Source organism: Gobius niger, assembly GCF_951799975.1.
Source record: "Gobius niger genome assembly, chromosome: 18".
Lineage (NCBI taxonomy): Eukaryota > Metazoa > Chordata > Actinopteri > Gobiiformes > Gobiidae > Gobius > Gobius niger.
Window position 1 is genome coordinate 24,310,410 of NC_136869.1, and position 121,896 is coordinate 24,432,305.

Consider the following 121,896-nt stretch of genomic DNA (forward strand, 5'->3'; position numbering starts at 1 on the left):
ATTTCAATTAATTGCACAGCCCTATTTTAAACTATGATTTTTAGTGTTGAGATAGTAAGCTCCCCTCCTGGAACCGCCACCTTAACGTGGTGGAGGGGTTTGAGCACCCGAATGATCCTGGGAGCTCTGTTGTCGGGGGCTTTGTGCCCCTGGTAGGGTCTCCCATGGCAAACAGGTCCTAGGTGACGGGTCAGACAAAGAGCGGTTCAGAAGCCCCTTATGAGAGACCAACAGGCCCGGATAGAACAATGAGGCCGTCCTTCTGTGGACCCACCACCTGCAGGAGGAGCCATAAGGGGCTGGTGAAATGTGATTTGGGCAACTCCAACAGCTGCCCCCACGACCCGGCAACGGTCAAGTGGAAGAAAATGGATGGATGGATGGAGATAGTAAGCTCACTGGACAGACAGCCCTCATACGACCAGAGAACTGACCCCAGGTTACGAGGCACCTCTCCCACACCTGCCTCTCTCCGTGCTTTAGAACCGACCCCAGTCTTCCTTCAAGCTTCTCCCCCTTCGATCCAACCATGAAATGTTTGCCTTCCATTTCATCAAGACTCGCAATCTGCGTCTTCCACCGAGGAGTTCAAACACTTCGCGACGGGACGGTTGCGCGCCGCCTAAAAAAAAAAAAAATTCCATTACCTACTTCTGTCACGTACAGTAGGCAGGGATTTCCAGGGCGTCCTTTGTAAAGTTTTAAACAACCTAAAAAATTCAAGCCGGCCCGTTTGCATATTCATCGGTCGGGTGTCACGCAGGCGGCCGGGGTTTGGGGGCGCGTTTATTTGTAATGTTTTATTTATCGCGCCTGCTGTAACTATTGCATCATACATTACAAAGAATGGATCGCGAGCGCACATCAGTATCATCAGAACGCGTCGGGTAATTGCCGTAGTTGCACTGTCTCCGGTTATTTGGCGGTGACAGCCGACAGGGGCGCGCGTCGTGTCGAACTTCCGCGTCTTCGGGACGGAGATGACTCGCCGGCTTAACAAATGCGGGCACTGTATGCGGAAGGCGTCTTTTATATGTTAATCAGCGGGCGCTCGTCCTCTCGCGGCTATTATGACGAGGAGCATTAATAACATCCAAGAGTGTCTTTATTCTTGCGACGCTTTTGTTACATCAATGGGGCTTATTCGACAAGACCGTCTTCACTTAATTTAGAATGGGAGGAAGGGATCATTGCAAATAACAAACGCCACGCATTCTTTTACGGAATGCAAGGGAAGAGGCGGGAGGCGCGCTAGTCGAAGCCAAAGTTGACTGCTTTGTTACTTCCACCGACACAAATTTAGATTGAATGTGGGATCAGTGCGGTTCTTTGAAGTCCTCTGCTGATGGATGCAGCCACAACCATGTGCAATAAATGAACAAATATTTGCGGAATGCCTTTTGTACTGCTCCACTGGTGCAACCAACACCCCCATAAAAGAGATGATTTTATTGTATTAACTGTCGCCATGACTAGTTTCTCGTTCTCACAAACCCTTCTCCATTTTCTTCCACTTTTCCGTTTCCAGGTCGCCAAATAACACTGCGCCTTATGGCTCCTCCTGCGGGTGGTGGGTCCACAGAAGGACGTCCTCATGGTTCTAACCGGGCCTGTTGGTCTCTCATAAGGGGCTTCTGAACCGCTCTTTGTCTGACCCGTCACCTAGGACCTGTTTGCCATGGGAGACCCTACCAGGAGCACGAAGCCCCCGACAGCAGAGCTCCCAGGATCATTCGAGCGCTCAAACCCCTCCACCACGTTAAGGTAGCGGTTCCAGGAGGGGACGAACCCTTCTCACATCTTTAATTCACATACATGCATCTTGTACAGCTTTGTTGAACGGTTCAAAGTGCAAATACTAAAGTAGCCCCATCTCTAAAAAAAACTTGTATTCTAAACTCTTCTTAAATATTTTTGGAAACACTTTTTTACGTATTGGCTATTCTCATTGAAGGCATTAAACTATAAATGAACACATGGGATTCTGCAGAAAATATGTTTCGTATTTTAAATTCTTCTTGGGATCTTCTCATTGAGCTTAATAAGGTCGTCATCTGAAAGGGTTTTCAACAGTCTATGGAGTGAAAGTCATTTCTGGTAGTATACTTGGTATACTGTGAAGCTCATTGAGAATATGTCCGTGTGAATGCCTTCAGGAAGAATCTACAATAGAAATGGTCTTGAAATAAAACAAAAAACAATAAGCGGTTCCAAACCAGTACACAGTATGAATCAACATGCCCAACGTTCCAATGTTCCGTTATCAGAAACATACCCAGAGATGTGTTTTGAGCATATATATAATTTAATAAAGATCAGCAGGTCTCATTGTTCATTGAAAAAGGTTCCTGAGTCCTGTGTGAACCTTAATGGCCGCTCTGTCTCCTCCTATGCAGCCTGTTCCTTAAAGAGGGGGTATTATGCTTTTTTCAATCACATAGCACCAGTCTATATCACTCTACAATGATGACAAAACCTTCTGTTGGTCTGTAAATGCAGTAAATTAGAATAACTGCCTTGTATAAAATGTCTCTCTCAAAATGGCTGTAGTGAATGTCTTGAAATAGGCCTCTGTCTCTTTAAGAACCTCTGACTCTTTCCGACACGCCCCCTCCACACGCTGTCTGTGGCATCAGTGGGGAGGGGGTTCTGCTGAGGAGCAGTGGTTGGTTACTCGGCTGGTGACGAAAGCTCGGAGGCGTCTCCAGGAGGTGGGGGCGTTCCTAGGAGGACTCAGGCAAACCTATCCCTAAAATGGCCGCCATCAGAGTTTTTACAGATTACTCAAAAATACGTGAATGTGCCAAGGCAACACTTCAGGCATGTTTTTTAATGAGGGAGTGACATAATAGCATGATGTAAAGCTTGAAAAAGTCAATTTTGCATAATACCCCCTTTAAATGAGCAAAAAGGCGGGAAGCCCTGCACTCAAGGGGCGGGCAGAGCCTCCACAGAGCTCCAGAGCTTTATTGACAGGCTCTAGAGCCAGTCAATGTCCTGAAAATGCTTCCAAATTTCGAGTTGCTAAACTAGTGTGGTTATAAATATTTCACCTACCTCAGCGTGGTCACATGGATCGATTTTTGGAAAATAAAAAATGTTTTGGAGCCAGGCTTTTAAACCGTTCTTGGGACGTTTGAAGTCCCATTAGAATCAATGCTCCCAAGTGTCTCTTGGAGTCGCCCCTGGCCGCCGGGGTGGTATTACTGCAATGTCAGCTCCATGAGGACCATACAGAAGTGTGTTCCTCACCCACTGGTTATGAGTCATTTATGTTTGTTGTAATCATACTCTTGCGACAAGTGCTCGGTTTATAGGCACATAGCCACCCATTTTGTCTATGGGCATTCCTGCGGCCCTACGTAGCCAGAAAGAGCTGTCCTTACCTCCCACCAGGCTCCCAATCCATAGAAATAAAAGCAAATGGACACCTTGGAGAGGCTGTTTCAAATCAATATCTAACAAACAAATTGTACAATAGTGAACTAGATGCGCTTGAAATGATACCAAATTCCTGTGAAAGCATAATATCCCACCTTTCAAATCAAAAGTCACATCTTTTATCTGTATCATCTTGCACAAACTGGCAACAGCATGTAAGCTACAATCCCCATATCTCACATTCCAGACCTGATTTCGCTTTATTGACATACCTTAACTTTAATCCTCTCCTTATTCTTCTTCCCTTTACCAAGACACAATCAATCACGCTAGAAAAAAAAAAAACTTTTCTGTACCTGTCTCCTCAAGTTCTGAGAACCAGGCCTTCGTGGCTGCGGGAAAAAAAGTATTGAGCCCAAACCGCGGGAGATGTGCTAGCTAATGTTGTTTTCCTCGGCAGTCTAATGGAGATTCTGCTGCTGCCGACGCCGCATACACCCCACTCCCCGCCGCCCTCTCCCCGCGCCCGCCGCCTATGTTCTTATCAGCAGGAGAGAGATTGAAAGTTTCAATTGGGTTTATCGTATCAATTGTCCAGGCTGACATTCACTGTTAAGTCCTGGCAGTATTGTCATGGCCCAGGACAAAAAAAATAGAGGATCGCCGGAGACAAAGACAAAGTTGCGCCGCACTTTTGGAGTTTTGAAGCCGGGGAAGACGGATGGACTGTAAAGTGGAGCTCATAACTATCTAAATGTCCGGAATTTCGATCAGTCTTTGCAGGTATACAATTCCTCCCTTCCGAAATATGGAGTCGGGTTGCGCATGCACAAACACGGGTTAGAGACAGCGACTTCGGACATAAACATAAAGCATTTCAAACACCACAGCAGTGGCAGCAGATGCAGTATTAGAACCCTCACTGTGACAGATGCCGTTTTAGTCCTATTGGCGTATAAAGGCCCTCCCAGTTTGATTGTATCAATTTGAAAGGCGGAGACATGCCCGGAGCTCACATGGCTACTTTTTATGCGAAAAGAAAAGGACGTACTTCAGCGCTCCAGATTACAGCTGTTGGACATAGTTCTGACTCTGCTCTAAAGGCGACATGGAAGCACTGCAGATGTAAGTCTTTCCTAACAATAATGATGTTTTAGCAGATGCAGAGCCTCCGGAGTGAGTGTATTATTAGCTGCTGTGGTCGCTAGCCTGGCCTTAGCCATCCGTAAACTACGGTCAATTATAATTTCCCTACATACAAATATCCAGAAATTAAAATTGAAGCCTTGGAATGTGCAAGGAATGCTCCCAAGAGTTATAATAGAGTTATAGTAGAGCTATGATACAGTTATGATAGAGTTATGATAGAGCTATGATACAGTTATGATAGAGTTATGATAGAGCTATGATACAGTTATGATAGAGTTATGATACAGTTATTGTTTATTGTTTATTGTTTATTGAAAGGATCCCCATTAGCGCAGTCATGCTGTCGCTATTCTTCCTGGGGTCCCACTAAATACATTCACAAAAAGTAAAAACAGTATTTAAATCACAAACATGTGTATCAGTACATTTGTATATCCTACTAAAATCCTATAAAAGCTGTACATAAAAGTAGCACATATTTGCATTCAGAAAGGAATATCACATGACACGTTCATTCGCCAAAATCAATCCACATTTGTTTGTAAGAGTTTTCTCAGTAACAATTTAAATCTCTTCTTGTCCTCCACTAACGTTAGACTATCTGGAAGTCCATTCCATGCCTGCATAGCTCTGTATGTAAAGGTCCTCGTGATGCTATTCGATCTTACTGTTGGCAAGAGAAATTTTCTGGCCGTTGCATGTCTGGTTTTGTATTTGTGTTTCTCGTGGCTGAACAGGAGATTTTCATAAGTGATCTTTGGACATCTAGTTGACATAATACTTTTTACTGAGGATAACAGAGAGTACAAGAGTCTGTTTTTCACTGACAACCATTTTAGTTTACTCAGCATTTCCTTTGTGCTGGTCATGTAGTCACAGCCTAGCAACATTCGTGCTGCTCGGTTCTGTACTACTTGTAAGGTTTTTATTCCTTCAGATGTTGCATTTGACCAGACTGTTGGACAATAGTCCAAGTAGGACAGTACCAGCGCTTGTGTGATTAGTTTAGTGGATTGCTGTGTAAGACAGTGCTTATATCTTTTTATCATTGAGATCGCACGTGCCATTTTTACCCCTATTATTTCTATATGTTTGGTCCAGTTTAATTTACAGTCCACTAAAACTCCCAGCAGCTTAGTTTCATATACCTGATTTATTTGAACTCCTTCTATCTCAAGTTTTAGTTCTGGATCTGATTTAATGTTATTGTTAGACCCAACTACCATTGCAACTGTTTTTGACGTGTTTAATATCAATTTGTTTTCTTGAGTCCATTTTAACACCTGCTTTAATTCTTCACCTAATACTCGTCGCAGTTCTATTATGTCTTTTGCTGATGAATACAGAGTAGAATCGTCTGCATACATTACTATTTTAGTTTTGTCAAGAGCCAGTGGCATTTCATTTGTGTAAATATTAAAGAGCAAAGGCCCAAGGCAGCTGCCCTGAGGCACCCCGCACGTTACCATTCTTTCTCCTGAGTAATAGCCATTAAAGAAAACTGACTGAAATCTTTTTTCTAAATAGCTTTTAAACCATAATGTCGCTGTCTTCTCAAAGCCATAACTCTCTAACTTTGTCAAGATCATCTGATGATTGAGTACATCAAAGGCTGCAGAATAATCTAACATTACAGTTCCAACTATCTTCTTCTCTTCTATTTCTCCAAGCCAGTCGTCAGTTATTCGAGTCAGAGCTGTTGCAGTGGAGTGCCCGTGTTTATAGGCATGTTGATGAGCAGAGAATAGGTTATTTGCGTGGAAGTAATCATAAACCTGTTCATATACTACTCGCTCCATTACTTTAGCTAGGGCTGGTAATAAACTTATTGGACGACTATTCTGTCCCGAGAATGGTGATTTTTTATCTTTAGGTAGTGGAATGACTTTTACCCTCTTCCATTCTTGAGGACATTTACTTTTGGTGAGACTTAGGTTAATGACATGACTCACTGCTGGAGCAATAATTTCTGCAGTCATTTTCAACAAGTGAGAATCAATTTCATCCATGCCAGGCGGTTTATTCTTTAGATTTTTCAGAATGTTTTTAATTTTGCATGTTTCAGTTTTCATAAATTGAAATTTACAACGTTTGTGTTCCATTATATTATTTTTAATTAGTTCATTTGATATTCTAGTATCATTACTGTTGGATATTGTCATCTTCAGACTCTCTACCTTTGTCGTAAAATAATCATTAAAATAGTTTGCGATCTCAATTGGTTTCGTCATAAAGTTTCCATCCACTTCTATAAATGATATTGCACGCCTCTTTTTTCTTCCCGTTAAATCATTTATTATGTTCCATAGTTTCTTATTATCATTTTTAATATTGTCAATTTTAATTCCATAGTGCAGTTTCCTCTTGTTTCTATTCAATTTTGTAGTTTGATTTCTCAGTTTACGGTAGAAAATCCAATCTTCTGCCTTTCCTGAGAGAGATGCTATTGCTTTTGCTTGTTCCCTTTGTTTTATTAGTTTCTTTAGATCTTTATCCAGCCAGGGTGTTTCTTTGTTCTTTACTGTAAACCTTTTGACTGGAGCATGCTTGTTTACTATTGACAGAAACGTATCATTAAATTTTAGTATGGCTTCGTCAACATTCTCTTGACTTATTACAGCTGCCCAATTAGCGCTTTGGATTTCCTTAATAAAATCTTCTTTTATGAACTTTTTATAAGATCTTTTGTTCAAAATGCTTGGACCACACTTTTCTATTTTGGCTTTCCTTACTGTAAGAATTAGGTTATGGTCACTGCATCCAACTTGAATAGATAGTGCTTTTGTACAAAGTTCAGGAGTATTCGTGAAGATGTGATCAATACATGTTGCGGTAATGGTTCCGTCCTGTTTTTGACATATTCTCGTAGGTTTTTTAATCAATTGTATAAAGCCATTTGCATTTGTGAAGTCGACAAGTTTGCTTTTTTGTGGGCATTTATTTGCAAGCCAATCTATATTCAAGTCACCCATAAAATAGGTTTCTGAGGCTAGATTGCTGATTTTTTCCAACATTTCTCCAATTAAACTCATATAATTACTGTCCGAACTAGGTGGGCGATAGCAGCAACCCACTATCATTGGACTTACATGAGGTAGATGTATTTGCAACCAAATAGTTTCTACATTACAGTCCCATAGATCCTTTCTGACTTTTGCTGGTATGTTTTCCTGTATGTAAAAAGCTACTCCTCCACCGTAACGGTTTCTGTCCCTTCTGAATATGTTGTACCCTTGTATTGCAATTTCTTCATCATCAAATGTGTCGTCTAGATGTGTTTCTGAAATCCCTAAGACGTGCAGATTGTACATGTATAATAGTTCTTTTACATCCACTAGTTTATTTCTTAAACTGTTAATGTTAACATGTGCTATTTTTAATCCCGTTTTTGGTATGTGTACATCCTTCATAATAAAATTGACATGCTCTCAACTGTGGTTAAAATCCTACAATGAGGGATGCCCTCAAGGCTTTTTTGGCGTACTACTGTTTGGTCTTGTATGTACAAGATAGAGTTATGATAGAGTTATGATAGAGTTATGATAGAGTTATGATAGAGTTATGATACAGTTATGATACAGTTATGATAGAGTTATGATACAGTTATGATACAGTTATGATAGAGTTATGATACAGTTATGATACAGTTATGATACAGTTATGATACAGTTATGATAGAGTTATGGTAGAGTTATGATACAGTTATGATAGAGTTATGATAGAGTTATGGTAGAGTTATGATAGAGTTATGATACAGTTATGATAGAGTTATGATAGAGTTATGATAGAGTTATGGTAGAGTTATGATAGAGCTATGATACAGTTATGATAGAGTTATGATACAGTAGCTGCTTCACTCACTCGGGCGCATTACATACGACTAAACGCTAGGATCATTCAGGTGCTCAAACCCCTCCACCACGTTAGGTGGCGGTTCCAGGAGGGGACATTGACAAATAAATACATTTAAAAAAAAGTAATGCAGCCACATAGGCTGTTCACATGACATAACATCTTTCTAATGAGCCTATAACACGTATTTCCTAAATGAGGAACTGGTGCTTTTGTGCATCTTATTCAGAACGCCAAATAACGTCTACTTCAACCTATTTTAATTCATTTAGTTAAATACAGTTTCTAAACACAGAAGTCTGCCCTTGTGAATTACTTCAATAATATCTCAAGTAAACTTTATGAAGCCTAGGCATTCAACCTGAGAGACCAATTTCAACATCACCGACCTCCAACCAGTGATCGCTTCCTTGAGGGCCACACGTCCACCTCAGCCCATCAGTGCAAAGCCACACCTCTGTGGCAGCCACTCATCTACCTCGGTCCTGCTTTTAAGCCTCTAGCAATCATAGTTTGTTCGCTTCCCAGCTGTGCTGTGACACGACTCCATCCCATCTCCACCTCTTCCATCCACGGCTTCTACCTGCTGCATCTGGGCGGCAGTGGTTAGTGCTCTCGCTTCACAGCTACAAGGTCCAGGGTTCGATTCCCACCTAGTCAGGGCCTTTCTGTGTGGAGTTTGCATGTCCTCCCCGTGTCTGCGTCGGTTTCCACTGGATACTCCGGTTTCCCCTACCACTAAAAACATGTACAATAGGGCTGGATGAATAATGTGTGTGAGTGAATGTATGGTGGTGGTCAGAGGGACCGTTGGCAGTCACGACAGCGCTTAACTGTCTCATGTAAAGCGCTTTGTGACTGTCTGTGAAAGGCACTATATAAATAAAGATGAACAGAAAAAAGTGAGTGCATCAGTAGGTCCAAAAAAGTAGGCGCAGGTGCTCTTCAGAAATCAGGTATAAAACTTGGGGGCATCATGATGATGCCCTGAGGAAGGCCACTTTTAGGTCGAAACGCGTCAGCATGTCCATTCAATAAAGGACTTTTAACTAAGTCAGAGTGCCTCAGATCATCTTTTTTCCTCTGCTCATATAAATAAAGATCAGCTTCTTCACAGGTCTTCCATAGTGTCCAGGCTCCAGGGAAGACATCCCTAACTCCAACCTGTCCAACCATACTGACTTCAGTTCTTACATCAATGTCCGCCAGGGTCTGATCGCCAAAAACTAATATTCTTTTAATAAATCTTCCTAATTGCTGCTTTTGTCTGTATCCAGGTCGAACTAACATGTGGTAAGTAGGTCTTACTTACCACATGGTTACTTGTGGTTACTTGTGTAGATTTCCTGAGTCCAGGATCCAACTCGTTTCTCCAGTTTAGCTACACATCAGTTCAACCAAAACAAAGATCAAATTCTTCAAAATAAATAAAGAATCTATTTGCCAACATTTGTATGTGGCAAAGCATGATCATAATTCAGTAAAAATAATGTTTCAGCCCTTTCAACTCTTGATTTACTAATAATTAAGATTGTTCATTGTGATTAGTGGAATTCTTTGCAAAGTATAGCCAGCCCGGAGCTACGTAGTTAGCGATTACCGGCATCTCACTGGAGGCAGATTTCCGACTCAACATTTGTTTGCGCTAATAAACCCAAATGAGTTTCCGCTGTCTTTAAGCCCGTCTGATCCAGGCGGCTTAACACGGCCATTCTCTCTCATAAATTAGAAAATACTTTGCCAAAATTCACCTAATTTGTCCTTTTTCCTACAGTTCTCCTCACCGTGCAGCTCTTTATTTCTTGTGTGCCTGTTGCCCTCGTGCCCACAGCTGTAAGCCTTAAGCAGTGGCAATTTCCCGTCGTAGTCATAGCGCCGCTTGTTTTTGCCGCTCCGAATCTGTGCGGGGAGTGACAAAACGCCAACCAGAGCCGCCTTATCCCCAGACTCGTTAGCTGGTGCCAAGGTGTCCATGTTTTTTTTTTTTTTTTTACAGGCGCACGGCTCCGACAGGTCCCCAGGCTGTCGCGATCACAGCGGGTTAACTGGATCGTTATTCCGGTTAACTGGCAGAAGCAAAAGTACAAACATGTATGAGCAGAATTGTGCAGATTTGATAATGCACCAAGTTTGTGAAGTCTGTGATCAAAAGTTTGCCAACTTCATTCACAACAAGTGCACGTGCCGTTTTCCTGTCCACTCCTGTGTATTTCAGTGCAGAATGAATGGCATCTGTAGCACATCGATGACATGTGTCGGGTATCTGTGACCGGGCCATTCAGACTGAAGTCGCATTGTAAAAGATCACATTTAGGACATGTATCCAAGTGGCCTGGGTCGCTTTTAAAAACATCAGATCTGTGTCATTCAGACTGTCATGAAAAGATGTCAGAATTGGGTCGCTTTAGCCTGAAGTCTGAACGTAGCCTTAGATACCAACATCCCGAATTTATGCTAGATCAACATTTTAAGGGGTTAAAGCAGTACTAAGTAACTCTTCCCCCTAGAGGCCATTAGTGCAACTGCAGGTGTAGTAGCAAGTTACGATTTTTTAACGTATTAATTGTCTTGGAGAGTAAATACTACGCTGACAGGAAAGGCTAAGGGAGAGAGGGTTACTGTGCATCCAATTATACAATGGAAATATTTTTTTTTCTCTCAAACTTTGCTGTAAATACTGTTTAAAGTGACGTTAGCCCGCAGTTAGCTTTGCCCGTTAGCATGTTAGCTTCTTCTTCGTGATTCCATTAGTGTGTATTGCTTTCTCCGGACCGGTGGCAGTCAAGTTGCAAACATGGTTTTCTGGCCAGAGACACCAGGGGGAGATGAAAGACCCTCCAATCATCCCATAAACACTTGTATTATCCCTAAAGGGACTACGGAAAGGATTTATTAAGGTGAACACGTTACTTAGTACTGCTTTAAGATTATTACCATTACCTCTAGGGGTGGAAACCTCTAGGTACCTCGCAATTCGTTACAATATGCTTTACATGTCTCACGATAACAATAACCCCATATGCCGATCTGTACTTTTTTTAAAAACATGTGTATATTTTCACCTTTCTTATGCTTTTTTTTTTAACATTCTCAGTATTTTGCCTGACATACATTTATTTTTCAGTCCAGTGTTCCCTCGTTTATCGCGGGCGTTACATTCTAAAAATAACCCGCGATAAACAAAATCCACTAAGTAGACAGCTTTATTTTATGTTTTAAGGCTGTAAAACCCCTCACCACACACTTTATACACGTTTCTCACTGGTTCACACGGGTTCTCCCTTCTGCCTGGTGTCACTGTGATTTTATTTGTCTAATAAGATTTTTAGATTCACATTACAGATGTGGGGATGGAAACATCGTGAGGTGCTCTCGTGCGATTGTTTAAACTAAGAGACAATCGTAGCTACGGCCAAAATTTTATCGTAGCAGTTTCAGCTTCAAAAGGCGAGTGTTTAGTTCAGGCGAGCGCCACATGCTAGCGGTGTTTATCTTCACAGAAAAGTGCAGAAAAAGTAAACGCAGAGTCGGACCCGCTCATGCCCGGCCTGTGTTGCTGTGACTGTGTGGTGTACGCTGACACTGACAGAGATCCTCTCTGCAGTGAGAGGAGGCTCACTCTGCGACTAGCCAATCAGGACACAGAACACAATGAGTGCATGGCGTTCATACGCTGTAAGAAAGCATACAAAATTTTACTAAAAATAATCTGCGAAACAGCGAGGCCGCAAAAGGTGAACCGCGTTATAGCGAGGGAACACTGTATTCTATCATAAATGGATATACTGTCACAATAGTAACCTCAAAAACAAAAGTAGTTAATTCTTTCACTCATAAGTGTGCAAGTAAGAGGTTGTCTCTTTCTGCTGGGTTATGATGCTCTTCATAGGTAAACAGTTGAAACCAAATCTTTCACCACACTTTTCCAATCTTTTCAGTTATCAAATGCAATTTCAAAACCGTTCCCAGGATTGCAACCTCTTAAAGGGACTACACAGAGTTTAAAAATGCCTAATGTGCAGAATGAGCCCAGACTTATTCACCACAACTGCCTCTAAAATCCTGCACTGTCAAAAAGGTGTTACTTTGGGTCATACACAAGCTTAATATAGAAGGTGCAGTTACATGTATGACCTGAGGTGGCAGTAGTGAGTATAAAATGGCTAACTTGCACCTACCCCTTTAAACAAGCATTCAACTGGAAAACAACAAAGCAAACGCTCACTTCTTAGTACTAGTCAGGTTATGGCACGACAACTTCTACTACATTTGCCGAATCTACGGACCTACAATTACTACAACAACATCATCACCTGTACAACTATTAGCACTTCACAATCACCCAGTACCAACACCAGGTCTAATAGTGACATTTTCCCCGCGCAGCCCTGTGTTGTAAAATGCCTATCGATCGCATAACTATTGTATTGGATTTTCTCCTCACACACATGGCGCGTAATAACACCTGACGTTCTGCCCATGATTCAATTTGATACACCTCATTCCGCCGTGATTCATTGCTGGTCTCCAAGTATAGGCTTTGAAAATGTAAAAGCAACAGGCGCCCGGCGGGGGGAAAAGAGGTTGCTGATGGAAATTGATTGGTAGCTCTTCAAAGCCCGAATCAGACACAATGGCCTGCTAATGGCAGCGCTGCCAAAGTGGACGAAATGTCACAAACTGCATATTCCACTGAGTAAAGGAGTGGCAAATCTGAAACAAAACGCATATTAGTGTTCCAGGCTGTAATTTCCCCCCCCCCCCTGTGCCAGAGAAAGTTAAGTCATTGGATACACTTTGGAAATGTTGCTGCAAGAAGGATCACCTCAGCAACAGAAAAAGGTCGCTGATGCTGTACGGACATGACCCAGAACAACGAACTGCTGATCTGTGGTATCTGTGGAACTGTGGTACTTGGATACAGATGGGGCGCGGGCCTGGCTGAGGGGGAGGGAAACCTCTCATGGGAATCACAATTTTTCACACTTTTTAGCCGTTTTCTGGCGGTCTATAAACATTTTAATCACTCACAAGTCAAGTCAAAGTCCGGTTCATACGGATATTTTTTCACAGCAAATTGTTCAGTAGAAGCGTAAAACGGCACTCGTTGCTCATGTTTGTATATGTAGCATGGAGCTAATGTAGCGTCCTGGTTAGCATTGTCCGTTTTTGAAGTATTTATGGGCTGTTGAACCACTTTGCTCCTGTCCATGTTTGTGTATCTTTATTTAGTAGAACAATATTGTTCATAGTACAGCATTTCAGCCCCGTTGGCTGCTTCAAACATGACCATATACTCCAAAAATGACAATTCCAAAAATGCTGTCTGTACTGATAAACGTGAAGTAGACACAGGCAGCTTTTGAGCAAATGTAAAGCTGCAAGAAAATGGACAGAAAATGTCATCGAATCCCGCCGTTGAATGCGCTTTGGACCATACATTGGTAACGCTTCATATTAAGGTGTGCTCGTTTAATAAGGTATTAGTAATATGCTTGTAAAGTATTAACACACGGCTTATTATACTTTTATCTGTTAACATACTAATAGCCATTAATAATACGCTTATTCACAGCCAACCCTTAATCTAACCTGACCTTAACCATTACCCTAAACCTAAAATAATTATGCTTATTAATACTTAATGAGCACACCTAATCTAAAGCAATACCCATACATTTTTTATTTCCATTGAACTTGTGGAGAACTTTCAAAGAAATGTTGATTTAATCCCTACTGGGATTGAATTCAATGCTATTTCATTACATTTTTAAGGCCTTCCTTTAACCACAATTAATTCATTGACTTTTAATGCCTAGCACTTGGCAGACGACGTGGTATTTTTATAGGCATGACGTTTGTCCTCTGTGTAGAAAGTTTTAGTGTTAACAATCAAGGGTGCAACAATGTGTCGATTTTGCAATATATCAACATTTCGCGGCACAAGACCGTACCTTTTATTCCGATATCAATACTTTTGATAGTTTCATGCATATTTATGATGACATCATGCATATTAATGAGGCTGATGTGCGCCACTGCTTTCAGTGGAGAGCTAAAAAATGTTAAGAAGTCAGTCAGAACAGTAGAGGGCAGCACTACAATGTTAAAGGAATAGGCCACCGTTTTTACATACTGAGATATGCTCTTACCTCACTTTAGCCGAGTTAATATATCCCCGTCTGGTCTTTGTCCGTGCGCTCTGCCAGGCAAACGGAGCACATACGCAGCCTCTCCCACATGTCACATAGCTCCAAAAAAGCTCACGATAGAAGCTACCAAGCTCTTCCACGTGTTCCCTATTTAAATAAAGTTACGTGAAGTGTTTTCATGCTAAGTATATTTACACAGAAATGTAGCATGTCGATTTTATAAGCAGATAAAAAGGGGGACTATATTGTGAGGCGTAATGATACGAGGAGTAAAACGTCCGCGCAGTAACTCCTAAAGACTTCCCCGCTCACTTCCGTCAATAACCTTTAGGAGTTACTGCGCGGACGTTTTGCTCCTCGTATCATCTTCACGTAATTTTATTTAAATAGGGAACACGTGGAAGAGCTTGGTAGCTTCTATCGTGAGCTTTTTCGGAGCTATGTGACATGTGGGAGAGGCTGCGTATGTGCTCCGTTTGCGTGACAGAGCGCACAGACAAAGACCAGACGGGGATATATTAACTCGGCTAAAGTGAGGTAAGAGCATATCTCAGTATGTAAAAACGGTGGCCTATTCCTTTAAAGATTTGGACCAAACTTTGAATGATTTTTCATATATATTTCATAAATAAGATTAACAGGACTAGTTTTGGGGTATTTCAATGTAAAGGGTGGAGCTATTCATACCCCAGTGTCAATCGCCCCAAATTCAGTAAGTCGGGATCAGTTATTTATTTAAATGAAAACCAATATAATCATATAAACTATTGAACATGTAGTTTGTTTAGAAAGAAACAATGTCAGAAAAGATTGAAAATTGCCCATGTTTCTTTACAAAGGTGACATAGCCTATCATCATGTTATTTTGTGCAATATATCGATTATCACAGTGTCGGCATATCGCATCGGATCGTGAAGTACCCAGAGGAGGTCTCCACCTCTATTAAGAATGCATCTTGTCCCGTGGACTGAGTGGGTTGCTTTCAGTTTGAAGAGTTGGCCAAAATATAGAAAACGTGCAGAGTACGTGGGTTTTACATGCATAAAAGATATAGTTAAGTAAATGCATTTGTACTGACATATCAGCTCAGAGTTCAGGGTGGAATTCATGTAATAGCAGACACTTTTTATCCGAGAGAAGCATCTTTGTTCTGTGGATGCATATAAGCGCTCTTTTCAATGAATAATCTTTTGCTTTAGCCGTGCTGTGTGAGTGATTCCATACATTTCTGTTCCAACTGGTGCTAATAATGAAAACTTGACCAAAATCGTGTAACCAAAGTCTGGACAGTGAGCTCTGTGTGTTGCAGTTCTGAAGTAAGAGGAGAGGCTTTTCTTTCATAACTCTGGGGATCTTAAAATGCCCAAATAGTTTTGATTGCATTGTTTACCCTTGTTTTACTACCTCCCTCCTGAACCTCTGACAGCGCAGTTCTCCCGGCTTTTGCACCTGCCTTGCAAATCCCCCCTGAAAATTGTAATAAAAATATTAGCTTATCTTTCTGTCTGAGTGCCTCGAGGGCTGGAGATTAGCCAAACCCGTTACCTCCGAATAATGCCACGAGTTCATGTGCTACTCCCTTACTCCCTTCTGCGACCGTTCCCCATCCAAATGCCAACATTAAGCCTTCCCTGTGTATATACACTGCCACGGCCTGACATCTCAACCGACCTGGAGCTATTTTGCAGCTTAAAAAATGTCAGAATTTGGCGTAATTTGTAAACTCATCTATTATTTATCACAAGCTCCGGATGATACACTTCCTCTCGGGACCGAATAACGTCAACTTTGGCCTGCACGGTTTATGCTAATGCTGATATAGAATATATAGTGGGCAAGAAAATATTGTGTCTCCCCCCCCCTGTACTGAGTGGAATAGATTGAGAAGGTTGCAGAAGTCTCCGGTTATGTCACCCACTCAGCATCCGACACTAGCCGCGAAAAGTGGCAAAAGCTAACGAGACACGCCGTTCTCCACACTTGTCGAGAGGCCGCGTGACGAGATGCCCTTTGGCGAGCCGTTTAACTCGTCTTCAGATGAGACGCACGGGCCTGTAATGAGGCTCTGCCGCGCATGCATGCAGTGCACCGGGTTATCTGTATTTGAATTACATTGAGATGAGATTTCAATAGAAGGAAAGAGAGTGTTGAGGGCAGAAATGGAAGGCAGATGGGAAACTATAGCGTTACGATATGTGCACGAGAAGAGCAGCCATATGTTTTAGCTTATTGTTAGCTACAGAACTTCAGTTTGCTGAATGTGCTTGAAGTATCAGGCCACTGATTGTCCATACAAAGATATGTTCTTACCTTAGCTTATACGAGTTGATATATAACTGTCTGGTCTTTGTGCGTGGCTCAGAAATACATGAAGACTTATTTTCAAACAGTCTTGTTCACTGATGATGCCGTGTAACCCTGGATGGTCAGATGGATGGAGTAATGGATAGTTGGTGAATGGCCACAATGTCCCAACAAGGCTGTGATGTCAATAAGGAGGGGGCGGAGTCATGTTTTGGGCCAGAATCATGGTGAGAGAGCTGGTCGGCCCCTTTAGGCTCCCTGAAGGTGTGAAAATGACCTCTGAAAAACATGTGGCTTTTCTGACTGACCACTTTCTTCTCTGCTACAAAAAGAGCTGTGTTTTCCCGAACAAAATCATCTTCATACATGACAACGCACCATGTCCTGCTGTAAAGAATACCTCTGCATCACTGGCTGCTATGGGCAGAAAAGGAGAGAAACTCATGATGTGGACCCCCTCCTCCCCTGATCTCAACCCTATTGAGAACCTTTCAAGCAAAAACATCTATGAGGGTGGGAGGCAGTTTTCATCCAAACGGCAGCTCTGGGAGGCTATTCTGACATCCTGCTAAGAAACTCTCCAAAAACTCACAAGTTTAATTGATTTAAGATTTTTTAAGCTGCTCAAAGAAGGGCTCCTATGTTAAAATATAACTTGACCTGTTAAGATGTTTTTGATTGAAACGTTCATTTTCAGTGAATTACGACCTTTAAAATGTATTGAATTGATGAGTTGCATAATAATAATAATTGGAACAGTAGATTTGCAGTTTTTCATCACTGGGAGATTTTTTCAGCCACATTTAAATGATCCTCTAGCAGATACAGACTTGAAAATTATGCTGACTCTCATTAGAGTTGACAATTTAGAAAACCAGAGAAAAATGTCATTTGCATAATAATTTGGAACGCAGTGTATGGTGAGGCGCAGTGCTTAATTTGTAAATTAGTATTTTCAGGAACACTTTTGGTCTGATGTGATGTATTGGGGGAGCAGGCCAAAACATTTGCAAGAACACTCTCATTAGACACCATTTTATCAGATACATTTTTTGCCGGATCCTGCTGTAAGAACATATCTCGGTGGCCTGTTCGTTTAAGCTGTGGTAGAGCTGACAATACAAGTTTGAGCTTTGAAAGAACCAGTTTTTGCTCAAAGGCCGGATCGCTGGGAATGTGACCTCGATGCAGTGGAGCTCAATGTCTTTTTTTTACGCATACAATGAACAGAAATATATTTCGCTTTATCCCCCAAAAGTCACCGCATGATGCCTGTAACTTGATGTCCGCGTCAACACCGACGCAGATGGCCATTTTAACGACAGCCCGGCCTCGACGCTGTACAACTTTTACCCGCCGCACGATCCGAAGCCAGTCTGAAGCAATGGCCGGACCCGCGCGCCGTTCTGCATCCTAACCACCTTCATCAAATTCTACAGCGTGTGCCTTCGCTTTCAGCAGCCCCGCGCATTAAACTTTCAAAAAAAAAAAAACGAAGTCTAATTGTACATTATTAATGCCGCCACTCTTCGCGCATGATGATTAGTTAGCCTAAAACAATAAACAGCGAAATGGACTGGAATAACACGTCGGCCATATTGGTCGTAATGGATCCGGGGCGCGCGGGGACCTTGACGAGAGCGCTTTCAACAGCCTCACCCAATGACTCCGGCAATATGGAGCAGCTGTCTGCCAGCGAAGCCCGCTCAAATCGCTCATTAATCATCTGTTTGTCTTAAACAGTGGCGCGGGGAGGTGGGCCCCCGAAAGGTGCCAGCTATTTTATGCTTTCATTAGCGGCTAGCGGTTGTGATTAGCCCGAGGGCATTTGAAGGAGCTTTTCAAGTTTTCGCACTAGGCGGATTATTAACTCCCCGGGCTGCGGCTGCGGCGGCGTCTCATTTCTGCTTAAATAAGGAAGGTGTGAGTAACAGACACAGGCGGGATCACGACGGAGCTGAGACGCCGATACGGGAAGCGTGTGATATAACGGCTGTCAGGCGGCGGGTATGAGTCATGGCTGAGAAAAAAGTGTTGTGCCATTTTAATAATTCCACGCAGTTTTGGTGCCGGATCTGCTGTAAATAATAAAAGAGGAATAAAAAGTTTGACATTAAGAACCCCCAAAACAGGAGAACGGAAAGCATAAATCCAGGGAATGTTCAATGGTCATGTATTGTGCATTATTCAACTTAGTTTAATACACTTTTTGGGCAACTCACCACTGATGGTTCATGTTTTATGAGGTAGTGGATGGAAAGAGGTAGAAGTAATTCAGCCTTCATGTTTGAGCAGAAACAAGAGAAAAAGAAAGAGAGAAAAACTATGGTAAAGGCAATTAAAAGGCCAAAATGATCGGAGCGATTGCAGAAAAGCACCACCTTATGGCTTCACCGAGTGGATTACTCAAACATGCTATTAAGTTTTTAGGTTTTGACATGGTTAACGCTCCCAAAGGTCAGTGCAGCATCACTGGTTTGTCAAATGTCCCTGCGCTGGCACTCTTCATTTCCCACTGTACCAGATGTTGTCTCCAACAAAGCATTCAGAGGATATAGAAGTAGTGGCTAAGAGAAGAAAACTATCAAGGTGGTTTGTTCTGGACAGGTTTGAAATGGTGAGAAGTGAATTTCCCACCAGTGCTTGATGAGTGAGTGAATGGGTTCAAGTTGTGATGTGGAAAGTTGAAACCCTACCATAATAGTCAGAACTGGCTCGAAGGCCTCGGGTTTATGACAGAGCGAGAAGATGGCCTGAAAAAGTGACCTCAGTTTATTTTTTGCGATATTTTTGTGTGCTTTCTGTAATGATTCTACATTATTGATGGTTTGGCTGCAAGGATCTGTGAGGAAACAAAGCAGAACAATACATTAACACATGTTATCAGAAAAAACAATCACATGACCTGATAAAGCTTTCTGATGGTGAAAGAGAAACGGTCTAGCTTCAGCGCGACCTCTGTAACCGGAGTTTATGGCTCGTCTGCGCCTAAATATTTGTTGATTATTTTATTGGGAGTTTTATTTCTTGCGCATGCTCACTTCGTCGATCGGGGCGGACTGAAGAGGAGGCAGTGGGCGTTGAGGTCGCTGCCGTTCGGAGGCGGCGAGGAGCGGAGAGGAGCTGAGCGAACAGGCGGAAGATATGGAATCCTGGTGTCACTTTTTTTTAAGTGTTTTTTGTCAAGTTTTTGTCTCTTTTTTCTTGTTGCTTTCTTCATTGCTTTTTTCCCTTGGTTTTTGATGCTTTTTTTGTCGTGTTTTCGGTCAGTATCACGTGGCTGGACGGTGAATCCTCCAGTCAGGTGATACTATATAAATATATAAATAAAGATCTTCTACTTCTTCTTCTACTGACTGAAAACACGGCAAAAAAGTGCACGTTTTTGCACTCATTTGGCTCATGTTTCTGTGCTGTGACATCACTCGCATCCCCTATAGATCTGACTACTGGTTAAGATGAAACAAGCCTTTATCGATCTCACAATGGAGAAATTCATGTTATCAGCTCTCAAGAAACACTTACGGGAACAAAGTAGTCTGGAAAATGTGCAAAGTAATAAAAGTATTTTATATAATATAATATATATTCTGCCAGACAAATACATCAGATTAAGAGAACAGATGCTACAAAGCAGCATACAGGTATTTGAAGCTGCTGGTGCCTCTGGAGTCTCCCAACATCAAGGTGTAGGGCCCTCCAGAGGCTGCAGTTGTGCATAAACCTTCTATCCGGGCCTCCCCCAAACTGTTCATTGAAGCTGATGAACAGAAACGGCTGCAATGGCTCAGAAATACATGAGGACTCATTTTCAAACAGTCTTGTTCATTGATGAGGCCGTGTAACCCTGGATGGTCAGATGGATGGAGTAGTGGATAGTTGGTGAATGGCCACCATGTCCCAACAAGGCTGTGACGTCAGTAAGGAGGGGGCGGAGTCATGTTTTGGGCCAGAATCATGGTGAGAGAGCTGGTCGGCCCCTTTAGGATCCCTGAAGGTGTGAAAATGACCTCTGAAAAATATGTGGAGTTTCTGACTGATCATTTTCTTCTATGGAACAAAAAGAAGAGCCGTGTTTTCCCGAACAAAATCATCTTCATGCATGACAACGCACATGTCATACTGTAAAGAATACCTCTGCATCACTGGACCCCATCCTACCCTGACCTCAACCCTACTGAGAACCTTAGGAGCCAAAAGCAAAACTTCTATGAGGCTAGGAGGCAGTTCACATCCAAACAGCAGCTCTGGGAGGCTATTCTGACATCTTGCAAAGAAATCCAAGGAGAAACTCTCCAAAAACTCACAAGTTAAATGGAATTAAGAATATTGAAGCTGCTCAAAGAAGGGCTCCTGTGTTAATATGTAACTTGACCTGTTAAGATGTTTTTGATTGAAATAGCTTTTGATTTCAGTAAATATGACCTCCTAATGCTACAAATTCAACAAATGACCATTTTCAGTTAATCACAAGCTTTAAAATGTATTGAAACGATGAGTTGCATAAGTTAGAACAGTAGATTTTGAGGTTTTTACTATATTTTTGAAAAAATACTGTAAACATCTGGAGAGTTTTTCTACCACATTTAAATGATCCTCTACCAGTTGTTAAAGACTTCAAAATGATGCTGACTCTCATTTGAGTTGACAGTTAAGAAAATTGGAGGAAAATGTCATTTGCATAATAATTTGGAACGCACTGTACACTGTACCAAACTTTACTGTGACTGTTTTTTCCCCACTCGATCCAAACATGTCCAAAGAGCCCGAGATGTGGACGGCCTGTTATTGTCACAGTGTCTCAGACTAAGCTCTTTTGTTCCTCACGACTCTGGGTAGAGGACAATGCCGGGGACGCGCGGCTTCTACATGTTAATGCTCCCTTTTTCCTATTCCACTCCTGTTAGATTGATGGCTCAGCAGTGCTTCCCATTGATCAATCAGACACAATCTGCTTCTCAAATGAACCCGGGCCGGAGGGATTGTGCATTCTTCCAGGGGAACCTCCTCCCGAAGGGTGTGACAGCGCGGCTCCCGGGACATCGATTTGTTTTCAACTTATTTGTGTAAATACTTTGTAACCTTGCCGATTCATCACCGGCGCTGCAGACTCCGGAGCGAGGAGGAAAAACTACAATAGATACAAGCCCACCGCTAACACCGCTTGTAATTTCCAGCACCGCGGTCATGTCTGGAGAAGGATTAAGGGGATGATGAGAATTAATTATGCATTTCATCAGCATGATGGATACCGCACGTTCAGACGCAAAACTATATTTCCCCGGGGAGCCGCGAGATTGTTCCGGGAGCGGAGGCTGTCGAGAAATCCTATCACTCCTTCAAAAATGAAAAACCTCCAAGTGGCTTCGAGTAGGAAAAGAAGTTTGCGCAGCTAACAGAGAAGAGTATAACACGCTCGGTCCGGGTTATGAGTGGAAGATCGGCTGATTGATAAAACGTGAACGAGGCGAGGCTTGAGATTCCGTTATCTGGCCGTGAGGGTCAAGAAGAGCCACACTTTCTCCAATCTGTGCCTCCTTTGTCGTCTCAGATGAAGTGTTGAAGACATGTGTCCTCGCCTTTAGTAAACTGAGATATATAAGCGACATAAAATGATCAACAGTGAGTAAAAGACACTATGGGAAGAAGGGAATGTTTCTGTTGTGAAATATAGAAATCAAACAAAATACACATAGGTTTGGACAGGTAGTTAGTTGCATACAATAGGTTGCCAATATCTCAAAATGCTGCTGCGAGATTTATACACTGCATTCCAAATTATTGTGCAAATGACATTTTTCTAAGATTTTCTAAATTGTCAATTCAATTGAGAGATAATTTTCAAGTCTTTAACTGGTAGAGGATAATTTAAATGTGGTTCCCCAGATAGAAGGTTTATGCACAACTGCAGCCTCTGGAGGCTCCTACACCTTGATGTTCGGGAGACTCCAGAGGCACCAGCAGCTTCAAATACCTGTATGCTGCTTTGTAGCATCTGTTCTCTTAATCTGATGTATTTGTCTGGCAGAAACCGTCCATATTGTGCCATTATCTGCACAAACCCGAGTGTGTCTGAATCATCCACAAATCTCTTATCAGTATGATGATTATGCTTAATCTTTCATGAAATATCGAAGGCCAAGGCATTCAACTATTTCACGCTTTTCATTAGCAGAGAGATCCTTTTTCTTTTCCATATTGCTTGACAATGATGATCTGCTTAATAAAGTGGAACACCCTTTTTCAGTAGTTTTTCCCTTAACTGGGCTTAACCTGAAAACTAATCATCCCAGGTCTCTGAGATTAATGTCAGTGATTCAAAGAGCCCCGAGACACAATACCATCCATGAGTTTCATAAATGTATTCTTTTTTTTTTTACCTTTTTGACACAAAAATACAGTTTGCATAATAATTTGGAACGCAGTGTAGTCTCATCCTGATTATAACAATACATACTTTGGTTGCTGTTAGAGGAATAATATGGCAAGTTGTAAAGTGGCTTTGAGGCTCTGAACCTGCTACTTGCCGTCCCCCCCGATCGGGAGCTAGTGTTAGGGATCTGATTAGGGTTACGAACAACAAAGTCATGTAAGTTGTGTTTCACTCACACAGATCTGAAGCCAAGTTTTAGAAACTCGAAGATCTTGGCTTTCAAATGAAGAATCACACTGGCATGTAGGCTGTAAACTCTTCTGTCAAACGTTGCATTATTGCTAGGCCTAACAGGTTAACACAGCATACATTACACGATGCACACCATAGCCGTCAGGGTGCTGAACTCTCTTCCTTCCCTGCCCTCACGAACCTTACTTACAGAGGGCAGAGTAACTTTGATTTCAAACTTCAGGCATTGGATACCATTCCAGCATGAACAGTATCAAAGAAACAAACCAAAAAAAAGCCATTATTTACTCATTTGCATAGTCTTGTTTTCACATGATAACAAACAGTGCCCCTGATCCCAACACACACACCTGCTCTGAACCTTCCGCCACCTCCGATGATTAAGTTTGAATTTGCTCCCCTGTCCCCGGATGAAACCTTTCCGAGTTTTTCTGTATACAACCTGTTTGCATAAATCAACAAGTGCGCGGGCGGTGGCACAGAGCGGCTGTAGTGGCAGATTCATGGCTGCTGTGAGGGACCCGCAGTGTCTCGGCTGTGATCATCAGCAGCTGCCGCGCTCCTGGCTGCCTGCCACCGAGCGCCTGTTTGTTCTGCCACGCAAAGAACAAACAAGACACGCTCGCACCAACACGGCTTCATTAATGCCTACAGCTCGTGTCAGTTAGTTATTAAAACGGGCTAAGTGTGGTAGTAATGAGGAGGAAAATACTTGATACGTGTTTATTTATTGCAATTTCTCTTTTTACTTGAGTATTTTAGTACTTTTGGCCATGGAATTGCAAGCACTGTAGTCATACAAAAACAGACAAAAAACAATAGTGTTGCATTGTCTTTGGAACTTTTGTCTCTGGTTCTGTTGCAGAATGACAACATATCGGTTAGAAGTTCTACATCAGAAAAAGAAAGTTTGATTCCGGATGAAGCACTTTCATCACAAAACACAGTTGCAGTTTTGGTATGCACATATCGAGTTTAGTTTCAAGAGCTTGTATTGTTATTGTAGAAAATGCCATATTGATCTAAGACAGTTATAACTAAATCTCCAATAGTTTCATGTCCTGATTTTCAAGGGATCACTCCCTCTTGCTTCCCTGGCGGGGGGTGAAGTGATGGCGAGTGTTTTTACTTGGTGATGAAGGGATTAGCTTTAGCAAGAGATCGAAAGGTGAGGAAAGCATCTCCTGGATATGTAGGAGGAGCTTTTTCAGAGCTGCCGCTGCCGTGCTACGAATTGTTAGTGGTGATCCAAGGATTACTCAAAGATGCGTGAGCTGCTCGAGAGAACAACTTTGTAACTTTGTATGGTGGAAACCTCTTAAAAAACACAATAGGACCCCTTTCAATGAGCTTTATTGTGAATTCAATCACATGTTGAGCATATGCAGAGACTCCAGATATTGTTAGTCTGAGACCATTGGTGCAAAAAAGACAACGGTTGCCACGATATATGAAGCTGTCCTTCACTTGGACCTGTTACAGATCGAGACTCTGCAGGTTCTCCCCGAGGCAGGACTGAAGAGGCTGTGAGATGGATGTGGAATCTCCCTCTGAGATAACCCTGTCCACTCTGCCGCAGAAAAGCCAGTCGAACGAGCCCTGTCCTGATCCTTGTGGAGCCAAAAACATAGAGAAGCATGTAGTTCATCTTGATATCCACTGAGTCTCGAACAGTATGGGCAACTAGGTCTGTGCAATTAATCGGTGTAGACTGTGCAAAGAGGCCAATGAGACAATCCAGCTTTACATAACTGCAGGGTGTAAGATGCTGGCAGGGTAGGATTACATGGAGCGCCACAACCAAGTGGCTGGTATAGTGTACAGGAACATCTGTGCAGAGTATGGGCTGGAAACCCCAAGGTCAAAGTGGGAAACACCTCCAAAGGTGGTAGAGAATGACCGAGCCAAGATCCTGTGGGACTTCCAGATACAGACGGACATAATGGTAATGGCGAACCAACCGGACATTGTGGTGGTGACAAAGAGCAGAGGAAAGCCGTTGTGGTCGACATAGCAATACCAAGACTTCAACATTAGGAAAAAGGAACACGAGAAACTAGAGAAATACCAGGGGCTCAGAGAAGAGCTGGAGAAAACCTGGAGGGTGAAGGCATCGGTGGTGCCCGTGGTCGTTGGGGCACTCGGGGCAGTGACCCCCAAACTGGTCCTTCCATGGACTCACCACCTGCAGGAAGAGCCAAATGTGATTTTGGCAGCTCCAACAGCTGCTCCCGCGACCCGGAAGCGGACAAGTGGAAGAAAATGGATGGATGGATGGATGGATGGATGGATGGAATGAATAACTTGCAGGTGTGAGTGCTGGCCAGCAGGGGGAAGGTGTGAAACAGAGACCTCTCCTCGATCAAGGCATACTTGAAATCATTTGTACTTTTATGACTGTTCAGAAAACAGAAAATATTCAGCATAGTTTTTTGATTAATTAATAACATTTATTTATTTTATCAATGTACTTTTTATTAATTAATACATTTATTTTATTAATTTATTAGACTTTTGTTTCTCCTTTGTTTTCGGTTATACTGTAGTTGCAGAAGTTGGATTTCAACCACCAAGTTTGAGGTTTTTATGCCTGAGATCGCTTGGTAAGCAGCTGCATTAGCATGTTTTTCAAGCCTATGGATCCGTTCTGTTTTTTTCTCACGACCCACTTTCCGTCCCTATCCATCAGTCTGGTCCGGCGACAGATGTGTTGCGCCGCACCGAGGGAACACAACACGCCGTCCGTCCAAGCCCCTCCTCCGCCATCGCTGCCCTTACTTGTCAAGATAGCGTCTGCCGGCTCCCGTGGCCGACGACACGAGGCCAAAGGAACGTACGAGCGCCATGCATTTTTAATATGACATCCTTATCAGTGTAGTGAGCAGAATGCCAACCACGCTTTTTTTTCTTCCAGCTCCAATTACCGCAGACCGCGACTGTGTGAGGGCCAGCCATGGAGGGCACATCTGACTGGAACGAGACAAAGCCTGGACACTTCATAGGCCCATCTCTCAGGAGCAATACCAGCGATTGGCTATTAATAGACGTGATGTTGTGAGGCCTAATTAGTGAGCAGTGCAATGACTTGTTAGAAATGCGCTATACCGTTACTTTTAATTAGGTCTACTTTGAAAGGCGAAAGAGGTCTATTGCTGTGACTTTGACTTTGTTGAAGACCATTTATTCAGGATACCTAAACGTTTCCATGCATTGCAAGAATATAGACACATAACATAGTAGAGATTGATATTTTGCTTTCAACGCCTTCAATTAGTGCTGCCGCAGCAAGCCGTTGACTCATCGCTTGATCTTGAAGACTTTTGGAGTACCTTTTAGAGGGTTAACCTGCAGAGTGTGTTTTGGATTGTGTGGGAAAACTAAAGAGAAGCAATCCCATCAGAAGGAGAACATCAAACTCCACACAGAAAGCCCCCTGGTCTGGTAATCGAACCCAGAACTTTCTTGTAGAGAATAACTCGTTGCTTGTTGGATTCGGAAAGCCATTTAGCAAACTGGTTTGTTTGAGTTTGGAACGTTTTGCCTGTTCTGAAGAGACAAAAGCATCCACAATTCTAACAACCCAATACGGTTGACGACTATGCAGAGATGTATCTTGCCATTAGGTAAGGCAGGCAGCTGCCTGGGGCCCCCTACAGGCAAGGGCCCCGTGAACTGACCCATTTTTTAATAAACTTGCATCAAACACTTGATATACAGTCTTCCTAAGATTTTGGAGCTGCAATTACACCATGTCTCCACTAATGTGCCGTGGCGCTGTTTATCCCCATCCTGCTGCTGCTTTAGTGAGTCATGGTTCTCTATAATGTTAACTTATAATGAGCAGTGGACAGACTTTTTACTCATGTCTCCACCAGATTATATTTTCAAAGTGAAACCAGTTTATTGTGACACTCATGATGACCTAAAGAACGCTTTCTGTTCTAAGGGAAACTTGTGCAGAGAACTGCATTATGGGAGTTGTCAGGTGACCAACTCCTGCCCACGAGACGTCCGCTCTCCCAGTGCGCAGTACACAGGGCGGCCACCAGAGGGCCCCCTACCTTTGCTACACCACTGCGACTATGTGAGCTTCATTTTGGTGGCCATACCGCCTTTGCTCTGCCCAATCCCGTCAGACATTGGAAGCTAAGCAGGGAAGGGCCTGGTCGGTACTTGGATGGGAGACCGTTTGGGAACACCAGGAAGCCTAGCGAATGTAATGCGTGAGTGAGTGAGTGGTGGTCGGAGGGTCCGATGGCGCAGACTAGTTGCCTCGCTTCCGTCAGTCTACCCCAGGGCAGCTGTGGCTACAATAGTAGCTTACCACCACTGAGTATGGAGTGAATGAATAGTGCAATGTAAAGCGTCTTTGAGTGTCCACAAAAGCGCTATATAAAACCAATGCATTATTATTATTATTATTTTGTTCGATACAAGATGTTTTCTGTAACAACAACTAAAGTAAAGCATTTGAGGCCAGACACTGCACTATCATTTCAACGTTGGTGGATTGCTAAATAAATAAATAATGAGATAAAGTAAATATTAGAACATGTGTTGAAATATGAGTTTTCTGCATCAAAATCAAAACAATAGAAAGATTTATGGTTTTATTTTGTTCACTTAAGCTAGTTATTAGTGGTGGTGGTGGGGGTTAAGTAAAAATGCACATTTCATAATGTATAAATGTATGGGAAAAACGGTGAATGTCTACATTATTAAAACAGCGTATTGTGAATATTGGGCAATTTGTTTTCGGGTAAAAGTTCGACTGCATATGCTAAGAAAGCAAACTTGCTTACATTCTGAAAATGGAAAACATATACATTTGCCGGCAGCGTCTCAGCTTTAAAGTATAAAAAAAGTATGACCACAATACAGTCTGTCAGTCTCTCAGTGTCAGACATGGCCTTTAAGTCTTGGCTCTGAACTATAGCAGCTGTCGCTTCAGAACCATTTCAATGGACCCAGACATAATGCTGTCTACTTTTATGGTGACTCCTGCTGCAACTGATGTTCTCACTGATGCTGTATAATGGGAGATATGAGCCCACAGTACATCACCACAACAGGTCATTTATATACCGCAATACGACTTTCGCGGGAAAGCTATTCTAACCAGACGCATCTTTATCTCATGGTGGATGGCCTGACCATTAACGTCAGGCCATTATATGACAAGACCCAAATGTCACGCGCGATGGAGAGATCCCGGCGTTTCTCTTTCTGCGTTTGGCAGTGTAAATAATTCGAACACTGCGAGCTTTCATCCGCAATGTTCCCTCGCAGTGGGTCGCTCCGTGTATTCCATCATTATAATGAGGGAGTCTCAATTAGGTAAGGTCTACAATGGGGCTTTTAAATGTCACCGAGCAGGTCCTGACATTTCTCCGTTTGATATGGAATCAGAATGGGGAGCCATGGAGTTCGCGCACACGGCTAATCTCAACGACGGATATAACACGGATCTCAGGCCACACAAAAGGAAGAGGGGCAAGGAGACATTGAGAGACAACGCTGACTTTCCCGGGCCACTTTTCAGTTTGTTTGGGTCGGTGGCCGATTAACATTAGGCTTGTAATTAGTCTTAGGAGATGGCCATTTCAAAAGCGAGTCGGTGACAAGCAATTAGCAAGCGACAAACTGTAGGGCGTTCTCATGCGTTATGTCACAGTGGCCTTACTCAAGGTACAGGGTTTGTGCTGCGGGACAACACAGGGCAGTGCTTCTCAAACTGTGGTACAGGCTCTTGGACTCAATTTTGTTTACACATCGTTTACACCCAGTTGAAGAGGGTTTGTTATGCTTTTTGCAGGTATTTGGTCATAATCCCAATCATAACCTTATCGCTGTTTTAAAGGGGGGGTATTATGCAAAATCGACTTTTTCAAGCTTTACATCATGTTATTCTGTCATTCCCTCATTAAAAACATGCCTGACGTGTTGCCTTGGCACATTCACGTATTTTTGAGTCATCTGTAAAAACTCTGATGGCGGCCATTTTAGGGATAGGTTTGCCTGAGTCCTCCTAGGAACGCCCCCACCTCCTGGAGACGCCTCCGAGCTTTCGTCACCAGCCGAGTAACCAACCACTGCTCCTCAGCAGAACCCCCTCCCCACTGATGCCACAGACAGCGTGTGGAGGGGGCGTGTCGGAAAGAGTCAGAGGTTCTTAAAGAGACAGAGGCCTATTTCAAGACATTCACTACAGCCATTTTGAGAGAGACATTTTATACAAGGCAGTTATTCTAATTTACTGCATTTACAGACCAACAGAAGGTTTGGTCATCATTGTAGTGTGATATAGACTGGTGCCATGTGATTGAAAAAAGCATAATACCCCCTCTTTAAACTTTGGTTAGAAAATGCAATCTCCAACCAGTAGCTCGCCAAAGACTTTCTACATCTCTACGCGCTTGATAACTCAAATTTTAGATGCATTTTCTGTTCTGAACATGCTGAACACAATCTGCAAACAGTTTGGTCAATATTGTAAAGTATAAGGACTAAACTCAAGTCATCTTCTTTGAAATAGTGTACATCGCTGGGTAAAAAAAGGTTGGAGACCCCTGATCTAAAACATCTAAAACAACTTCCTGATTTTAACACAACCCCCTCTCCTCATCCTCCCATGCCCGGCACAGCTTGTTTGAATAAAGAGGAAAAAAGGGGGTCAGCCCGTGCAGCTGTCGTGAAGTTATAGTGTGTTTCCATTTTGCGATAAAAGGATTAAGCTGTGAGAGATCGAGAGGTGAGGACAGCATTTTCTGGATAGTTTGGGGCAAAGCAGAAGCTGTTTGGGAGCAGCCACTGCAATGCTAAAGATCCAAAGATTACCCAAAGATGAGGTGATTTTATGAGTTGCCGTGTGAAAGGTTTCGAGAACCACTGACCTGGGGTGGTTTTCTTTCTCTCTTTCCTTGTGCAATATTTGGATCCCCTAGAACCACCAAGGCTGGACTAAAGTGGGCTAATATTGTTTTAATTGGATCTTGCACTAAAAAGGCTGAACTGGCAGAGAGGTGTGAGTGCGACCAAAAAAAAGTGAGTAAACACTTCATTACGATAAGGAACATGGCACCCAAACACAAAGGACTCAGAGGGGGAAGGCCGTTGCTCACTGTGCTGCATAGAAATGTTCTTTGTTTAGAAAGTACAAAGAGCGGATGCGTGTTTGCTTGTTGAGTTTGCCTGAGCTAACTCCGAGCAACAGGACAACAGAGCTGCCAAATCCACCCCAATTCTAAAGGTAAACATCGCTCGGAGGTCTGAACTGGACAGTGCCTCTACAGTCTTGGCTGTTTGGACAGGCCTTCAGAGGCGAGGGTTCTTCCGGGTGGTTGTCAACAAATTTTCCCCCAGTGGAAACAAGGAAGAAACAAACTCACTGAGACCCGAGTGAAAGCAGTTAGGAAGGGGCTTAAGATTTATTGGAACATCCATGACTTATTTCTGATTTGACACATGTGAAAGCGCTTGGTTCCAGATTGCATCCCAACCTTTTTATGGTTTGATCAATATGGCTCAATAATGGACATGAAGACTTTTTGAAATCTCTGGACATTTCTTATTAATACTGTTTTGGATATCCCGTTTCTGCCAGAAAGATGATGTGACCACAGTCTGAAACCAAAAACAGAGACATGGATTGTGTCATCAAACCCACTGTGATAATTGGAATTCCGTGCCACATTCCATAATAATAAACCAATGGCTATTTCAAAATGCTGAAGCCATTGTTCGCATAAAAGCCTTTGGGTACTATTGTGTGTTAAATGTATAGTAACCCATTAGCTACAGTATGTCATTTTTAATATTCATCTACACACAACGTTTGCTAGTACCCCCATGGTGGCACGTAAACAAGCAGCAGCTTCCCTCTCCCTTGGCACAATCTGCATTTTCACTTTCTGTTTTCAAGCATGGATAAAGGTGTTGGGCACGGTTTAAACCTGTGCTAAGTTACACCCAGTAGTAAAAGTAGGAATATTAGCTACTAATGGCTGTGGAAGTTGCATGAAAAGGTACAAAGTAGTAGTTTTGTGTATTTCTTTATAGATCTGTCCATATAAACCCTTGGCACGAACTGCATTTTCACTTTCTGTGTTCCACATTGTTTTACAAGATGGTTTACTATATGCTTTTTGTTTTTGTGGGATTCAGAAGAACAAAACGCTATAGCTGATAAGGTCTTTGAGTGGTATTTGAGACCTACAAATCCACAGATTCCCCTGAAGAGGCACCAAAAGCCCACACAGCACAGTGGGGGCGTCACAAGAGGCGCGACAGGAAACGAAAAAGGGGCAAATGAGGAGGTATCCGGGCAAGCTAAACAGCTAAACCTGACAAGCCTTCTATCCCTAATATTGTTCTGGCTTATGTACGTTCACTGGAGAATAAAACTGATTATATTGGTCTGCTACACTCTTTCCAGAAGATGGTGAAAGACTGTGGTGTTTTTCTATTCACAGTATATACAACTGTAAGGCGGAGTTTCACAGGTGACGCTCAGGTGAAGAATGGCATCAGAGCCAGGGGAGAAGGAGGGATAAAGATGAAGATGAGAAGGAGCGAGAAGAGGCTGTTCAGGAGGAAGAGGAAGGACGAGGAGCTGACCAGTGCAGGACACCACGCTCTGAAACAGTGACAAATCCAGCAGGTGGTCCACCGTTTCAGAGGAGACCGAAGGTTCTCCGGTTTTCCCCAACCTCCAAAAACACGCTGCTCAGGTTGGCCCACAGTGACAGCGTGCAAAGTCGCAGTGGCTCAGGACTAACCCAACATCTGTATAATTGTAACCCAGTCAAGTCTATTGATAGTCTAGTTTCCAGTTTTTAGACCCCTTACAACTCAAGGTCATTGAATAAATTACGTGTTTTGAGAGTATGGTTAAAGAAGATGGATAAAAAAGAAGAACAAGACCCAGACAGTTACCGCGATATCTCTTTCACAAACAGCTCGGCGGTCGCTGGATAACCTCGCCATGACTAGGCACTCTATGCGACAATCTCCCCTCCGATAAACACCAGATTGTCCGCAACTGGAAAGAACAGGGGGCTGCGGAGATAGAAATCCATTCGCGTTACGAGTATTTGCCTGGCGATGAAGGCCCCGAGTGTTTCTGCCCGGACAATGCAGCCCCTTGTTGGCTCGCCCGTGGAAGTTTTGAAGGGGCTGCAGAGCCAGTGAAAGGGGAGGTCGCCCGCGTTGAGGATTACGCATTGTGAGGAGCACACGTATCTCGAGCCCGAGCCATTGTGCTGGGGTGGAATGACACTCCAGTGTAGCAAGGGGGGGGGATTTAGTTGAGCAGATTGCGCTTCTTTCTCGCCCCGACGGAGATGGTGTCTTTCCCCCGGAGTTGTGACACAGCAGGGTCCCGGGACGGATCAAGTGGACAAACAGGTGGGTGTGGTGCTGGATGGTGGTCATCGCCAAGAGCTTTTGTGGCAAGGGAAGATTAGGCGCATGTGGGGAACTTGTAATATCATAGGAAGAAAGCTGCATGTCCGATGGGATGTTGGTCCACTTGGGAGATTGCTTTTGGGTTTCCTGGATGTTTACAGTTAACTTGTAGTAGTAGTTGGAAGTAATTGTAGTTGTTTACGGAAAAAGTAGCAGGAAGTAGTTCGGGGAAATTTCTCATTTGAAAGGTTTTGTTGTTAAGGCAAGACACTGCAGGTGAATAGGGAAAAAAATTATATTTACAGATATCAATTTGAAACTTGTGCTGTCGATCACTGGCATAAATGTGAGAAAAAAACACATGGCAAATTTTCTGTCATTTTATCTTAAAAGAATGAAGTGTTTTATGCCTAAAAATGATCAAAATTTCCCATCTTTTCGGCGACGAGATCTGAATAATGGATAGAGCTACATTCAAATGTATGGTTTCATTTTATTGATGAATGAGTTGCCAAGACTTTCTCAGAGGGGATTTTGGATTTCTTGTTTAGTTTTAAAATAAGCTGTTTTTTAGTGGAAAAATGTGTAAAAATGTAATTTTCGCCTTTTTTTTTGACATTCAAAACTCAATAAATGGGGCTTAGGGATTAAATAATAAAAAATCCCTCTGAAAAAACTTCCAAATATTGTTCAGTCCAAGGCTGGAAAATGTGAAGTCTTTAGGTCCGACTGATTTGAACATAGTGTCGCCACAATGACGGAAAAATGTGTTTTGAGAAAAAGGCCCTTGAAATTGCATTGTCCCATATAAGTCTATGGGAGAACATTGAATCAGCGCAATATTTAAACATGTTATTGTGAAGATTAGGCATATTTTCTGTTTCCGGGTGAAAACTTATATGTTCAGAGACAGATTTGGCCCAAAACCTGAAAACTGAAAAAAATTGAGTTTTGCCTGTAGTGTCTCCCCTTAAGTACGTTTCTATGCTGTACAGCAAGCATGAAGAAGCTGCCAAACAATATTAGAAGCAGTAGGAGTAGAGGTGAAAGCAGTAGTAGTTGTTGTTTTTCTTTTAACAATGGATTTCACAGGTTCTAAAACTCGAAATAGCCGTCTAATTACATACCAGTCAGTCTCAATTCACTTTTCAGGCAGAACACCCACAAGTTGGATTATTCTGCCAACTCTTCAACAGAACTTACTCCAATTCAGTTTAGAAAGACTTTTAGAACTCTGCTTCTGAGTGATTGAAACATTTCGAAATTTGGTATAGTGCATCTGTAAATGTTATTAGTTGAAAATGTGCTATTACTTGCATCTGAAGGTGCCACCTGTTAAGTCCTTTAAGGGTTTATGGTACCCTTCTATTAGCCTGGCATCCAGACTAATCTCCGATGTTTATTAATTAATAAACAGGAGACTAGTCGGGCGACCCTGTCGTAGAAAAGCTACTGCTTGAGGTGGGACTAATGTGAGACAACCGAAGCGCATAGCAGCCAATAAGAACATAGCAGATGTGACGACAGAAACAGCGACAAGAAAGTTGTCGTCATTCGGACATTAAAGGAATAGGCCACCGTTTTTACATACTGAGATATGCTCTTACCTCACTTTAGCCGAGTTAATATATCCCCGTCTGGTCGCGGACGTTTTACTCCTCGTATCATTACGCCTCACAATATAGTCCCCCTTTTTATCTGCTTATAAAATCGACATGCTACATTTCTGTGTAAATATACTTCGCATGAAAACACTTCACGTAACTTTATTTAAATAGGGAACACGTGGAAGAGCTTGGTAGCTTCTACCGTGAGCTTTTTTGGAGCTATATGACATGTAGGAGAGGCTGCGTATGTGCTCCGTTTGCGTGACAGAGCGCACGGACAAAGACCAGACGGGGATATATTAACTCGACCAAAGTGAGGTAAGAACATATCTCAGTATGTAAAAACGGTGGCCTATTCCTTTAACAATGGCGCTCCTGCCACACGGAGTTCAGTAAATGACTTCTGTCGTTTATGTCAGAAAAACTTAAGAATACAAGCAAACCGGAGCATTACGTGAAGTGGATGCTTGTGTTGAAAAACTACAAAACAAAGGAAGCTGCTCTGATTGGTCGGTAGGCTCCATATCGCTGCGTCACTTCCTTTGAAAGCGCGCAATGGAGTGTTGCCAGACCCTCTTCTGTAAAGAAGCGGAGTCTGCTTGGCGAGACTACCCTTCTATCATATTTGTAGTCAATATGTATTTCTTTCACCGGAGATGGTCCTCTTTATTTCAAGTTGGATATTTCTACACAATTCTGACCTCGGCAACTAACGTTTTCCTGTGAGGCAGAGCTGGCGTTCAATTTTCAAGCATAGTTAAAGGTGTTGGGCACGGTTCTGCACCCAGTAGTAACAGTAGTAACAGTAGGAATAGTAGCGACTAGTGGTTGTGGAAGTTGCATGAAAAGGTACAAAGTGGTTGTTTTATGGATTTCTTTTTAGATCTGTCCACATAAACTCATCTTCTTGCTTTAGCTTTTATATATTCAGTGCCTGGGTTTAGAATAAAGCTGAATGGAAGTATATTCCTGCCATTCACAACAAAAACGCTAACCACGCACAAGTCGATTTTGGGGCCCATTGCTAAAAGAAAAGGCCATTACTGCTGCACAGTGAGATGGCACGTTCATAAACAATGGGGCGGTGTCGCTTTAAGAATATTTTTCAAAGGATCCCGAGTGAAGCAAAGGCGCTGCGAGTCATTTTTTTAGCAGAATACAATCAATTTGAAACAAAGCCCCCCCCAGGTGTTTGTCACGGAGCACAAATCTGTAAATTTCCTGCATCATTTAAGATGGCTGCCGGCATTCCGCTGCCGCCGCGCTCCTGGAATAAATATGATGGTGAAAAATGTAAAAGAACGGGCATTTACAGGGTATTAATAAAATGTCACAGGGAGAAACATCGATATTTCGGATCGTTAGGCGTCCGCGGTGTTTGCGAAACTGCTTCTTTTTTTCTTTTCTTTTTTAAGATCTCCATCGCTGAGAATCCTGACCCCAGGCGTGAGGTGAGACGGCAACAACAATAACAAAAAAAAAGCTTCTGCCAGTGGATTTTACCTTGAATAACCATGCCTTGTTTATCCAAAGGGGTTGTGAGACGTTTTCATAAGTAAAGATTGCATGCATAATAAATACCGGCCATTGTGAGCGGCAAAAAAACATTGTGTATAGGAGCAGATTGTGGACAATGGACATGGAGGTTTAAGAGTAGCAGTAAATACAGGGGGCTTTGTTAACCAGACATGAACGGCAGTGCATTCACAACCTTACAATGCCTGGTTTATACCTAAGTTACCATTGAGAACAGTCCGCGAATAGCCGTGTAAATGTTGCATAAAGCGCAAATAGATGCTTTATACAAGACGTAATGAAGAGGAGGCAGCAGATTCTTCTCAACATTGGACTGAAGACATCGAGGGAAAAAAAAAACCTGAGGGTTAAAGGAATAGGCCACAGTTTTTACATACTAAGATATGTTCTTACCTAACCTTAGCCGAGTTAATATATCCCCGTCTGGTCTTTGTCCGTGCGCTCTGTCACGCAAACGGAGCACATACGCAGCCTCTCCCACATGTCATATAGCTCCAAAAAAGCTCACGATAGAAGCTACCAAGCTCTTCCACGTGTTCCCTATTTAAATAAAGTTACGTGAAGTGTTTTCATGCGAAGTATATTTACACAGAAATGTAACGTGTTGATTTTATAAGCAGATAAAAAGGGGTACTATATTGTGAGGCGTAATGATACGAGGAGTAAAACGTCCGCGCAGTAACTCCTAAAGACTTCCCCCGCTCACTTCCGTCAATAGAAGCTGCGTGACTTGTAGAGAGCTAGCAGAGAACAGTTGAAGAAGCGTGGATAACTTGTGAACAATGCCTTTTACGTGCATCGTGCCGGGCTGTGATAACAAGCAGAAAGTATATAGTGTAGTAATGTTTCACAGATTTCCAACTCACCCCGGACGACGACACAGGACTCAGGACCTCGACCATGAGGTAGGAATGCGCAGCACTTTCCGAAAATATATTTTCTGCTTGTTGTAAAAGGCTCTGTACAAGTCACGCAGCTTCTATTGACGGAAGTGAGCGGGGGAAGTCTTTAGGAGTTACTGCGCGGACGTTGTGCTCCTCGTATCATTACGCCTCACAATATAGTACCCCTTTTTATCTGCTTATAAAATCGACATGCTACATTTCTGTGTAAATATACTTCGCATGAAAACACTTCACGTAACTTTATTTAAATAGGGAACACGTGGAAGAGCTTGGTAGCTTCTATCGTGAGCTTTTTTGGAGCTATATGACATGTGGGAGAGGCTGCGTATGTGCTCCGTTTGCCTGACAGAGCGCACGGACAAAGACCAGACGGGGATATATTAACTCGTCTAAGGTTAGGTAAGAACATATCTCAGTATGTAAAAACGGTGGCCTATTTCTTTAAATTCTCTCTCATCCAAAAAAAAGGGTTTCTCTGACTCAAACTGTGCCCATGCTTTTTTTTTATTCGACCAATCTTTTCTGCGGGGAGCCTTGTTTTTATATCAACACCCCTATCGGACAGAAGATATACAGAGAAATACATTTGTCATTCATTTTTCTCGCAAACTGTCCAGATATTAAAGGTCGTATATCTGATTTTTAGAAAATTGTGACAAAACATACATTTGTGTTTCGTGCAATTCTAAAGTCTTTTATCAATTGTGACCTTGCTTGTCGTCGTTGTTCACATTGCCATGAAAGCATCGCTCTCTCAAAGTCGTGAAACATGCTTTTGACTCTTGATGTGGCAAAATAGTGATGTCAGGATTATGTCGGGAGAGTGAAGAATAAGTTTGGACTAGAACTAACCATTTCAGAATGTTCATACTCCTACCTGTGTGTGTTGTCAACCGAAAATAAAATAAAAAAAAGTCAGGCAAAGGGCCTTTAAGAGACACAACAGCCTCCACTATCTCTGTGTACAGACCCTGTCATTATAGTGGATACAGACGGCAGCGCGTCATACTGGAGGGCCTGGCCTGGCAAGGGGAGGGGTGCTGTGGGAGTCATTATTATTTTTCACTCGTTAGACCTTTACTGGTGACTGTAAACATTGCCTGGCCTGCCAAACTACAGGCTTTTTCATAGATATTTCAAAGACATGTAGTCTGGGAGCGAGCATGATCTCAACGATTTCCCGGTGGCCGTGATTGACAGACGGCATCAACCAATCAGAGCAACGCTAGATACGTCGCAGCAACAAGCAGCAGGAAGCCTTATTCACGAGGAACGCTTCGAAGGCTGTTTCTTGCTCCGGTTTTAGGGATTATGTTTTTTTTTTATGATTTAAAACAGACGACAGAGCAGAAGAAAACATCGTATCACTCGCCGCACACGCCATCTCTGTCGTTTTGGTCGAGTGTGGCGACGGCTTCCGCCTCTTGGGGGAATGAAGTCCCGCCTCTCGGTGCGTGATTGGACCGATGTGGGTAAAATTGTGAAATGATAGGCTGCGAGGAGCTGTCCAGACGGTTCTTCTTTTGAACAGAAAGGAGGAGTGTCTGGTAGGCCAGGCAACTATAGACATACTTAAAACACAGAAATAAAGTCAAGTCACAACTACGTCCATGTGGATGTTTTGACACAGCACATTGTCCACTAGAAGTAATAGCTAATGATGGCTAATGCTAACTGCTTTAGAAACAAACAGGCTACAGACTCTGTTTGTCGGATCAAATGCCATGTCTTGTTTTTATGTTCATGTAAAGAACTGGCACACGACGCTAGCCATTTGCATGTTGCATGAAGCTAACGTTAGCATTCCCTGTTCCATGACAAATAACATGTCAAACATGTCATCAGGAACACATTTGGGCTGTTTTGCTCCGATCCATGACTCTGTATCTTCATTGAGTAAAAAATACTTCCATAATTCTGCATTTCTTATAGTAGTGGTGGAGTAATTGATGAAAGAATGATTATTCTTACCCTTTTTCCATCTGTATCTATGGGAATTATTCTGTTTTCACTCTATGTAGATCAGGGGTGCCCAAAATGGGGCCCGCCGGAACAATTAGGTTGGCCCGCCAGAGTGACGTACTTTTGCGCTGCATCTGGTTAATACTAACTCTCTCCCATTCATTCTCAATAGTAAATATGGATGCAGTACACTTTTTGGCCACCAGCGTGAAATTGGGGGCGCTGTTTCACTCCTTTCGCAAAGTTAAGGAAACACTGTTCTGGTGTCTTGTTTGTCAGTCATAGAGCGTCGTAGCATCAACTTCCCAACTTTTTCCAACTTTATTGCAAAGGTCGATGACATCTATGACCTATAAAATAATTTATGCTGAACTGACACTTTCAAATTGATCTAATATGGCATTTTCTTTGACTTAAAGAAATGAATGAGGTAAAGTCACTGCAGGTAGTGCAGGTTACAGGTGGTGTTGTTGCACTATATTGCTACAATAATTGAAACTTGGCTTTTGTGGCATACTATTTGCATAGATAGAATTGAATACAAATGTATACCAAAAAAGAAACTAACTATTTTGGCCCGCAGGCACTTTTTAATTTTGGCCCTCAGAGACAAAAAGTTTGGGCACCCTTGATGTAGATGTTTTTGGTGGACTAACATGCTTAACACAGAAATGAAAGTCCAAAAGAAAGTGCAAATGTCCTTGTGAAGGTTTTGACACAGCACATTGTCCACTCCACACATGTCTCTGTATCTTATTTGGTAGAAATTACTTTCATAATTCAGCATATTTTGTTCAATTTTTCCTTGATCTTTCAAACTCGAACGTGAAAATTAATGGGCATTTCCAAATGATGCCGTCCGAAAGCTCAAAATTGCATACTAGATTAGATTACCTTTTGTTTTGAAAGCCTTAGAAATATCTAAATCAAAAAGGTTTGTTTTGCGTTGTCTAAGCGAATGACAGTTATACAGCTCCCAGTAAGAATGCCTGGGGATTTCCACTCTCTACCTTCATAGCCCAGTGCAAAACCGTTTTCCTCATTTCCCCCATCACCAATTACAACGGCGCATCTCAACACTCCTCTACTTCCCTAACAAATACCGCTGGAGACCGGCATCAATTTTCCGCCGCTGTAATTCCCTCTCGTGGGCAAATCAAATCAAACGAAGCACTTACAAACAAGTACACAATGGCTCCACGTCTCCCTTGTTCTTGGGATCATTTCGGCTCCTGATCCCGGCAACAATCCCTACAGCGCGTCAGTTTATATTGTTTTATGGCACTGAGCAGTAAACATGCCGCCTCCCGACGGCTTCCCCCTGGGACCAATTAGGGCTAGTTTGTCTTGGAAGGGTGATCTTCTCCAAGTCGTGTGGAACAGATGGCTTTCCTCCAAATTGCGAATAGCTGTTCTTGTAAATGATGCCAATATCGTATTAAATGCATAAGCCCAATCTTCATTTACAAACTTTAATGATCTTTGCGAACTTGCCGCCTTTCATCTTGGCAGGCGGAGGTGGGAGGTTTGGCTAATGAAACGGTCCATACTGTAGTTTTGTGTCAGAATTAGCGGTGTTTGTCCATTAAATGTCGGCAATCGTTTGTTCGGATTGAAGTAAACATTGTAGGGATTGTGAAATGTGAGAACTCGTGCCAAATAAATAAAAGGCTCTTGATCAAAGGTGATGGTAATAAGGTTTTCAGAAGGGCAGTTTGAGCAGATCTCTTCCACTTTATGTTTACACCCCTATATATATATTCCACATATATTTTAATCAATACATATTTCAACTCTTGTTAAAGTAAAAAATAAAACTACTACCTTAAACTCGTGTTAAAGCCACACCGCGTAGAATTTTACCCAATAAATAAAATTGAAAAACAAGCATTTATTACATGACAGATATTTTCATCATTGAAAAATACCTTATAAATGTACAAACAAACATTTATGAGGCTCACCCCTCCTAAGATATGACTGTAAACTTTACTGGGAGTGGGTGCGTCTCCAGCTCGTCTCCATGGAGATGTGACGAAAGGCAGTGGAATTCGAGATTTAAACAGGTCAGTTTCTCATCCAAATCCATTCTTTTATTACTCACTGCAGTAACAGCATTTTCTGTGTCATTAGGAGCACGTTTTGTTTTGCCGCAACAGTATAGTCCAAAATGTTACGCAGTGTACCTTTAAAGTAATGCATGTGCGTCCAGACCGCCTTTGCTCTGCCCGATCCCGTCAGACCTTGGAAGCTAAGCAGGGAAGGGCCTGGCAGGACTTGGATGGGAGACCGATTGGGAACCCCAGGAAGCCTAGCGAATGGAGTGAGTGGTTGGTGGTGGTCGGAGGGGCCGATGGCGCAGACTGGTTGCCTCGCTTCCGTCAGTCTACCCCAGGGCAGCTGTGGCTACAATAGCTTACCATCAACGAGTATGGAGTGAACGAATAGTGCAATGTAAAGCGTCTTTGAGTGTCCAGAAAAGCGCTATATAAAACTGATGCATTATTATTATTATTTTGTGATGCAGGATCAGTTCTATTCCAAAAATGATTCTATCAACACAGACATTTATATGGTTAGTCTGGCGTTATAAGTGATTTGCCTCAGGTGCTCTGTGGAGCGGGTCACACTGTTTTTAATGTAGTAGTAGTAGTTTATTCGGTCTGTTCATTCCTTTAAACGTAAATACATTTCCAATTCTTTGTGGACAACACGACCGAAAGGGTTTAGGCTGAAGTGAAAACTTATAACGCCTAACCCAGTTTACAGACTTCCACCAGAGAAAACAAAAACAAAACACAAACATTAATAATGAACAATATCAAGTGTTAAACAGAAGAGAAATAAGCATGTATCTGAAGTTAGTAACATAAATTTTAATATTCCAGCATATATGTATACATACATTTGTTTTAAGTTAATTTAGTTGAAACTAAATCATGTCATCATTATTATTTTTTATTTATTTTTCTTACTTTATTCCTCCTAAGCTTATATATTCTTGAATTTTAGAAGCTTTAAATGTAGTGTAGGCTAATAATGTAGGCTCGCTGATACCGTAGAAATGCGCTAGCCTTGCCCTAGCCTAGCACCACGTAGCTCTCCAAGTATAAGAACTGCATGAATTACAAAAAAAAATAGTTCCAGAAATCAGCAACACTCTGGATAACTAGGAAATGAGGCCCTGTGTCAAAAATCCTGAAATATCCCTTTAAACGCTGTCCTGAGAGAGAGAGCGTGCATAGCGATGTTCTCTGTGCCGTATCAAAGGTGCCGGGCCCCTCCCAGCACCGCAGGAATAGGTATAATCATATTTTATATCCAATAGTCTAAACCTATATCTTTGATTTTTAGTTGAGATTATAATGACAGTAAAAAAAAAAAACAAAGAAAAAAATATATATCTTGAAGCCTGACCCAAACCCGACTGTCATACGTGTAATCTCAGGGGCCTAAAATCTCACCTCTATTGTTAAATGAGTCATCAAGCTGCAACAACTACAATCTGGCAAGAAATTATAGAAGATGATTTTTGTTTTTGCATTGGCCTGTACACGTATTTGTCTGTGTTGTTGTTTGTTGTCTTCAAGCATCAAGGTATTTTTTTTCTTGAGGTGATGGGACTATTGCAAAGTAGATCCATGAGGAAAGAGTCCTGGCTAAAGTTTGGACTTCAGTGATATCTCCAGTGTCTATTCCTCTGTCAGTGCGAGGCTGCGAAAATATGAGGCGGATTGTCGTCAAGTAAAAAGTGGCTAAAAATCTGGAGATGGACGGACTACATTTGTGGATTAGTTTAAGTTTGCAGAGATCTTGATTTTTGCTGAAATGTTAGTGTGGTTTTGAATTCTCATGTGTCTTGGGATATTATATATTTTCTTCAGAGGTTTTTAATTTGTTAATGACACTCTTTTGCACTGGCACAAAGTGAGCAGGATGATGTTCTTTTTGAATTATAATCTATTGTGTTTTCTGTGTCCAGATTGTGGCTTGTGTATAGAAATTTCGGCAAATACTTTATTTCAAACTTGTACAGCACCATGGGGGAGTCGGGTCTGAAGGGAAATGATGTCACTTCCACAGTCTGTTGTGTGTTTCTTTATCCCCTGTGGCAGAGAAGATTTTTCAATTTATCATGAATTTCAGAGTTAAATTTGTACAAAATTGTTACTTTTTCCTGCCACGGAATATTGACATGATAAATAAGCATTAAATAATCTGACCTCATCTGTCTCCCTGCTCCTAATCTAAACCCAACTCCTGACTGTTCTCCGAAAACTAACCTCGACCCTCCTCCTAAACCCAACTATTACATTAAAAAAGCATTTTACTGTTTTTTTTTTTTAATTGTTTCATTTTAGTTTGGGCAGGGAAACAGTGGAGGTCATTTCCTGTGTGGTCATGTGACTCTTCAGAGAACGCTGCTCCTGTCGCCATGGGAACCTGTTCATTGTTAATGTGCATTCAAAATCAAATTGACCTATGACCTTCTGATGCCATGGCAACAGAATGTACATATAAGGAAGTTGTGTGTTCCGTGCTGAGGTCATCCTTATCTTAGATTCTAGCCACTTCTGACCGTTCACACATAACTCATTCCCAGGTTAAGATCCCAGCTGCACAGCGTGTCGTAAGCCAAAGATTTAGACTTTTTTCACATTTTCCCTGTACCGTACAGCACCAGAGTGAACATAGCAAGTGGATTTCTCCGCAGTGAGATTATTATAGTCTTATCTCTTAACGTAAGACATTCGCAAGATGAACAACGCACAATCCGCTGTGACGCAGACCTCACCAAGCAGCAAGATGAGACGACTTCAACGAAGGAATCTGGAACGAGAGGACAAGGCAGCCCTCGCTCCAACCCCAACCCCAGCCCCAGCTCCAGCTAGCTTGGTGAGGGGCGACGCATTACTAGAAGCGTTTTGTGAAACAGTGATGGAAACGTCTCACGCACTGGGGACTCCTCCACATGATACAAAAGAAACCCCTCTACTGGACACTACAGGATTTAATGTTATGGAGGCAGGTCAAAGCCAACCCTCCCGAGGGGATCTTCTCAAACAGATACAGCTTCTGAAAACACAGCTAAAGCAGCACGCAAAAAAGCTTGAAGACATGGATGTGATCATTGAAAGATGCAAAAAGGATCATGCAGGCACCTTCACTAAACGGATGGAAACGACCAGAGAAACAATGCAGAAAGACTTTGACGCATTAAACGTAAAACTTACAGCCACAGAAGAGAAAGTAAAAAGTCAGGAGAACAACGCACAATCCGCTGTGACGCAGACCACACCAAGTCGTAAGATAAGACGGCTTCAACGAAGGGCTCTGGAACGAGAGGAAAAGGCAGCCCTAGCTCCAATCCCAGCTCCAACCCCAGCCCCAGCTAGCTTGGCGAGCACCGATGTATTACTGGAAGCGTTTTGTGAAACAGTGATGGAAACGTCTCAACAGGACACACAGGGGATTCCTCTGCAGGACACACAGGGGACTCCTCTACAGGACACTACAGGATTTAATGTCATGGATGCAGGTCAAAGCCAACCCTCCCGAGGGGATCTTCTTAAACAAATACCGCTTCTGAAAACACAGGTAAAGCAGCACGCAAAAAAGCTTGGAGACATAGACGAGATCATTGAAAGATGCAAAAAGGAGAATGAAGGCGCCGTGACTAAACAGATGGAAGCGATCAGAGAAACAGTGCAGAAAGACTTTGACGCATTAAACGTAAAACTTACAGCCGCAGAAGAGAAAGTAAAAAGTCAGGAGAACAACGCACAATCCGCTGTGACGCAGACCACACCAAGTCGTAAGATGAGACGGCTTCAACGAAGGGCTCTGGACCGAGAGGAAAAGGCAGCCCTAGCTCCAATCCCAGCTCCAACCCCAGCTCCAGCTAGCTTGGCGAGCACCGATGTATTACTGGAAGCGTTTTGTGAAACAGTGATGGAAACGTCTCAACAGGACACACAGGGGACTCCTCTACAGGACACTACAGGATTTAATGTCATGGATGCAGGTCAAAGCCAACCCTCCCGAGGGGATCTTCTTAAACAAATACCGCTTCTGAAAGCACAGGTAAAGCAGCACGCAAAAAAGCTTGGAGACATAGACGAGATCATTGAAAGATGCAAAAAGGAGAATGAAGGCGCCGTGACTAAACAGATGGAAACGACCAGAGAAACAGTGCAGAAAGACTTTGACGCATTAAACGTAAAACTTACAGCCGCAGAAGAGAAAGTAAAACGTCAGGAGACAGCCCTAGCTCCAATCCCAGCTCCAGCTCCATCTAGCTTGGCGAGCGGCGACGTATTACTGGAAGTGTTTTGTGAAACAGTGATGGAAACATCTCAGCAGGACACACATCCCCTGATAGAAACCCCTCTGCAGGACACACTGGAGACTCCTCTACAGGACACACAGGGGACTCCTCTACAGGACACACAGGAGACTCCTCTACAGGACACACAGGGGACTCCTCTACAGGACACACAGGAGACTCCTCTACAGGACACACAGGGGACTCCTCTACAGAGCACACAGGGGACTCCTCTACAGGACACACAGGAGACTCCTCTACAGGACGCACAGGGGACTCCTCTACAGAGCACACAGGGGACTCCTCTACATGACACACAGGAGACTTATCTACAGGACACACAGGAGACTCCTCTACATGACACACAGGAGACTCCTCTACAGGACACACAGGAGACTTATCTACAGGACACACAGGAGACTCCTCTACAGGACACACAGGAATCCCCTCTACAGGACACACAGGGGACTCCTCTACAGGACACACAGGAAACCCCTCTACAGAGCACACAGGAAACCCCTCTACAGAGCACACAGGGGACTCCTCTACAGGACACACAGGAGACTCCTCTACAGGACACACAGGGGACTCCTCTACAGGACACACAGGAATCCCCTCTACAGAGCACACAGGAGACTTATCTACAGGACCCACAGCCCCTGATGTCTAATCTACAGGACTCCCAATCGCAGACTGTGCAGAGGGAACAAACTGAAGCAAACTGTCTACCAACAGTTCATGTTTCTCAACAGGAAGCACAGACCCTAATAGAGACTGTCGAGAAGCATGAAATTGAGACAAATCCTCCTCCGATAAACAATAGATTTAATGTTATGGATGCAGGTCAAAGCCAAGCCTCCCGAGAAGCTCTTCTTAAACAAATACCGCTTCTGAATAAACAGGTAAAGCAGCACGCAAAAAATCTGAGAGACGTAGACGACATAATCGAAAGATACAAACAGGAGCATGGAGGCGCCGTGACTAAACAGATGGAAGTGACCAGAGATGCAGTGCAGAAAGACTTTGACGTATTCAAAGGAAAACTAACAGCTGCAGAAGAGAAAGTAAAAAGTTTCCCGAATAAGCACAACGTCTATCCTCCACGAGAGAGGGGCAGTGTGGGGTCCAAACAACGGTGGTCCTCCAGTGACGTCGAAATGGAGGACTTTTGTCCACACGTAAAGAAACTAGAGGCTGCTCTCTGTGAACAAGAGGAAGTTACAGCAGCTGCTCTGCGCCAAGATGAGACACTGGAGAAAGAGAAATGCAGCGCCTCTTTGCAGTCTCTAGAGAAAATGAAAACCCTGCAGGATAATGCATGTGAACTACAGCTGGAGGTCAATGGACTAAGAAATGAGCTCCATGATGAGAAAAGGGCGAACAGAGAGGCCCAGGACAAAGTCAAAAGTCTGGAGGAGCAGAAAGTTGAGGCAACAACGGTCACTGACAATAACTCTAATGTCATGGATGCAGGAGAAAGCCAAACCTCTCAGGAGGATCTTCTGAAGCAAATCCAGTTTCTGAAAACACAGGTGAAGACGCAGCAAGAGCAATACGACACTCTGCAATCTTTCCACCAGCAGTACTGTGACCAAGAAGGTGAGAGGATGAGTCAGACTTTGAAGAATCACAAAGAACAGCTCCAAACTCGAGACAACATCATAAACGAACTGAAAAAGGAGAAGGCTGCTGACTATGCTCTTCAACGGGACCTTTCTAAGCAGGTGGAGCAATTAAAATCTGCTCTTCTTGAACAAAAGAAAATCACAGCAGCTGCTCAGAGAGAAGTGGAGAAACAGAGAAGCAGCACCTCCGTCCAGGATCCGGAGAAAATAAACAACCTGCACGATAAAGTGCATAGACTACACATGCAGGTGAATAGATTCAAAGTTCAACTCCGCGAGGAGCAAAAGACATACAGGGAGGCTGAGAGCGAAATTGTCCGAATGAAAGAAGAGAGATCTGATCTTCTGACTGAAGTAGATTATCTCCACACTTCTCTCACTACTGCATTCATTGAGAAGGCTGACTTAGAGGAGGAAAGGGACGGGCTACAGTTGCAGATCAACACCCTCAGATCAGAAATCAGTGAAAAGACGTCAGCTGACCACGAGGCCCTGAGCAAAGTTAAAAGTCTGGAGGCGGAGAAGGCTGGACAGCAGGCAGAAAGAGATGGATTAGTCTTGAAAGTGCACAACCTCGAATCTGTCCTGCTCGAAAAGACTGCAGCTCTGCGAGAGGCCCAGCGCAGAGTCACATCTCTAGAGGAGGAGAAAGGTGATCTGCGGACCTCAGTGGAAACTCTTGAAACAGCCTTAAGCGAGCAGCAAAAAGACACAGAAGTGACCCGCTCCAAAGTGACCGAGCTGGAGCAGGAGGTCAGAGAGCAGAAGGCCACAGCACGAGCCTTAGAGCAGGACTTAAAAACCGTGCGAGACATGTTTAAGACCCTGATCGAGAAATCCGACAGCGCTTTCTCTGCTCTCAGGGCCCAGAAAAAGAAAGTGCAGGACCTCAGCCGTGAAATGGAGCGTCTCAGGGTCGTCCACAGAGAAGAGGTGAGCGCGTTGCAGAGCTCAGAGGAGGGGAAAAGGGCAGCGCTGCAGCGGGAGGTACAGAAGCTTTCTGACGCTCTGAAGGCTTCACAGGAGAACAAGTCTGCCCTGCTCACACGCAACCGCGAGCTTCAGGACGTGCTTCAGGAGACGGAGAAACGGCGTCAGAAGAAGAAGAAGGGCTGGTTTAGGCTTTTCTCCAAGCCTAAACCACAGAGATGAAGGCTAAACTAAACAATTTGAATCACAATTAGACGTCCAAAAACAAAACTGACACTAAAATATTAAAAAGAACTTCCACACACACCGAACACATGCAAAAGGTTCCTGTTAGCTCCTTCTGTTCATCTTGGACAAGGAAAATGAAAGCTTTCCACACGTCTTAGATGTTTCTGCACCTGCTAACGCCAAGCCTTCCCAGAGGTGACAATGCTCTTGGTGACGTGGTGACAAAGCAGAGGTCAGGCATATGGACATACCAGGTCTGTCCGACTGACCACAGCTGCAAAAACACCATGTCCACAGGAGCGGTGAAACCTGTGAGCATGGCGTGTCGTCAGCAGGTAAAGAAAGGTCTGAGACTTGTGTGAGCAAAAGAATTGGCAACTATTTCAACCAAGAACCAAAAAAAACAAACATAAAAATCATCCAGTTCTCTTCTTCAAAGGGCCACAGATGTAAAGTCCCATCAGATGGTTGATTGGGTTGTGACATACTCTCCAATCTACCATCTGATGGGACTTCACATCTTCAGCCCTTTGAAGAAGAGAACTGGATGATTCGATGATTGAACGTTGGGCAGCTCAATCATCGCCCTCGGTCCCGCTTTTAAGCCCCAGCAATCATGGTTCGTTCGCTTCCCAACTGTGCTGTGACCCGCCTCCACCCCATCTCCACCTCTTCCGTCCACGGCTTCTCCCTGCTACATCTTCACGGGTCTTCCAGACCACCACCAGTGTAAGGGCTCAGGTGAAGACATCCCTAACTCCAAGCTGTTCATCCATATTGACTTTCATACATGGATGTCCACCACCGGGGTCTGATCTCCAAAACTAGTATACATGTCAATAAATCGTCCTCATCGCTGCTTTTGTCTGTTTGAGTCTGTCCAGGTTGAAATAGGGTCAGGTCCTCATCCAACTCCAATCTTTGATCACCCACTGCAGTAAAAGCACTTTCTGTGTCAATCTGGTCCATAGGAGCAGGTTTTGTAATGCTGGCAACAGAAGAATCCAAAGTGTTACGCAGTGTCCCTTTATGTCCAACAATACTGAAGACTTGGGTAGTGTTTTTATACTGTTTAGTAAATAAATATAACAGGATGGATCCACTTTTCTGTTCTGACCCAGCAGTAGACAATCACTGCTCTATTGAAGTTACTTCAACACACCTCATACCTTGACACATTTGTAGGAAAACTGAAAATATTGTACATGTATAGGCAATACTCCTAGTTTTAAAGATGTTATTAAATGCAGATACACAAAACCTATTACTATTAACACTCCAAATCTCTACCATTGTTTGAGAAGAGGAGAAATCCGGTATTGCAGCTTTAATAGCAACATTTATTTCATCCAACGACCACACAGCTATATAAAAACAATGCCTTGCTGCACCCGGGTCTTAACCTCTTAACAGTGTGTGACCGCGGCTCATTGTCCTCCTGTCATGGGACAGATATACCAGTGTACTTAGGGCCATGGGAGACCTGCCCGGTGCTCGCAAGGAGACCGAGGCCAATTACAGCTCATGAACGGCTGTCAAGCACGGCCCTCTGCATGTAGCACCCATCGCTTTGGAAATGAAAAGGAGAAAATTGACCAAGTGACTTTAACGGCATGGACTTCTGATTTCTGCCTTTTGAATTCCATCGGTTTCTACTTTGGTAAGTCTTAGGCAGCATAATAACATGGTTCAAAGATCAAGGTCTTGCATAGCTGTCACAGTCACGTATCTACTCTACCCAGCACAGGCGAGGGTTTCCACTACACAAGCATCACAGTTGATACTGGGCGGTGCTCCCATAGATGTGCACGCTGTACTAAAGCGACAACAGAACGGCCTGAAAGGTTTTGTGAACCGCAAAGAGAACAATGTGGACACACTCTGCTTTTTGGTGGGGTTTATGGAATTATTTAGGGAGATACAAGATGAAAGAAGCAGCTAAAAGACGACAATAAGCTGTTAGCATATAAGCTACATGCTAATGTTTGCTAACACCAGGTAAAGTTGTGCTAACAGCTGCTTAAAGCTAATACTGGAAAAATCACCTTTATCAACAGCGCATGATGTTGTGAAATATTAAATCTGTGTGACCTGCATGTTAAAGGAATAGTTCACAGTTTTTCAATGCTTAGATATGTTCTTACCTGAGCTTAGACGAGTTGATGCGTACCTGTCTGGTCTTTGTGCCCGTGGAAGAGCGTGGTAGCTTCTGACTTCACCCCCGTTTGGAGCTATAGGAATACATAGGTAGAGGCCAAATGCTAACGACATCTTTGGTCGTTTTGCGTGACTGACGGCATGCACAAAGACCAGACAGGTACGTCTCAGTTAAGAACATATCTCAGTATGGAAAAACCGTGGCCTGTTCCTTTAACAGTGAGGACGGCCCCCTCTCCTGTGGCCAATCAGAGCTCAGTCTGTTCACGTCACATTAATCCCGGTTCAGCGCGCTTTGGCCAGAGGTCGGTCCCAAAACATGGTTTGGCCCTGGCCTCTGCAGTGGAGACGCTCGCCTCAGGGCAGAGCAGGCATTGGGCTGGGTAGGGCCACCAGTGGAAACCCCCCCCCCAAAACAGCGCTGACTACAATGAGCGGCTTCTTCTTCGCTCTCCTCTTCTCCCAAATATATTGATGGTCCCAGTATTGAAGAGCGTAAAGACACAGAAAAACTCAATCAAAACACTAGCATTTCACAGAGTCTAGTCTACAATCTGTGTGTAGAAACGCAAGATCGGGCCCTAACAAGGACTTCCTTGCTTGAAATGTCAAAAAGGTTCACTGGTTTCAATTGTTGTTTGGAGTTTTGTATCAAGAAAAATGTATGTTCCTTGCCCTAATGATTATCTCTCCCAGCTGGCACGCAAGCTACTACCCCACCCACTCAATCTCAGTGTAGTACACGCTACTCCTTATTTGAAAGTCCCGAACCACCAGAATATAGCCTAATAACTGTAACTGATGCAGTAGCACTCATTTTGACTTGTTAGGGAAGTTAAAGCCAAGATTCTGGCGGCAAGCATTTAGATCAGACAAAGACTGCGTACTGATGTTACTAATAGGATTTAGCAACCAAAAGTTTGGATTTACTTTACTTTTCTTTTAATGATCCAGTCAGAAAGCAAACACAGTCAACCTTTACATCATGAAAGATAGTAGTTGGAACTGAGAATACATCTGAATAATGATGAGAAAACCAGTGAGAACAGCTTTCTTAACCTGAGTTTAATTCTCCAGTCGTCCAGTCCTGATGGAACTTGGAGAGATGGTCTTATTAGGTGGTTCTCGGTGTGTAAAGGGGACAGTTTCTTTCTCTTCAACCCTGGAAACTGATTTGGCTTCAATTTTGTCGTCACCCACCACTAGTCCGTCACAGGAAATGCACCTTTGGGTTTTTGTCTTGCTCAAAAATCTCAACAATCCAACCAATTTCGACAAAAGTTTACCCCGGAAAACTCGCAGTGTACTATGGGCCTGCAGTCCAACCGTGCAAAATAAAACCCCAATTTTACTTGTTCTTTTTGGAGTTCCAAGCTTGAGTGATGCTACCTACAGCAAGCTGACAAGCTACACGCGAAAGAAATGTCTTCTCACCCCGTCGACTTTTCATTCCGCTCTGTTCCATTTTAGGAAACCATTCGTGTTCACAAGAATGACCAAAGCCACGTGAAGCAGCTCGTACTTGTTATCCTTCCCTCTTGCGCTAACATGCGTGTAGCTCGGAGCTCCTGGAACTCATTACCCATGGACTTTCATCCTTACATTTACGGAAAGGCCAGTCTCGTTACAGTGGCGCGCAAACGTCTGTTGACCTGTACGCTATCCCACCAAGCCACGAAAGGCGTTAGTTTGGATTCTTTCTTTTTCTTTTTTGGTAGAATCTCTGAGTTGAGCTGTTGCTAAGATCATTGAGGAGAAGGCTGTTGTCTTGGCTGAAAGAATCCAGTGTGTTTTTTCCCCCCCCCCATCCTTTTGGACATGTAAGAAAGCCGGAACCGCTCACGATTCACTGGGCAGTAATTGGAATGTCACTCCACAATGCATGCAGATATGAATACAACATACGCACAAACACACACGGGCGCTCGGTTCAGCCCGCGTCCAAATTGAATCTCAGGGAAATGAAAGCGTGCGTCAGTAATTGATTTTACCGGCTCGTGGCAAATGGCTCTCGACAGCTCATTTACTTTTACAAGATTCAACATGACCATTATGTTCTGGTAAAGAGCTTAATAAGTGAACTACTCCAAACTGCTCAGGCTACTCCTCACGCGACAGCGGAGAGGTCCTCACTGGAAGCGCACCTCATCGGGTATGGAACATTAATAGATTGTCATCATTAATCTGCCGACGTGGTTATGCTGTACAATCATCAAGGCGTCATGCATTCCCCGTGTTGTTGGCCACTTGTGTGACTCGGTTTCTCTTCTCTCACTTTGAGATGTGTTGCTTGAAGAGCCACTGTCAGTCGGCTTAACTAGCACAGTCACTGACTGCCCAAGTCTGACTTACAGCCAAGTATAAGAAGGCCTATTTGCTGGAACTAGCCTGATAAACCACACCCACCTCTTTCTGCGCGAAAGAAGGTGGGTGTGGCCACACACGGTAAACAAGTTGCTGATTGGCGGCTAAGGCAGAACCAATCACGACCGTCACAGAGAAATGACAAGGTTACGTCACTCGCTGCACCACTATGTTGTTAGTTCAATTAACATTAACATTAGCCGAAACTAATCATGGATGAAATAGTCGAGGATTTTGCCTCTGAGTGAGTTCATATTCAGTTCATATTTTTTCAATTGGACTACAGCTGTCGTTACGTCCGCTAATTGCTATTTGTTTTTTTTGCTCCAATTGCTCCGTGACCAGATTAATTCCCTGCGTGGAATGGACAGGGAAGAGTCTGGCAGAGCCAGGCAATGCTGGAAATGTACAGGGCTCTGAATATGCAGGTGGCGGCATCACGGGAAAAGATTGTGTGCACAGTTTCGAACTTACGGCCCTTGTATCTAAAGTAGTATGAGTATCCTTATGCCCCATAAAGAATAACAATAATGCACTGGTGTTATACACATAGGCTGTATATATAATGGACAGCTTCTGCTCACTCCTCCATGTTTACCACAATGACCACGCACAAGGGGGAAATCAGGGCTGATTTACAGACTCCCCAGCTCTGACGAAGCATGTTCCTAAAAAGAGCATAAGGGCGAGATCTTCACTGTAGACTCGGCCCTTGTGTGACGTGTAGCTCGCGCAGCTCCAATGCTAACAGTCTGACCCTCATTAAGTACGAGATTTCTAAAATTCTTTAAAAAAAAACAGCCTGGTTTCTTTAATTGTGACTAACCCAGCGTTGTCACAGGAGGAAAATCTAGCCTTGTCTAGTGTAAAAAATAGAAACCAGGCGTTAAAGTTGTTTTTAACGTGTCTTAAGTCCAATGCTTTTCAATGGGAGACTAGCGGCGATATGGAGGTACTACAGCAATGGCAGCCCCTAGTGTCGTGGGCATAAATCAGAGCAGCTGCTCTGTTAGACTGCTTGCTGTGTTATTCCTGTAGCCATTAGCATTTAGCATTTAGCCATCAAACCCAGTGACCACATTTAGGTTACTATGTCAAAGCCTGGTTAGAAATCCTTCACGAATGACTGAACAGACCTTCAGAGATCTGATTTTTCTAAAAGTATTAGCCTCTGAGCTAGATCATAATCAGTTAAGTTTTTACTTTTTTTTAGAGTCGGAACCACAGGGACAGTCACTTCCAGAGGCGGGTAGTACTCTTTTTAAAGTAACTACTCATGAGTGTAGTTTAAGCATTCAGTACTTTTACTTCCACTGGAGTTTTCTCTTACTTCTCTTACCTAAGTGAAAAAGATAGTAACTTGTGAGTAAAATTTAAAGTTACTCAACATTCATATTATAATTTTTATTTCTCATAATTTACTGTACATCACAACTGAAACATAAATCAGACGTCTACATACAGTTACTCAGTGCTAAGCAACATTTTCTACTTCTACTTTTATGCTTTTACTTTTACTTTTATTTGTGTCACTACTATTTATTTGTACTATTAATTGTAAATAATTTAAAGTAACATTACTCTTACTTGAGTAAATATTTTGGCGACTCCACCCACCCCTGCTCCATTCAAACAGGGGAGCTGTTTATCACACATTTAAAGGGGCTAGATGCAAGTTGGCCATTATATACTCACTACTGCCACCTCAGGTCATACGTGTAACTGCACCTTCTATATTAACCTCTTACCACCCGCCTAAACCGAATGCATGCTGCCCCTTTGGCTATAGGCCTGTGTAACACCTCATTTGAAAGCTAAGACCCACAAAGATATTTTTCCTCGCGTTGTTGCTGTGTCGTGTCACCTTTTCATGTTTTTTTTTTGTTGAGTTTTTGTCACATTTCTGTTGAGATTTTGTCACTTTTTGGTTGCGTTTTTCTCACATTTTTTTTTTTTTTTAACTTTTAGTCACTTGTGGGTTGACTTTTTGTCACATCTTTCCTGAATTTTTGTCACATTTTTGTTGAATTTTTGTCATTTTTTGTTGAATTTTTGTCACATTTTTGTTGTTTTGTTGAAGGCAACACGAGGGTTAAGAGCTTAAGATAATTTAACAAAAGTAGAAGTTAAAAAACGAGTCAACCAAATCATCACTGAAATAACTGAAGAAAAGATATTCGTAACACACAGGAACACTCGGAAAATTAGAATGTCAAAAGTTCAATTATTTCTGTAATTCAACTTGAAAGGTGAAACTAATATATGATATAGACTCATTACATGCAAAGTGACATATGTCAAGCCTTGGTTTCTTATAATTAATGATTACATGAATGAGACATAAAATAATAATTTTTAATTAGGGTTTAGACATGTCTCACTTTGCATTTAATGAGTCTATCATATATTAGTTTCACAGTTTTAAGTTGAATAACAGAAATGAATGTACTTTTTAACCACATTCTAATTTTCCGAGAGTTTCACCTGTAACATAAGTAATAAACGAAAACACATGTAGGGGGGAAAAAAAGCACGTTTCATACGGTTGTCAAAATAATATCGCATACAAAAGGCCTGCGTCACAATAAGTGCATAATATAGTCAAAAAAGTTCTCACTTCAGCCCATAGTTCAGTGGATCATCAATCATTTGCAAAACCGACTGATCACTGGTGCTCCTCGGCGGTGTTTATGCATGCGTTTCCAGTTCTCCTAATGGCTGACTTTGGCCGTCCTTACACTCTTGACCCTGATCTGCTCTCGAGTTCTAAACGCCGCATTGATCGCGCTGTGTGTGTGTGTGTGGCTGTGTGTGTGTGTGTGTGTGTGTGTGTGTTTGTGTCCGGGTTTCCTCCGCGTCCGTTCGGAGACATTGATCTAATTACCAGTCTTCATTAGTCAGCGCCAGAGTGCGGTGTCATGCTTAAGGAATGATGTCTCCACCGCACACGGCACAATGCGAGGCCCTGTCTGAATCTCAAACAGGATGCTGCCTTCAGGAGCCCTGGGAACAACCGACAACAAAGGGACAAAGGAGCGCTTTCTTCGACGACGCCGCGGCCCGTAGTGGCTTTCTTTGGAATTGTTCGATCGCGTAAAAAAATCTCCGCGCGAGAAAGCGACATTGTGTTTGCCCGAATGTGTTTTCAGAATCTGGATTTGGGCGTGACATGTTGGAGTGACATTTAAAACTTAATACATTTCTGTTCGAGTTTGGCAGAAAAGTGTGTTTACTGTTGAAGAGGGGAGAAAACCGTTGCATTCAGTGGAGTTTGAAATCAGAGCAAGGCCTCATGTGTTTGTTAAGTGTGACGTCGCGCGCACAATAATAAGTTCTTTCAGGGTCCAAACTGTTGAGAGTTCCACAGACACACACAGCAAAAAAACACAACTTTATCAGAAGCTCCTGCTGAAATAACAACAAAAAAAAGCCCCAAACTGTTTTACACCGAATTACGATAATATAGCTAAGAATTATAACCTCTTAACCCCAGCTGAACTGAGCGCATTTTCTCCAGTTTGGCTTTACCCAAATCTTAAAGGGACTATACGGAGTTTAAAAATGTTAAAAAGTATTTTCCTCCCCCTACATGTTCCAGCCATGTCCTAATGTGTAGAATGAGCTCAGACCTGTTCACCACAACTGCCTCTGAAATCCTGCACTGTCTCTCAGAAAGGTGTTAATTCGGGTCCAAAGTGCCGTCATGCACGAGCTTAATATAGAAGCTGCAGTTACACAAAAGACCTGAGGTGGCAGTAGTGAGTATAAAATGGCCAACTTGCATCTAGCTCCTTTAAAGGAAGGTCACGGCTGCCCCTGCAGTGAAAACAAACGCACCCCGTGCGTCTGAACAGATGTCATGTCTGCACCTGTTCTTTTTTCTTACCTAATGATAATGTCACGGAGAAAAGAGGTGCAGGACTTTATTCAACCTTCCTAAAGAAGAGGCCACTCGCCAGAAGTTGGAATTTCTCTCCGGAATTCAGTGACTCTCAGCCAAAATAGTGTTTTTCTGTGACTGTCTCTTGGTGGAGGTTTAGTGAACCTTCGCTAGAACCAAAGTGGATAAACTTTTATAACCAACACAAGTCCCATACACACCCAATAGAGCGGCCAGGACAGAGCCGTGAGTTAGCGTGTGTGTTAGCGTGCTAGCTTGTGTGCTATCCATTTATGAAGCTGTGTTGAAGATGTCAACTCCTGATAACTGCATTGTGAAGTAACTTCACTTATTGCTGTGATATTTATATTTCTACTGTTGCATGGATAGAGAGGGGGCGGAGTTAACTGAATCGAAGCGTCTTCCGGGTTTGAAAAATACCTCCAGAAAACACTTATATTTATCACAAAAATGAGTTCTCCATAGTTGTAGAGGTACAATATATCATATAATAATAATAATCTAAAATAGCATGATAAAGCAGTACTAATTAACTTGTTATATAATTATAAATTATAAATCCTTTCCGTAGTCCCTGTGGGGGGAAATACAAGTATTAATGAGATGATTGGGGGGTCTCTCATCTCCCCCTGGCCTGAAAACCGCAATTGCAACTTGACTGCCACCGGACCAGAGGCCCCAATACACACTAATGGAATCATTAAGAAGAAGCTAACAGGCTAAAGGGCAAAGCTAGCTGCGGGCTAGCGCCACTTAAACAGTATTTACAGCCAAGTTTGAGTGAAAAAAATTATCTCCATTGTGTAATTGGATGATCAATATCCCTTTGTCTTTTCTGTCAGCGTAGTATTTACTCTCACGGACAATTAATAAGTTAAAAAAAACGACACCTGCAGTTGCTCTTATGGCCTCTAGGGGCAAGAGTTCCTTACTACGTATTGCTCTAAAGCTCCTTTCAAAAAAGCGTCAGGATGAAAAAAACAACAAAAGTCACAAGAGAGCGACAAAAACATGCCAGAAAAGCAACAATAATATAGCGTCAAAATGACTAAAAAGCAACAAAAACGTGACAAAAAATTGTCAAAAAAGTGACAAAAATTTGACAAAAATGTAGCGCTAATGCAACAAAAATGTTAAGATCCGTTTTTTTAGGCCTCGGCTTTCAAATGAGGCATTACAATGTTGCTCTCCTGTCCAGAAGCTTTTAGATTTGGGTACTTCCGGGGTAGGCAAGGTAAAAGAAATCAATAAATCAGCCTAAAAATGTTGCGACTTCACATCTCAAAGTTGTAGTTTTTTTGTCTGTTCTTTTTCCGTTTTTCCAGAGTTGTATAAGTGAATGTCTGTTCACTGATCCTATTTTTATACAAAATACTTCAACCCAGAGTCATGACACAATTGACTATTTTGGAGGATCTCTATTTTTCCCCCCACAATGCCCTCACAGTGTCCCGCTTTGCCTTTGGCCATAGAGATAAAGAGCTTGTTGTCGAGCAAAACCAGAGCTTTACAAACGTAATTAATCCAACATTTAACATCCCAAATATGTAACTCAACAGATATTTTTACAGCTTCTTTTGTATTTTCATATTTGACAGACAGAACAGCGTTTATAGTCTGCCTGCAAACTCTCACAACAAACGCAAACCACATGATGCTGCCCTCTGTTGGTGAGCGCAGCCTGTGAGTCTGCACCCTGAGGGAACAATCCAAACACATGTGGAATAACTGGCAAGTGTTGTTTGTGATTTGTTTTAGGCACGTTCAAACATACTAAAACATTATTGCACATTCACATGCACGAATCTCATACTCACATACAAATCTGGGAATGTGCACGCAAATTAATGCACACTGTACACACACATTTACTACATTCAAACAAATCGGATCAAGGACAGAGAATTCCTATGTGCACGCAAATTTAGACTTAAAGGGGGGGTATTATGCAAAATCTTTTCAAGCTTTACATCATGTTATTATGTCAATCCCTCATTAAAAACATGCCTGAAGTGTTGCCTTGGCACATTCACGTATTTTTGAGTAATCTGTAAAAACTCAGATGGCGGCCATTTTAGGGATAGGTTTGCCTGAGTCCTCCTAGGAACGCCCCCACCTCCTGGAAACGCCTCCGAGCTTTCGTCACCAGCCGAGTAACCAACCACTGCTCCTCAGCAGAACCCCCTCCCCACTGATGCCACAGACAGCGTGTGGAGGGGGCGTGTCGGAAAGGGTCAGAGGTTCTTAAAGAGACAGAGGCCTATTTCAAGACATTCACTACAGCCATTTTGAGAGAGCAATTTTATACAAGGCAGTTATTCTAATTTACTGCAGTTACAGACCAACAGAAGGTTTGTTCATCATTGTAGTGTGACATAGACTGGTGCTATGTGATTGAAAATAGCATAAAACCCCCGCTTTAAGTAAGTAAGTAATCTTTATTTATATAGCACTTTTCACAGGCAGAGGTCACACAGTGCTTTACTGTGGACAACAACAAATGCAAACAATAAAAACAGTACTTTCATAGAGGAAGCTTTATTGGCTCTGGAAAGCCTGTTTAAACAGATGAGTCTTAAGTTGCCTTTTAAAAGTCTCCGCAGAATCAAAGAATTCATTATGTGTATCTAGACTTGGATCATGTAGCTTTTCACGTAACTGTATTTAAACGTGGAACAGCTTGGTAGCTTCTAACGTCACCCCAGTTTGGAGCTATACCTATGCTAGGAGAGGCTAAATGCTAACAACATTTGCGTGACTGAGCGCACCCACAAAGACCAGACAGGTACGCATCAACTCGTCTAAGCTCAGGTAAGAACATATGTCAGTATGTAAAAACGGTGGCCTGTTCCTTTAAACACAAAACTGATCAGTATATATCTTATTCTGCAGGCACAAATCTTAAAATACACACACGCAAATCTTTTTTACATTTGAACTACGCTCATGCACACATAAAATACACTGCCTGAACAAAGGAAAAGTTGACACAAAGAAACAAAAAGGTACCACTTATGCCATCAGGGAAGAAGTATCCCATTGATGGAATAACCTGGTCATTCAGGATGTTCAGGTTATCATCTGAACACATTCTTTGGGCTCATAGTGTGTCTGAATCTAGACCTGGCCAACTGCAGCAACTGCAGATCAGAACAGTTAGTTAACCTCTTAACACCCACCTGAACCGAGCACATGCTCCTGTTCAGCTTTACCCAAATCTAAAAGCTTACAGCCTAATAGGTGTCTCCCAGTCACGTGACTAGAAATGCAAGCGCGCGACATTTCGAAGGGAAGCAAAAAGGGCGAATGCAACGGAAAACAATCGCGATTCCACACAATTATGCATCTGTTACAACTCACTTACAAGGAAATGTGGCACTTCCATATGCAAACAAACTGTCATTGTTGGATATTACCGACCCAGACACGCTTCAGCCGAGTTATTTACTGACGGGAAGTTCTAGGTCAACATACCTTCACTCGAGTTTGGCAATATTTACATAGTACAGAGTTTCTTGATAGACTTTCCGTCTTCATACACAGGAAAATCATTAAAAGCATAAAAAGCCTCTCAGCATACAGATATTTTGAGTCTGGATGGGCATCGAATACATCTGTATGGCGACCAAAAAGAAACGATATTCTCATTGTCAGGAGTAAGCTACTTGACACTTCGCTAAACCAGCAGGCTAATAATACTGTAAAACACACTGAATTGGACACCCGGCTTGTTGTATAGATAGCTAATTTTTCACAGATTAACGAAGAGTAAATCTCACATTGACAGTAAATCCTTCTATGCTACAGCAGTTTTCAATAGGCTAATCATTTGATGAGATATCCCATTGAAAAGTACAATGGGACCCCATTAAAGGAGTAAAGGCGTGAGAAATTCTGACACCACCAATGTGCATCCAACTGCGCAACAAGTTTCAGGCACTTCAGCGGCTTTGAAATGTAGATTTTAAATGAAACGTTGGTGTGAGTTTATCTGGAGTTCATTAACATGTGTCCCGTCAAGATGGAGTCACTTAGTTGGCGTGACGTCATGCGGAAGGCACCTATAGGCCCATGTAACGCGTCTCTTTTTCGTTGCTTTGTCATCACTTTTTCTCTTTGCTTTTGTGTTGCTCTTTTTTCACTTTGTTTTTTGTGTTTTTGATGCTTTTTTAATTGTGTTTTTGTTGCCTTTCCGGTATGTCTTTGTTGCTTTTTTGGCTCTTTTTCCCATCACTTCATAGTTGTGCTTTTTGTCGCTTGTTTATCATCTTATTGATGCTTTTCCTGCACAATTTGTCTTCTCTTTTGTCCCTTTTTTGTTGCATTTTCATCCCCCTTTTCGTCAGTCTTTTTAGCCCTTTTTAGATTCGGGTGAACTCGAGAATGTGGGGGTTAAGAGTTAAGACCATCTACAATTTTTTATTTTTTTTTGTCTTCATGGAAATAACAGCTTTATACTTCTCCACATTGAACATTCCACTCTGCATTGCCGCTGTATCACCTGTATTCTACTTTATTGTAGTTTAAGTTTCCTATAATTACTGTTTTACCGGTGTGCACATCCATCTCCAATCCGCACGTTCCGTTTACCCTCCATATAAATGAGATTCTTCTTCCTCTCTCTTCAGACGTGTATTTATAGCTTCTGGATAATTAATGGCTTTCTTTTTAAACCCTTTACTTCCCCGCCGATCTATTTCTTCACACTTTACGCGTTAATTAGACTGTTACCTTTTTTTTGATTCCGCAGACATGATTGCGCATACCAACCGCCGGAGACAATCCCGCTCCTGCCTGGATCATGAGTTACTGCGGCGCTGAAGGAAGAATCTGAAGAAACCGTCCGTCAGCCAATCATGAGTGGCGAGGACCGGTGGTGGGATCTGAGGAAGGTTCTGAAGGTATAACGCAGATGTTTGTTTATTAAAAGGCTGTAAAAAACTCCAGTCCAGAAGCTTATAGATTTTGGGTAATTCTGAACTGGAGAAAATGCGCTCGGTTAAGGCGTAGCCGACGTGGAATGCTTTCCGATTGTCCTGATTCTTCACAAAGATGCGTATTTAAGCGAGCTTCCGACTTTTGAGGGAGCTGAACAGTATAAGCCTACACCATGCTAATAATAAAGTCAACTCATTGTCTTATATCTTCAATGAAGGTTCCTAAACCATCTTCTATACTCTGTTGTTGAAAAAAAAAGGCTTCGTCAGTGCTCTAAGGTTCCAGCTCTGCCCGCAGCCCAGATAAAAACCACAGGGAGGAGTTCAGCCTGGTTAATATGAATTGACTCTGATATGAGCCAGTGTTAATTTCGTCGACTAAAATATTTAGTCTTAATTTTAGTCAAAGTGATATTTTTGACGACTAAAATTGGACTAAAACTAAATTAAAAGTTTTTCATGAGACTAAAACTATGACTAAAATGTCCAGATATTTTTTGTTGATTAAAATAAGACTAAATAAAAATGAAAGGGAGAGACTAAAATCATCCAAACTTCTATTGACCGTCTGAAAGAGCCTCAGATCATGTAAATCCTCTGCCAAAGGATCAGCTCTGAGCTTTATTCATGTGGAGCAGCTCCATTAAGCAGAGGAACCAGATTAAATATGATTATAATGAATATTGTAAATGCAAAGTCGACTAAATTTGTCTTAAATCTCTCGACTAAAATCACATTACATTTTAGTCAAAAGACTAAGACTAAAACTAAATTAAAATATGTTGTCAAAATTAACACTGATATGAGTATAAATTGTTGTGAAAACAGAAACGGGACCTTTAACACTAAAAATTGTGTTAACAAATATTAATAGCAGCAAATGTATATACTTAAAGGAACAGGCCACCGTTTTTACATACTGAGATATGTTCTTGCCTGAGCTTAGACGAGTTGATACGTACCTGTCTGGTCTTTGTGAGTGCCCTCAGTCACGCAAAACAACCAAAAATGTTGTTAGCATTTGGCTTCTCCCAATGTATTCCTATGGCTCCAAACGGGGGAGAAGCGAGCACGCTCTTCCACGGGAACGCACAAAGACCAGACAGGCACACATCAACTCGTCGAAACTCAGGTAAGAACATATCTCAGTGTGGAAACACAGTGGCCTGTTCCTTTAAAAAGGACACAGACGTTTCCTCCAATAATTTCTTTACCCCCGACGTGATGTTTGTAACGTGACGCTGTGACATCGACAATCTGGAGCTATTTAAGTCATGGGGAAATAGTGAAGCAGAAAGAACAAGCGCCCCCTGAGGATTCACTCGGAAGTCACTCACGTGCAAACCAAATGTGTCATATCGCTTTTAATGTGTCGGCTTTTCTTTATTTTCACTGTTTACATGAACAGCATGGAAACGACTGTATGAATGAACACATGGGATTATGTAGGAAATACTTCAAAATGTCCGCCCTTCCTTCTTGGCATTTTCTCCATGAGCTTCATAAGGTCCTCGTTCCTGAAATGGAAGCAAAAGCGTACAAAAAAAGTCAGAGTTTCAAACATAAATCCATTGTTCAGTCATATGTGAAGACCTTCAGTGGGATCGACAATGGAAGTATGTTTTCTGTGTCTCCCATAAGTCAAAGTGCTGTTAGCATTTACCCAATTATTACCCGATTAAATCAAACAGACTAAAACAGATGAAACAACAGTGTATTTAAACTCACATTTTAACATTTGTTTATTCTTAATTCAGTTTTAATTTTGACCTTGGAGAGTCAGTGCTAGAGAATACCTGAAATCCTAAACAAACAGTACATTGAAATCTCCAAACGTGTCCACAAAAGGTTGTATTTAATGGTAACATACAATCAAATGAATATCAAAGCTCTTCCCCCCCCCCCCCCCCCAGGCCTATCTGGCGGCGGCCGTGTGGTTGTCGCTGATCCCCGGGGGGCTGCTGGGCGAGGCCGGGTGCTGCGCGGGGGTTCTGGACAAGCAGCATTTGACCCGGGGGCCCGCTCATGTGCACAAGCGCCTCAAGAGGGGCTGGATCTGGAAGCAGCTGTTCGTCCCGGAGGAAGACCCCACTCCGCAAGTCATTGGCCAGGTACGGAAAAAAAAAAAAACACCGGGCGACCTTCCACGTCCTTCACGCCGCATCAGGCTTTTTCCGAAATGCACAGGGCCTCTGCTCGACCGAGAGGAATATCGACTCCCAAAAGTAATGTATCAATGTGACGGTACAAGAGAATACAGATGGTGTGAATGTAAATGCTCCGGGGGGGGAAACGCGGGCGTGTCAACAATATTATTTTTACCCCCACGTGGCGATACAGTACGGCAGAATGGCAGCGGGAATGGCAGAGGGAAGCAGTGTTGCAGAGGATTAGGAAGTATTTTCGCTTCACGACACATATCATCTTTTTAGTTTTTAGATTCCTATTTCAATAACCGGCAGCAATCTTGAGATGTGAAATGTCTAAGGGGTGGACGAGACAAAAAAGGTCAGAAACCCCTGCACCAAAGTGAGCAGATCAATACCAAATGTCTACTTTTTGTGTATCGATACAGGGCCAAAGGTTTCAATACTCTTGGTGTAAAACAGGAGGCACAGCAGCAATTATACACACAAACAGGCCATTTACCGAACTGCCCTGTGTCCAAACACCCACAGCAGAGGAGGATTCATATCTGGAGACAAGAGCTGCAAGTTTATTTAATTATTTATTTATTACAGGGACAGCGCATATTAGTCAACATTTCTGTAAATATGACAGAATTAGCCACAAGAGTATTTTTCATATATAGTCCCAGGTAATGTTCTCGATTTTATTAATTTAACCAGTTAAAGTATCATCATTTATGACTAAGATCATACAGTTTCGTCACAATCCGATACGTATCACGATACTCAGGGGCCGATCCGATACATATTATGATACTCAGGGGCTGATCCGATACATATTATGATACTCAGGGGCTGATCCGATACATATTATGATACTCAGGGGCTGATCCGATACATATTATGATACTCAGGAACCGATCCGATACTTATCACAGTTCTCAAGAGCCGATCTGATACGTATTATGATACTCAGGGGCTGATCCGATACGTATCACGATAATCAAGAGCTGATCCGATACTTATCATGATACTCAGAGGCCAATCCGATACTTATCATGATACTCAAAGGCCAATCCGATACATATTATGATACTCAGGATCCGATCCGATACATATTATGATACTCAGGAACCGATCTGGTACATATCATGATAGATACAGACGGCACCTCGTCATAGAAGGGGGCGTGGCTTCGCCGAGGGGGAAAATAGAATCTTTAGAGAAACACAATTTTTCACTCTTTTTAGCCATTTTCTGGTGGAATATCAACTTATTTATCACACACAAATAAAGTCAAGTGTAAATCGGGCCCATATGGATATTTTCTCACAGCAGATTGTTCAGTAGAAGTGAAAAAACGACAGTTGTAGCAAGCGCTAGCCAACCGTTAGCATTAGCCCGATGCTAACATGTAGCATCAAGTTAGCATTCTCCGTTATTTATGTATTTATGGGCTGTTGAACCACTTTGCTCCTCTCCATGTCTTTGTATCTTTATTTAGTAGAAACTATCTTCATATTTCAGCATTTGTTACAGTGGTTTTTGAATAATTAGAGAAAATATACATTTTTTCAAAATTGTTTTCCCCCTTAACTATTTTCAAAAATGACCATGTATGGGCGATTCCAGAGATGCCGTCTGTATCTATACTCAGGGGCTGATCCGATACATATCACGATAGTCAGGAGCCGATCTGATACTTATCATGCTACTCAGAGGCCGATCCGATTCCTTAAAATGCGTAAAAGGAAAACATCTGTCTAAAATGTCTAAACCAAACTCCATTTGACATTTATTGAAGTGTTAAGATTGAAAAGTGCATTTACACAAAATGTAACAAAGTGCTGTGTAACTGTTACCGGAAAAGTAAAGGATATGATAAAAATGCCTCCAAACACAAATATTGTGATACTTGATGAAGTATCGATTCTTGGTATTGCAGCAAAACGTACAATACAATATTTTGTCCCAGCCCTATTGATTATTATATTGATTGCAATACATTCACTGATATGAACATGATATTAATATTGACTAAAATTGGTATCAGCATCGTATCGATTTTTAAAACAAAAAGTGTCATCGTCCATCACTACACTAAGTTGGGAAAATATACAAAGTGGCCTTATCAAACCACGATTGAAAAATAGTTCACTTTTTACACAGTGATGACATTGTATCTTGAGAAAATATAACGAACAAACGTTTTATCTATTAACCTAACTCGAAAATGGTGATTAAAGCCCAAAGCTCCTCGACTGAAATGAGGTCCCAGCACGTCCCTGCGTTAAAGTTTATCTAAACACTGAACAGAGCGCCACTGTCACAGTGTGAGAACCAGTCTGTGAGACTGTCATTAGCACTTCTCCTCATGGAACAGAGGCAGAGTTAACACTTGAAATGATTTCCTTGAGAGCCGAATGGTTGACAGGCAAACATAGAAGGCAACAGCAGGAGGTAGTAACGGGGAGGATAAACAGTCCGTCTGATCGTCATCAAAGTACAATCAAAATAACAAACATTTTAAACTTCCTTGCAGCTCAAATCCGACTACGACAGAGGCAACTTCACCATCAAGTACATCCTATCGGGAGAGGGCGCCGGGGAGGCGTTCGCCATCGACGAGTTCACGGGCGAGATCCGCACGCTCCGGAAACTGGACCGAGAGGAGAAGGCCTTCTACATCCTCCAAGCCGAGGCCATCAACAGACTGTCGGAGGAGCCGGTGGAGCCCCAGTCCGAGTTCATCATCAAAGTCCAAGACATCAACGACAACGTCCCGCAGTTCCAGAACGAGCCATACGTGTCCAGTATCCCAGAGATGAGTCCCGTGGGTAAGCCATGTCCAGGGAAGGTTTCAAAGCCACCTTTACCCAACCTTTAGTATATTTCCTCAAGTATATGTTCCAGACACACACATTAGCATAGGTTACACAACAAAAGTATCATGAATGGCATATTAACCTCTTATCCCCCGCCTATAGGCCAGTTCAATGCCTCATTTGAAAGCTTAGCCTTACAAAACTCATCACAGTTTTATAAAAAGTTGATATCTGCAGTTACCCTAATCTCCATCTTTCAGACAAATATAGGAAACCCAACCCTGCGCAGACCTAAATTAAAGCGGTGTAATTCCTCGTCGCACCAGCTCACACTTTCATTTTTCAGCCAAACTTCCCGCCGACATCATAAATTATTGATCTTTTCGACATTGATTCTGGATTTCCAACTTAATTTGTCATTTATATTCAGTAATAAAACGTCTCGCTGTATATTTTTCCCTGACTTTTATGCCTTACAGGAAATTATGTTTCTGATTTAAGCCGTTGGATATAGACCACAGTTTTAGTAAAGGAAAGAGGAAAAAAAAGGCCGTATTTATGACTTTTAATGATCGGAGCGAAAACAAAAGGGGGACGGCCACAGTGAGGAGGTGAGAAGAACGGAATACTGGATACTTTTCTGAAACCATGATGGACTTTAACACCACAATGTATATGTGATCTGACGCGATATGCCGTTGCCAGTGGAATAAATCATATTGCATCGCACAGTAGGCTCTGTGTTTGGAGAGGGGGGGGGGTGACGACGGTCGTGGGAGTGGATTGGCAACCGCACTTCCGCCAGTCTACCCCAGGGCAGCCGTGGTGTACACGCTGTCTCGCCGCTTCCGAAAATATTCTGAATTCAGAGTAACTTGAGGATATAAAGAAAAAAAAGTCTGTTTTTGCTTCTCAGTGGATTCAGAAGTTTCCTCTTGAGTTAGCGAAGGACGGCGTTTGTTTGTTAACTGTCCATGTTGTCTCTTCGCGTTGTTCCTGTTTGCGGCTAGACGCGAAAGTGCATTGTATTCTAAAAACAAAGGGGAGGTTTTTGCAGAAAGATGTGAAAAACACAAAAAGCTGCTCCGATGCTTTAACCTTGATTTTCTTCCGTTCCGGTCGTTTGTTTTGATTCATTCTTTGTTCTCCTGATTTGTTGATTGTGTTGTTGATATTTCTCTTCAGTAAGGGGTCATGTAAAACTCACGTACTGTCAAAGCTTTGGAAACACTTTTTGTATTATATAATATTTTTCAAAATGGCCACCCTTTATTCTTGGCATTTTCTGTCTGTGAAGTGACTATAAATTGTGAAGCCCATTGAGAAAATGTCAAAAGTGTGCGAAGCAGTATTTTGAAGAATCTATTTCAACAAAACATAACTCCATCTGTGTTCATTCATAAATGATCGCCTCCAGTGGGAATCTACAGTGTAAGTAAGTGAGTGCCGTATTTGTCATTGCACAATTGTCTGTTTCGTTGAAGTTGCGTTCAGGTGTCGGGTCAGTCCTGGGCTGCTGCGGGCCGACGTGAGCAGCATGTTTGTGGAGGTTGGGGAAACTCCTCTGAAACGGTGCAGCACCTCCTGGGTTTGTCTGTTTCACTGCACTGGTCAGCTCCTCCTCCTTCCTCTTCCTCCTGCGCAGCTCCCTCCGCTCCACAACAGTCTTTCACCATCTTCTCCTTTGTCCCTTTTTTGTTTCCTCGTGTCCACTGTGCTGCAGGTGTGGGGGCTCTTAAAGGAACAGGCCGCCGTTTTCCATACTGTGATATGTTCTTACCTGGTCTCTAGGAATATGTCGGGGGAAGCCAAATGCTAACAACATCTTCTTTGTGCGTGACTGAGGGCACGCACAAGACAGACAGGTACGCATTAACTCGTCAAAGCTCAGGTAAGAACATATCTCAGTATGTAAAAATGATGGCCTGTTCCTTCAACTGTTTCAGAAGTAAACATGTGTAGGTCTCAAATGTCTTTAGCTCATAAGCTAGCTGTTTGTTTACTTTACAGTTTCCTTCATGGCCTGTCCGGACTCCAAAAAAAAAATAAAAAATCCTCTGAACCTCACAAAAACAAAACAATGTGGAACAGAAACTACAAAAGCAGTTTGCAAAAAAACGCAGCTGTACCGAGAGAGAGGGAAGTTGCTGCTTGTTTACGCGCCGCCATCTTGAAATGAAGGAAAAATCAATACATAAAGAAGTGTTTCCAAACTCTTGACTGGTGCTGTATTTAAATGAGAGAAATTCCTTTTTAAGGCGCCTGCTTTTTGTTTAGCTTCTTTATTCAAGCCAATCTTGCTACGATTTCTTGGCCTTTTATTGGTTTAATCATTCAGGCATCGTGTCAGGCAGGTTGCTTGGGCAAATAAACAAACCATTGCAGCCTTATTTGAACGTCCATTGCACAGGGGTTTCTGTTTGTTGGCTCTTCAGTCGTGTAAGGAGAAGGCGTAGTAACAAAGTTAAGATTATATCTAGATCTTAATTGTAGATGTACCCGAGTACCACTTGAAGGAGCCCCATTCAACATTTGCTTTAAAGTGCATAATGACAAAACCTTTGCAAAAACATAGTTAACACAATTATATTTAAGATTGTGCGATTGGACCCAGCTTTCTTTTGTCTGATCCTCTTTTGTGATGTTTATAGTTTCACTTTCTTATTGGAGACTAACAGGAAGTGACATTATAATAATGCATCGGTTTTATATAGCGCTTTTCTGGACACTCAAAGACGCTTTACATTGCACTATTCATGGTGGTAAGCTACTATTGTAGCCACAGCTGCCCTGGGGTAGACTGACGGAAGCGAGGCAACCAGTCTGCGCCATCGGCCCCTCCGACCACCACCAACCACTCACTCACTCACGCACTACATTCGCCAGGCTTCCTGGTGTTACTAAACGGTCTCCCATCCAAGTACCGACCAGGCCCTTCCCTGCTTAGCTTCCAAGGTCTGACGGGATTGGGCAGAGCAAAGGCGGTATGACCACATTATAGAGGCAAACCATATGTCAATGGGAAATGAGCCAAACAGTTATGGAACTTTACCTCTGTCTATGTCACTTACTGTCAGTAGCTGGAAAATTCAATAAAAAAAAAAACCTTTCTGTCCAACATTTATTCATGAAATTTCACTGAAATCAATTATAATTTTTACCTTCAGATGTTCTCCATCTTAATAAGGCATATTTTCGAAAGCAGTAAAACCTGTCATATGCACTATAAAGCAGTACTAAGTAATGTGTTTACCTTAATAAATCCTTTCCGTAGTCCCTGTGGGGGTAATGCAAGTGTTTATGGGATGATTGGAGGGTCTTTCATCTCCCCCTGGTGTCTCTGGACAGAAAACCATGTTTGCAACTTCACTGCCACCGATCCGGAGCAAGCAATACACACTAATGGTATCACGAAGAAGAAGCTAACAGGCTAACGGGCAAAGCTAACTGCGGGCTAACGTCACTTTAAACAGTATTTACCGCCAAGTTTGAGTGAAAAAAAAAATTCCATTGTATAATTGGATGCACAATATCCCTCTCTCCCTTCGCCTTTCCTGTCATCGTCGTATTTGCTCTCCGACAATTAATAAGTTAAAAAAACGTAACTTGATACTACACCTGCAGTTGCGCTTATGGCCTCTAGGGGGAAGAGTTACTTAGTACTGCTTTAAACCGTACAGCCATGTGCTGGCGCCCTGCAAGAATCAAAGCCACGCCGGGTCACCCCCAAATGCAAAGAGCATGGGCACTGGACACGCCTGGGGGGCTTTACACAACAACGGACACAGTCGAACGGAGTCTCGGCTCACAGGACCGAGGTGAGCCGGGGACAGGGTCAGCACACAGTCGGCGAGCGTTGATCACAGAGGCGGTGAGGTTAGAGGAGTCTGTCACGCTCACCTGAACAGAAGAAAAGCACATAAACCTCCCCACCGAGGCAGACAGACACACCCCCGCGGGACGGTGGCATAATCACCGCACGTCCCGCTGGAGCTAACAATCACATTCGCATGCGGCGCCACGTCAGACCGACGGGTTACAGGCATATTCAGATCGAATCAGCAGCTCTTTGCGTGGGGTGAAGAGAATTAGACTCCTGTGTCTCCCTTTGCTGCTCGTAAAAAAAACACGGTTTGCAATCAGATAAAGCATATGAAGGCCAATCTCTTCAGGGCCACAACCCCCCCAAAATTGCCAGGCTAACAGTCCAGGATCCCCTCTGTGAAAACTAATCATTAATATAGATAATATCAAGCAAAAAAACAAACACTTCATATACAGAGTCACTGTAGACATCATTGTTTTCCATTTTAATATCTCGAATTGAGCCGCCCTGTTCCATTTTGCCTCATACTGTTAAAGAAACAAATGCAGATTATTGGTGTCATTTTTCCCATCAACTACAGAGTGCAAACCTGAATCCTCAAGAATCTACACTGAGTTCCAAATTATTTTGCAAATGAAATTTTTCTAAGATTTTCTAAATTATCAACTCGGCATAATTCAAGTCTTTAACTGTTAGAGGATCATTTGCGTGTGACTGAAAAAAAAACGGCCACTTTATTTATTTTTTCAAGAATAAATAAAGTAAAAATCTGCTGTTCCTAATTATTATGCAACTCATTGTTTCTATACATGTTAAAGCTTGTAATTGAAAATGGTCATTTGTTGAATTTGTAGCGTTAGGAGGTCATATTTACTGAAATCAAAAGCTATTTCAATCAAAAACATCTAAACAGGTCCAGTTATATTTTAACAAAGGAGCCCTTGTGTGATAGCAGCTTCAAAATTCTTAAATCCATTAAACGTGTGACTTTTTGTACGGTTTCTGCTTGGATTTCTTTGCAGGATGTCAGAATAGCCTCCCAGAGCTGCTGTTTGGAGGAAAACGGCCTCCCACCCTCATAGAAGTTTTGCTTGAGGCTCCAAAGGTTCTCAATAGGGTTGAGGTCAGGGGTGGATGGGGTCCACATCATGAGTTTCTCTCCTTTTATGCCCACATATTTTTCAGAGGTCATTTTCACACCCTCAGGGAGCATAAAGAGGCCGACCAGCTCTCTCCCCATGATTCCAGGCCAAAGCATGACTCCGCCCCCTCCTTACTGACGTCACAGCCTTGTTGGGACATTGTGGTCATTCACCAACCATCCACTTCTCCATCCATCTGACCATCCAGCGTTACACGGCCTCATCAGTGAACAAGACTGTTTGAAAATGAGTCTTCATGTATTTCTGAGCCACTGCAGCCGTTTCTGTACGTGAGCTTTAAATAAATTTAGGGGAGGCCCGGATAGAAGGTTTATGCACAACTGCAGCCTCTCGAGGGTCCTACACCTTAATAATAATAATAATAATAATAATGCATTGGTTTTATATAGCGCTTTTCTGGACACTCAAAGACGCTTTACATTGCACTATTCATTCACTCCATACTAGGTGGTGGTAAGCTACTATTGTAGCCACAGCTGCCCTGGGGTAGACTGACGGAAGCGAGGCAACCAGTCTGCGCCATCGGCCCCTCCGACCACCACCAACCACTCACACGCATTATATTCACTAGGCTTCCTGGTGTTACCAAACGGTCTCCCATCCAAGTACCGACCAGGCCCTTCCCTGCTTAGCTTCCAAGGTCTGACGGGATTGGGCAGAGCAAAGGCGGTATGACCTTGATGCTCGGGAGACTCCAGAGGCACCAGCAGCTTCAAATACAGCAACTGCAGCAGCTGTTCTCTTAAGCTGATGTATTTGTCTGACAGAAACAGTCCTCATTATGTCTTTATCTGCACAAACTTATGTGTGCTTTGAATCAGCCATAAATCTCTTAACAGTATGATGATTACGGTTGATCTTTCATGAAATATCGAAGGTCTTCATACCTAGACAAACGCTTTTCATCAACAGAGAGATCATTTTTCTTTCCCATATTGCTTGAAAATGCTGCCCAATAATATGGAAAATCCTTTTATCAGTAGTTTTTCCCTTAACTGGACTTTTTTTTTTTTTTTTAAACCTTTTTGACACTGAAATACAATTTGCATAATAATCTGGTACGCAGTGTCGGCAGGCGCTTGAGGATTTGTTGGGCACATGTTCAGCCACGGCACCGCTTTCAAAAAGATCAGCCTGCGTTGAAACGGTAACCGCTGCTTTGACCCTCCAGGCACCACGGTGGCGCAGGTGACGGCCACGGACGCCGACGACCCCATGTACGGGAACAACGCCAAGCTCATCTACTCCATCCTGCAGGGGGAGCCGTACTTCTCCGTGGAGCCCAAGACGGGTGAGTCGAGTCGAGCGAGCCGCCTGCGTCAGCGAGTGGCGTCAAACAAGTCACTCAGGGGCAATCAGCGCTCGGCACACTCCACGGCTCTCCGCAGCCAGCGCTCGGCACGGCACCGCGCACTCCAGAGCTCTGATTGGGCCTAAATAATGTTTGTGTTCAAAACAAGTGGCTCTGAATAACAAAGGAAATGATGAAAAACGCAGAGAAGAATAAAAATAGAGATGTGGCTCTCGTGATTATGCTTCCAAACAACAGCGCGCGTATTTACAAACGTACTCAAATTAGCTCCGTGGGACATCCGTGAGCCGGACAAAGCCACAGACTTTTCTCCTAACAAGGCCCAGAAGAAAGGTTTTTACCGTTTACATGATACTTATTCCCCTCTTTTGTTCTTTAAATGAGCAAGAGGAAAGAAAAGGCATTTCAGTTTTTTGTTTTTTTTAAGCATGGGTGAATTATTTCCTTGATTGAAGGCCAAAAGATCAACATATTGCTAATGCAGCGGAAAGTTCCTTATAAATGTCAAGGGCCACTTTATTTTTTTAATAAAACCAACCTTTTGAAGAGGCATCCCTCAGGTTAATGGGTGAATGTACAGTTGTGCTCTTTTTTCACTGATAGTTAGTGGTTGTGCGAAGCCATTTATGGTGAAACAACTTAGTTTGCTATTTTTAACAAAACAATGACCCTGATCAAAAGTTTACATACACAATTCCTTGATACTGTTATTGCCCCTGTAACATCAATAACAGCTTGGATTATTTTGTGGTAGTTGTGGATGGACCTCTTTATTTCCTTGGATTGTAAAACTGACCATTCTTTTTGGCCAAAAGCCTCTGTATATTCCTGGGCTGCCTTCATGAACTGTGCGTTTGAGCTCTCCCCACAGTGGCTCAATGATATTGAGGTCAGGAGACAGAGATGCACAATAACGGGACCTTCACTTTATTCTGCTGGAGTCAATGAGAGGCCTTGTGTTTAAGATCGTTGTCATTTTGGAACGTCCAAGTGCGTCCCATGTGCAGCTTCCAGGCTGATGAGGGAGACTTTCCCCCAGTATTCTTTAATAACATGCTACATTCATCCTGAAATCAGTTTTCACCAAGTTCACTGAAGCTCACACATCCCCAAAGCATCAGTGATCCATCTCCGTGTTTCACTGTAGGAATGATGAACCGTTCATCACAGGCCTGGTTGATTCCTCCAAATGTAACGTTTAGGTTATGGCCAAAAAGTCCCATTTGGTTTCATCTTTCCAAATGTCATTGTCCAATCCTCCGCTTTGTCCCACACACTAACCCTAATGCCCTCCAGACCTCCAACCCTCTTGTCTGTGGTGCGTGGCAGGTACCATCATGACTTCGTGGCCCAACATGGATCGTGAGGCCCGGGAGGAGTACCTGGTGGTGGTGCAGGTGAAGGACATGCTGGGTCTGAGCGGAGGATACTCGGCCACTGCCACGGTCACCGTCAGCCTGAGCGACGTCAACGACAACGGGCCCATCTTCCAGCACCGTGAGTGTACCGCGTCACACATTACCTATTATGTAACATGTGTCCCCAGTTATTACCTCATCTTTATCTATAATAGAAAACGCACACTCCATGGCCGCCGCCATAAGCTCCATGGGCGCCGCCATGTTTATTTCCCATACTGCCTTTGAAGCTAAGCAGGGAAGGGCCTGGTTAGGACTGGGATGGGAGACCGTTTGGGAACACCAGGAAGCCTGGCGACAGTAGTGAGTGTGTGAGTTGTTGGTGGTGGGGGCTGATGTGCGCAGTGGACTGAATGAATACTGCATCAAATTGTACACTGACGAGCGTCTGGAAACGCACTATATAAGACTTGCCATGTTCATTTCCCAAAAATCCGCGGGCGGCCCCCACGTGGCGGTCCCTCCGCTCACGGGCATTGGCCAGAGGCCACCACGTGACCGTCCCACCGGCCGCGGGCATGGGCCACGGGTCCATATGGACCGCGGTGCTGCTGTCCGAGGACAACCCGCCGTCACAACAACGCGAGTGCACGAGATCTGACTGCCGTTCGTGCGCGCGCATCCAAACAGGGCGATGTGTGTCATCGTCACTCACCGCTAACCTGCAGCTGTAGACGCTCCGCACAGGTACAGTGACCTGCTCCAAAACACATCTGCGTGTCTTTGTTTAAGTTTCTCCTGCAGTGACCGAGGCTGTGGTTCATTATAGATCCAGTGCTGCGTCATGTCAGAGGCGCAGACACATGCGTAAGATCCAATCCTGTCCATATTCCGTCTCCAAGGCTTTGTGTCCGGAAAAAAGTACACAACAACAACTACAACAACTACAACAACAACTGCTCAAACACGAGCTTCCAATTAAACGCGCTGCTCCGAGAGCTTCAGCCTCCGTGTGCGGAAAGCAAAAATGAAACTACCGCTTAACGAGAGCATGGCCTGCACTGCGCTGCTTCTTTTTTTTAAATGTATTTATTTTTTAACTTTGCTGCTGTACCATCTCTTTACTATTTTTTCTTTACATTTTATAAAGCGGCTTTGACAGCATTGCCAATTGTATTCTAAGTATATAAATACTGTCTAATAAAAAACAACTTATAATTTTTGCATCGTGATGCACCAAACCACGGGTCCTGCACCGTGAACCGAACCGTGAGAGCTGAATCCCTAATATTAATCCATAGGCCTACATATTCCACTGTCTCTTGAATTCTATTCCCTGAGTTTATCAAACATATTGTCGTTGTAGTTTATAAGAAAGGAGTACGGGTGCATCAAACACTCAATTGCAGTTTGTTTGAAATTATTTTTAGCATTCATTATTTTAAACATTTGTAGTGGCCATAGTTTTTGAAATGGGTTGGGAACCACTGGTCTATTTTGCGCGGCTCTACAGCTATACTGAGTGACGGGTTATAGGGACTATACTGGACATTTCTTTGTAATAACTCATCATCTCTGAATATCAAATGTGGAGACTAGCGAGGCCGAAGGCCGGGTCTCAGCTAGTTAATAATATAACTATTTTATATATAAGAAATGTACACTATGAGCAAGATGTCAGCATTGTCTTCTGTATCCATTCTTCAAAGTCATTTCACGCTACATTGCCTTATCAAATGCTTGTGTTGTGAGCCTTTTCAACATGTCTTTTTTCATTTCCATCAATCTCAGTGTTTTATCACGTGCTGTTTTGCGGTTAGCGCTTCTGCCTTTGACCAGGGGTGCATCCGAAAGGTGCAAATTGGTAAGAATAAGCCCAAACCATCAGCATCCGCCGTGATAAGAAGTGTCCAGATACTGCTGTCAGCAGTGCTTTAAGTGGGCCGGTAGTTACCGGTACCCTGTAAGCCACCTCTGAAAATCACAGTTTAGAGCAGGGGTGTCAAACAATCCGGCCCCTGCCCTGTAGAGCATAAATTCCAGAGTATGTAAAAAAAAAAAAAAGTCTCTAGCCCATTCTTGTGCGGAGTTAAGAATAACCAGAATGCTCATTCTAGCCACTAGGGGGCATTAAATTAAAAAAAAGGATAGAGTTCCACACGTGTCCAGCAGAGGGCACTAACAAAATAAGAGCTCAGGATATGAACAACACATTATATAGCCATGTGGTAAATGGACAGTCTGCCCCAGGGCGGCTGTGGCTTCAATAAAAGTTTACCACCACCAAGTGAATGAATAATGACTACTGCACTTTCAGGAGCTTGTGACACAGGCTTGTAAAGTGCAATACAAGTGTAAGCCGTTGTCATTAATGAAGCTACAGTCAAGTTGGGGCTTTGACCAAATCACAGCTTATTATTATTCATTTATTGGAAACATTTTCTCTATTATATGTGGCCCGCGACCCGCCATGGGAGCTGAATTTCGGCCCGCAACCCAAAATGAGTTTGACACCCCTGGTTTAGAGTATGGCCACCTCTCCGAGCCGGGAGAACATTCTGCTTGAGTACCGGGACGCAGAGGACCTGCACTCATCTGTGTCACTCTCTCCTCTCTCTCTCTGCTGGAAACACACATCACGCTGTATTTGCGTGGCTGGAGCATGGGCTCCTGTTCTGAACACTGATTGGCTGCTCCTCCTGCCTGTCAGCGTCACACTCTTCGGCTACTGTTTATCAAGTCCCTCTTGCAGGCGCAACGAGATGCCACGAGCCACATTCAGCTCAGGCTTGTGCTTCATTTGGCCTCGTAGATGCGGTAAAAACGAAACAAAGGGGTAAATATGGATTGAAACAAACTCTTGTGCCGGGTGTGCCCTGAGATGAGACGGACTGCAGACAGAATGGAGCCTGACAAGCTGCAATGACGGCATAAGCTCCAGATCATGGAAGAGTTTGTTAGACACTTTGGAAAGCACAGACATTAGCCTGTAAGAATCACCTCTGTAACAGAGCTACAGAGTTCAGCTAAAACTGTTTTTCTTCTAAACTGAGCTTTTATCTCTGTAATTTATTACGAAGATGGAAGTTCACAAAGGTTTTCATTAGTCTGTCATCATGAGTTGTTTATTTGAACAGATCTTAGTGTAATTATTGTGGATAGTACATGATATAAATGATAAAATGATACAGTCCACCGTTATTAAAGTGAGGAAGGAGATAGCGAAAGGAGCCTGTATGTTTCCTTTCCTTTAGCTTAGGGACCTTTGGAGGTTCCTCAGCATCAATTAGGAGCTAGAATCAGGAGCTATTATTGTAAGATTTCAGATGTAGAACAAGTACAGTATCACAGCGGTTCGTTCTGCAGCATTACAGGAAGACTTTGCCATCCTCATCATTCAGTGTGGAGTTTGCAGATTTACTCAGTCTGGCTGTATTTCCACCTTCAACAGCGATAGGCTCGAGGAGGGATGGGTCAAACACGAGGAAACAAGTCAACGCTTCAATAGAGGAGATATTTGGGTACTTTACAATGTCGGCTATCGGCCAATATAACGGCAATTAAAAGCCGATAACACTGGAAACTAAAGTGATCGCGGCTTCCCAGTTTTTGCATTGGAAAGAGCTCAGTCAGAGCCTTAAAATGAGCCTATTACAACTTCCTCAGCCTCAGAGAAGCTGTGGTGGAATTTTGGTTATTTTCAGGCAATGCTCAGTGTTTACGTGTTTACCTGCGCCTCAAGAAACATCACATATCTGCCAATCGTTCGTCTGGGGCCTCTCTCTCCTCGCTTGCCTCTGCGGGGTCGGCCCATTAGTCCGACGCCCCATTAGTCCGACGTCTCATTATTTCCGGTAACAGGCCATGCTGAGATATGTTCTTACCTGAGCTTAGACGAGTTGATACGTACCGGTCTGGTCTTTGTGCACGTGGAAGAGCTTGGTCGCTGCCAACTTCACCCCCGTTTTGAGCTACAGGAATACATTGGGAGAGGCCAAATGCTAACAACATCATTGGTCGTTTTGGGGTTAGAGATGTCGGACTAATGGCACCTCTGCTCAATGGTTAATTTTCGGACTAATGGGTTGTCGGACCAGTGGAATGGCACTGCCTCTGTACGACCCTCTCCTACTCCTTCGCCGTCTCCTGTCCGATCATCACCATCCTCACATCCAACGTCCGAAGCAAACAAGCTCTCGGTCCCCGGAGTTTCAAGATCGTAGCCCGTGTGAGAGAGAAAGGAAAGCCGGCTCGTGCGATGGGTCTCGGTGCAGATACGAGTACGTGCAGAAGAGACGAGTCGCGGGTCACAGACAAAACCTTATCCAGGAGTTGTTACTCTGTTGTTCTGAAGTGGTGTGTGGGCGATTTCACAGGAAATATTAAAACTCAAAATTTACATAAGATCTGACTCCATAAGATCATTTTAAACACATTTAAACAGTTAAGTTTAAAGTATTAAAGTATCAAAAAGGTCTCGCCAAGCGTGTTCGTTGATCCCAAGGTCCAAGGAGAAACCACCAAAATTCAGTAGCTTTAGTCAAAGAAGTTTTATTCCCTATAACAATTACAATTTCTAATGCTAAAGTCCCGAACAATATACACACGGTGCTCGAACGGGGCAGTCCCAGGAAACGGCACCGTCTAACTGCGCTCTTACAAATATATATCAGAAAAAATGTGACGTTCACGAAGAGATAGGAGATGAGTGGAGCTCGGGCCAAGGTCATCAAGCCTTTCTCTCAGTAGTTTTCCACTACAAGTGTCTTCCTGTTGCCTTATTTGGAGTTATTTTTCACATCTCCGGTGAGGGCACCGAACGTCTCCACAGGTTTGAGCAAAAGAATGCAAGAGCAAGAAATGGGGTATTGTTACAGCAATGTGCGTGTGAAAAAATTGGTTTCAACTGAAACTTAAAGCACATAGATTAAACTCATAAAAACATTCAATAGCATTATAAAATATAACATTAGCTAAAAAGCATCAATTTCCCACAGGTGTCACACTGTTTATTGTCCCAATCAAAAACACGGAAAAGCATCTCCGTGGTGATATTAATGTTGAAACTAGGCAATTAACCCGTTTTTTCCCCCCATTTGTCGAGCACATGACTCAACAAAACAAAAAAGCCATTGATGCTCCGGTGTATTCCTGCCATAGAGCCCAGGACGTGATGGGCTGATCTAAACCACCAGATTCATTTGATTGAATTCCTATTGTTATGACAGACGTGTGTAAAATGGGCCGTGGACATAATGTACTCGGTGTAAATGAGGCGTATAGCGCAGAACAATTTTATTTGCAACCAACAAACCATTGTGTTTAGAACCTCCTAACCCTGTAGTTCTGGAGACATGTGTCTTATACGGTCCAGCGGTTCATACTTCAGTCTTCTCTCAAATGCTAATGCCTGTAGACTTTTTAAAAATGTGGCCAGAAAAAAATCGCAATCAGGAACTTTTTCCAAAATTCCGCAGCCCGAATAAACTGGAGGTCGGATCCACAAACAGTCACCGTAGGAAGACAGTTGAAAAGCCTCCGGACAGCTGCAGGAGCGTGGACAGTCTCGGATCAGAGGTGTGGAGGGCGGCGGGCGCGGCTCATTACTGCGCCCGTGGGAGGATTAAAAGCCGAGCGTTCGGAGAATGAGAGGGGGAGTGAAGAACAGGGGAAGGGGAGTGTGCACATGTCCACGCGTCGCTCACTGGATGAATTTAATCATTCAAACATGAAAGAACATTTGTCATGACCTTTGGAAACAAAGCAGGCCGTGTGCCGTGATAAACCTGCTCCGAGAAAAATCAATGGTACAAGTGAGAGCCTCACAATGCCACGCCGCCGTGCTCTTTCAGAGGAGCTTTTAGCCAAGCTGCTGTTGAGCTTTGTTTCAAGAAGGTTATCCTGTTACTTTCCTGTTAGCTATTGTGCTCTGAGCAAATCAAACGGCTCTTTTGGAATGTCTAACGAAACATATTTGTGGGTTTCAGCATGATTTCTTTGTTGTTATGGGTGCTGTTTTGAGGCCTTTTGACAATCCAACATATAACATGTTGTTTTTAATTGTTTATTGCAATGACAGCAATTTTCTTTTGTAACATCATTAAAAGGGACTAGACAGAGTTTAACAATGTTAAAATGATGTATTTCCCATCCCCTCCATGCTCCAGCAATGTCCTAATGTGTAGAATGAGCTCAGACCTGAACTCTTGCACTGTCACTGAAAAAGTGGGTACTTTGTATATTAAGCATGAGCTTAATACAGAAACTGCAGTTACATGTAAGACCTGAGGTGGCAGTAGCGAGTGTAAGAATGACAACTTCCATCAAGTCCAGGCAGGGGTGTCAAACATACGGCCCATCGAGATGATTTAATCCGGCCCTGCCCTGTAGAGCATAAATTCCAGAGTATGTAGGGAAAAAAAGTAGCAAGTAAGTAATAACCAGAATGCTCATTCTAGCCACTAGGGGCATTAAATTAACAAAAAAAGGAAAGAGTTCCACATGTGTCCAGCAGAGGGCACTGACATAATAAGAGCTCAGGATATGAACAACACATGATATAGCCACGTGGTAAATGGACAGTCTGCCCCAGGGCGGCTGTGGCTTCAATAACAGCTTACCACCACCGAGTGTGGAGTGAATGAATGATGACTATGTAGTACTTTGAGGAACTTGTGACACAGGCTTGTAAAGTGCAATACAAGTGTAAGTCGTTGTCATTAATGAAGCTACAGTCAAGCTGGGGCTTTGACCAAATCACAGCTTATTATTATTATTATTCATTTATAATAATATTTATATTTTTCCTTTATATACTGTATATTAAAAAAAATCTCTATTATATGTGGCCCGCGACCCGCCGTGGGAGCTGAATTTCGGCCCGCGACCCAAAATGAGTTTGACACCCCTCGTCCCTTTATGAGTAACCTGAAAAGCTCCTTTATTTTCTGATCACCAGTTGTTAAAGGCACAATGTGTAACATTTTGAATTACACTGCAATACAAAGCATGTTCATAATGACCGTCCAGACACAGAAAATGCTGTTTTTTTGCAGCGGATAATCAAAGAATGGATTTGGATGAGGACCTAACCTATTTCAATCTCATATTTAGCTGCCTCTAGTCAATGTCTCCATGGAGACGGGGCTGCTGACGTCCCGCTTCCAGTAAAGCTACAGTCATGTCTGAAAGAGATGAGCCGCTCACAACAAACAGACATGTTTTTGATCATTTCTAGGTATCTTTCAATGAGTGTCTGTAATAAAATAATTATCTATTAAAGGCAGAGCAGATTTTGTCCTGGGTTTGATTCCAGACGGACTGGGTCTTCCTGTGTGGAGTTTGCATGTTCTCTCTAAGTTTGCCTCATAAAACAATCCAGCCTTGAGTTAAAACCTCCTCCTGTCACATAATTGCAAAGGGATTATGAGCGTCATATTTGGCCAGTCCCTCCGAGCAGTGGCAATCTTCCAAATAGTGTCACTCTGGTTTTCTCATCCAACGTCTTACTGGAGTCGGGGCGGGATTACGAAGAGTTGCCTGGACTTATCAGTGATCCGCACAAATTGACCCTCCGTCGCCATCTCTTATCACTATTCACAAGCACTCTCCTCTGACTGGCCATTAGCGCTTCACCCGGTTAATAAAAGATTCCATGTGAATGTTATTCTCTCATTTGATTTTGGCATTCCATTAGCTTGGGCTTTTTGATCGTTTAAAAGGGTCTTGAAGCTGCAGATTTATCTTTTTCAAGAGGATGTCTGTGATTGGAAGGCCTCGGTTCAAGTTTCCCAATCGATCCAAAACAAAAAAACAAAAAAACAAACAAACTGTGGCCTCCTCTCTCTTCTGAAACGCCGAAGAGGCACCGAGAGCCCTCTAAACCTGCAGCACAGCGGAGGCGTCACAGGAGGAGCTACAGGAAACAATAAAAGGGACAAACAAGGAGGCATCCGGGCAAGACTCGCCGCTCCTACCCCCGATCCCTAATGTTCGTTCACTGGAGAATACGACGGATTATGTTGGTCTGCTTTCATTTTCGTGACGAGAGCAGAGCTTCGGTGTGTAGACTTGTCACGGCCCTTCCTTCAAAACGCCCACGGACTTTCTAAAGCTTGACATATGAGAGAATAATGAAAAAGACTACTGGTACGATGGGAAAAAAAGCAGGTTTCCTAAAGCGCTCGCCCTCCCGACGTGCCCCCAAACTGCGCCGCAACTTCGAGGCATCAACAGACCCACGGCGTGACTCACCGCTGACTGTCGGGCGCCGCCGGTCGTTGCCAGAAACTCGGCAGATGCTGCAGATTTGGCGACAGGTGGCACGATGTTTTGTGACGGCGGGCGGGCGTTTCGTCAGCGTGTCACGAGCGGCTCCTACTGAACGCGGCAGGCTGACTTCAGACACTTCGGACGCCCTGTGCCCGGACGAGAAAGCGTCTTTATGACTCCCACACAGGTCCGGGTCAGTTGGATTATAGTGATACAGTGATATAGCAGTGAAGACGACTAGTCAGGGCAGCTGGGTGGGGACTTGTTGAGTGGGGGCTTCCACCCACTCTCAACAGGCCACTACACACTCTGGCTTTTTAACACCACCTCACTAGATAGGGTGTACAATTTGGACATGTCATTGATCTAATATCGATCACAAATAGTGGATAGTAATGACAACAAGGAAGTGGCAATATGGCGGAATATAAAGTCCAACATGACGATAATATGAAATCGGACATTCACTGATAATGACAAGAGTGACAATTGATATGATAAATAACAATAACTACTAATTACATTTATTACTATTTTTTATTCGCATGCTGTGTTAAGAGATGAAATCAAAAACGTGCCCGGCGTCTTAGATACTGTGAGTTATCTGGCTGGCTTTATTCAAATGTTATATCAAAAAGAGACAGTCTTTTGAGCGGCTCTTTGAAATGAACAGATCCCAAAGACTCAGCTCCCTGTACAGAGCCGTAAAATCCAATCACGAGACGGAAAAAGTCGCAATTTCTGAGTTCTGAAACATTCGTGACATGGGCGGAGGCTGAGGATGGAACTGGGACTTGCTCGTGGCCCATTGGTACAGCATTGAATCCCTCGTGTCGCCTTCGCGGGTCTTTTTGACCCGCTGTCATGTTCCGGGCATTTGGATGAAAGGTGACACAAGGGGGCGCTCTTCCAACCTTCTCAGAGTAAATGTGACTTTCTTCAGAGTGAGACTTTAGGTCAGACACCATGAGTGACAGTAACATGACGCTAAATACAGTGAGCTCTTTGTTTTCAGTAAAAAGGCTGAGGCCTCATTGCTCTTCAGTCACAGAGAAGTGAAGAAGGAAGTCATAGAGCTTCTGCTTTAGACAGAACTTCAGACTTCTGCTGCATGTAAGAGTCATATCATATTCTGAAACTCAAATATGTAGTAAAAACATAATATATGGAAAATTATTATTACAGTTACAAAAAGAAAAATATTTGAAAATCCTGTATCTTATCAAAAAATTAGTTTTATTTACTCTTATTCTAAAAAAGAAAACCCAAACAAACCCTAACTATTTGTATCTGCTGTAACGTCATGTTTGTCCCAGTTCTTTTGACTAGAAAGTCAACTCACATTTACACTGAGAAGGTTGGAAGGGCGCCCCCTTGTGTCACCTTGCATCCAAATGCCTGGAGCATGACAGCGGGTCAAAATGCCCACGACGGCAACACAAGGGGTATTGGAAACTGAAAAAACTGGGGAATATTTTTAGCCAAATCCTGTGTCCTCGTAAAAACAGATTGTCTAAACTTTCTCGCAAACTTTAAAGAAACGTGGAGTGTCTTGTGTAAAACTTGCTATTTCCTTCTCCTTTGTCACTTCATCATCCTCTCGTCTTCCCCGTCAGATCTGTACGCCTTCGCCGTGGCGGAGGACGCGGCGGTCGGCACCACTGTGGGCAGGATTATGGCTCTGGACGGAGACGCCGGCATCAACGCCAGGATGACTTACAGCCTGGAGGATGACCTGGAGGAGAGCAGCACTTTCATCATCCGCACGGACCCGCAGACGCAGGAGGGGGTGCTGCTGCTGGCCAAGGTGGGCTCGGCAAAAACACAGTGCTCCAAAACCACGCCGCCAGCCCGACACGGACACGGCCGCTTTTGGATTCCCTCCACGTCGCCAGTGGCGGCCTTTTCTTCTTGTGCTTTTGTGTCTTTTGTCTGTATTTGGATTCACAGCAGAGTACAGGGTGTTTAGAGGTCGTGAACAACAATAGAAACGATAATTGTCTGAGCTCGATAAGACTCTAAATGTGGTGCGTTGCTTCAAAAGGGTTTATACAGGCAGAAGAGAGTCAAATGTCATGCTTTTTGTGCCATTGAAATGCCCAAATACTATATTTTAATGCCTCAAATGCAGAACAAATTGGTGCATATTTCTTAGAATTTGTAAACGTTTCATCAAACAGAGGAAAGAGATTTGGATAAACCATAATTTGGGTATTTTTTGATGAATTTCTACAGTAAAAAATCTTGAGCAATATCTAGATTTTCCAGGAAATTTAGATTTGATGCCAGTTTGAATCCAATTGAATGCTTTCTATTAACATTTAAAGGGGCTAGATGCAAGTTGGCTATTTTATACTCACTACTGCCACCTCAGGTCATACGTGTAACTGCACCTTCTATATTAAAAGGGATATTTCAGGATTTTTGACATAGGGCCTCATTTCCAATGGTTAGTCTGGCGTTATAAGTGATTTGCCTCAGGTGCTCTGTGGAGCGGGTCAGACTGTTTTTAATGCAGGCTAGCTGATACCATAGAAATGCGCTAGCCTTGCACTAGCCTAGCGCCACGAAACTCTTGAAATATAAGAAAATATAAAAAAATATAAATAAAAAAAATATCTCCAGAAATCAGCGACACTCTGGATAACTAGGAAATGAGGCCCTATGTCAAAAATCCTGAAATATCCCTTTAATCTCGTGCATGACGGCACTTCGGATCCGAATTAACACCTTTTTGAGTGACAGTGCAGGATTTTAGAGGCAGTTGTGGTGAACAGGTCTGAGCTCATTCCACACATTAGGACATGGCAGGAACATGTAGGGGGAGGAAAATACATCATTTTAACATTTTTAAACTCCGTATAGTCCCTTTAAGGCCTTGATTTTGGCACAATTCATTTAATGACTCTTAAAGCCTTGCAGAAACCATCGGCCAAGCTGCCAAATGATTGAACCCATTTCACAGAAACAGGACTTTTTGTCAAAGCACAATACCTGGTTTTCACACAGTTCTTTTCGTTCCTCAAAGAACTTGGCACATTTTTGCTCTTTGATAAAATAAGACTTTACTGACCTCACGATGGAGAAAGACACTTCTTACAGCAGCTCTCAAGAAACACTTGACCAAAAAAGACAGGAAAATGTAATCGTAACAATAGGTGTCTTATTCACAGTTTGTGTCACTCACAGATCACCTAAAGCAGGGCTGTCAAAGTCATGTTGGGTCGCGGACGAAATTCAGCTCTCACAGCACATGTAATAGAGACGTTTTCCCAATAAATGAATAATAATAAGCTGTGATTTGGTCAAGGCCACAGCTTGAGCTTCATTAAGGCGAGACACTGCAGGTGAATAGGGAAAAAATGTATATTTACAGATATCAATTTGAAACTGTTGCTGTAGATCACTGGCATAAATGTGAAGAAAAAATACATGGCAAGTTTTCTGTCATTTTATCTTTTCATATAAGAACAAGGTGTTTTATGCCTAAAAATGCCCCAAATTTCCCATCTTTTCGGCGACGAAATCTGAATAATGGATAGAGCTACATTCAAATGTATGGTTTAATTTTATTGATGAATGAGTTGCCAAGACTTTTTCAGAGGGGATTTTGGATTTCTTTCTTTCTTTCTAGTTTTAAAATAAGCTGTGTTTTAGTGTAAAAATTTGTAAAAAAATAATTTTTGCCTCATTTTTTGACATTCAAAACTCAATAAATGGGGCTTAGGGATTAAATAATAAAAAATCTCTCTGAAAAAATCTTCCAAATATTGTTCAGTCCAAGGCTGGAAAATGTGAAGTCTTTAGGTCCGACTGACGTGGACATAGTGTCGCCACAATGACAGAAAAATGTGTTTTGAGAAAAAGGCCCTTGAAATTGCATTGTCCCATATAAGTCTATGGGGGAACATTGAATCATCAATGAATTTAAACATGTTATTGTGAAGATTAGGCATATTTTCTATTTCCAGGTGAAAGCTTGTATGTTCAGAGACCAATTTGGCCCAAAACCTGAAAACTGAAAAAAAATAGTTTTGCCTGTAGTGTCTCCCCTTAATAACAACGACTTACACTTGTATTGCTCTTTACAAGCCTGTGTCACAAGTTCCTCAAAGTACTACATAGTCATTATTCATTCACTCCACACTCGGTGGTGGTAAGCTGTAATTGAAGCCACAGCCGCCCTGGGGCAGACTGTCCATTTACCACGTGGCTATATAATGTGTTGTTCATATCCTGAGCTCTTATTATGTCAGTGCCCTCTGCTGGACACGTGTGGAACTCTTTTGGCTAGAATGAGCATTCTGGTTATTCTTATAATCCACACAGGAATGGGCTAGAGACTTACTTTTTTTTTTTTACATACTCTGGAATTTATGATCTACAGGGCAGATTAAATCATCTCCCGCAGGCCGTATGTTTAACACCCCTGACATAAAGTATAAATTTGGAAATGAACTAAAATTAAAGCCGCAAGCGGCGATGAAGGCCCTCGCCCTTGGGGACTCGTCCCTTGCAACCGCCCCCGCTCACTCTCGTCCCTTGCGGCCACCTCCGCTCGCTCTTGTTCCTTGCGGCCACCTCCGCTCGTTGTCATCCCTTGCTACCACCTTTGCTCACTCTCACGCCTTACGACCACCTCTGTTTGCTGTGGTCCCTTGCAATCAATCCTCATCACACTGATTTAAGTTGTATTACAGTGCATTTTATGCGAAAGTCCCTTAAAGTTGCATTACAGTTTATTATATGCGAAAGTCCCTTTAAGTTGCATTACAGTTTATTATATGCGAAAGTACCTTTAAGTTGCATTACAGTTCATTATATGCGAAAGTCCCTCTAAGTTGCATTACAGTTTATTATATGCGAAAGTCCCTTTAAGTTGCATTACAGTGCATTTTATGCGAAAGTCCCTTTAAGTTGCATTACAGTTTATTATATGCGAAAGTCCCTTTAAGTTGCATTACAGTTCATTTTATGCGAAAGTCCCTTTAAGTTGCATTACAGTTCATTATATGCGAAAGTCCCTTTAAGTTGCATTACAGTTTATTATATGCGAAAGTCCCTTTAAGTTGCATGACAGTGCTTTATATGCGAATGTCCCTATTGAGTTACATTATAGTGCTATTGTGAAAATCCCTATGTAGTCGCATAATTGTGTTGTAATTGCAATAATCCCTATTTTGTTGCAGAAACTGTACAAACATGTTGATATTGCAGAAACTCTTAACACTGTATAAACGGTTAAAATCACTGACAGACTGCACTGTATCAGAAATTCTATTAAAATGCCGACAAAAAAAGAGAAAGGATTAGAGAAGTGTCACAGCCATGTTTGAACTGGCAACCTCCTCCACCAAAGACAAGCACACTATCACTGAGCTGTACCTCCATGGTAGTTAGACCCCGATGTGGGCTAATTTTGTCTAAATTATTGAGCAGAAGTTAGTTCCCAGCACACCACTGGAGGAGAGAGGTAATTTCAGGTCATGCACCCCACCCATACATTGGGGCGGGACCATAGGTGCGGTTAAAAAAAAAAAAAAGAGCTAAGGTCAAAATTGATCCATTAATGTCATGATTGGCAAGCCGATGCACAAGCAGTAACACTACACAGGCACAACCAATCTCATGAAACGTCCTGTATTCATGTGTTTTAGGCTGTGACAATGTGTGCAGTTGCCCATGTAAAAGGTGAAAACAATATAAAAGTGTCATGGCTGTGTTTGGACTAGCTACCTCCTTCACTTGAAACATGGGCCTGATGATGGCTTGGTTTCTCCAAATTCCCAGGCTGGAATTTGGTTGCAGCAACACATTGGAGGAGAGGTTATTTCCCTGTTTTTAGTGAGTTCTTCCTGAAAGGTGCTGAGTCCAAAAGAAAAAGGAAATAAAAGAGTGAACATTGGGATTGGATCCAGCAACCTCCTGTACACTAGTTCAGCTCTCTACCGATGGAGCTACTCCAGCTGAGTGAATAAAACAGCAGATTGGAAATTAATGTCATGAGAGATCATGCACTTGTGTGTTTGCAGGAAACGGATTCACAGTTTAGATCTCCCCCCCCCCACCTTGAACATTTCCCCGATTGTTTTCGACATATTCCCCAGTGTTTCCTCAATTGTCTCCCTACTATCCCCCATTTCTTTCTCTTTAGTGACGCATGTTTTGAAGCATTTTTCATGAGGGTGGGACCATATTTGCGGTTAAAAAAAAAAAAAAAAAAGGTAAAGTCAGAATTGATCCAACAACCTAATGGTTGGGAATCCAACGCTCAAGCTATGATGCCACACAGGCACAGAAACTTCTGCAAAATGTCCCTTACTCACATGTTATAGGCTGTGACAATGTGTGCAGCATCCCATGTAAAAGGTGAAGGCAATATGAAAGTGCCAAGGTTGTGTTTGGACTAGCTACCTCCTTCACTTGAGACGGACATGCTATCACTGAGCTGTAATTCCATGCAAACATGGGCCTGATGACTGCTTGGGTACTCCAAATTCACAGGCTGAAATTTGATCCCGGCAACACACTGGAGGGGTAATTTTCATGTTTCTAATGAGTTTGGAACCATCGGCGACGATTCATGTTCTTACCAGAAAGTGCGGAGTCGAAAAGAAAAACAAATGAAAAAGAGTCAAGGTTGGTATTTGATCCAGCAACCTCCTGTACACTAACCCAGCTCTCTACCAATGGAGCTACTAAGACTGAGTGATTACTGCAGGGGATTTGACATTGATATCATGAAATACCCCGCACTTGTGTATTTGCAGGAAATGGATTTACAGTATAGAAAATAATATATTCTATCATTATTTAATCAGGGTAAATTCCTGGCTGCCCAAAGAAACGTTGAGAGAGGGTTTCAGCCCTGCAGCACCCTCGATATTGAAGCAATATTTTGGAAAGACCCATATAGTACGAGGAGCACACAGAGAGACGGACAGGAAACAAACGAATTAAACTTCCTGTGATTGTACTGTTGAGAAAAACGTGAATTTGGAGGCAAAAACGTCCAAATTAAAGCTTCTGTCTGTGACATAGGGGTAGTATAAGTACCTATGAGTCCAAAAGTGTGGCTTTTGTGAAGAAAGGGAGAAATTTGGAAAATTGGCGAATTTCAGGAGACAGAGGCCTCTGACAGAGGCCAGTATGCAGCTAGGCTAAGACCTCTGGCTATTTTCACGGAGGATGGGCGGGCCACTTACAAGCCACTTTCAAGCCAAGATGGCCGCCTCCCTGTGCGAGTGGGCGTGGCGCTCCAAGTGAGTTTTGGGCTTGTCCTGATGTCCCCTCTCACTGTGGCGAGTGATTCGGGCGTACGCCCAAAAACGCCCCGATTTTTTTGAATTGGGGTCCGCTTCCAGAGGGCGCTGTGGAGCCATTTTGTTGTGGGCGTGTCCCATTCGTCCAATATCATAAATTTTTTCGCTGCCTCATTGCCTCCGCCAATTTTGGTGAGTTTTCGCCCACGTTCAGCGGGTCAAAAACGCGATCATTTCCGGAGAAAAAAAATAATAATAATAAGAAACCACCCAAAAACAATAGTCCCTTGCCAGGACTGCGTCCGGCTCGGGCCTAAATATAAGGAGAACGGAGCGAGATAGAGGCATGGTGTAATATATTTTTTGGTTTGTTATGATGAGTAGAAGACATCTGGAAAGTTTCGTGGAAATCGGACAAAATAATTTTTTCAAGGTATAGGCAGGGGGCGCTATAGTGATGAGCACCGTGCAGTTATTGATCTCTATGGAATCAGACCGTAAGTGGCCTTCTGTCAGCCAAGTATGATCCAGACTGGATAGAGCGCGTGCCTGCGAGATGGTGTCACATTTACATGACAAAACGTGTTTTTGGGGGGGCGCCATTCGAAACGGGGGGGTCTGAGTGAAAAAAAAGTCAGGTATTTTTTGTAGCCCCGTGTCAGGAGAGTCTGTTTAAGCAGGTATGGGTTTATTCTGCTGAAAAACCAGGGACTAGTTTGTTGACACACAAGGCAGGTCCAGATAGACTCCCACATAAAAGTCAAAGTCACGCCCACATCTTAGAAAATATGACATGACTATATTGTATTTTTTGGTTTGCAAAAGTGTCTAGAACATACTGGCATCATTGTATTAAAAATATTCAAAAGTGCAGTTTTCAAGGTATGGCTAGGGGGCGCTATACTTGGAGCAGGCTACACATTAATGGCTTCATTCTGTTCAGTTTCAGGTGGCGCATTAGTGACATGAATATGAGCTCTGTGGGCTTATGCCTGTGAGCCTGAGCTTTCTTGGAAACAAGGCGAAATCTACGCGTTTTTTGCCGCGTCGTTACGCGGAGACGGTGAAACTTTTTTAAGAAACGCTGGGCAAATATTGAATTTCAATATGTCTAGATGCACTGTGCCAAATGTGATGTAAATCCGACAAAAAACCAGGGACTAGTTCGTTAAAACGTAAAATGAGTTTAGACGATGTCCGGGTTTGAAGCCAAGATGGCCGCCTCCCTGTGCGAGTGGGCGTGGCGCTCCAAGTGAGTTTTGGGCTTGTCCTGATGTCCCCTCTCACTGTGGCGAGTGATTCGGGCGTACGCCCAAAAACGCCCCTATTTTTTTGAATTGGGGTCCGCTTCCAGAGGGCGCTGTGGAGCCATTTTGTTGTGGGCGTGTCCCATTCGTCCAATATCATAAATTTTTTCGCTGCCCCAATGCCTCCGCCAATTTTGGTGAGTTTTCGCCCACGTTCAGCGGGTCAAAAACGCGATCATTTCCGGAGAAAAAAAATAATAATAATAATAAGAAACCACCCAAAAACAATAGTCCCTTGCCAGGACTGCGTCCGGCTCGGGCCTAATAATAAGAAACCACCCAAAAACAATAGTCCCTTGCCAGGACTGCGTCCGGCTCGGGCCTAAATATTAGGAGAACGGAGCGAGATAGAGGCATGGTGTAATATATTTTTTTGTTTGTTATGATGAGTAGAAGACATATGGAAAGTTTGGTGGAAATCGGACAAAATAATTTTTTCAAGGTATAGGCAGGGGGCGCTATAGTGATGTGCACCGTGGAGTAATTGATCTCTATGGAATCAGACCGTAAGTGGCCTTCTGTCAGCCAAGTATGATCCAGACTGGATAGAGCGCGTGCCTGCGAGGTGGTGTCAAATTTACATGACAAAACGTGTTTTTGGGGGGGCGCCATTCGAAACGGGGGGGTCTGAGTGAAAAAAAAGTCCGGTATTTTTTGTAGCCCCGTGTCAGGAGAGTCTGTTTAAACAGGTATGGGCTTATTCTGCTGAAAAACCAGGGACTAGTTTGTTGACAAACAAGACAGGTCCATACAGATTACCAATGAAAAGTCAAAGTCACGCCCACATCTTAGAAAATATGACATGACTATAATGTATTTTTTGGTTTGCAAAAGTGTCTAGAACATACTGGCATCATTGTATTAAAAAGATTCAAAAGTGCAGTTTTCAAGGTATGGCTAGGGGGCGCTATCCTGGGAGCAGGCTACACATGAATGGCTTCATTCTGTTCAGTTTCAGGTGGCGCATTAATGACATGAATATGAGCTCTGTGGGCTTATGCCTGTGAGCGTGAGCTTTCTTGTAAACAACGCGAAATCTACGCGTTTTTTGCCGCGTCGTTACGAGGAAACGGTGAAACTTTTTTGAGAAACGCTGGGCAAATATTGAATTTCAATATGTCTAGATGCACTGTGCCAAATGTGAGCTAAATCCGACGAAAAACCAGGGACTAGTTCGTTAAAACGTAAAATGAGTTTAGACGATGTCCGGGTTTGAAGCCAAGATGGCCGCCTCCCTGTGCGAGTGGGCGTGGCGCTCCAAGTGAGTTTTGGGCTTGTCCTGATGTCCCCTCTCACTGTGCCGAGTGATTCGGGCGTACGCCCAAAAACGCCCCAATTTTTTTGAAATGGGGTCCGCTTCCAGAGGGCGCTGTGGAGCCATTTTGTTGTGGGCGTGTCCCATTCGTCCAATATCATAAATTTTTTCGCTGCCCCATTGCCTCCGCCAATTTTGGGGAGCTTTCACCCACGTTTAGTGGGTCAAAAACGCGATCCTTTCCGGAGAAAAAAAATAATAATAATAATAAGAAACCACCCAAAAACAATAGTCCCTTGCCAGGACTGCGTCCGGCTCGGGCCTAATAAGAAACCACCCAAAAACAATAGTCCCTTGCCAGGACTGCGTCCGGCTCGGGCCTAATTAAAGCCGCAAGCGGCGATGAAGGCCCTCGCCCTTGGGGACTCGTCCCTTGCAACCGCCCCCGCTCACTCTCGTCCCTTGCGGCCACCTCCGCTCGCTCTCGTTCCTTGCGGCCACCTCCGCTCGTTGTCATCCCTTGCTACCACCTTTGCTCACTCTCACGCCTTACGACCACCTCTGTTTGCTGTGGTCCCTTGCGATCAATCCTCATCACACTGATTTAAGTTGTATTACAGTGCATTTTATGCGAAAGTCCCTTAAAGTTGCATTATAGTTCATTTTATGCAAAGTCCCTTAAATTTGCATTACAGTGCATTTTATGCGAAAGTCCCTTAAAGTTGCATTACAGTGCATTTTATGCGAAAGTCCCTTAAAGTTGCATTACAGTGCATTTTATGCGAAAGTCCCTTAAAGTTGCATTACAGTGCATTTTATGCGAAAGTCCCTTAAAGTTGCATTACAGTGCATTTATGCGAAAGTCCCTTTAAGTTGCATTACAGTACATTATATGCGAAAGTCCCTTTAAGTTGTATTACAGTTTATTATATGCGAAAGTCCCTTTAAGTTGCATTACAGTTAATTTTATGCGAAAGTCCCTTTAAGTTGCATTACAGTTTATTATATGCGAAAGTCCCTTTAAGTTGCATTACAGTGCATTTTATGCAAAGTCCCTTTAAGTTGCATTACAGTACATTATATGCGAAAGTCCCTTTAAGTTGCATGACAGTGCTTTATATGCGAATGTCCCTATTAAGTTGCATTATAGTGCTATTGTGAAAATCCCTATGTAGTTGCATAATTGTGTTGTAATTGCAATAATCCCTATTTTGTTGCAGAAACTGTACAAACATGTTGATATTGCAGAAACTCTTAACACTGTATAAACTGTTAAAATCACTGACAGACTGCACTGTATCAGAAATTCTATTAAAATGCCGACCAAAAGTAGAGAAAGGATTAGAGAAGTGTCACAGCCATGTTTGAACTGGCAACCTCCTCCACTAAAGACAAGCACACTATCACTGAGCTGTACCTCCATGGTAGTTAGACCCCGATGTGGGCTACTTTTGTCTAAATTATTGAGCAGAAGTTAGTTCCCAGCACACCACTGGAGGAGAGAGGTAATTTCAGGTCATGCACCCCACCCATACATTGGGGCGGGACCATAGGTGCGGTTAAAAAAAAAAAAAAAAAGAGCTAAGGTCAAAATTGATCCATTAATGTCATGATTGGCAAGCCAATGCACAAGCAGTAACACTACACAGGCACAACCAATCTCATGAAACGTCCTGTATTCATGTGTTTTAGGCTGTGACAATGTGTGCAGTTGCCCATGTAAAACGTGAAAACAATATAAAAGTGTCATGGCTGTGTTTGGACTAGCTACCTCCTTCACTTGAAACATGAGCCTGATGATGGCTTGGTTTCTCGAAATTCCCAGGCTGGAATTTGGTCGCAGCAACACATTGGAGGAGAGGTTATTTCCCTGTTTTTAGTGAGTTCTTCCTGGAAGGTGCTGAGTCCAAAAGAAAAAGGAAATAAAAGAGCGAACATTGGGATTGGATCCAGCAACCTCCTGTACACTAGTTCAGCTCTCTACCAATGGAGCTACTCCAGCTGAGTGAATAAAACAGCAGATTGGAAATTAATGTCATGAGAGATCATGCACTTGTGTGTTTGCAGGAAACGGATTCACAGTTTAGATTCCCCCCCCCCCCCCCCCCACCCCACCTTGAATTGAACATGTCCCCGATTGTTTTCGACATATTCCCCAGTGTTTCCTCAATTGTCTCCCTATTATCACCCATTTCTTTCTCTTTAGTGACGCATGTTTTGAAGCGTTTTTCATGAGGGTGGGACCATATTTGCGGTTAAAAAAAAAAAAAAAAAAGGTAAAGTCAGAATTGATCCAACAACCTAATGGTTGGGAATCCAACGCTCAAGCTATGATGCCACACAGGCACAGAAACTTCTGCAAAATGTCCCTTACTCACGTGTTATAGGCTGTGACAATGTATGCAGCATCCCATGTAAAAGGTGTAGGCAATATGAAAGTGTCAAGGTCGTGTTTGGACTAGCAACCTCCTTCACTTGAGACGACCATGCTATCACTGAGCTGTAATTCCATGCAAACATGGGCCTGATGACTGCTTGGGTACTCCAAATTCAAAGGCTGAAATTTGATCCCGGCAACACACTGGAGGGGTAATTTTCCTGTTTCTAATGAGTTTGGAACCATCGGCGACGATTCATGTTGTTACCAGAAAGTGCGGAGTCCAAAAGAAAAACAAATGAAAATGAGTCTTGGTTGGGATTTGATCCAGCAACCTCCTGTACACTAACCCAGCTCTCTACCAATGGAGCTACTAATACTGAGTGATTACTGCAGGGGATTTGAAATTGATATCATGAAATACCCCGCACTTGTGTATTTGCAGGAAATGGATTTACAGTATAGAAAATAATATATTCTATCAATATTTAATCAGGGTAAATTCCTGGCTGCCCAAAGAAACGTTGAGAGAGGGTTTCAGCCCTGCAGCACCCTCGATATTGAAGCAATATTTTGGAAAGACCCATATAGTACGAGGAGCACACAGAGAGACGGACAGGAAACAGACGAACTAAACTTCCTGTGATTGTACTGTTGAGAAAAACGTGAATTTGGAGGCAAAAACGTCCAAATTAAAGCTTCTGTCTGTGACATAGGGGTAGTATAAGTACCTATGAGTCCAAAAGTGTGGCTTTTGTGAAGAAAGGGAGAAATTTGGAAAATTGGCGAATTTCAGGAGACAGAGGCCTCTGACAGAGGCCAGCACGCTGCTAGGCTAAGACCTCTGGCTATTTTCACGGAGGATGGGCGGGCCACTTACAAGCCACTTACAAGACACTTTCAAGCCAAGATGGCCGCCTCCCTGTGCGAGTGGGCGTGGCGCTCCAAGTGAGTTTTGGGCTTGTCCTGATGTCCCCTCTCACTGTGCCGAGTGATTCGGGCGTACGCCCAAAAACGCCCCGATTTTTTTGAATTGGGGTCCGCTTCCAGAGGGCGCTGTGGAGCCATTTTGTTGTGGGCGTGTCCCATTCGTCCAATATCATAAATTTTTTCGCTGCCCCATTGCCTCCGCCAATTTTGGTGAGCTTTCACCCACGTCTAGCGGGTCAAAAACGCGATCCTTTCCGGAGAAAAAAAATAATAATAATAATAATAAGAAACCACCCAAAAACAATAGTCCCTTGCCAGGACTGCGTCCGGCTCGGGCCTAAATATAAGGAGAACGGAGCGAGATAGAGGCATGGTGTAATATATTTTTAGGTTTGTTATGATGAGTAGAAGACATCTGGAAAGTTTCGTGGAAATCGGACAAAATAATTTTTTCAAGGTATAGGCAGGGGGCGCTATAGTGATGAGCACCGTGCAGTTATTGATCTCTATGGAATCAGACTGTAAGTGGCCTTCTGTCAGCCAAGTATGATCCAGACTGGATAGAGCGCGTGCCTGCGAGGTGGTGTCAAATTTACATGACAAAACGTGTTTTTGGGGGGGCGCCATTCGAAACGGGGGGGTCTGAGTGGAAAAAAAGTCAGGTATTTTTTGTAGCCCCGTGTCAGGAGAGTCTGTTTAAACAGGTATGGGCTTATTCTGCTGAAAAACCAGGGACTAGTTTGTTGACAAACAAGACAGGTCCATACAGATTACCAATGAAAAGTCAAAGTCACGCCCACATCTTAGAAAATATGACATGACTATAATGTATTTTTTGGTTTGCAAAAGTGTCTAGAACATACTGGCATCATTGTATAAAAAAGATTCAAAAGTGCAGTTTTCAAGGTATGGCTAGGGGGCGCTATACATGGAGCAGGCTACACATTAATGGCTTCATTCTGTTCAGTTTCAGGTGGCGCATTAGTGACATGAATATGAGCTCTGTGGGCTTATGCCTGTGAGCGTGAGCTTTCTTGGAAACAACGCGAAATCTACGCGTTTTTTGACGCGGCGTTACGCGGAGACGGTGAAACTTTTTTGAGAAACGCTGGGCAAATATTGAATTTCAATATGTCTAGACGCGCTGTGCCAAATGTGAGCTAAATCCGATGAAAAACCAGGGACTAGTTCGTTAAAACGTAAAATGAGTTTGGACGAGGTCCGGGTTTGAAGCCAAGATGGCCGCCTCCCTGTGCGAGTGGGCGTGGCGCTCCAAGTGAGTTTTGGGCTTGTCCTGATGTCCCCTCTCACTGTGCCGAGTGATTCGGGCGTACGCCCAAAAACGCCCCGATTTTTTTGAATTGGGGTCCGCTTCCAGAGGGCGCTGTGGAGCCATTTTGTTGTGGGCGTGTCCCATTCGTCCAATATCATAAATTTTTTCGCTGCCCCATTGCCTCCGCCAATTTTGGTGAGCTTTCACCCACGTCTAGCGGGTCAAAAACGCGATCCTTTCCGGAGAAAAAAAATAATAATAATAATAATAAGAAACCACCCAAAAACAATAGTCCCTTGCCAGGACTGCGTCCGGCTCGGGCCTAATAAGAAACCACCCAAAAACAATAGTCCCTTGCCAGGACTGCGTCCGGCTCGGGCCTAATAAGAAACCACCCAAAAACAATAGTCCCTTGCCAGGACTGCGTCCGGCTCGGGCCTAATAAACTATTGACTTAGTGCTGTATGTTCCATCGCCTTAATGCAGTAAAGGGTACAGAGTCGAGGGGGAACTTCGGTACTTAGCAGGAATACTTGGAATTATTTCAGATTGAAAAAAGATTAAACTGAATAGCAGAGGCGGGTAGTACTCAGTTTCCTTTACTCAAGTACATATGCTTGAGTAACTGTAATTGTACTTCTTAGAATATATAATACGGTCCTACTTGAGTAATCTGTACTCTTAAGTACAAATAATTGTTACTTTTTCAGATGTGAGTGTTTATTTAAGTGGCAAACGCTTCATTTTGATCAATAGAATAAAATATAGATCGTCTTGCGTATACCTCCGCTCAAAGCTTTGGGGTCACCCGATCCACTTCTGTAGCTAACAGTTTTCAGCAGTGCTAGCATTATTGGACGAGGGTTTTCTAATCATCAATGACCCTTTAACAAAATGTATCGTTATAAACCTCTGCACACCTATGTCGGTGTTCCATTAAAAATCACCCGTTTGCAGCTAGAACAGGCTTCACAACATTAACAATGTCTGGACTGCATTTCTGAATAATTCAGTGTTATCTTCATTAAAAAAAAATCGGTGTTTTTCTTTATAAAATAAGGACATTTTAAGTTACCGCAAACTATATTTAGTTTTTCTGTATTTTCATGGCATTTTCATTCGATTCTTCTGTGCACTGTTTATCTTCCTCTCGATTATGTGGAGGCTACGAGACACATACTTGTTTTCCTGTCCCAGCCGCTGGACTACGAAACCAAGCGGCGCTACGTGATGGCGGCCGAGGCGGTGAACGAGCACGTGGACCTGCGCTTCCTCCCGCTGGACGAGTTCTCGGACAGGACCACCCTGAAGGTGGTGGTGGAGGACGTGGACGAGCCGCCGGTGTTCCAGCAGCAGACGTACGAGTGGAAGATCCCGGAGAGCGCCGCCCCGGGGACTGTGCTGGGCAGTGTGAGCGCCAGAGACACCGACATAGCGGACAGTCCCATCAGGTAATGTGTGTGTCCCCTCCCCTCCCCCGCCCCACCACAGCAGGCATAGAAAGGGCCAAAACATGTGAACTAAACGAAAACGCTGCAAAACGCTGTGTCTCTGTTGTAATAAAGGCTGAGTGTGTTTGAAAGAAAATGTATTCCGATTGTGCCGCTGTCTTAACATCTGTTAGCGTCAAATTCAGGTTAGCCTTTGGCATCAACACTAAAACACCTACGTTTAACAAATGCAGAAAAAGTCTCCAGTGAGGTATTTACATTGTGTAAAGTTTATATTCATTTATTTATCTTATCATAGTATAAGTATAAAAGTAGGACAGGGAACAGTTTTCAATGAAAACTATCCACCCTGCCTCTTTTTGGAGACCGCACTGCACTGTTTCTCTGCGCGGCTTAAAAACTGGCTTTGTGTCCGTGTAGAAATGATTTTCTCTTGACGTCTGCAGTCCTAAACTAATACTAATGATAGTGAAGGGGTACCGCCCACGGGAGCTTCCGGAATAAGGTGAATAGACAAGACGATTGCTTCTGGCAGACCTGCTCATATTTGCGGCGGTTCATCAAATGAACGCGAGCCTTTAGTTTCCAGACAAACTGGCCGACCTTCAAAGACACAGGTGTCTCCTCAGCTGAGGTATTTACATCATCCATCAAGCTCATGACCTGCAGTAAGTATCATTGACCAGGAACTCGCTGTTCACCATGGAGTCACTATAAAAAAACGCTTATTCAAACAGGTCTAAGTTCACTTTTATAGGAAATGAACAAGAACAGACAGTCCTGGAGCTCACGACTTCAGGTCAGTGAAACTCTGCCACAGGCCAATGACATTTCTATTTTCTTTGTTGACACGTCACTATTGAGCCTTATTTTGTTGTCCAGCTGACCCCCACCCTTTACTTAAAGGGGGGGTATTATGCAAAATTGACTTTTTCAAGCTTTACATCATGTCATTATGCCATTCTCTCTTTAAAAACATGCCTGAAGTGTTGCCTTGTCACATTCAGGTATTTTTGAGTAATCTGTAAAAACTCTGATGGCGGCCATTTTAGGGATAGGTTTGCCTGAGTCCTCCTAGGAACGCCCCCACCTCCTGGAGACGCCTCCGAGCTTTCGTCACCAGCCGAGTAACCAACCACTGCTCCTCAGCAGAGCCCCCTCCCCACTGATGCCACAGACAGCGTGTGGAGGGGGCGTGTCGGAAAGGGTCAGAGGTTCTTAAAGAGACAGAGGCCTATTTCAAGACATTCACTGCAGCCATTTTGAGAGAGCAGTTTTATACAAGGCAGTTATTTTAATTTACTGCATTTACAGACCAACAGAAGGTTTGGTCATCATTGTAGTGTGATATAGACTGGTGCTATGTGATTGAAAAAAGCAGAATACCCCCTCTTTAAACTCTACACCTAAACCGATCGCATTTTCACTTTTATGTTGTTTTTTTTCCGTTACATTTTTGTTGTGTTATTGTTGCTTTTCTGACACGCCTTTGTCACTCTTTTGTGAGTCACTGCTGTGTTGTTTTTTGCCACTTGTTTGTGGCTTTTTTGTCTATTTGTTTTCCTCACTTATTTGTTGTGTTTTTGTCATTATTTTCTATTTCGCTATTGTTGCGTTTCCATCGCGTTTTTGTCACGTTGCTTTTTGCCACATTTTTGTTGCACTTTCATCCAGGCTTTTTCAAGAAGCTTTTAGATTTGGGTAAAGCCAAACTGGAGAAGATGTGCTCGGTTCATGTGGGGGGTTACACTGTGGTCTACTGAGTGTTAACCCCGTGGACGTTGCGCTCGTAATGTTACGGCTCATTGTGATTCAGAGGGACGGGGGGGAGGGACGGGGGACGGGGGGTTTGGGGGTTGTGCTTCCTCGGCGTTACCTCCACACACTGTGACACGGTCGACAGGCCCATCAGGCACCGCGCTCCTCCCCCGGCAGACGGCAGGAAGAATGGCATGTGCCACCTGTCCGCCCGTATGATAATGACGAGCAGGCACCACCTCTCCGGCTCCAGAGTGGCGGTGGCGGCGGCGGTGGAGGTGGCGGCGGTGGCGGGGCGAGGAGCGCATAGGAACATCCCTCGACAGCCTGCCCGGGGGCGCCTTCCTTCCAACGGTGAAAAATCATTCCATTTCCAACACTGTTACCGGCTCGCTGCATCCATTTTTACCCTTGATCTCTGGATACCCCGAACATGACCATATTTATCTCATATTACTTTAGAAGGAAATGAGCCCCGCTGAATAAATCATGACATTTTTTTTTACTTTTATTTCATACCTCGCAGGCTTTCCTATCTATCGCCGCGGCATTATCACAAAGCGACGCGGCCGGGGACGTGGGGGTGGTGTAATAACGCACCATACAGGGCGGCATATGGAACTGAGATTTGCCGTCATTTGCAAGTGCGGCACGTCGCGGAGCGGAGACAGCCGCGCCGCCGGAGCCTGTAGTCCATCTCGCCGCGGCTTTAAGAGTGGCAGGTGCTGCATATCATCGGCGGGCGACGCGTCTATTACACTCCCTTTGGTGACACCGGCGCTGACAGCTGATTAATGCGTCCGCTCGGGCATTATTGGAAAAGGCTCTCCGACGATTGTAGCGAGAATATGATTAAGTTTTCCTCGGGTCAAATTGGCTTATTTCCGATGTTGTTACCAAACGGTGCCAGATACGAGTCATTACTCAGAGGCCGTACATCTGTATTGTCGGGCGAGGCGGCGTTTGTCAAAGACAGATGTTTTCTGGAAATGACAATTCGGTTAAGGAAAAGTTGGGACGTAATTGGGCGAGTTTAGATGACAGCAGGGGGGGGGGGGGGCAATAGCGCTTAAGTGGCTTTAGCATGTCGACGGTAATGGAGTTTGGCAATTGTCTTACAAAACAGTTCAATAACACTTCAGTCCTAATCTAATAAATGTTTAAAGCAGGGTCCTCTCGGGGAGGCGCCTCGAATCGCTGATTAACCTCTGTAAAATGTAAGAAGAGGCCTCGTGTTGGTCTATGGTATAGTTCAGGGATAGGCAACGTCAGGACCGGGGGCCAAAACCGGCCCTCCATCATCAAACTCTGGCCCTCGAGATGATTTTGAGAAATATTATGACCCAAATCGGAGATCAAATGCCTGTTAAAGTACTCTAGAAATGTGAAAAAATACTGTCAATCCTTGTAATGTCTTAGCAGAGCACCCTTTAAGGCCATAATCCTAAAAGAATAATCATCTAAAGCATAGGTGTCAAACTCTGGCCCGCAAGGCTATACCAAATGACTATGACCACCGGTATTACACTTTTTTTTTTTTCAGATTTTGCATATCTGGACTATTAAGTTATATATTGTATAGTAGTAAGTGTTGCTTGTTCCATATTCAATGTTAAAGAAAATCTTGTTTGGGTCCATATTAAAAGGTTCATTTGTTCAATGGTGGCCCGCGACTTTGTTCAGGTTTTACATTTTGGCCCACTGTGTATTTGAGTTTGACACCCCTGATCTAAAGGAAGAAATTACTTAAATCTACTTAAATGTAAAGTTTGAGTAGATTTGGTTCTGGCCTTAGAGCAGATACAACCTATTCTTGCCAATGGAAAAAGCACGTTTTGTTCAAGTTTTTTTCTTAATTCAGATTATTTTGTATCATTTCAAGTGATGAATAAATATTTTTTACAGTAAAAGTTAATTTGTCTCCAGTGGGATCTCTATTTGTTCGATTGGCAGAAGCGTTTTTAACTGATCTTAGATTAGTTCAAACTGACTCTTTATTCAAGCGATTTTAAGTAATTTATCTAATTTAAGATGAAAATTTTCCTCAGCGTATATGATGTACAACACTGGCATATGTAGAAAGTCAATTGCTTCAATTGGAGGGTTCGGCCCTTGGTCTTTTGACTATGAAGAAAACCGGCCCTCCACCAAGCCATTACACAGAGTTATACTGGACTGATCCATCTATTTTGGGTAACTGGATTTGTAGCAGCTCCAGTTGGATGGATGGTTCTTCGAGTCCTTCCTTATACATCGGCAACTGTTAAAAGACCAGTGTTTGTAATGTAGTATAATACAAGTTGTTAAATTACTTTATTATTACTGTGAAATAGCCACTTTTTGCCGACGTTATTTTTGTGGAAATGCATTTACCTTGATCAAACCATCAGGATTTGTATTGACTTTAAGTGACAGTCTGTCAGTTTGCAAAGAGACAGACTGGAATGTGAAAGTAAACAATCAGATTCCCCTCCTCTTGGACCAGAAAGCCACTCCTCGTTTAGAAAATGAATGAACGCTCCTCCCCCTCCTCTCCTGATAGGACCTGACAAGCCGCTTCACAGGAAAAGCTCGTCTCATTGGACAAAGATTCGTGTATGAGATCAGCAAAGGGAGGGACTTTTGAAAAAATATAATTATTTATTATGACTTATTACCTGAAATTTCAGACCCAGGCGCTGAAATATACACAATCTATTACACCTGTAAAACATTTAAACTTACAGACTATCACTTTAAATGATCCCAAATGTAATTGTGTAGCTTTTTTTTTTTAATTATTTTTCCATCTTTTTTGCGGTTAAATATCCTTTTCTTTCTGACTCTGGACTTGGAGTGTGCATGGTGTCGTCCACGCCATGCTTTCTTTTGGTTCTTTTGGTCTGCCCTCGTGTGACGGGGGGTTTGTTTCTACGGCTGCACCTGGGCCGTCTTTCATTTTCAACCTTTTTATCTTTTATGAGCACAGGTGGGAAGGGTTGTTGTTTTTTACTATGAAAATACCAACTCATGACTTCTAAATGAAAGCACTATAAACCAGAAAAAGAAGAATAAAGAAGCACCTTCAAAATGAAATAAATCTTTAAATAAATCTTTATTGTCGACCGATATGTTGAGCCAATATTTGAGATATAAAGTAGTAGAGACTGCTTTGGCAAGAGCGAGGTCAGGGCTTTAAACCGAGTCCTACAACTCACTAGGCCATCGCAATGAAAATTGTTTTGCTACAAGTTTGTTGAATACAGCTTTCACCAAACCTCCGTCAATATGGACACATGCTGCATGGCATTCTGAAGCACAGGACCTGGAGAATTTAATCTCTGAGTTAGTTTTAACCTCCACAATTGTGTTATTGATCATGGTATGCTAATGCTAATGGCAGGATGCTAATGCTAATGGCAGGATGCTAATGCTAATGGCAACTAATCAAAGCTGGGTCAGAAACTTTGATTGAATCACCTAAGGTCCATCCCTCCATCCATTTTCTTCCGCTTTTTCCGGGGCCGGGTCACAAAGGCAGCAGTCTGAGCAGAGATCTCCAGACCTTCCGATCCACCCACACCTCCTCCAGCTGTTCTGGGGAAACCCCGAGGCGTCACCAGGCCAGCTTGGAGACATAGTCCCACCAGCGTGTCCTGGGCCTTCCACGAGGCCTCCTCCCAGTAGGACATGCCTGGAACACCTCCCAGTGGAGTTGACCAGGAGGCATCCGGAACAGATGCCCGAGCCACCTCAGCTGCTCCTTTCGAATGGAAGGAGGAGGAGCGACTCTACTCCGAGCTCCTCCCGGGGTAACTGAGCTCCTCACCCGATCTCGGAGGGTGCGCCCAGCCACCCTGCGAAGGAAACTCATTTCGGCCGCTTGTATTCGCGATCTTGTCCTTTCGGTCATTACCCAGATCTCATGACCATAGGTGAGGGTGGGAACGTAGATCGATCGGTAAATCGAGAGCTTTGCCCCGACTCAGCTCCCTCTTCACCACGACAGACCGATACAGCGACCGCATCACTGCTGACGCCGCACCGATCCGTCTGTCGATCTCACGCTCCTTCCGTCCCTCACTCGTGAACAAGACCCCGAGATACTTGAACTCCTCCACTTGAGGTAAGGACCCCCCACCGACCTGTAGAGGGGAAACCACCTTTTTCCGGTGGAGAACCATGGCCTCAGATTTGGAGGTGCTGATCCTCATCCCGGCCGCTTTGGGTCATAAGAGTATCGCAATTCAAATAAGTTTTCTGGTTTTCCCGGCAAAAGAACAAACTCTTTCATTTTAGTTAATAATTTATGGCACGAATTAACGGCTCCATGGATGAAACCAATTACTCTGCAAACAGTGAAGTCTGCACAGTCTTTTGTCCTTGTTGTTTTAACACTATTCGACAAACCAAATCAAAGTAACTTTCACCTGGAACATCGTGCCGTCTTACTTATTCCAGAAACAGCACGCGCTCTCCTCTGCTTGGGTTTTTCTGCCCTACTGCTTTTAAATTAAAACCCCTGCTCCCTTTAAAGTCGGAGAAATCCGCCGTCCGATATGGAGGAAAATTCAATTTGACGAACAGCGTCCCGGCCCGGCGTGCGTGTTTACCTGGCTTTGTTTTGACGGCCGTCGCCTCGTCACTGCCGGCGCCGGTGCCTCTGTGTTGTACGTCTGTCCGGGGGAAGGAAAAAAAAAAAACACGAGCAACAAAAGAAGCAAAAGAGAAAGAGAAATCAGAGCGGTTTGCCTAATTAATCTCCCCGTGGTGTCTGCCGTGCACGCAAAAACAGAAAAAAAACAACAAACATGCCTCGGTTTTCTTCCAGATACGCAATCGACAGGAGGAGCGACGGCGCCAGGGCCTTCAGAGTCGACCCCGACAACGGCACGGTGAGCGTCGTCAAGGCGCTGGATCGGGAGGACGCCGACTGGCACAACGTGACGGTCACAGCCACGGAAACGAGTAAGAGGGGAGAAAGAATGAACACAGCCAATTTACAGAGGGTGTCGGATCCAGCGGGGGAAAAAAAACAAAAAAAAACATGGCATTTTTAACAAGAAAATCCTGGTTCAGTCTGGAACAGGTAGATTCGATGTGTTATTTTTTTTTCTTATTACAAGTTGCTCAATGTTTGGCGAAAGCAACTTGAAGAAAACTGGTGTGAAAAATAGTATGATGAAAATAATGCACTGGTTTTAAAAGTAAACAGACTAGAGCTTCATGATGTTGCCTTACCGTTTCACATATTGGTCTTTATTCATTCGTTGATATTATTCCTTACACCTGCATGTGTTCAGTCAGACAAAAGCGTTTTCTCCCGTTTCACACGCTGATGGAGGTGGTAGAGCTTTTGGCCTGACTCATTTCTAGCTGTCACAACACCTCCCACACATCGTGAATGAATATGAACACATGTAATGCACATTTTGAACAACTTTGCCAGGTTTTTCTTTTTGGAGACTTCTTTCAAAAACAGTGCATTTCCCATAAAGTTATTTTGATAGTTATACATCTGAAATTATGACATGATATTATAAATAAAACATAAATGCAACCAAGCAAAAGTTTAAGACCAGATGAAAATGGTTAAAAATGTACATTTTGCATGGTTGGATCTTAAAGAGGCTAGATGCAAGTTGGCCATTTTACTCTCACTACTGCCACCTCAGGTCATGTGTGTAACTGCACCTTACCCTATATTAAGCCTGTGCATGACGGCACTTCAGACCTGAAGTAACACCTTTTTGAGTGACAGTGCAGGATTTTAGAGGCAGTTGTGATGAACAGGTCTGGGCTCATTCTACACATTAGAGCATTGCTGGAACATGTAGGGGGAAAAATACATAATTTTTTGAACTCCATATAGTCCCTTAAACAAGGTTCAGAGTAGAACATTATTATGCAACAAGAAGATTAAAAGAGTAGGACCACATGCCTTTAAAGGAATAGGCCACCGTTTTTACATACTGAGATATGCTCTTACCTAACCTTAGTGGAGTTAATATATCCCCGTCTGGTCTTTGTCCGTGCGCTCTGTCACGCAAACGGAGCACATACGCAGCCTCTCCCACATGTCATATAGCTCCAAAAAAGCTCACGATAGAAGCTACCAAGCTCTTCCACGTGTTCCCTATTTAAATAAAGTTACGTGAAGTGTTTTCATGCGAAGTATATTTACACAGAAATGTAACATGTCGATTTTATAAGCAGATAAAAAGGGGGACTATATTGTGAAGCGTAATGATACGAGGAGCACAACGTCCGCGCAGTAACTCCTAAAGACTTCCCCCCGCTCACTTCCGGGGATACGGGGATATATTAACTCTGCTAAAGTGAGGTAAGTGCATATCTCAGTATGTATGCCTATTCCTTTAAAAGGCCAAATCTGTCTTAAAATGTGGGGATTCAGAATCATTTTCGGTCATGTTTTCACTCTGTCTTGACCTCCTGATGCACTGCCAAGGTGGGACGCAGTAAAACATTTTGAATTCCCTAAAAGATCCTGTGGGGTTATGGAACAAAAAAAGTGGAAGACCCAAACAAAAGTCATGAGAGGTCCTGTTCTTTTGTGCCTTTGCATCAGGAACACATGACGTGTAAAAACCTGACAGAAATGACACTGAATCCACATTTTTGCACAGATTTGGCCTTTTCCTAAACTTTTGATCAGCTGCAAAAACAGTCTTTTTCAGCCGAGGGAGAGCTGAATGTAACAAGTGTATTCCTCCATTGTGAGATCAATAAAGCATTATCTTATCTTATCTCATTTCTTCTTGTTGCATATTGGAATTTTACATAGAACCTAGTTAAGATCCAACCGTGCATTTCTGGTCTTAAACCTTTGATGGGGCATCTGCATCTCACCACAAGACAAGCCCAGCGCTCACTAACCACCGCTCACGACTCTATAACAAGTCGCTCTGGCCCATCAGCGCTTATTGTTGGCACTATCGCCGCGAATGGATGGAGTCTAAGCCCCATTTGTCAGTGCTAAGTATGATACTGACGGCGCGCTATGATCCATGTGCCGCGCCGCAGTGGTGTATAAGCGTGTGTGTGTGTGTGTGTGTGTGTGTGTGTGTGTGTGTGTGTGTGTGTGTGTGTGGCCTCCCTCAGTGCAGCTCCATCTCTCCTCCTCGGTGCTGGTGTTCATCAAAGTGCTGGATGTGAACGACAACGCGCCCCGACTGGCCCGCGATTACCAGCCATTCATCTGCGAGGGCGCCCAGGCCGGAGAGGTAGGCTCTGCTGCTCGCCGTGACTGTCCGCCATAAACCTCCGGCACCTTACTGTGTCCTTGTTCTGGACTGTAAATATAGCACTAAAAGAAACTGCCTGCAAAAATAGTTGTTGAGTGTTGTCTTGGACTGGGTACTGTTACATTTTTGATACCAGTGCTTTAACAATATAACAATACCTGAATGATACTTTTTCCGATACCTTTACGAAAATATTTGTCGTCTAGAACCAGAGAACAGAACAATAATGTGTGGAAGGTCTGCAATAGTAGGTTAATCTCCAATGTCAAGACATTTTTGAAAAGGGTGGAATAATTTGGGTAAAATTGAGAGAAATTGTGGCAAAAATAAGGGGAAAAAATGGGGAAAACAAGATTAAATGGGGCAAACATTGGGCAAAAAAAGGGGAAAAAATAATGTATTTGAGCTGGGAAAAAAAAAGGAAAGTGTTTACTTGATTAAAGGAACAAGTAATTGCAAGTGTTGTAGCATGTCGCAGTTATTTACTCATTAATTGTCCGTGAGAGTAAATACTACGCTGACAGAAAAGACAAAGGGACAGAGGGATATTGTACATCCAGTTACACAATGGAGATCATTTTTTTTCACTCAAACTTGGCTGTACATACTGCTTAAGTGGTGCTAGCCCACACATAGCTTTGCCCATTAGCCTGCTAGCTTCTTCTTCATGATTCCATTAGTGTGTATTGGGGCCTCTGACCCGCTGCAGGAAAGTTGCAAGCATGGTTTTCTGTCACAAGACACCAGGGGGAGATAAAAGACCCCCCAAGCATCCCATTAACACTTATATTACCCTCAGAGGGACTACGTAAAGGATTTATTAAAGTAAACAAGTTACTTAGTACTGCTTTAATGCTGTCCCTGGGCCGACAGCATCAAAACTTGGATCTAAAAAGTATTTTACGGTTCCTGCTTTCGATACTTTCAGTTTTACTTTAGTTCGTGAAGTCTTTTTTTCTGATACCATACTGGGATTGTTTAATGGCACCCAGCACTCGTGTCTTCTGCATCTTTTCTTGCTTGGAAACATTTTAGATTGTGACCACACTTTCGGAAATTGCCTGTATTGTGGTGATGATAAACTGAATTGAATGAAGGCTAATGGTTTGAATTAACCAATTTCTCATCACAATTGAGCTCTTTTGGATGAACAGATAGTGACGGAAGTGCCATTGAAAGATAATGTCTTCAGATTTCAAAAGAATGTTTCGGCAAAACCATTCTCTCTGTACCTAACCGCACATCATTCCCCCCTCTGAAGCAGCCAGTCTTTCCTGAATGTGAGTTTCATTGTGCCATTCCATCGTCCCCTCTGTCGTAGCTCGTTCAGCTGCTCAGCGCTGTAGATCCAGACGATCCGAGCGAAGGACACCACTTCTACTTCTCCATGGTCCCCGAGAAACACATCAACCCCAACTTCACCATCCGAGACAACCAAGGTAAGGCTGCAAATACATAAACAAATGAGTAAGACATGGGCAAATGCGAGGAGGCTTTGGACGATTGGAAGGGAGAAAAATGTGCAAGTAAACAAATTTTAACTCCACGAATGATCAATTTTGTCTCTTAAAAAGGGGGTTCTTTGTAGTTAATAACGTCAAAATGCAATATTGATCTATAACAGCTGAAAGAAAATATCTAGTTGTTTCACTTCCTGGTTGTTCGAGCAAACACACTCTAAGCTCCACCCCCCTCCCCTCTTGCCCTCCTTTGCTGTGAGGTGTGTTCCAGCACTTTTTCTTGGGGCGTTTTCAGACGGGCTTTTGGTTCGGTGTGAATCCAAACGCAGGACTTTAAACCGGTCTAAACCGCCGCTCCGAGTCCGGCTGAAACAGGTGTTCTCGGACCTGTTAAAGTGATAGTCTGTAAGTTTGCAAAATGAGAGAGGGAGTGAAATTTCAATCTTGATTTTTACCCCGAAAACCACTCTCTGTGTTTGCACAATGTGGAGGGTGACATGGAATGTTGAAAAGTAAACAATCTAGCTCCTCCCCCTTCTCTCCTGATTGGATCTGGCAGGCTGGTTCACGGGGAAGCTCGTCTCATTGGTCAAACCGGGGATTCTGATTAGTGTCTGAGATCAGCAAATTAAGATCAAATAAGCCTTTATTGACCCCACAATGGAGAAATTCACCTGTTATTTACTATATTATTACTAAGAATCATTTACATTGCGTCGAATTGCAGACCCGGCGATCAACTTTACACAGTCTATTACGTCTGTAAAACATTACAGGCGTTTACATCACCTTAAAAAAATAAGATAATCCTGGATTGATCTCACAACGGAGAAACTCATTTATTACAATCGGCATTCAATAAGATCACTCACAGACAGGAAATGTGCAAACAGTTAAATAGTAGGAGAAAGAGGTGTCTTACGTACTATAAGAAAAAGCAAAAATCTTAAAGGGCGGAATTACAACAATAAGGAAATAAGAAAGTGCCGCTGATACAGAGATTATTGCACGTAGTTTTGCAACGGGGGATTATTGCACATGTTACTTTACAGTCTTTTTGTTCAGTCTGACAGCAGTGGGGATGAAGGACCGGCTCCTTCTTGCACTGAGGGTGTCTCAGTCTGCCACTGAAAGAGCTGCTCAGCTCCCCTACAGTCCCGTGCAGTGGGTGGGAGGTGTTGTCCATGATGGAGGTGAGCTTGGCTAACACCCTCCTGTCCCTCACCTCCTCCACAGAGTCCAGAGCTGGCCCTCCTGACCAGCTCGTTCAGCACATGGCAGTGGAGAGCAGAGGCTACCACAGAGTCATACCTAGCCCTGGGGTTAGCCCTGTGACCATATTTACAGGCCTATCTGTAAATATCCTATTTATCGACTTATCGCTCAGTAAGTGAAATGAAGCACAATAACATTTTTAGTCTTGGTAGATGCGTGATTAATGCACGTGCTGCGTGTGCTTAAATACAGGAGAAGGAGCGCTATCACTGCGAGTCCATCTGCCTCTGTCTGCAGTGTTGAACACACCGGCCCTGTCCCGCATGGATCCAGATCATTTATAGATCAGTGCTAATTTTGGAGAGAGGCGGGGTGTAAGTGAAACGGCTACAGAGCTTTGCCGATACCGACACGTCACGTAGCAATAACCTACAACTTATATGGTGCAAGTGGTAGAGCGGGTCGTCTCGTGATCGGAAGGTCGTGGGTTCATATCCCAGCTCCCGCAAATGCACACTGTCGTTGTGACCTTGGGCAAGACACTTCACCCTGCTGGCCGGCAGCGTCTGCGTACATCGGTGTATGAATGAGAGAGTGAATGGGAGACTGGTTCCGTACAGTAAAGCGCTTTGGGCCTGATAAAGGTAGAAAAGCGCTGTATAAGTTGAGTCCATATACAATTTACCACACAATTCAAAGTCCTCCACAGATATCACTACACACCCCACATCTCATCTTTATACATTTTATATACATTTAATTGTAGCTGGTTTAATTGCATGCCTTCCATACTTTTGCTCTGCAGCCCGGCGCGTCGCTTTCTTCAGTTTTGAGCGACATGTGCCTTTTGAATTAAACAAATCACACAATCCAAGCGACCCGCTAACGCCGATTCAAACAACTCGTTAGAATTGCAGCGACGCGGACGGTAATGAAACGTGCGTATGCGGGAGCAGAGCGCGAGGCCAGAAATAATGAAGGAAGGAGCTCATTGATTAACCGGATCTCCACAAACACACACAGACTGCAAGGCTCAGTGTAAACTCATTGTTTAGTGCGTTCGTGACTTTCACAAACTTTTACTCGAAAATATCCAAGGTGTTTTCAATTGTTCCCCCAAACCATCTGGTCGCACAACTGTTTTTTTTTTCCATTTTTTTTTTTCTTTGCTTTTAAGCACGAGGAAGCATCCCTGTCATTGTTGTATTAAGTTCTTTAAATGTTTATTTCCGCTGAGACAACAAGCAGCTTTGGGTGGGTATTTTTGAACCATATGTAAATGATCTACGTTTGTTAAAAGCAGAACTTATCTTAAATGCATGACTAAAGCATAAATGATACTGGGCCCGCTCCTCCGCCTGGCGCAACGACGGGTAAATGGCGCCGCACACGCCTCCCGCGTCGGCGCTTGTGGCGAACGATGTGCTGTACGAGTGCAAAATGTGCTGCTTCCCATTTGCAGCGTCCTCTCATCTCTTCTGTATCCCTTTTTCAAGCCCTCACTGGACAAACTACAAACTTTTATTCATCCCACAGTGAGTTAAAGTGATGATCTGGAAGTCTAAGGGCCCGATCTTGTGTTTCTACACGCAGACTATTTTGGGCTTATTAGGAGCGCACTTTGAGATATTGCCCCTCCAGACTTTTAAAGGGACAGGCCACCGTTTTTCCATACTGAGATATGCTCTCACCTGAGCTTAGACGAGTTGATGCGTACCTGCCTGGTCTCTGTGCGTGCCCTCAGTCACGTAAAACGACTAAAAGATGTTGTTAGCATTTGGCCTCTCCCAGCATATTCCTATAGCTCCAAATAGGGGAGAAGTTGGAAGCTACCACGCTCTTCCATGGGCACAAAGACCGGACAGGTACACATCAACTTGTCTAAGCTCAGGTAAGAACATATCACAGTATAGAAAAGCAATGGCCTGTTCCTTTAAGAGTAAAAGTAAAGTAAAAGTGGGGCGGAAACACTCATGACCAACGGCGATGTTATGCACAAGTGCCTTTTTCCTCCAACCAGACTCCGCAGCCGGGAAGGGGGTGAACATGTGCCGACCGGCTCAAGCCTATCTCTCTTTCTTAGGACACCAACATTGTTTAGTTTGACATGTGAGAGCCTATAATGCTTAAAGGGACTGTACGGAGTTTAAAAATGTTAAAGGAACAGGCCATCGTTTTTCCATACTGTGATATGTTCTTGCCTGAGCTTAGACGAGTTGATACGTACCTGTCTGGTCTTTGTGTGTTCCCTGTGGGAGAGCGTGGCAGCTTCCAATTTCAACCCCGTTTGGAGCTAAAGGAATATACTGGGAGAGGCCAAATGCTAACAACATCTTTGGTCATTTTGCGTGACTGAACACAAAGGCCAGACAGGTACACATCAACTCATCTAAGCTCAGGTAAGAACATATCTCAGTATGGAAAAAACGGTGGCCTGTAACTTTAAAACTGAGTATCTTCCTCCCCCTTTCCAGCCATGTCCTGATGTGTAGAATGAGCTCAGACCTGTTCACCACAACTGCCTCTGAAACCCTGCACTGTCACACTCCGAAGTATCGTCACGCACAAGCTTAATATAGAGACTGCAGTTACGAGTAAGACCTGAGGTGGCAGCAGCGAGCATAAAATGACCAACTTGCATCTAGACTCAAGGAAGAACATGAGGTAGTGCAATATAAACGAGAAAATGAATGTGAGGCTGCCATCAGAGATCGCTCTCAGTGCTGCTTGTAATACAGTAAAGTTCCTCCTTCCCGGATCTCGGCGGCTTATCAGAGTCTAGTACTCTCCCGCATCGACCAATGAGACGAGCTTTTCCTGTGAACCAGCCTGTCGGGTCCAATCATGAGGGAGGGGGAGCGGCTTGATCCTGCTCTCCTCATTTTACAAACTAAGAAGGGCGTTCTGGTTAAAGAGTGGAGGAATTTGATCTTCAAATTGCACTTTGCAACCCACAGATTATCACTTTAAACACTGTCCGCCTCCAGAGAGAAAGAGAAGACATCAATGGTCTCCACTCCCACAAATGTTAGCCCAAGTCCAGTCGAGTCCAAAATGTTCGACAAAGGAGTTCACGTCCGTTCAAAGTCACTGTTGAATGTAGAATCTTCTTTGTCCATTGCAACACAAATTACAAGAGGTTCATCCAGTGGGGCAATGTCTGCAAGTATTTGTACCGATGACCAATCCGCACCCTTCAGAAGTTAGTGTAAATCGGAACCGAACATAGCAGCTTATGTAGCGATATTTTACATCTTTAACATCGATCTGTAATCGATCTTACGGATCTTAATTTGCTTAATCTATGCGGGATGAAGTGTCTTTGTAGTGATTAACTCTTCCTTCAGAAATCACCACATTTCTTTGTCCCCCTCGCACAGACAACACCGCGGGCATAGTGGCCCGCCGGAGCACGTTCACCCGGAAGGACCGGACGCAGTACCTCCTCCCGGTGGTGGTGTCGGACAGCGGCAGCCCCGCGCTCTCCAGCACCAGCACCTTGACCGTCAGCGTGTGCAGCTGCCAGCCCGCGGGTCACTGTCCCAGCAGCGGCGTGGAGGCCCTGGCCCTGTCCATGGGGGTCAGCCTGCAGACGCTGCTCGGGCTCCTGGTCAGCCTCGTCACGCTTGCAGGTACGGGGCCGGTCCACAAGCACCATCAAGCAGTTGGTCATCTGTGGGGCTACGTCTGTCTGCTTGGTTCAAAGACAATTCCACCGGGCTTCCTCTTGTGAGCAGCAGCCATTTTAAAGCAGAACTAAGTAACTTGTTTACCTTAATAAATCCTTTTCGTAGTCCCTTTGGGAGTGATACAAGTGTTGATTTGGGGGTCTTTCATCTCCCCCTGGTGTCTCTGGCCAGAAAATCACAATTGCAACTTCACTGCCACCGGACCGGAGCCACCAATACACACTAATTAAATCACGAAGAAGAAGAGGCTAACGGGCAAAGCTAACTGTGGGCTAGCGCCACTTAAACAGTATTTACAGCCAAGTTTGAGTGAAAAAAAATGATCTCCATTGTGTAATTGGATGAACGATATCCCTCTGTCCCTTTGTCTTTTCTGTCTGTGTAGTATTTACTCTCACAGACAATTAAAACGTTAAAAAATCGCAACATGCTACGACACCTGCACCGGCGCTTATGGCCTCTAGCGGCACGAGTTACTTAGTACTGCTTTGATGCTTAAATATGGTATTTTTAACACTACAAATGCACGCAGTAAAAATAGTTGTGAAAGTACATATTTGAAAAGCCCATTGTTTCCTTTGACATGCAGTGGCGAGAAATAGGAAGTACACCGTGTGGAATTTCACAATAAAAACATGATCAAATGTAAATGTCTGGGTGGTATTAGTTAGAGCAGACACTCGTTCTTATGATTTTGATGAAGATCAGACCACGTTTAGTGACCAATTTAATTTTAAAATAATTTATTTAATGAGAGATATTCCACACGGCGTACTCGCCACTGTATATGTCAGGGGTGTCCAAACTTTTTTCATGGGGGGCCGCATATTGAAGCGTACACGGGGTGAAGGGCCGTAGATCAGTAGTTAGTGCCGCAAAACCTTCGACTAGCAGCGGTTTAAATTGTGCCTCATACCTCTATTTAAGCTTCAAACCTTCATGCCAGCTCTGTCTCACAATAAAATGTTAGTTGTTCTGTTAGAATTGTATAGAATTGTTTCATTTCAAATTAAAAGGTCCATCTCTGGTGATGTGTACCGATGCAGCAAGAGGCCGAGGGCCACCATAAATTGATCTGAGGGCCCGATTTGGCCCCCGGGCCGCACTTTGGACACCCCTGGTATATGTACAATTTCCCTTTATACATTTTATTATATTCAGGTGCGCTCAATAGTCTTCATGGCTTTGTTTTTTGTTGTTTTTTTTACCAAAGATTACTCGGAATTTGGAAATATTTGGAAGTTTTAAAAGATCCCCCCCCCCCCCCCTGATTTTGTTCCCTTTGACTTTTAAAACCTTTCTTTAGCTTAATAGAGAAGCCCCTGTCATAATCCTCTCCCAAACATCTGCAAGAGCCTTGTGATATCGTGTTGGTATAATTCTCTTCCAGTGGATTTTCGGAGCTAAAGCTGTTCCGCATCAGAGCGCACCGGGGCAAGTATTAGTAACGGCAGTGTGTGCTAAACAGTAGGACTCTCACTAATTTACAGCTTTCATTAAAATCACCCCCCCCCCCCCTTCCCCCTTCCCCTTTCTTAAAACTCTTAACTCCTTAAAAAATGCTGAGCGCTCGCGGGGCAATGATGTCCGATAATGAGCCTGTTGGCTGCGGTGCCTCAGCAGCCGAGCCGATGTTGCGCATCAGTGAGGAGCCGCGTTATGACCTTAGCTGCTTTGCGTCCTCCGCGTGGCCCATCGCGTGAAAGATTAATGACGGTACCTGCTCGGCTAACATGCTGCCGAATAAACGCGTCCTTCATCTCCATATTTTAGCGCTACTGCTAATTTGGAGACAATAGAAACCAATGATGTGTTTTCTGTGAAAGCCTTTCTTGCTAAATGAGTTGGACCGGGCGGCAGGAGCTTCTCCAATCGGGAGCCTGGCGCGAAACCGTGGTGACCATTCAAAAAGACTGTAGTTACGTAAAATAAATACGTAGATTATGGTTGATTTGCTATTTTATTGTTAGCTACAGGGAGAGTGCCCAAACCTTTACCCTTCCAAAAGAGCCAATAAAGGGATTTCAAGCGTGAACCATGAAAAATGTGAAATGCAAAGTCCCTTTTTTAAGGTGTGTGTCCTTTGCATTCTTTGTATCAATGCCAATAACATGCTACGTTTAATTGAGCATTAAAGTGATAGTCTGCAAGTTTAAATGTAAAAGTAGACTGTGTATAATGGACCGACTGGGTGAAATTTGACTCAACATAAGTAATATTGAATAATCATTTTGACGATTTCTGAGCCGATACTGAAATCTTTGCCGATTTCAGCGTCTAATCAGAATCCACGGGGCATCACTTTGACCAATGAGACAAGCTTTCCTGTGAAGCGGCCTGTCAGGTCCAATCAGGAGGGGCATAGAAATCACAGAAATGCCTTTATCTCAGAGCCTGTTCCTACAAATGGGCACATTTGGACCCAATGTAAATTGGACGTTCCATTCCCATACAAATGAATGGGGATGCCAGGCGCTCATACTAACACATAGGGGGGTATGTTTTGTCCGTTTCATGGCGTTTATGTAATTTCTCTGGTTACCGTATCATTAACATGTTAACAGATGATGTTTAGTGGCGCCTGAATGTGTAGCCGACCCACAAAAAGCAAAAACTTATTTTGAGTTAGCATTTAGCTCGGAGGACACTTTGTAAGCTAATCGGTATCATCTCAAAAGTAAAAATAAAATCCCAAAATGTCGGTACATTTATTCAGGGATTTGACCTAAATGTGGTTGATTGATTTCACAACAGCTGAAAACAGATGGATCATTCATAATGTGCGATGTTTGGTGGCTAATGCTAATGCTAATGGCTCTAGAGAAAACACACTATGCAGTCTTAAACACGATCACTTTAACAATGACAAAATAACTCTAAAACAAAACTGCAGCCGCAAAAATGAAAATGAAAATAGACCTTGTACAAAAGGCAAACTGCTAATAGACTCCAGTGGGAGCCATGAAGCCGGTCTTTGGTCTTTTCAGCCTCTTAATGTCAGGCCGTATGTGTTCACGGTGACTGTTATTTTGATCATGCCAAAACGATAGCCTTCCTTTTGTGCTGCCCAAATCACCAATAGTTAAAACACATGGCTTTACTAAATCCATTCGGCCTTTATTCCATGAGGAGTCATAGAACATACCTCACCTGCCTTATCCAGTCCACAGTTGTGAATAATCCAGGTCCTGTTTTGCGCAAAAGTCACAATCAGACATGCAGCAATTCCAATTCAATAGTTTCCTCACACATTTCTAACATGCAGTCATTCTTTACAGGGACAAGTTCAAGAGTACATTTCACAACTTTCATGGTCACTATACAGGGACACTGTCACAATAGCGCCGGCAACAAAAAGAAAGGTTTTGTAATTCACATGAAGATCTTCACATTGTCTGATCTCACAACGACTTGTGAAAGATATTGATATTTTTGGATTGCAACTGAGCCACAGTCCGTTTATGGAGCGTATTTACGTGTCTGTAGTTTAATAGGGTCAGATGTTTTACTCAAAAGCTACCAGAAAATTGTTGGTATGCTCTTTTCTATGACTTACTTTGATGGAAAAGTCAAGTTGAAGAAGAGCGCGACGTGCTTCTGTTGGCTGCAGTGAGGGGAGGGGCCAAACGGGGAGATTATTATTGGGCTAACTGAGGTTTAAAAGCGATCAGTAAAATCTTCAAATCAATGCCGAAATTCAGTGGGAGCTCGTGTTTGGCCCGGGCTGAGATGAAGCCGTGCAGGCCCAGCTGGGATCAGACAGGATCGGCTTTCCTGCTCCTGAACAAGCCTAAACCAGCACTCACGGTCATAACAAGTCTGTGTCTTTGTACTTTTTGCAGTCTCAGGTCAAGAACAGGGCTGGGTACCGTTACACGATACCAAAAGGGTGTAGGTTCTACTGTTATCGAAAAAATAAATTTATTGTAGAAAAAAACCCCAGCAACTTTATATTCAAGTTTTGATGCTGTTGGTCATCAAAATTGAAAAGAAGAAAAAACTGAACACAAGTTGAAAAACAAAATAACAATTTGGGTCAAAATTGGGGGGAACAAAAAAAAGCTAAAATGGGGAACATTTTTAAAACTTTGGGAAAATTTAGAAAACAAAATATGAAACATTTTGGGAAAAGATGTGAAAAAAAATGTTAAAGCTGGGGTACCTGATTTTTCCTGTTCAAACAGTGACATTTTTTGTTTTGGCCCACACTTGTTTATAGCTCTCACAGTCCCGTCTGTGCATTGAAGTTGTTCAAAGAATGTAATTACATGCACATTTCACAGCCATATTCAGCATAGAGTGGTGATAAAGTGAAGCAGGGGCGGCCACCCCCAAGATAAATTCTACTAATTTTGCTCAGACTTCTATCATCCATTGCTCAATAAAACTTTAGGTGAAGACGATACAACAAGGTCTGTGTATGACGACATACTCTGAGGGTAGCAAAAATAAGTGTATTCTACAACACCAAAAAAATCAGGTACCACAGCTTTAAAATGGGGGGGAAAAAATAAGACATAAATAAAACTTGGAAAGTGTTTTTTTCTGTACTTTTGTCTCACCTCAAACAAATGATACAAATGTAAAAATTGTATTAAATGGTTTTGTTTTCTGGTTCTAGATGACAAATATGTTTGTGTAGGCATTTAAAAAAGTATCGTTTTCGAAAACCAAGTATCGTTTTCATGAGTAAAATTCAGCGGTACCCAGTTCTAGTTAAGAATGAGTGGAGAACCATTGCTGTTGGACTTGGACTTTCGTGCCGGCTTGTGGCTTTGCTCTTGCTTTGTCATTATAACACTGACTCCACTGACAAACTCCGCACTATCTGACAGTGTTTCAGAGAAATGTCGACAATTTCCGTCGATTCTTATCTCTGATCTCGCAGCAGAGAAAGGCAGATCTCGCCACATGCTCTTTCGCAGATCGTTCCTGCTAATTTATGCGTGGAAGGGCTCGCAGATAATTACATCCCTAACTACCTCGCCGGTGTTCTTTTCATTGTGCTTACCTCGGCTCCATCCGGCACCCTGTGTGTGTGTGTTTTTTTTTTTTTTTTCCTTTTGGCGCCGAGCTCACGGCCCGGTGTTTAACGCTAATGATCGCCCGCTGTTCTGTGCCGCCAGTGCTGTCAGTGCTGCTGCTGATGCTGAGGAGACACCGCCGCAAGCAACAGGAGGCCATGGAGGTGCGTAACGGAACTGCAGTCGCTGAACGCGCTCATTCTGACCCATTATAAAGCAGCAGCGGATTTTTCAGGGTTTTACTGATCATTACTGCCAGATAATGTCGATGGCAAGTCATAATCAAAGTTGTGGCAATTTCATGAAGAACATTGCACTTTTAGACATCCCTGACATGTAATAATAACGTGCCGATAATAAGTTATGTCATGACAAAATAGCTTTTATGGATGGTTGTTGTTTGGCGACATTGACATCTCAACCTTCTCCTGCACAGATCTATGATAGCACTATAGATGAGGCATTGCTGTAGTAATGAATTTGAACTAATGTCCAGCTGTGGCGGCCATGTTGTAATTTTCTATTCTGCTCAAGATCTCATACAGACAAAAAAAAAAAGACTTTTCAGACATGGAGAATTTTCTTTTTGATTTGATTTTTATATGCGTGATCCCTATTTAACAACAACCACGTTCAGCCACATTATTATGCTTTTTTCAATCACATAGCACCAGTCTATATCACACTACAATAATGATGAAACCTTCTGTTGGTCTGTAACTGCAGTAAATTAAAATAACTGCCTTGTATAAAATGTCTCTCTCAAAATGGCTGTAGTGAATGTCTTGAAATAGGCCTCTGTCTCTTTAAGAACCTCTGACCCTTTCCGACACGCCCCCTCCACACGCTGTCTGTGGCATCAGTGGGGAGGGGGTTCTGCTGAGGAGCAGTGGTTGGTTACGCAGCTGGTGACGAAAGCTCGGAGGCGTCTCCAGGAGGTGGGGGCGTTCCTAGGAGGACTCAGGCAAACCTATCCCTAAAATGGCCGCCATCAGAGTTTTTACAGATAACTCAAAAATACGTGAATGTGCCAAGGCAACACTTCAGCCATGTTTTTAATGAGGGAATGACATACTAACATGATGTAAAGCTTGAAAAAGTTGATTTTGCATAACACCCCCCCTTTAAGCAATGATGGATGTGTCCATGTGTGTTGACATGTAAACATACTCTGGGCCAGATCTTCTGCCTGGCACAACAGCGTTGCTAAAGACGAAGTTGGTATCTTGCGTAATAACAATGGTGCGCCAGTGCTTTCGCCTGTAGCTTTAGGGCGTCGCTTAAAGAAAAAAGGGGGTCGGCGTAGGCGTGGTGTTCTACAAACAGAACAGAGCTGGCTACAACCAGTTCCCCTTCTCTACATTAACATCACGCACAGCCTCATGCAACGTATTAAGCTTTCACTGGACAAACTATTACTCCCAATGTGAGTTAAACACTGTCCATCTCCTAAATATATCGATGGTCCCACTCTAGCGCCTGGTCATTGTTATTCCATCTTCCCTGATGGCACATTGACATATTCCAAGACGATGCCAGGATTCAGGGAGCGTGATATGGATTGGCCGCCACAGAGTCCAGATCTGAACCCCAATGAGAATCTTTGGGATGTGCTGGGGAAGGCTTTGAGCAATGGTCACACTCTCCCATGCAAAAAACAATATCGATCAGAAAGAAGAATGCTCAATTTAATTCCAGAAATCACTGAAACAGTCATTGCTCAAAAAGTATGGACTCCGTATCACGTTATTAGCCTGTTATTGCGTTATTGAGTAGTGTATTGAACAGTTTTTTGCTTCCCACAAGGTAAAAGAACTGGACCTGCCCGAAACCGTCTCCCAGAAGGTGCTTTACTACGGGGAACACTCCCGGGGAACGCGGGTGGACTTCTGCCAGCCCACCATTCCTTTACGCCAACACCCCAAAAGGAGAGACCGGAAGTTACGGAGAGAAGAGGTCCGCGCCAGCATCCGCATGTCCCTGCGGCAATCCCACCTAATCGGGCCGGAAGACGAGGTTTTCCGGCAGTTCATCTTGGATCGGCTGGAAGAGGCGGACCATGATCCCGAGGTGCACCCGTACGATAGGATAAGGATTTACGCCTATGAGGGAAGTGGGTCGCCAACTGGGTCTTTGAGTTCGTTGGACTCTTGTGAGCTGGTCCCAGAGCCCCCAGCCGCTGTTTCCAAACCCTGCCTGGTCAGACTCTCGCCGTGGTACGGGGGAGCGGAGGAGGACATGGTCTTCTGAATAGACTTGTTGTTGTAATCATCTGATGCTTTTTTTAATTGTGTTTACCAGCCAAAGCGCAAAGATTTTGGTGCTCTTCTTTTTAACACATCTCTGTGCTCAAACATAGACACGCTCTCATGGGTAGCCTGGCTTTCACAGACTACTCTCTGTCTATTTTTCACAGAGGAGTAGTCTGGACAGTTTTGAGAAAGGGCGGGCCTAACACATCGATTTTTTTTAGCTGGGGGCTGCCTTCCTTGAACTCAGCTTTAAAATCTCCGTTGATGGGACTCTCAGCGAGCACCTGCAAGGAGGGCCATGGCAAAGGTTTCTGCCATTGCTGGCTCTGTTCCTGGTTTATTTTGGACTTAAACTTCTGCTCTTGTTGGTGTGGTTGGGACTGTAAAAGTGTGACGCAGTGAGTGACATTCTCTTGTGAGTTGAGTTCCACTGCGGTGATTGGTTCAGCTTGGCCACAGCCGCCATGTGTGTCCTACTCTCACGCAGAAAGGAAATGGGTCTCAAGCCAGGCTACTCACATCCTGTTTACCTTTCCTGCTCATGTCTTCACTTGGCTCTTTGTTTTCCTTTAGTGTCCGAGAACCAGTCTTTAAAGGAACAGGCCTCCTTTTTTTCATACTGAGATATGTTCTTACCGGATTTTGAGAAAATACCCTTTCTCTGCTTATTCATGTAAATGTGCATCCATGCATCTGTTCATGGCATTCTACATTATAAACAACACTGAACAACACTTGTTACTGACCCCCCCGTAAATCTACACCGCCCCTCTGCGGGAGGCGGAACTGGGGGCGACCAAGTGTGTGTTTGTGGTTGTTGGCCGTGTCTTTGCATGAACGTATGCATGTAAATACTGGCTTCTATGTTAATAAATGAACGTGTCTCACTAATAAATGTTCCAATACCTCCACAGTTGGAAGTGTTTACTTGGAAAAAACAATCTACTCGAGTTTTATCACAAGGAAGTATAAATCTGGTTGTATTTTGCAGGAATGTGAAACAGTTCTTAAAGGAATAGGCCACCGTTTTTACACACTGAGATATGTTCTTACCTTAGCTTTGACGAGTTCTTTAGGACCTGGTCTTCACCCGTCTCTCTCCCTCTCTCCTCTATAGCTCCAAAACAGGTCAAGATAGAAGCTACCAAGCTCTTCCACGTTTTCCCTAT

At 43.3% G+C, this 121,896-nt stretch overlaps 1 protein-coding gene across 1 annotated transcript; it reads left to right on the forward strand.

Moving 5' to 3' along the window:
- Positions 1-32,732: 32,732 nt before the first annotated feature.
- On the forward strand, positions 32,733-120,953 carry cdh19 (cadherin 19, type 2). The gene is made up of 14 exons (XM_079575999.1): positions 32,733-32,869; positions 61,160-61,310; positions 63,260-63,457; positions 66,018-66,312; positions 72,461-72,580; positions 73,931-74,098; positions 83,847-84,037; positions 97,832-98,085; positions 104,654-104,790; positions 106,945-107,066; positions 108,409-108,526; positions 113,143-113,394; positions 118,578-118,639; positions 120,282-120,953. Exons 2-14 carry the CDS (start codon positions 61,266-61,268, stop codon positions 120,723-120,725), a joined length of 2,406 nt encoding a protein of 801 aa, XP_079432125.1. The 5' UTR covers positions 32,733-32,869; positions 61,160-61,265; the 3' UTR covers positions 120,726-120,953.
- Positions 120,954-121,896: the final 943 nt, after the last annotated feature.

Excerpts from the sequence above, each read along its gene's own strand:
- cdh19 (XM_079575999.1), top strand. The coding sequence starts at position 61,266 with ATGAGTGGCGAGGACCGGTGGTGGGATCTGAGGAAGGTTCTGAAG. Across the intron at positions 108,527-113,142 it reads CACCATCCGAGACAACCAAG|ACAACACCGCGGGCATAGTG; the intron begins GTAAGGCTGCAA and ends CCCCTCGCACAG. Across the intron at positions 118,640-120,281 it reads AGCAACAGGAGGCCATGGAG|GTAAAAGAACTGGACCTGCC; the intron begins GTGCGTAACGGA and ends GCTTCCCACAAG.